The 144,179-nt window shown below is 45.9% G+C and overlaps 4 protein-coding genes across 8 annotated transcripts; 3 read left to right on the forward strand and 1 right to left on the reverse strand.

The window, feature by feature from the left end:
• The first annotated feature begins 6,029 nt into the window (after positions 1–6,029).
• LOC130283443 (uncharacterized) lies at positions 6,030–13,518 on the forward strand. Its single transcript, XM_056532956.1, has 5 exons — positions 6,030–6,244; positions 9,789–9,829; positions 9,905–9,979; positions 11,128–11,326; positions 12,995–13,518. The coding sequence occupies exons 1-5, from the start codon at positions 6,178–6,180 to the stop codon at positions 13,390–13,392; spliced, it is 780 nt and encodes a 259-aa protein (XP_056388931.1). The 5' UTR covers positions 6,030–6,177; the 3' UTR covers positions 13,393–13,518.
• Positions 13,519–17,653: 4,135 nt separating this feature from the next.
• Positions 17,654–23,236, forward strand: LOC130283441 (uncharacterized). Its single transcript, XM_056532953.1, has 2 exons — positions 17,654–19,750; positions 22,756–23,236. Exons 1-2 carry the CDS (start codon positions 18,376–18,378, stop codon positions 22,761–22,763), a joined length of 1,383 nt encoding a protein of 460 aa, XP_056388928.1. The 5' UTR covers positions 17,654–18,375; the 3' UTR covers positions 22,764–23,236.
• A 547-nt stretch (positions 23,237–23,783) lies between these two features.
• MYSM1 (Myb like, SWIRM and MPN domains 1) lies at positions 23,784–63,360 on the reverse strand. Its single transcript, XM_056532949.1, is given in 21 exon segments — positions 23,784–24,439; positions 27,059–27,116; positions 29,045–29,150; positions 31,466–31,490; positions 31,492–31,599; positions 32,843–33,031; positions 34,015–34,089; positions 34,177–34,227; positions 35,937–35,991; positions 36,603–36,685; positions 38,637–38,714; positions 41,173–41,276; positions 45,515–45,645; positions 47,317–47,942; positions 49,389–49,487; positions 49,772–49,850; positions 50,948–50,977; positions 52,026–52,103; positions 54,406–54,476; positions 61,709–61,775; positions 63,268–63,360. Coding segments are annotated over 21 exon segments (2,331 nt in total). The 5' UTR covers positions 63,327–63,360; the 3' UTR covers positions 23,784–24,280.
• A 52-nt stretch (positions 63,361–63,412) lies between these two features.
• Positions 63,413–119,164, forward strand: OMA1 (OMA1 zinc metallopeptidase). Of its 5 annotated transcripts, none has more exons than XR_008846699.1 (10): positions 63,413–63,612; positions 71,791–72,219; positions 75,464–75,692; positions 80,266–80,442; positions 90,743–90,850; positions 94,710–94,838; positions 95,370–95,444; positions 104,059–104,208; positions 117,347–117,600; positions 117,711–119,164. XR_008846699.1 is itself a non-coding variant. In XM_056532950.1 (9 exons), the coding sequence occupies exons 2-9, from the start codon at positions 71,795–71,797 to the stop codon at positions 117,527–117,529; spliced, it is 1,476 nt and encodes a 491-aa protein (XP_056388925.1). In that variant the 5' UTR covers positions 63,649–63,795; positions 71,791–71,794; the 3' UTR covers positions 117,530–117,625. The 5 variants fall into 5 exon arrangements, 2 of the variants coding, with proteins under 2 accessions (XP_056388925.1, XP_056388927.1); XR_008846698.1 differs by lacking the exon at positions 63,413–63,612 and adding an exon at positions 63,649–63,795; XM_056532950.1 differs by lacking the exons at positions 63,413–63,612; positions 117,711–119,164 and adding an exon at positions 63,649–63,795 and having other exon boundaries at positions 117,347–117,625.
• The last annotated feature ends 25,015 nt before the right edge of the window (positions 119,165–144,179 follow it).

The following is a 144,179-nucleotide window of genomic DNA, read 5'->3' on the forward strand; positions in this document are numbered from 1 at the left end:
TGCTGGTGAAAAGAAGTAATTACATGTCATCTATGTCACGTAATAAATACATTGGGGGGCATTTACTAAGATGTGTGTGATTGAGTTAATTTTTTTGTTCTTTTTTTTGCGTGTTTTTTTTTTTTGCGTCACTCTGCCCAATTGATTAAATGGTCGCAGGGCATCTGATAAATTTTGTAGCGGATACACATTTTCTGAAATTTCGCTCTTCACATACAGAAAAAAGCTAAGCGAGGTTTGGGCTGGTGTAGAATTGCGACTTTTTGGTGGGTTTTTGCGGAAGTCGCAGCTGATAAATTCATTACCACTGCACAAGACTAACCCATAACATCCTGTACGCTTTTTTTTCAAGTGCAAATAGAAAAGGGGCAAAAAATAGCCTGAGGTGCAGCGCTGCACCAAAATATAGACAAATCTACACACAAAAACCAGCTCTACAGTGATAAATGCCCCCAAGTGTTCTCCTACCATATGATGAGATTTGTCTAATAACAAATTTTTGAATAAAAAACAAAATTGTAGAATTGTTTACAGCAATTATTTTATTTGAATTTTTGTATTATACATGTATAAATATAAGATGTGTACAGTACATTATTTCACCACATAAATATATTTACCATTGTAACATTCACAATGACACCAGTAGAGGGCGCCTATAGTAGCTTAACCCCTTGGGGACGAAGCCCATTATGACCCTATGGACGGGAGCATTTTTTGCTAATCTGACCACTGTCACTTTAAGCATTAATAACTCTGGGATGTTTTTACCTATAAATTTGATTCCGAGATTGTTTTTTCGTGACATATTCTACTTTATGGTAGTGGTAAATTTTCGTCGATACTTGCATTATTTTTTTGGTGAAAAATGAAAAAATTTTATGAAAAATTTGAAAATGTTATATTTTACTAACTTTGAAGCTCTCTGCTTGTAAGGAAAATAGACATTCCATATAGATTGTATATTAATTCACAAATACAATATGTCTACTTTATGTTTGCATCATAAAATTGATGAGTTTTTACTTTTGGAAGACATCAGAGGGCTTCAAAGTTCACCAGCAATTTTCCAATTTTTCACAAAATTTTCAAAATCGAAATTTTTCAGGGACCAGTTCAGATTTGAAGTGGATTTGAAGGGCCTTCATATTAGAAATACCCCACAAATGACCCAATTATAAAAACTGCACCCCTCAAAGTATCCAAAATGACATTCAGTAAGTGTGTTAACCTTTTAGGGGATTCACAGGAATAGCAGCAAAGTGAAGGAGAAAATTCTAAATCTTCATTTTTTACACTCGCATGTTCTTGTAGACCCAGTTTTTGAATTTTTACAAGTGGTAATAGGAGAAAAAGCCCCCCCCCCAAAAAAAAATTTGTAACCCAATTTCTCTCGATTAAGGAAATACCTCATATGTATATGTCAAGTGTTCGGCGGGCGCACTAGAGGGCCCAGAAGGGAAGGAGCGACAAAGGGATTTTGGAAAGTGAATTTTGCAGAAATGGTTTTTGGGGGGCATGTCACATTTAGAAAGCGACTATGGTGCCAAAACAGCAGAAAACCCCAACATGACATACCATTTTGGAAACTACACCCCTCAAGGCACGTAACAAGGGGTCCAGTGAGCCTTAACACCCCACAGGTGTTTGATGACTTTTTGTTAAAATCGGATGTGTAAATGAAAAAAAAAATTTCACTAAAGTGCAGTTTTTTCCCCCAAATTTACCATTTTTACAAAGGGTAATGGGAGAAAATGCCCCCCAAAATTTGTAACCCCATCTCTTCTGAGTATGGAAATACCCCATGTTAGGACGTAAAATGCTCTTCGGGCGAACTACAATGCTCAGAAGAGAAGAAGCGCCATTGAGCTTTTGGAAAGAGAATTTGTTTGGAATGGTAGTCAGGAGCCATGTGCGTTTACAAGCCCCCCGTGGTGCCAGAACAGTGGACCCACCCACATGTGACCCCATTTTGGAAACTACACCCCTCACAGAATTTAATAAGTGGTGCAGTGAGTATTTACACCACACTGGCATTTGACAGATCTTTGGAACAGTGGGCTGTGAAAATGAAAAATGCTCACTGCATCCCTTAATATGACATGAGGGGTGTAGTTTCCAAAATGGGGCACATGTTGGGGGGTCCATTGTTCCATTGACTAAATTAGGGATTGCATAGGGGTGGACATAGGGGTATTCTACGCCAGTGATTCCCAAACAGGGTGCCTCCAGCTGTTGCTAAACTCCCAGCATGCCTGGACAGTCAGTGGCTGACTGGAAATGCTGGGAGTTGTTGTTTTGCAACAGCTGGAGGCTCCATTTTGGAAACACTGCCGTATGATACGTTTTTCATTTTTATTGGGGGGTGGGGGGGGGGGGGGACAGTGTAAGGGGGTGTATACCCTTTATGTAGTGTTATACCCTTTATTTTGTGTTAGTGTAGTGTAGTGTTTTTAGGGGGTTTCCCCCTAGGAGTTTGCGCTGCGGCGAAAAATTTGCCGCAGCCCAAACTTGAAGTAGGAAACTTACAGTAAACCTGTCTGTGTGAATGTACCCTGTACCTCCAGCTGTTTCAAAACTACAACTCCCAGCATGTACTGATAGGCCGTGCATTCTGGGAGTTGTACTTTTGCAACAGTTGGAGGCACACTGGTTTGAAAACCTTCAGTTAGGTTCTGTTACCTAACTCAGTATTTTCCAACCAGCTGTTGCAAAACTACAACTCCCAGCATGTACTGATCGTCGAAGGGCATGTTGGGAGATGTAGACATGCAACAGCTGGAGGTACGCAACTACAACTCCCAGCATGCTGCGACAGCTGTTTGGGCATGCTGAGATTTGCAGTTTTGCAACATCTGGAGGGCTACAGATAGAGACCACTGCACAGTGATCTCCAAACTGTGGTCCTCCAGATGTTGCTAAACTACAAATCCCAGCGTGCCCAGACAGCACACAGCTGTTTGGGCATGCTAGGAGTTGTAGTTTTGCAAGATCTGGAGAGATACAGTTTATAGACCACTGTATAGTGGTCTCATACTGTAGACCTCCAGCTGTTGCAAAACTACAGACAGCTGTTTGGGCATGCTGGGAGTTGTAGTTTTGCAACATCTGGAGGGCTACAGGTTAGAGACCACTGTATAGTGGTCTCAGACTGTAGCCCTCCAGATGTTGCTAGGCAACTTACCGGCTTCCGTAGGATCCAGGGAGCCGTCCTCTTCTGCCGCACGACATCGCTGCCCGCTGATCTCCGTCGCCCGCAGCCTCTGGAGGGGTAAGTGGATCTTCTGCTGTCGGTCCCTGTCGTTTCCCCGTTCTGCCCGGCCTATTGTGGGTGGGCAGGACGGGGAAAACGAAAGTTAACCCCCCCGCCCCCGATCTGCTATTGGTCATCGCTTCTGACGACCAATAGCAGGGATAGGAGGGGTGGCACCCCTGCGACCTCACTCCTATCCCTTTAGGGGGATCGTAGGTGTCATGGACAAGAGCGATCCCCCTTATATTCCGGGTCACCATAGACCCGTATGACCCGGAATCGGCGCCAATCGCAAGTGTGAATTAACTTAACTTGCGATCTGTGCCGATCGCCGACATGGGGGGGGGGGGGTCTGATGACATTTGCGCGGGGTGACTGCTGATCGATATCAGCAGTCACCCCGGTCCAGTCCCAGGGACCGAAATTCCCACGGGCGTATGCATACGTCCTTCGTCCCCAACAGGCTAAAGGGGTATTCCAGTTACAGTATATATATATATATTAATATCTGAAAGGTTGTATCAGGGCATGCTGGGAGTTGTAGTTAGTGAAAGGCTGCGGTAGAGTTCTCCTTTATTATTGTTTTATTCTTTTTCTTTCTTATCTCCTTCTTCTCGTTCTCAGTCTCCTCAAGGTCCTGTTCCTAATAAGTTACATTTCCTGTAACTAAAGTTGCTTGTAGAGATGAGCGAGCTTACAGTAAATTCGATTCGTCACGAACTTCTCGGCTCGGCAGTTGATGACTTTTCCTGCCTTAATTAGTTCAGCTTTCCGGTGCTCCCGTGGGCTGGAAAAGGTGGATACAGTCCTAGGAGACTCTTTCCTAGGACTGTATCCACCTTTTCCAGCCCACGGGAGCACCGGAAAGCTGAACTAATTTATGCAGGATAAGTCATGAACTGCCGAGCCGAGAAGTTCATGACGAATCAAATTTACTGTAAGCTCGCTCATCTCTAGTTGCTTGTTAAAGATTTCCACTATCTGCTAATTGGCTAACTATGTACCCTGGGAAGAAGTACCGTATTTTTCGCCATATAAGACGCACTTTTTCTTCCCCAAAACTGGGGGAGGGGGGGGGGGGGGGAAGTTGGTGCGTCTTATACGGCGAATACCTGCGGCCATCAACGGCCGGGACCCGCGGCTAATACAGGACATCACCGATCGCGGTGATGCCCTGTATTAACCCTTCAGATGCGGCGATCAAAGCTGACCGCCGCATCTGAAGCGAAAGTGACACTAACCCGGGACCACCGCTGTGTTCGGGACCACCACTGTGAAATCACGGCGTCCCGAACAGCTTACAGGACACCGGGAGGGACCTTACCTGCCTCCACGGTGTCTGCTCCGGGCCGGGATCCCCTGCATGGCCGGCGCTCTCCTTCGTCGTCATCGCGTAATCCAATAGGAGCGGCGTGCGTAGCGACGTGATGACGGCGACGGAGAACGAGGATAAGACGTCCGGAGCGTGGGGGACACCACGGGGACGCGGCGACAGCGGTGGAGCGACATCCAGGGCAGCGGTGACGGGTCCGGAGCGGCGGGGGACAGGTGAGTATTACCTCCTATACCAGTGGTCTTCAACCTGCGGACCTCCAGATGTTGCAAAACTACAACTCCCAGCATGCCCGGACAGCCGTTGGCTGTCCGGGCATGCTGGGATTTGTAGTTTTGCAACATCTGGAGGTCCGCAGGTTGAAGATCACTGTTGGGTGCAGAATCTTTTTTTTCTAGATTTTGCACCTTTAAAATAGGGTGCGTCTTATATGCCGGTGCGACCTATAGGGCGAAAAATACGGTACGTAAAATCAAAACAACGATATCACCTTTTAGAGGTGTCCACATTTTTATTGGTCCATGTAAATACGCCCTTTTGCCCTTTTTACACTGATGCTTGATGCAATAAAGTCAGAGTGTGTTCGCCATACTTGTCTGCCATCTTTTCCTATGAGGGAGACGCTCTCCTGGTGCCAGAGAAGGTGACACAAACCAAGGTAGAACTACGGCACTATACGCCAGGGGTATATAGTGAGGAGTGGCAGATCCTTTCAATATCAACTGGCTCCAGAAAGTTAACCAGATTTGTAAATTACTTCTATTAAAAAAAAAAAAAAAAAAATGTAATCCTTCCAGTACTTATCAGTTGCCGAAGTTGAGTTGTTCTTTCCAGCCTGAGCACAGTGCTCTCTGCTGACACCTCTGTCCATTTTATGGAACTGTCCAGAGTAGAAGAAAATCCCCATAACAAACTTATGCTGCTCCGGACAGTTCTTGACATAGACAGAGATGTCAGCAGAGAGCACTGTGGACAGACAGAAAAGAACAACTTGACTTCAGCAGCTGATAAGCACCGGAAGGATTAAGATTTTTTTTTAATTTTTTTTTTTTATTAGAAGTAATTTACAAATCTGTTTAACTTTCTGGAACGAGTTGATATGAAAAAAAAAATAGTTTTTCACTGGAGTACCCCTTTAAGTCAATGATAGAATGGAATGTTGGTGGAATAAAGGTGAGAGATGTGGAGAGTTGCAGCAGGGTGGAGGCAGGAATAAAGGGTGTGAATACTTTATGTCCTGGTGATGATTTTAGTTTTTCCTTTTAAATAAATCTGCACTAATTTCTGTTGAAGAACTATCACTCCCAGCATGTCCTGTCAGCTCTCGCTGGGAGTTGTAGTTTTGCACCAGTGACGTAAACTGCATAGAAAAACAACCACGTGACTGTGTAGTTACCATATATGGCGGTGGGAGCTCGCGCTGTATCCGGCCGCTGGGGTAATCACGTGACTGCTCTCATGCTCCAGTGAGCCCCGCCCCCTACCCTGCTGATTGGCGGTTCGGCTTAAAGGAGCTTTTTGTAGTCAAGACAACGATCTCTCCGCCCATCCCGCGTCATGTGATCTGGATGTCAGCTGGCCGGAAGTAAACATGGCGAGGAACGAGGAGAAGCAGCTGGGGAAACTGAACCGCCTGTGGCTGCAGAGGGAGAAGAAAGGTGAGGGGGGAGGAGCTGTGTACTGTGCCCCTGGGTTGGAGACCCCGCCCCCGCTGTGTACTGTGCCCCCAGGGAGGAAACTCCGCCCCCGCTGTGTACTGTGCCCCGGGGAGGAAACTCCGCCCCCGCTGTGTACTGTGCCCCGGGGAGGAAACTCCGCCCCCTCTGTGTACTGTGCCCCGGGGAGGAAACTCCGCCCCCGCTGTGTACTGTGCCCCGGGGAGGAAACTCCGCCCCCGCTGTGTACTGTGCCCCGGGGAGGAAACTCCGCCCCCGCTGTGTACTGTGCCCCCGGGGAGGAAACCCCGCCCCCGCTGTGTACTGTGCCCCCGGGGAGGAAACCCCGCCCCCTCTGTGTACTGTGCCCCCGGGGAGGTAACCCCGCCCCCGCTGTGTAGTGTACCCGAGGAGGAGACCCCTGCCTTGTAGTGTACCCGAGGAGGAGACCCCTGCCGTGTAGTGTAACCTGGGGAGGAGGAGACCCCCGCTGTGTAGTGTACCCCGAGGAGGAGACCCCCGCCATGTAGTGTACCCTGGGGAGGAGGAGACCCCCGCCGTGTAGTGTACCCTGGGGAGGAGACCCCCGCTGTGTAGTGTACCCTGGGGAGGAGACCCCCGCTGTGTAGTGTACCCCGAGGAGGAGACCCCCGCTGTGTAGTGTAGTGTACCCCGGGGAGGAGACCCCCGCTGTGTAGTGTACTGTACCCCGAGGAGGAGACCCCTGCTGTGTAGTGTAGTGTACCCCGGGGAGGAGACCCCCGCTGTGTAGTGTACCCCGAGGAGGAGACCCCCGCTGTGTAGTGTAGTGTACCCCGAGGAGGAGACCCCCGCTGTGTAGTGTAGTGTACCCCGGGGAGGAGACCCCCGCTGTGTAGTGTAGTGTACCCCGAGGAGGAGACCCCCGCTGTGTAGTGTACTGTACCCCGGGGAGGAGACCCCCGCTGTGTAGTGTACTGTACCCCGGGGAGGAGACCCCCGCTGTGTAGTGTAGTGTACCCCGAGGAGGAGACCCCCGCTGTGTAGTGTAGTGTACCCCGGGGAGGAGACCCCCGCTGTGTAGTGTAGTGTACCCCGAGGAGGAGACCCCCGCTGTGTAGTGTACTGTACCCCGGGGAGGAGACCCCCGCTGTGTAGTGTACCCAAGGAGGAGACCCCCGCTGTGTAGTGTACATGAGGAGGAGACCCCCGCTGTGTAGTGTAGTGTAGTGTACCCCGAGGAGGAGACCCCCGCTGTGTAGTGTACCCCGAGGAGGAGGAGATCCCCGCTGTGTAGTGTACCCTGGGGAGGAGACCCCCGCTGTGTAGTGTACCCCGAGGAGGAGACCCCCGCTGTGTAGTGTAGTGTACCCTGGGGAGGAGACCCCCGCTGTGTAGTGTACCCCGAGGAGGAGACCCCCGCTGTGTAGTGTAGTGTACCCCGGGGAGGAGACCCCCGCTGTGTAGTGTACCCCGAGGAGGAGACCCCCGCTGTGTAGTGTAGTGTACCCCGGGGAGGAGACCCCCGCTGTGTAGTGTAGTGTACCCCGAGGAGGAGACCCCCGCTGTGTAGTGTACTGTACCCCGGGGAGGAGACCCCCGCTGTGTAGTGTACTGTACCCCGGGGAGGAGACCCCCGCTGTGTAGTGTAGTGTACCCCGAGGAGGAGACCCCCGCTGTGTAGTGTAGTGTACCCCGGGGAGGAGACCCCCGCTGTGTAGTGTACTGTACCCCGGGGAGGAGACCCCCGCTGTGTAGTGTAGTGTACCCCGAGGAGGAGACCCCCGCTGTGTAGTGTAGTGTACCCCGGGGAGGAGACCCCCGCTGTGTAGTGTAGTGTACCCCGAGGAGGAGACCCCCGCTGTGTAGTGTACTGTACCCCGGGGAGGAGACCCCCGCTGTGTAGTGTACCCAAGGAGGAGACCCCCGCTGTGTAGTGTACTGTACCCCGGGGAGGAGACCCCCGCTGTGTAGTGTAGTGTACCCCGAGGAGGAGACCCCCGCTGTGTAGTGTACTGTACCCCGGGGAGGAGACTCCCGCTGTGTAGTGTATCCAAGGAGGAGACCCCCGCTGTGTAGTGTACATGAGGAGGAGACCCCCGCTGTGTAGTGTAGTGTAGTGTACCCTGAGGAGGAGACCCCGCTGTGTAGTGTAGTGTAGTGTACCCTGAGGAGGAGACCCCCGCTGTGTAGTGTACCCCGAGGAGGAGACCCCCGCTGTGTAGTGTACCCCGAGGAGGAGACCCCCGCTGTGTAGTGTACCCCGAGGAGGAGGAGATCCCCGCTGTGTAGTGTACCCCGAGGAGGAGGAGATCCCCGCTGTGTAGTGTACCCCGAGGAGGAGGAGACCCCCGCTGTGTAGTGTACCCCGAGGAGGAGGAGACCCCCGCTGTGTAGTGTACCCCAAGGAGGAGACCCCCGCCGTGTAGTGTACCCCGAGGAGGAGACCCCCGCTGTGTAGTGTACATGAGGAGGAGATCCCCGCTGTGTAGTGTACCCCGAGGAGGAGACCCCCGCTGTGTAGTGTACCCCGAGGAGGAGGAGATCCCCGCTGTGTAGTGTACCCCGAGGAGGAGGAGACCCCCGCTGTGTAGTGTACCCCGAGGAGGAGACCCCCGCTGTGTAGTGTACCCCGAGGAGGAGGAGACCCCCGCTGTGTAGTGTACCCCGAGGAGGAGGAGGCCCTCGCTGTGTAGTGTACATGAGGAGGAGATCCCCGCTGTGTAGTGTACCCCGAGGAGGAGACCCCCGCTGTGTAGTGTACCCCGAGGAGGAGGAGACCCCCGCTGTGTAGTGTACCCCGAGGAGGAGGAGATCCCCGCTGTGTAGTGTACCCCGAGGAGGAGGAGACCCCCGCTGTGTAGTGTATCCCGAGAAGGAGGAGATCCCCGCTGTGTAGTGTACCCCGAGGAGGAGGAGACCCCCGCTGTGTAGTGTACCCCGAGGAGGAGGAGACCCCCGCTGTGTAGTGTACCCCGAGGAGGAGGAGACCCCCGCTGTGTAGTGTACCCCGAGGAGGAGGAGACCCCCGCTGTGTAGTGTACCCCGAGGAGGAGGAGACCCCCGCTGTGTAGTGTAGTGTACCCCGAGGAGGAGGAGACCCCCGCTGTGTAGTGTACCCCGAGGAGGAGGAGACCCCCGCTGTGTAGTGTATCCCGAGAAGGAGGAGACCCCCGCTGTGTAGTGTACCCCGAGGAGGAGGAGACCCCCGCTGTGTAGTGTACCCCGAGGAGGAGGAGACCCCCGCTGTGTAGTGTACCCCGAGGAGGAGGAGACCCCCGCTGTGTAGTGTACCCCGAGGAGGAGGAGACCCCCGCTGTGTAGTGTACCCCGAGGAGGAGGAGACCCCCGCTGTGTAGTGTACCCCGAGAAGGAGGAGACCCCCGCTGTGTAGTGTATCCCGAGAAGGAGGAGATCCCCGCTGTGTAGTGTATCCCGAGAAGGAGGAGATCCCCGCTGTGTAGTGTACCCCGAGGAGGAGGAGACCCCCGCTGTGTAGTGTACCCCAAGGAGGAGACCCCCGCCCCCGCTGCTCTTTCTCTTACCTCTCTGTTCATTCTCTCTATAGAGGGACGAGTACGAGAAGTGTCCGGGGAGCGGCCGCGCCTGGTGAGTGTATCAGGTGAATGGGGGGGGGGGGAGGGGCTGAGTCCGCTCCATTTACTGACCCCGTGTTCTCTACAGTCCGCGCTTCACACCGCAGCCGATGTCCGGAGGTGGATCCCCAGCATCAAAACAGAGATGGAGTATTACCTGCAGGTAAGTGATCTCTGCTGCCCCCTATCCTGACATCATCGTTCTCACAGCTGAGGGGTTGTTACAATTGTATCCAGTCGAGAAAATCACTTTTAGGGTGCGTTCCCACAGGGCGTATTTTGCTGCGTATTTGGTGCTGCGTATTTTCCTACCCATTGACTTCAACAGGGAAAATAAAATACGCAGCAGCAAATACGCCGTGTGGGAACGTACCCTTAAGCTGAACACATCTTAGGTGCTACAGTGTATCAGTCTGGAGTCCAAGCTGCTTAGTTCACAGATGATTGTCTAAATTGGATACAAGTGTAACAAACCCTCAGCAGAAAAATTGCAAAACAGCTGTCCGGGCATGCTGGGAGTTGTAGTTTTGCAACAGCTGTAGGCGCCCTGGTTGGGAAATACTGCACTAATGGGATGCACCAAAGGCTGTCTGGGCATGCTGGGAGTTGTAATTTTGCAACAGCTGGAGGCACATTGGTTGGGAAACACTGGTGTAAAGCTTCAACATCAATTATCTTACTTTCTAATGGACTTGCGCCTATTTTATGCTGCTAATAAATTCCCCCAAAGTCCTAAAAAGTTTATCCAGGATTATTAAAACTGCTGAATTTTGTAATTGCTATGAGTTGCCTTCAAATGGTTCCAAGCTCAGCTACGCTCTTTAGTGATTGCGGACCAGAAGTAGCACTCTGTATTTGTTCTCTCATAACTTATGGAAACAGTGGATATCTTTGCTGCTTCTTACTCATACGCTGTTGTTACTACTACTATACTCATGGCTTGTATTTTTGTGTTTTTTCAATAAAGCTTTGTTTGAAAAAAAAAAAATGCTGAATTCTTTCAAAAACAGCGCCACCCCTGTCCTCAGGCTGGGTGGAGTATTGCAGCTCAGTTCCATTGAAGTGAATGGAGCCAAGTTGAGGACAGGAGTGGTGCTGTTTTTGGAAGAAATTAGCTCTGTATTTTTATTTCTGGTTAACCCCTTGGCAGCACTGTTTATAAAGAGATTAATGCAGCCGCTATATTGATCGTCCATGCATTACACAGGGGAAGATCTACCTGTTGGGGCCCTGAGCTTAGATCCCGTGTGGCCCCCACATCATACATTCTCACCCTTCATGTTCTGATGGATCCGACCTCTCTCCTTGCAGCAATCGCAGCTGATTCATTATTCAGACAGAAAGATTGAAGAATTCCAAGAGAAGATGGAAGCTTTGAAGAAGGAATATCAGCGATATCTGTGGAAGCTGCGGCGGCTGGACCCCGCCTGCAAGGAGCATCCGTGGAAACCGCGCGGGTACACGAGGAAAAGGACGGCTGATGGGAAGGTGCCAGCGTGGGTGAACACAGGTGAGTGAGCGACAGGGTCAACCAACATGGCTGCCTCTACAGCGCCCCCCCCCCATAGTCCCTCCCCTTATAACGACATGCCCCGCCCCCCTAATGCAAGTCTATGGGAGGGGGCGTGACGGCTGTCACGCCCCCTCCCATAGACCTGCATTGAGGGGCTTGGTCATGATGTAATGAGGAGGCGGGGCTATGACGTCACAAGCTCCCGGCTCCAGTGTTCGGAACAGTTTGATCTAAACGCTGAGCAGCGGAGTACCCCTTTAAGGGAAACATTTAGGCCGTGTTCACACAGCCGAATTTCCGAGCAGAATCCAGCAGAAAAATTTGGATCGGAAATTCGATTGCAAAAATTCTAATTTCGGATTCCTCAGAAAGAATGAACATATGTATTCTTTCTGCAGGATCTGCATGGAAATGCATTGCCGTCTATGGAGACGGTCCGATCGGTCCTAGCCCCGGCTTGTTCTGCTAGTGCCTGCTGCCTACGTACGGTCCAGCCTGCGAAATTCTGCCATGTGAATAGGGCCTAAAGCTACAACCAGAAACTATTTTATTATTTATTTTTTGTCTTCGTCCATAAATGCTGTGTCCATTTAGTCAGTAGAGAAATATGAAACCCCATACGTCACGCCCCCCTCCCATAGACTTGTATTGAGGGGGCGGGGCTATGACATCACGAGCTCCCCGCTCGAGCATTTGGAACACAAACGCTGAGCAGCGGAGTACCCCTTTAAAGGGGTACTCCGCCCCTGGCATCTTAACCCCTATCCAAAGGATAGGGGATAAGATGTCAGATTGCCACAGTCCCGCTGCTGGGGACCCCGGGGATCGCTGCTGCAGCACCCCGCTATCATTACTGCGCAGAGCGAGTTCGCTCTGTGCGTAATGATGGGTGATACAGGGGCCGGAGCAGCGTGACGTCATGGCTCCGCCCCTCATGACATCACGGCCCGTCCCCTTAATACAATCCTTGGCAGGGGGCGTGACGACCGCCACACCCCCTCCCATAGACTTGTATTGACGGGGGCGGGCCGTGACGTCACGAGGGGCGGAGCCGTGACGTAACGATGCTCCGGCCCCTGTATTGCCCGTCATTACGTGCAGAGCGAACTCTAACTGCGCAGTAATGATAGCGGGGCGCTGCAGTGGCGATCCCCGGGGTCCCCAGCAGTGGGACCCCGGCGATCTGACATCTTATCCCCTGTCCTTTTGGATAGGGGATAAGATGTCTAGGGGCGGAGTACCCCTTTAAAGGACATCTAACTAAAGGATAGGGGATAAGTTATAGATCGCGGGGGGGGGGTCCGAGCGCTGGGGCCCCCGTGATCTTCGGTACGGGGCCGCGGCAATATACAGGAAAGGGGGCGTTCCGTCCCCGCATGACGCAGCGTCCGACACACCCCCTCCATGAATCCCATAGAGATACATGGAGGGGGGAGTGTCTGACGCGGCTTTCTGCTGGGGACGAAACTTCACTTCCGGCAGACTGCCGCGGCCCCATCCAGGAGATCCCGGGGGGCCCCAGCGCTCGGACCCCCCCCCCCCCCGATCTATAACTTTTCCCCTATCCAAAGGATAGGGGATAAGTTATTTTGCGCTGGAGTACTCCTTTAAGGCTGGCAGGAGTGAAATCCGCAATGTCTACAGATCCTTTGTTTTGGTTGTCAGGTGAACACCCTGGTGATGCGCTGCTCTCTACACCCATCTTGTCCGACACCAGTAAAGAGTTCAGTGACCCCGAGGAGGATGATGGGAGTAGCTCCCGGAGCAGAGTACAAGAATCAGCCGTGACGAACCTCGACAGTGTCCATCTTCAAGCTCAAGACGCCCCCCTAGAGTTCAGTAACGCGAGGTCTCACCCTAAACACGTCTGGCTGAGGTCGTCCTATAACACGGGGGGAGACACCGCCAATAAACTGAAAGAGATTCTCCTCTCTGATCATCAGGAGCGAAAGAGACTGAGTGCTGCAGGGAACAGCATGGAGGACAGGACTGAAGTACAACCTGCTAAAAGCAACGGGATCCTGGGATTAGATTGTTACTCGTCTTCTGAGGACGATGACTGACGTTCACATTATCCAGGACACGTTTACAAGCCGGGGTCGTGTTGTGGACGATTTTGTTACCGCAGTTTAGTCGCTACGTGGTGGATTTATTTTAGTCTCTGAAGAAATAAACATGGAAGGAAGTAAGGTGTAGTGTTGAGCACGAATATTCGTAATGCAAATTTATATCGCAAATATCGTCAATTCACGATTTCCCGAATATTTAGAATATAGTGCTATATATTCGTAATGACGAATATTCATATATTTTTTTTTTTCACATGCAATTTTTTATGCAAATTTAATGCTTATTTTTATTGCGAATATCTTCAATTCGCGATTTCGCGAATATTTAGTTTAGAATATAGTGCTATACGTAATGCCAAATATTCATATTTCTGTTTTTTTTCACATGCAAATTTTTCATGCAAAATTTTCGCATTGAAAAAAAAAGTGAATGAACATAGCGAATATGCGAATTTCGTGAACATAGGGCAACATAAAATGGAGGAATAAAAAGTTCCACGGGTTTATTCGGCGCAGACCGTCACAAGTAATCACAGTTGCAGGCGTGTGAAAAGGAAATCCATTTATTCAATAGCCATTACAAACTACTAATACTTACATGCCCTGGGCCATGTATACCGTGTTTTTTACCCTATAGGACGCACCGGCGTATAAGACGCACCCAATTTTTAGGGGCAAAATCTAAAAAAAATAAAGATTTTGAACCCAATAGTAGTCTTCAACCTGCAGACCTCCAGATGTTGCAAAACTACAACTCCCAGCATGCCAGGACAGCCGTTGGCTGTCCGGGCATGCTGGGAGTTGTAGTTTTGCAACATCTGGAGGTCCGCAGATTGAAGACCACTGCATAGTAGGTAATACTCACGTGTCCCCGCCGCTCCGGACCCGTCACCGCAGCCCTGGATGTCGCTCCATCGCTGTTGTCATGTCCCCGTCGCTCCGGAACGTCTCTGCTGCCGGCCGGGTATCCTCGCTCTCCGTCGCCGTCCTCACGTCGTTACGCACGCCGACGCACGTACGCGACGACGAGGAAGGAGAGTGTCGGCCATACAGGGGATCCCTGAACGGAGAAGACACCGAGGAGGCAGGTAAGGTCCCTCCCGGTGTCCTGTAAACACTAACCCGGCTATTCAGTGGGGCTGGTTGGGACTTCACCGCGGCGGTCCCGAACAGCCGGGTTAGTGTCACTTTCCCTTCAGACGCGGCAGTCAGCTTTGATCGCCGCGTCTGAAGGGTTAATACAGGGCATCACCGCGATCGGTGATGTCCTGTATTAGCCACGGGTCCCGGCCGTTAATGGCCGCAGGGACCGCCGAGATAGGGGTGTATTCGCCGTATAAGACGCACCGACTTTTTCCCCCCAGTTTTGGGGAAGAAAAAGTGCGTCTTATACGGCGAAAAATACGGTAAGTCACATTTGGGTGGAATTAGCTTAGGAACAGTGGGAGAAATTAATCAAAATCTGTGCAGTGGAAAAGATGACCAGTTGTCCATAGCAACCAATCAGATCACTTCTTTAATTTTTAAAAAGGCCTCTGAAGGATGAAAGAAGCGATCTGATTGGTTGCTATGGGCAACTGGTCAACTTTTCATCTGCACAGGTTTTTATAAATCTCCCCCAGTATCTGGTGCTAAAGTTCTGCTCCACTTACTAGAGCGACAAACACTCATGAGTTAAGAGCAGTCTGACCACAGTGCTCTCTGCTGACACCTCTGTCCATGTCAGGAACTGTCCACAGAAAGAGAAAATCCCCATAGCAAACCTCTCCTGCTCCGGATAGTTCCTGAAACGGACAGTGTTGTCAGCAGAGAGCATTGTGGTCAGACTGGAAAGAACTACACAACTTCCCGCGGAGCATACAGCAGCTGATAAGTACTGGAAGGGTTAAGATTTTTAAATAGAAGTAATTTACAAATCTGTATAACTTTCTGGCACCAGTTGATAAAAAAAATAGATTTCCACCAGTGTACCTCTTTAAAGGTCACATCAGTCTGCCTGCAAATATGGCTGCCGCATGCGGATGGTCCTTCCTGTGGTTTACCCTAAGTCCATTCAGCTTTGTGCATAATAAGAGAAAAATCGAACTTCATGTGAAGACATAACAGGAGTCACTGGGGAGAGCAACAATGACTGACAGGTCCTGTACAAATCAGACTGGCAGAAATGTCCTGAACTGCACTCTCGATTCTGCTGGTAGCATCACTGTGTACATACATTACATTACTTATCCTGTACTGATCCTGAGTTATAGCCTGTATTATACTCCAGAGCTGTACTCACTATTCTGCTGGTGAGGTCACTGTCTACATACATTACTGACCCTGTACTGATCCTGAGTTATATCCTGAATTATATTCCAGAGCTGTACTCACTATTCTGCTGGTGAGATCACTGTGTACATACATTACATTACTTATCCTGTACTGATCCTGAGTTATATCCTGTATTGTAATCCAGAGCTGTACTTACTATTCTGCTGGTGAGATCACTGTGTACATACATTACATTACTTATCCTGTACTGATCCTGAGTTATATCCTGTATTATACTCCAGAGCTGCACTCACTATTCTGCTGGTGAGGTCACTGTGTATATACATTACATTACTTATCCTGTACTGATCCGGAGTTATATCCTGTATTGTAATCCAGAGCTGTACTCACTATTCTGCTGGTGAGGTCACTGTGTACATACATTACATTATCCTGTACTGATTCTGAGTTATATCCTGTATTATACTCCAGAGCTGTACTCACTATTCTGCTGGTGAGGTCACTGTGTACATACATTACATTACTTATGTACTGATCCTGAGTTATATCCTGTATTATACTCCAGAGCTGCACTCACTATTCTGCTGGTGAGGTCACTGTGTACATACATTACATTACTTATCCTGTACTGATCCTTAGTTATATCCTATAATATACTCCAGAGCTGTACTCACTATTCTGCTGGTGAGGTCACTGTGTACATACATTACATTACTTATCCTGTTCTGATCCTGAGTTATATCCTGTATTATACTCCAGAGCTGTACTCGCTATTCTGCTGGTGAGGTCACGGTGTACATACATTACATTACTTATCCTGTACTGATCCTGAGTTATATCCTGTATTATACCCCAGAGCTGCACTCACTCTTCTGCTGGTGAGATCACTGTGTACATACATTACATTACTTATCCTGTACTGATCCTGAGTTATATCCTATAATATACTCCAGAGCTGTACTCACTATTCTGCTGGTGAGGTCACTGTGTACATACATTACATTACTTATCCTGTTCTGATCCTGAGTTATATCCTGTATTATACCCCAGAGCTGTACTCACTATTCTGCTGGTGAGATCACTGTGTACATACATTACATTACTTATCCTGTACTGATCCTGAGTTATATCCTGTATTATACCCCAGAGCTGTACTCACTATTCTGCTGGTGAGGTCACTGTGTACATACATTACATTACTTATCCTTTACTGATCCTGAGTTATATCCCGTATTATACTTCAGAGCTGCACTCACTATTCTGCTGGTGAGGTCACTGTGTACATACATTACATTACTTATCCTGTACTGATCCTGAGTTATATCCTGTATTATACCCCAGAGCTGCACTCACTATTCTGCTGGTGAGATCACTGTGTACATACATTACATTACTTATCCTGTACTGATCCTGAGTTATATCCTATAATATACTCCAGAGCTGTACTCACTATTCTGCTGGTGAGGTCACTGTGTACATACATTACATTACTTATCCTGTACTGATCCTGAGTTATATCCTGTATTATACCCCAGAGCTGTACTCACTATTCTGCTGGTGAGATCACTGTGTACATACATTACATTACTTATCCTGTACTGATCCTGAGTTATATCCTGTATTATACCCCAGAGCTGTACTCACTATTCTGCTGGTGAGGTCACTGTGTACATACATTACATTACTTATCCTGTTCTGATCCTGAGTTATATCCTGTATTATACCCCAGAGCTGTACTCACTATTCTGCTGGTGAGGTCACTGTGTACATACATTACATTACTTATCCTGTACTGATCCTGAGGTATATATCAGACAGGAGGCTCATATCTTATGCATTATTCTTTCTTTAATAATGCCCATAGCAGAACTATTAAGTAATCAATTCAAAACAGAAAAAACTTCAACTCCCAGCAGTCCTAGGACCACAGAAGCCACTCCTCGTCTGTAGCCACTATATAAGGACTGCCCACATATAGATCCTCCTCTTTCTTTCTGCTCATAGCAGACCTAAGATAAGTGTACTCTATATATGTATTTGGCTGTTTCACTTATATAGAGATTTATTACTGTATTTTACCTCTTTGAGACCTAGTGTGGTACTATCCCATAGGTGATTAGTACTCACAGGGCCAAGAAATTTTCTGTCCTTTTTCCCCTGTATTCTTTGCTTCCGAGAGCCGGAAACCTTCCGGTGCCGGTTTTCTCTCCTCTGTCGCCGCTTCGTCGTCTCTCTCCCGCTCATTTCTTTATCCTCTTCCCCTTCCCCTCCTTTCCCTGCGCCATTTTACTTGAACCTTCTTCTCCGTCCGAGTTCGCGCGCGCGGGCTAGGGCGGAGCCTTCTCCTGGTTGGTCCGCTTCTCATTGCGGCCGGCTCGGGAGGGGGCGGCGTTCGGCGTGTAGTTGAGAGGCGCTCCTGCGACCTCCAATCAGGACCCAGAGGGACGTAGTCTCACGAGACTTCGTCCCCTGGGTTCAAGTACTCCGGGCTTACCTCACACCACAGCGCCAGTGCAACGCTAATCGGTGTGGAGGTCGGAGCCTGTTCTATCAGTAGGTTGTAGAATTTTGTAACATATCTAACGGAATTTATTCCGCCTTAGATTTCTAACTGTGTCTGACATCGGTCCCCCTCAGAGTCAGTTATTTATCCCAATTATCAGTTTGAAATCTTTTATAAGCTACCCTATATCCTAAGTTAGTATGGCTGAGGAACCCTCATTTGTCCCCCTCAGAGGGGAGGGTCCTTCCCTGGATGCAGCACAATTTATGACTGCCACCCAGATCCAGGACTTAATTAATAAGTCGGTCCAAGCGGCCCTGGCCTCATCCATAATGCCCTCTGGCCTGCAACAACAGGTTTCCAATGCCTCGGTTCCCCTTCATGGTGGAGATCCACATGTTAAAAAGGGCAAGGCTTCCCATAAAAGGAAGCACACCTCCGACTCCCCGGCAGGGGAAGATAATACTATGCTCCAGACAGTCCCTACCCCGGTCTGTCAACCCCAGCATCCCTCTGACTCCGCTCGACCCCTGGGCCTCGGGGAGTTACATAGCAAGAGGCGTAAGTCCGCTAAGCGCACTAAACCCGACTCCTATGTGGACTCCTCTACTGAGGACTCTTCGGGTTCATCTAATGAGTCTGAGGACTACGAGTCAGACCCCAATATTGAACAGGATGCTTGGGATACGGCGCTCGACACCGACGCCAACCCTGCCACGCAGGGCAATGTTATCCTGGATTCCCTAGGAGAACCCCTTTTTCACCCAGACGCGATCTCCCATCCGAGATCAGGCGACTGGTCTCCACTCCCCCACGTGGCCCAATATATAGAGCTTTGGGCTCGTAAATCTCTGGATAGGTCCAGCCGTAATAAGCTGAGGGCGGAATGCCCTAGACCCTTTATCCCCAATAAGGTGGTGGCTACCCCGGAGGTGGACCCCATCCTGATGAAATACTTATTAAAATCGGGTAAATTTCCTAAGAAGGGAATAGAACGTTCCTTCAAGACCATACAGGAGCGTATCCTTGATTTAATGGGTCCCCTCACTAAGATCCTTAATTTAGCCGAGCATGCTGCGGCGTCGGACGAACCCGTGGACGTCCGTCAGCTCCGTGGCTGGGCCCAGAGAGCCATTTGCCTGGCAGGTACTGCCAACACCACCTGCTCAGTCGAGAGACGCCGGTCGATCCTGATGCGACTCGACCCGCAACTATCCCATTTGGCCGAGACCGAACCAGGTCCCTCGGCAGCAGGCATGCTTTTTGGAGATAGTTTGATGAAGGATGTCAACAGATTTGTCGGCCTTTTTACCGGCTTGGATAAGGCCCAAACTTCCCTAAAGAAATCGGGGTCCAGTAAAATTTTTCCCCGGGCCGGCAGAAGTAGAGGCCGATCTGCCGGCCGTTCTGCTCCCTACAGGCCACAGGGCAGACCAGTTGCCCAATACCATTATTCCCAGGCTCCTCCTTCCTACACCGTTCCAGTGGTCCAACCATCCCCATTCTTCCCTCCTCGCGGTCGACCCTGGAGAAGTCGTGGCGGACGTGGATACCCCCGCTCCCGTCCTTCTACCGGTGAGTGTACCTTACAGCCCACTTTCTCATATACCTGTGGGGGGGCGACTGATGTATTTTACCCACGCCTGGTCTGCGATTACGGCAGACGTGTGGGTTCTTCAGACAGTGGCGGGGTTTCATCTAGAATTCCAGTCCTTGCCGGTTCTGGATGTGATTCCTACCCCTATCCGGTTCTCAGAGCAAAACGCGATCCTCATAGACAACGAGGTGCGAGATCTCCTGTCCAAACGTGCGATCATGGAGTCCGACCCATCTTCCCTAGGGTTCATAAGCAACCTCTTCCTAGTGAAGAAAAAAGGGGGCGGCTACCGCCCGGTCATAAACCTGAGAGACCTAAACCAACATGTCATGTATCGCCATTTCAAAATGGAGGGAATTCACTCGCTCCGGGATCTTTTGCTGCCAGGAGACTGGCTGGTGAAGGTGGACTTGAAGGACGCCTACCTTACCGTTCCCATACACCCGGAGTCACAACAGTTCCTCCGTTTTCTCTGGAGGGGCAGATTGTGGCAGTTTACGTGCCTTCCGTTCGGCCTATCATCCGCCCCGTGGTGCTTCACCAAACTGATGAAACCGGTGGTGGCGGCTCTGAGGAGCAGGGGGGTTCGTCTGATCATTTACTTAGACGACCTTCTTATCATGGCCCGATCCAAAACTCAGGCCTCTCTTCACATGTCGTGGACAATATCGTTGCTACATACTCTAGGCTTCGTGGTCAACCGAGAAAAGTCGGTTCTAGTCCCAGCTCAGGAAATGGAGTTCCTGGGTTTCTTGGTGGACACCAATCGCGCACTACTGCGGCTCCCCAAGTCCAAACTAGCCCTGATCCGCAAGGAAATCAGGGCGGTTCTGCGCAAAGGATGCTTGTCATTAAGAATTCTGGCGCGCCTGGTGGGGCTCCTGGCGGCTTTCATCCAGGCTATCTTTCCGGCCCCCCTGCACTACCGAGCCCTTCAGATGCTCAAGATCTTGCATCTGCGCCAGGGCCTCAGATACGCAGACAAGGTACCCCTCTGTCCGGCGGCTACCGAGGAGTTGCATTGGTGGCTTCGTCATGCTGTCGAGTGGAATGGCAAGGCCATTTTCAACCCGCGTCCGGACGTCATCATAGAGTCGGACGCGAGCCGTCTTGGCTGGGGCGCTCGATGCGGGGAGATTTCCACAGGAGGGACTTGGTCCACCACGGAAGTCGACCTGCATATCAATGCATTGGAACTCCTGGCGGCTTTCTTTGCCGTCAAGAGCTTCATGCCTCGTTCGTCCAACTGTTGTGTGTTGTTACGCATGGACAACGTGGCGGCGGTTCAGTATATCAACCACTTAGGGGGTACCAGATCCAAGATCCTGGCAGACCTGGCCAAGGAATTCTGGCACTTTTGCCTAGCCCGCAACATTATCCCGGTAGCGGAGTACATTCCAGGGGTCTCCAACACGGTGGCCGATTGGAATTCTCGCTACCTCCTCGATTCCAGCGACTGGCGCCTGGATCGTTCAATTTTTCTGCAGTTGCTTCAACTTTGGGGCCCGTTATACGTGGACCTTTTCGCTTCCCGCCTCAACCACCAACTGCCTCATTTCTTCAGCTGGAGACCGGATCCAGAAGCGTCTGCAGTAGATGCTCTCCGCCTCCTCTGGCCGAGGGAACTCACTATGCCTTTCCTCCTTTCCAGTTGATTCCCAGGGTTCTCTTGTATACGACGAACCAGAGGGCGACGGTTGTGCTGATCACACCTTGGTGGCCGACACAACCATGGTTCCCTCTTCTTTTGGGGATGATCGTGGATTATCCCCGGCTGTTACCCCAAGTTCCTCACCTTCTCACCAACCCGGCCGGGGGTCTCCATCCTCTGGTGATGGAGGGCAACCTGCCTCTCCTAGCGTGGTTTCGGGGTCTCGGACACGGATCAAGACCTTTCAAGATCAGCTAGGGATCTCCTCGCCCTGGCCTGGGCCCCCGGGACTAGATCGGCATATCGATCAGCCTGGAGACTCTGGGTTCGTTGGTGTGATCAACGGCAGGTTGATCCCGTACATGCGCCTGTGTCCGTAGTAGTCAACTTCCTGGCAGATTCTTTTGAGTCTGGCAAATCCTATAGCTCCATTAATGTATACCGATCGGCAATTGCGGCTTACCACTGCCCTGTGGACTCTTTGCCGATTGGCAAACACCCACTAGTTTGTAGACTTTTACGCGGTATTAAATTTAAACGTCCCCCTCGGCCTAGGTATCAATCGACCTGGGATGTCTCCAGGTTGCTCGATATGTTTGCCTCATGGGTGGACAATGACGACCTTTCCCTGAAACTGTTGTCTTATAAGCTGACGGTCCTTCTTTGTTTGGTATCCATCAAACTTGTCTCGGACGTGAAAGCTTTGGATATCTCTAGGCGACAATTTTCGCCTCAGGGAGTAAAATTCTCGGTGGTCCGTAGGACCAAGACGGGTATTCACTCGTTTTTTTACCCATTTTTTCCCGCGCATCCACGGCTTTGCGTGGTTCGTTGTTTACAGGCGTACGAATCGCAGACGGTGGATCTGCGCTCTCTGGATTTCTCTCAGCTCCTGGTCTCATATGTCAGACCACATCATCCAGTTACCTCCGCTACTCTAGCACGCTGGGTTCGTTCTGCCATGGAAATGGCAGGTATAGATGTGTCTCTGTTTGGAGCTCACTCTTCCAGGGGTGCTATGGCTACGAAAATCGTCACATCAGGGGGCTCCCTCTCTGACTTATTGATGGCGGCTGATTGGTCCTCGGAGACCACCTTTCGCCATTTCTACTTCAGGCCGGAGGACCATGTGTCTATGTCGGTCTTATAATACTCTGGTTGTTATTGTTCTTACTGTCATCGCTGGTTGTTAGCTTAAGATATGAGCCTCCTGTCTGATATATAAATCGAGATTTTCCTAGCTTGTGACGGAAAATATTAGTTATATGAAGACAGGAGGCGAGTATCTTCCCTCCCTACCCACCCTATTACGATTCTTTGTTCTCTTTGCAGGATATTGAAAGCAGAGGCGGTTTTCCTGAGTTCGGATGACCTGTTTGGTTCCTGCTGTTTGGTTCCTCTACAGTCCCCGTTGGGACGAAGCTGAACATCCCTTTGCTCCGGGTTTCTGCTGCTCCGGGCTGAAAGACCGAAGGTTGCTGTTCGTCGAGGATGCCGGTCTGGAGTTCTGCCTTCTGTGTGGTTCTGGTTCGCATTAAGAAAGAGGAGGATCTATATGTGGGCAGTCCTTATATAGTGGCTACAGACGAGGAGTGGCTGCTGTGGTCCTAGGACTGCTGGGAGTTGAAGTTTTTTCTGTTTTTTGAATTGATTACTGAATAGTTCTGCTATGGGCATTATTAAAGAAAGAATAATGCATAAGATACTCGCCTCCTGTCTTCATATAACTAATATTTTCCGTCACAAGCTAGGAAAATCTCGATTTATATCCTGTATTATACCCCAGAGCTGTACTCACTATTCTGCTGGTGAGATCACTGTGTACATACATTACATTACTTATCCTGTACTGATCCTGAGTTATATCCTGTATTATACTCCAGAGCTGTACTCACTATTCTGCTGGTGAGGTCACTGTGTACATACATTACATTACTTATCCTGTACTGATCCTGAGTTATATCCTGTATTATACTCCAGAGCTGTACTCACTATTCTGCTGGTGAGGTCACTGTGTACATACATTACATTACTTATCCTGTACTGATCCTGAGTTATATCCTGTATTATACCCCAGAGCTGTACTCACTATTCTGCTGGTGAGGTCACTGTGTACATACATTACATTACTTATCCTGTACTGATCCTGAGTTATATCCTGTATTATACCCCAGAGCTGTACTCACTATTCTGCTGGTGAGGTCACTGTGTACATACATTACATTACTTATCCTGTACTGATCCTGAGTTATATCCTGTATTATACTCCAGAGCTGTACTCACTATTCTGCTCACGCCACCAGCAGAATACTAAGTGCAGCTCTGGAATACTCTACTACAGGCAGGATGCAGAACTCGTCTGAACGGGCTGCAAACTTGTGTTAGTTCCATAATGTTCTATTTATTGTAATGCAGACAGGCAGCACATGCACGACCCTCTTGTTGCAGAGATGGAGAAGGAAGGATAAAAAGTTACTGAATGTTCTGTGTGGCCCTGGGCTAGGACTGAGGGCCACATCTGAGGAGGTTGACCACCGTAGGTACTGAGTGTATGAGCGATCCATAGTCAGGGGCAGACGGGTTGGCACCAACTCTTTACCTCCATCGTATGGCACTTAGTGTTTCCCAACCAGGGTGCCTCCAGCTGTTGCAAAACTACAACTCTCAGCATGCCTGGACAGCCTTCGGCTGTCCAGGCATGCTGGGAGTTGTAGTTTTGCAACAGCTGGAGGCACCCTGGTTGGGAAACACTGTAGAAGATGTTATAGAAGTGCCCCAGTATTCAGTCTCTGGTCAGTGGGTAATGGTCCATGGTCCTTAAGGGGTTAATCTGAGAATCATCACCAGCAGTAAATAATCACTCTCCTCCGGCGGCTGTGTCTGGCAGCGTCTCTTCGCCCCCCTCCTTTACGTTCGTATAACACGTGAGAAAATGATCCTCGATCCTGCTCAGGAATTCATCTACGAATGGCGCGCAGCCCGAAGTGACCAGCGTCCGCCGCAGACACGACAGGAGCTGCAACCAGGACAGGAGATGGTTAAAAAAAATAAAAAATAAAAAAGATTGGCGCATATGAACTGACACCTTATACGTTTTTATAAACTTTTATTAATGAATACTTTATAATTTATGTTTGCGTCCGGCCACGCTGGTAGCAACAGCTGGAGGCACACTGTTTGGGAAACACTGAGCTATAGGGATAATAATAATAATATGCAGCCTACCAGTCCAATATGGCGGAAACAAGTAAGTAATCTTTTGATCCATACACTTCACTTAAAGGGGCACTCCGATTAAAAACTTTTTTTTTAATGAACTGGTGCCAGAAAGTCAAACAGATTTGTAAATTACTTCTATTAAAAAATCTTAATCCTTCCAGTACTTATTAGCAGTTGTATACTACAGAGGAAGTTCTTTTGTTTTTGAATTTCTTTTTTTGTCTTGTCCACAGTGCTCTCTGCTCTGACTCCTCTGTCCGTGTCAGGAACTGTCCAGAGCAGCATAGGTTTGCAGTGGGGATTTTCTCCTACTCTGGACAGTTCCTGATACGGACAGAGGTGTCAGCAGAGAGCACTGTGGACAAGACAAAAAAGAAATAAAAAAATTTCCAATGTAGCATACAGCTGCTAATAATTACTAGAAGGACAAATATTTGTTAATAGAAGTAATTTACAAGTCTGTTTAACTTTTTGTCACCAGTTCATTTAGAAAATAAATGTTTTCCACCGGAGTACCCCTTTAATGGGTTATCCAGTATAAGAAAACCATAGTTGCTTTGTTACAAAAACAGCACCACACTTGTCCTCAGGTTGCGGGTGATATTACAATGAGGCTCCATTCACTTCAATATAACAGAGTTGCAATACCGCCCACAACCTGAGGGCAAGAGTGGCGCTCTTTTTTTTTTATTACAGAAAGCAGCTGTGTTTTTCTAAACCTGCATCTTTAAGTAGTGTTCTCCAAACTGTGGCCACCCCTTCAAAAGTTGCAACTACAACTCCCAGCATGCCCACAGTGTTTCCCTATCAGGTGCCTTCAGCTGTTGTAAAACTACAACTCCCAGCATGCCCAGACAGCCGTCGGCTGTCTGGGCATGCTGGGAGTTGTAGTTTTGCAACAGCTAGATCCCACAGTTAGGGGACCACTGCCTTTTAAAGGCAGTGTTTCCCTACCAGAGTGCCTCCAGTTGTTGCCAAACTACAACTCCCAGCTGTACGGGCATGGTGGGAGTTGTAGTTTGGCAACAGCTGGAGGCACCCTGGTTGGGAAACACTGCTTTCAGGATTAGAAAAATGCGTCTGCATTCTGTCAAGTAACAGCGCCCCTCCCCTCCATGGGTTGTGTCTGGTATTGCAGCTCAGCTTTACCGGATACAAGCAATCCGGTTTTTCTAGTCCTGGCCTACTCCCGTTAAAAGGGTACTCCGTGACATTTTTTAAAATATTTTTAAAATCAACTGGTGCTGGAACGTTAAACAGATTTGTAAATTACTTCTATATAAAAATCTTAATCCTTCCAGTACTTATCAGTTGCTATATGCTCCACAGAAAGTTGCGTAGTTCTTTCCAGTCTGACCACAGTGCTCTCTGCTGACACCTCTGTCCATGTCAGGAACTGTCAAGAACAGGAGAGGTTAGTTATGGGGATTTTTTCCTGCTCTGGACAGTTCCTGACATGGACAGAGGTGGCAGCAGTGAGCACTGTGGTCAGACTGGAAAGAACTACACAACTTCCTGTGGATCATACAGCAGCTGATAAGTACTGGAAGGATTAAGATTTTTATATAGAAGTAATTTACAAATCTGTTTGACTTTCTGGCACCAGTGGGTTTAAAAAAAAAAAAACTGTACCCCTATAATGTTTATGCCTAATGCTACCAGTATAACCTACAATTTCACTGGGATTAAAGGGGTTATCCAGGAAAAAAACTTTTTTTTTTATACATCAACTGGCTCCAGAAAGTTAAACAGATTTGTAAATTACTTCAATTAAAAAATCTTAATCCTTTCAGTACTTATGAGCTGCTGAAGTTGAGTTGTTCTTTTCTGTCTAAGTGCTCTTTGATTACACGTGTCTCGGCAACTGTCACGAGTAGAAGCAAATCCCCATAGCAAACCTCTTCTACTCTGTGCAGTTCCCGAGACAAGCAGAGATGTCAGCAGAGAGCACTGTTGCCAGACAGAAGAGAACAACTCAACTTTAGCATCTGATAATTATTGGAAGGATTAAGATTTTTTAATAGAAGTAATTTACAAATCTGTTTAACTTTCTGGAGCCAGTTGATATAAAAATGTAAGTTTATTCCTGGTGTACCCCTTTAACTGGGGTAAAACTGGAATTATCATGTGACTATGAAACCAACCGCACCGTCTCTTCTCAATAGTTTATGTAAAGCTTTTACAGCAGCACAGAGGATTTCAGCAGAGGAGTCTTCTAATGCAAGGCCTAAGGCAGAGAGGTATAGGAGTTGGATGAACAGCATTGCCCACAAGTATACAGTCATACAGGAGCTATAGGTCGTCGTAGCACTGTCACCCAGCTTTCCCACAATCAGAAGGATCTTGGGAAAGCTGGGTGACAATACAATTATTGGGGGACGCGCTCTTTAATGATAATTTTCACCATTACACCCACCTTTTGTAAACACGTCAGGTCACAGTCTTGTCGATAACGCCTGCTCATCGGAACGCTGCTGCTCATTAGGAGAAAAGAGAGAAACAAAAAAAAAAAATCACGGTTAAAACGCGTCTCGCCGCCGTCCGGGGAATAAACTCCATCAGCGTTCACCAGTCTGGAGTCATTTCTGATGGAGGCGAGAGCTCGATTACAAGGAGTAAGATATAACGTCTAATCCAATATCCCATTACAGTAGCCGCTCACGCATTGATCCGCGCCGGCGATCGATGTCCTGTTCACACCGGATAAGACGACGGCGTCAGAAATAATTAACACGCAAATTGAATTAGGATTCATTAAACAGGCTGCAAATTAAGGGAGAGGAAAAAAAAGGGGGGGGGGGGGGGGGAATCGATATCTTTTGTACTGTATCCGAAATCCTTAGAAGGGGTCACCTGTTCTATTAGGGTTTGGGGGTAGGAGAAGAGGAGGGATTCCCCCAGTAAGAGCCCCCCCCCCCCTCTATTGGATGCTGCTCCTCTACTGGCCAGCTGTGCACGTCCCACTGCATGTAGCAGAGCCGATACCTGCAGCGGGACCCCCAGCTACCCTGGCCACTTGGTCAGCGTGTAAGTTTGGGGCCGAGCAGTCACCTATGACAGGGTAAAGGCTGAACATGTGGGGGCCTTGCTCCAACTTCCATCTTGGGGATGCGCGGTAAAACAGTCAGTGGTCCCAAGTTTGGCATAAAGGGGTACTCTGCCCCTAGAAATATTATCCCCTATCCAAAGGAGAGGGGATAAGATGTCTGATCGTGGGGGGGGTCCTGTCGCTGGGGACCACCACAATCTCGACTTCGGCACCCCAGACATGCGGGGTACGGAGCGAACCCCGACATCCGGGGTACGGAGCGAACTTGGCTCCGTGCCGGATGACTGTCGATGCGGTGTGGAGGCTCGTGACGTCAGGGCCACGCCTCCTCAATGCAAGTCTATGGGAGGGGGCGTGACAGCTGTCACGCCCCCCTCCCATAGACTTGCATTGAGGGGGCGTGGCCGTGATGTCACAAGCCTCCGGCGCTGCACCCGACGCTCTAAATGAATGCTGGGATCAAATATCTTAGGCCCTATCCTTTGGATAGGAGATAAGATGTCTAGGGGCGGAGTACCCCTTTAAGATGTCAAATGGCCAGAAGTGACCTATCTTGAGACATTCCATATCTCGAGGAAAACTTTAGAACACCGGCACAATAGGAGTTTGTAATTCTGTAACAGCTGGAGAACCACAGGTGAGGGAACATTGCCTGATAAGATGATAGAGATCACCTGACTGGCTCCTCCCCTGAGGAACCAGTCAAGTAATCCTTCTCCAATTTGCATACTTAGCCCTTCCTGACTGACTCCAATTCAGAAGTGATTACTCCTTTGGAAAGAATTGCGCCATCTACGTCAGTTTTATTAGTATATATTAAGGTTTCAGGTTTTATTAACCCTTCCCCCTAGTCAGCAGCTGCTTTCCTAGATAATAAAGGGGCATCTCAAGCTTTGATACGGACGGGTTATTCTTGGCAGACTGGGAAACACGGCCTACTCAGCTGTTGCAAAACTGCAACTCCCAGCTGTCCGGGCATGCTGGGAGTAGTAGTTGTGCTGGAGGCAAACTCCATGCTGGTGTTGTCCTTTGTCTAATATGAACCTAGGACCTGAGTGCTGTAAAGCAACAATGGTAATACTAAGCTCTAGACCAGCGTTTCCCAATCAGTAGGCCTCCAGCTGCTGGAAAACTACAACTCCCAGCATGCCCAGACAGCCTTCGGCTGTCTGGGCATGCTGGGAGTTGTAGTTTTGCAACAGCTGGAGGCGCGCTGGTTGGGAAACACTAAAATAAAGGAAGGAATGTAGAGGGAAACCCTATATCAATATATCAAGAGCAGGACATTGGTGAGGACCCCCGATCACCTTCCCCCAGCACAGGCGGCTCCTTTTTTTCAGAACAGTCTCGTACCTGTGGGAATGCCGATACTTCTCAATGATCCATCTCGTCTTCTCAAACACAATTTCCCAGTGAGGTTCCCCAGGTAAATGTTCTACATCAAACCTGTACGGGGTTCCTTCAGGAAAGAAAGAAAGAAAGGAAAGAGAGAAAAAGAGAGAGAGACGAGAGAAAAAGAGAGAGAGACGAGAGAAAAAGAGAGAGAGACGAGAGAAAAAGAGAGAGAGAGAGGAGAGAGAGAGAGAGAGAGAGAGAGAGGGAGAGAGAGAGAGAGGAGAGAGAGGGAGAAGAAAGAGGAGAGAGAGAGGAGAAGAGAAGAGAAGAGAGAGGAGAGAAGAGAGAGGAGAGAGAGAAGAGAGAGGAGAGAGAGAGAAGAGAAGAGAGGAGAGAAGAGAAGAGAGAAGAGAAGAGAGAGGAGAGAAGAGAGAGGAGAGAGAAGAGAGAGGAGAGTGAGAAGAGAGAGGAGAGAGAGAAGAGAGAGGAGAGAGAGAGAGAGAGGAGAGAGAGAGGAGAGAGAAGAGAGAGGAGAGAGAGAAGAGAGAGGAGAGAAGAGAGAGGAGAGAGAGAGAGACAGAGAGACAGAGAGAGAGACAGAGAGAGAGACAGAGAGAGAGACAGAGAGAGAGACAGAGAGAGAGACAGAGAGAGAGACAGAGAGAGAGACAGAGAGAGAGACAGAGAGAGAGACAGAGAGAGAGACAGAGAGAGAGAGAGGGGGAGAGAGAGGAGAGAGAGAGACAGAGAGAGAGAGAGAGAGAAGGGAGGAGAGAGAGAGAGAGAGAGAGAAGAGAGGAGAGAGAGAAGGAGAGAGAGAGAAGAAGAGAGAGAGAGAGAAGAAGAAGAAGAAGAGAGAGAGAGAGAAGAAAAGAGAAGAGAGGAGAGAGGAGAGAGAGGAGAGAAGAGAGAGGAGAGAAGAGAGAGAAGAAAAGAGAAGAGAGGAGAGAGAAGGGAGAGGAGAGAGAGAACAGAGAGAACAGAGAAAGGAGAGAGAGGAGAGAGAACAGAGAGAAGAGAGAGGAGAGAGAGGAGAGAGAGAAGAGAAAGAGAGAGAAGAGAAGAGAGAGGAGAGAGAGAAGAGAGAGAGAGAGGAGACAGAGGAGAGAGAGAAAGAGAAGAGAGAGGAGAGAGAAGAGAAGAGAGAGGAGAGAGAGAAGAGAGAGGAGAGAGAGAGAAGAGAGAGGAGAGAAGAGAGAGGAGAGAAGAGAAGAGAGAGGAGAGAAGAGAGAGGAGAGAAGAGAGAGGAGAGAAGAGAAGAGAGAGAGAGAGAGAAGAGAAGAGAGAGGAGAGAAGAGAGAGGAGAGAAGAGAGAGGAGAGAGAGGAGAGAGAGAGAACAGAGAGAGGAGAAAAGAGCAAAAAAAGAGAGAGAGAAAAAGAGAAAAGACAGAAAAGATGTCTGTCAGTGATTGAGGCTACAGGTAACAGAACAAGAGACACCACCAGACAGAAACACTGATACACTGTAACAAACCCCTACTGTTGTTTAACAATAGACCTAATGTTTTTAACCACTGACAGCAATCATAGATCTTGAAAAATAATGAAGTAACTGTGGAAATTTCCCTGGGTGAAAAAATTTACCTGCAGCACAGATTTTGCAGAACATCAATTTATGCTAAAAACTGCTGGGGACCCCCGTGATCTCCCGCCTGCTGCACGCCTGTCATTCGGTGCACGGAACGAACTCCGCTCCTTGCCCGATGGACTGGCGATGCGGGACGCCACGCCCCCTCCTTTCACTACTATGGGAGGAGGCGTGACGGCTGTGTACTAAGCCATCACACCCCCCTCCCATAGACAGGAATGGAGGAGGCGTGGCATGATGTCACGAACGCAGAAGCTGCAAGCTTCTGTGTTCCGGACGCCGACGCTGCTGGCCCGGCGATCTAACATCTTATCCCCTATGCTTTAGAAAGGGGATAAAATGTTTCAAACGGAGTACCCCTTAAAAATCTTAAAAGTAAAATTAAATATTTTATCGTGTTAAACTATTTAAAAGAAGAAAAAAAAATTACTATATAAATTTGGTATCACTGCAATTGAAAAATAGTATTTTTACTGCACAGTGAATGGCATCAATTTTAAGCCCCCCAAAAAAATACAACTCCAAGCATGCCCGGACAGCCTTTGGACAGCGTCTCCCAACAGGGTGCCTCCAGTTGTTGCAAAACTACAACTCCCAGCATGCCCGGACAGCCTTCGGCTGTCCGGCATGCTGGGAGTTGTAGTTTTTGCAACAGCTGGAGGCACACTGGTTGGGAAACACTGCTCTAGATGAAAAAAAATGTTGCTATTCCTTGACAGCAAGCACCGGACAAATCTTAAAACATAGAAAAGAACTGCAGCAAAGTATAGGACTAAGTTGCAGAACTTTTCCTTACACAGTGACTGCGTTTCATCATGTCCTCCTTCTCCTTCCATAATACGATACTTACTGTAGGATCCGTCTTCGCTGAGGTCCGTCGCTTATAACCAGGCAGGAGAGCTGGGACTGGGGCAGGGGGTTACCGCGATTGTACGGACTTATAATCATCCCCAAAAACTTGGCTCCACCCCGAGAAAAATAACTCTGGGTAAGAAATAAAAGGAGAAAAAGGTCAGAAAGAGACAGATGTGTATGATCTCTATGGGGCCGAGGCGCGACTGGTTGCCAGGGGCCGCGGCGCGACTGGTTGCCAGGGGCCGCGGCGCGACTGGTTGCCAGGGGCCGCGGCGCGACTGGTTGCCAGGGGCCGAGGCGCGACTGGTTGCCAGGGGCCGAGGCGCGACTGGTTGCCAGGGGCCGAGGCGCGACTGGTTGCCAGGGGCCGAGGCGCGACTGGTTGCCAGGGGCCGAGGCGCGACTGGTTGCCAGGGGCCGAGGCGCGACTGGTTGCCAGGGGCCGAGGCGCGACTGGTTGCCAGGGGCCGAGGCGCGACTGGTTGCCAGGGGCCGAGGCGCGACTGGTTGCCAGGGGCCGAGGCGCGACTGGGTTGCCAGGGGCCGAGGCGCGACTGGTTGCCAGGGGCCGAGGCGCGACTGGTTGCCAGGGGCCGAGGCGCGACTGGTTGCCAGGGGCCGAGGCGCGACTGGTTGCCAGGGGCCGAGGCGCGACTGGTTGCCAGGGGCCGAGCCGCGACTGGTTGCCAGGGGCCGAGCCGCGACTGGTTGCCAGGGGCCGAGCCGCGACTGGTTGCCAGGGGCCGAGCCGCGACTGGTTGCCAGGGGCCGAGCCGCGACTGGTTGCCAGGGGCCGAGCCATGACTAGTTAATAGGGGCTGAGCAGTGCTTGGTTGCTATGTGCTGAGACGAATTGGTTGCTATAGGCTGAGCTGTGCTTGGTTGCTGTAGACTGTGCTATGATTGGTTGGTTGCTATGGGCTGAGTCGTGATTGGTTACTATGGGCTGAGCTGTGATTAGTTGCTATGGGCTGAACCTTGACTGGTTACTATGGGCTGTGCTGTGATTGGTTGCTATGGGCTGAGTTGTGATTAGTTGCTATGGGCTGTGCTGGGATTGGTTACTATGGGCTGAGCTGTGATTAGTTGCTATGTATGGGCTGTGCTGTATTATAATTATGTCTGCACACCCCCCCAATACGAGCGTGCATACAATAAAACATACCTCTCCCCCACCTTTCGCTATATATAACGCTTTTTGTCATTGTTTATCTATAGGTGGTATATAGGGGAATTACTAGTCCAATAGCAGCTTACACAGGCGGTCTTTTCCACCTCTTTAGGGGTTCACAAGTAACCTAGCGCCAGTGTATTCTACCCCCAAATATCTGAATATACCCTCAGATACATTTGTCAGTGAAATGTGCGTCACCTGATACTTGGCCTGCGTATCGATATCTCTGATTGAAGGGTTGGGGTCGAAGGCCGGGTGGGAGTGGTACCATCCGATGACGCTGTAGCCGCGCAGGTGCAGGGCCTCCGAGGCCTGGGTCTGAGAGACCGGATCCATCTCGCACTGGAGGCCGGTGCTGAGGCTGTTACACGGCTCCGCTGCACAGATCTGAGGACATAAGAAGCTGCTGTAGGGATGCATTGTATATAGATTTTTTCACACACGCACTTATATATATATATATATATATGTATGTATGTATGTGTGTGTGTGTGTGTGTGTGTGTGTGTGTGTGTGTAAAAATATTTATACAGTGACCCCCCCGACCTACGATGGCCCCGACATGCGATCATTTCAGCATACGATCACTCTCAGAGGCCATCACATGGTGAAGGCAGCATCAACATACGATGCTTTTCTATGTCGGGTCCATCGCATAAACGGCTATCCTGCAGCGCAGACTGCTTCAGCTGCCCCCGGATAGCCGTTTACGGTGCCCCGTGTGGTCCGCTGACGATCACTTACCTTTCCTCGGGGCTCCGGCGCGTCCTCGGGATCCCCTGCATCGTCGGCGCTCTCCATCGTCGTCATCACGTCGCTGCGCACGCCGTCCCATCATCCAATAGGAGCGGCGTGCGTAACAACCTGATGGCGGCGACGGAGAGCAAGGATGCCGGGGAAGCAGAGGCCTTGCCGGAGCGTCGGGGACACCCCGCGGACGCGGCGACAGCGATGGAGGGCGACATCCAGAGCAGCGGTGAAGGTCCGGAGCGGTGTGGACACGTGAGTATAACCTCCAATATCAGTGGTCTTCAACCTGCGGACCTCCAGATGTTGCAAAACTACAACTCCCAGCATGCCCGGACAGCCGTTGGCTGTCCGGGCACGCTGGGTGTTGTAGTTTTGCAACATCTGGAGGTCCGCAGGTTGTAGACCACTGTCCTATACTTTACATTGCACGGATCCCTCAACATACGATGGTTTCAACAAACGATGGTCCATTTGGAACGGATTACCATCGTATGTCGAGGGACCACTGTATGTATATATATATATATATATATATATATATATATATATATATATATATACACACACCCCCCAATATATTTATTTATAATATGTCGGGGCAGATAACACGAGGTTCTTACTTCTACGACACCTTCAGCTTCTGAATATCTTCCGCCCAATAAGCCAATAACTTCCGCCATGGACACGTGCGCGTGCTGCAAGACACATAACGTCCATATCTATTGGTCGTTCAGCCCCATATGACTCCAGCACCGTCACCGCAGGCTTTACCGATCACTTACCAAATCTAATATCAACATGGCTTCCGCTGAAACGTTAACGTGAAACGGCGCCTGCAAAACAAATGGGTAAAATAAATAAATAAAATGAAATCCCCCCCCCCCCAGTAATTCCAGCTAAAATCTGAATGACAACTCTGCTGCAAACTCCAGGATATGGATTCGCCTCACCAAATGCTGCAAAAAAAATGTTAGTAAATTTTCAGCCCCTGTAGTATAGGCAAATAAAAATATTCCTGGAATACCCCTTTGAGGCTGGGTTCACATCCCGTTTTCAGCCATACGGGACCGCATACGGCTGGGGAGAGCTACAACCTGGCGCTCCCGTATCCCTGCCGTATGCCGCCCGTATGTAATTAATTTCAATGAGCCGACCGGTGTGAAACGCTGGCTCCAGTCGGCTCATTTTTGCCCCGTATGCAGTTTTCCCACCGGACCTAAAACAGTGGACAATCACGGTTTTAGGTCCGGTGGAAAACCGCATACGAGGCAAAAATTCACTCCGGTCGGCCCATTGAAATGAATGGCATACGGGCGGCATACGGCAGGGATACGGGAGAGCCAGGTTTTAGCTCCCCCCAGCCGTATGCGGTCCCGTATGGCTGAAAACGGGATGTGAACCCAGCTTAACTCTTAAGTGCTTGAGCTTCATTTTTCTCATCCATTTCTCTTGCACAACCATAAAGCAAGATTACAAAATTACATAACCTGCAGACACCACTAGGTGGAGCTCTTGGCACACAGTGATATAGGTTCTATAGAACTCAGTAATAAATCCATCTAGTGGAGACCGCAGGCAGATTGTTCTCACATTACTCAGCTGCTGAGATAGATACGAGAGAGATAGATAGATACGAGATAGATAGATAGATACGAGATAGATAGATAGATACGAGATAGATAGATAGATACGAGATAGATAGATAGATACGAGATAGATAGATAGATAGATACGAGATAGATAGATAGATAGATACGAGATAGATAGATAGATAGATACGAGATAGATAGATAGATACGAGATAGATAGATACGAGATAGATAGATACGAGATAGATAGATACGAGATAGATAGATACGAGATAGATAGATACGAGATAGATAGATACGAGATAGATAGATACGAGATAGATAGATACGAGATAGATAGATACGAGATAGATAGATACGAGATAGATAGATACGAGATAGATAGATACGAGATAGATAGATACGAGATAGATAGATACGAGATAGATAGATACGAGATAGATAGATACGAGATAGATAGATACGAGATAGATAGATACGAGATAGATAGATACGAGATAGATACGAGATAGATACGAGATAGATACGAGATAGCTGGAGCTTGAGAACGGCGACGAGAGGTCGCTGAAACGTCGCTTCTTTTGTACACTGGGATAATGCAATAAACCTCCACCTTTTTTGCACCAATTTTTCTGTGTGCTGCTGGTCTTTTGTTTTCTCTACTATTACAAGTGAACCTCTCACCAAGGTCCACATCCAGCGTGCACCACTGCATTTGTTTTCAAAATTTTGTTGTGCTGCTCTCCTGGAGTTTTTTTTTAGATAGATAGATAGATAGATATGAGATAGATAGATAGATAGATATGAGATAGACATGAGATAGATAGATATGAGATAGATATGAGATAGATATAACATAGATAGATATGAGATAGATAGATAGATATGAGATAGATAGATATTCCCTTCAAGAGGAGGACAACAACTACTACCCATATACAAGGTGTTCTTACCGGTTTCTCTTCAGTAAAATCAGAGCAGGGAATCAGCTGGAAGGGGTCGAAAGAGCTGTTGGAAAAGACCGCGGTGTTACAGGAATGATAACTAAAGCAGTGACATCGACCCCATCAAATGACGCCTTTAAGTCAGTGTTCTCCAACCTGTGTCTCTCCAGTTGACAAAACTACAACTCCCCGCATCCCCCGACAACCACAGTCTGCAAGAATATTACGCTAAAGTTACGTTCACACTGCAGAATTCCGCGAGTAGAATTCCGCACATAGAAAGAGCATGTTCATTCTCCGCGAGTACTGCGCAGCCATCAATGGTGACGGCGCAGTGCCCTGCGGTCCTACCGCCAAAATATTTTCCGCGAATGGAAATTCCACAGTGTGAACATACCCTTAGTCAGTGTATCCCACCCTGGGAGCTGGAAGTTGTAATTTTGCAACAGCTGGAGGCACATTGGTTGGGAAACACTGACGTAAAGCAATAAAGACCTATATTTTGTTTTTCTCTTCTTTTCCAAGATCTCGGCCATTATTAAACAGAAACATACAGCGGCCGCACAATTCTGGTCACGCGCAGCTGATACATTGTAACGAGCCGAGCAGCTGTGTGGTGATCAGGAGCGGCTGCCTATGTATAAGTGTAGTAAATATACTTTCCGGTTCCCGTACCTCTTAGATGGTCTTGATCCTTTAGGGCACTTGGACTGTTTCATCTTCTCACGTCTGATTGCTAGCTCTTCTGCCGAGAGATGCTGACAAACAGAAACTTGGTATGTTACAGTGTTCAGCTATGCCAGTGGTCTCCAACCTGCAGACCTCCAGATGTTGCAAAACTACAATTCCCAGCATGCCCGGACAGCCAACGGCTGTCCGGGCATGCTGGGAGTTGTAGTTTTTCAAAATCTGGAGGTCTGCTGCGGGTTGAAGACCACTGATCTATGCCATGATAAAGGGGTACTCCGCTGGAAAAAATGTTTTCAAATCAATTGGAAAGTTATACAGATTTGTAAATTACTTCTATAAAAAAAAAAAAATCTTAATCCTTCCAGTACTTATCAGCTGCTGTATGCTCCACAGGAAGTTGTGTAGTTCTTTCCAGTATGACCACAGTGATCTCTGCTGCCACCTCTGTCAGTGTCAGGAACTGTCCAGAGCAGGAGAGGTTTTCTATGGGGATTTTCTTCTACTCTGGACACTTCCTGACATGGACAGAGGTGTCAGCAGAGAGCACTGTGCTCAGACAGAAGCGACTATACAACTTCTCGTGGAGCATACAGCAGCTGATAAGTACTGGAAGGATTAAGATTTTTAAATAGAAGTCATTTACAAATCTGTTTAACTTTCTGGCACCAGGTGATTTGAAAACATTTGTTAAACAGATCTGTAAATTACTTCTATTAAAAAAATCTTAATCCTTCCAGTACTTATCAGCTGCTGTTATGATCCACAGGAAGTTCTTTTATTTTTAAAATTTCCTTTCTGCCTGACCACAGTGCTCTCTGCTGACACCTCTGTCCATTTTAGGAACTGTCTGGAGCAGGAGAGGATTGCTATGGGGATTTGCTCCTACTCCCGACAGTTCCTAAAATAGACAGAGGCGGCAGCAGAGAGCACTGTGGTCAGACAAAAAGGAAATTCAAAAACAAAAGAACTTCCTGTGGATCATAAAAGCAGCTGATAAGTACTGGAAGGATTAAGATTTTTTTAATAAAAGTAATTTACAAGTCTGCTTAACTTTCTGGCCCCAGTTGATTTAAAAAAAATGTTTTCCAGTGGAGTACTGCTTTAAAAAGTGCGCCAAATTATAAGATTCTGGCACAAAAGCTCACTGCATACTAATTTAACATTGAACTCTATGTAGAACCGGTATACAGTGAGCTTCCCCTAGTGGTAGCTGGAGGAAGCCAGAATTCTATCGAGTTTATCAAGAATTTTATCAAGCTGGGTATCCCAGCTCTGACCACTTTATAAATTATAAATTACTCAGAACTAAATGTTTAAAGGGGTTATCCAAGAAAAAATTATTTTTATATATATTTATCAACTGGCTCCAGAAAGTTAAACAGATTTGTAAATTACTTCTATTAAAAAATCTTAATCCTTTCAGTGCTTATGAGCTGCTGAAGTTGAGTTGTTCTTTTCTGTCTAAGTGCTCTCTGATGACACCTGTCTCGGGAACTGTCCAGAGTAGAAACAAATCCCCATAGAAAACCTCTTCTACTCTGTGCATTTCCCCAGACAAGCAGAGATGTCAGCAGAGAGCACTGTTGCCAGACAGAAAACAACAACTCAACTTCAGCAGCTGATAATTATTGGAAGGATAAAGATTTTTTTTAATAGAAGTAATTTACAAATCTGTTCAACTTTCTGGCACCAGTTGATTTAAATTTAAGTTGTTTTTTTTCTTTTTTTCCCCCAGTGGAGTACCCCTTTAGGAGCCTATAATTATAAGATTGTCTCTCATATAAATCAAGCATCTGGCCCTAAAGCGCACTGCATACTGATTTACCATTGAACTCTATGTAGATCCAGTATACAGTGAGCTTCCCCTAGTGGTAGCTGGAGGAAGCCAGAATTTTATCAAGTAATTTTATTTTTATGCAGGTGATTTGGAGTTGTGTATCCCAGCTCTGACCGCTATATAAATTATAAATTACTCAGAATTAGAATGCTTAATACTTCCTCATAAAGTCATTTACCTACCTCAAAGGTCTGTCCCTCAAGATCTCTGGCGTCACACCAGTTTCCCCAGGGGTCTCGGACTCGTCTTCTTCTGGTGCGCTATTACAAAATGAAGCAAGATGGTTATTGGTGCATAAAAAGCCTTGATGCTGATGGTTTGGGGGGGGGGGGGGACACAAAAGGGAACCCTAACTCCATGCTGGTGTTGTCCTTTGTCCAATATGAACCTAGAGCCTAAGTCCTGTAGGCAACAATGGTAATACAAATCCCTAGACCAGTGTTTCCCAATCAGCGGGCCTCCAGCTGTTGTAAAACTACAACTCCCAGCATGCCCGGACAGCCTTCGGCTGTCCGGGCATGCTGGGAGTTGTAGTTTTGCAACAGCTGGAGGCACCCTGGTTGGGAAACACTAAAATAAGGCTGTCCTGGCATGCTGGGAGTTGTAGTTTTGCAACAGCTGGAGGCACCCTGGTTGGGAAACACTAAAATAAGGCTGTCCGGGCATGGTGGGAGTTGTAGTTTTGCAACAGCTGGAGGCACCCTGGTTGGGAAACACTAAAATAAGGCTGTCCGGGCATGCTGGGAGTTGTAGTTTTGCAACAGCTGGAGGCACCCTGGTTGGGAAACACTAAAATAAGGCTGTCCTGGCATGCTGGGAGTTGTAGTTTTGCAACAGCTGGAGGCACCCTGGTTGGGAAACACTAAAATAGGGCTGTCCGGGCATGCTGGGGGTTGTAGTTTTGCAACAGCTGGAGGCACCCTGGTTGGGAAACACTAAAATAAGGCTGTCCGGGCATGCTGGGAGTTGTAGTTTTGCAACAGCTGGAGGCACCCTGGTTGGGAAACACTAAAATAAGGCTGTCCGGGCATGGTGGGGGTTGTCGTTTTGCAACAGCAGGAGGCACCCTGGTTGGGAAACACTAAAATAAGGCTGTCCGGGCATGCTGGGAGTTGTAGTTTTGCAACAGCTGGAGGCACCCTGGGGAAACACTAAAATAAGGCTGTCCGGGCATGCTGGGGGTTGTAGTTTTGCAACAGCTGGAGGCACCCTGGTTGGGAAACACTAAAATAAGGCTGTCCGGGCATGCTGGGGGTTGTAGTTTTGCAACAGCTGGACGCACCCTGGTTGGGAATCATTAAAATAAGGCTGTCCGGGCATGGTGGGAGTTGTAGTTTTGCAACAGCTGGAGGCATTGTGGTTGGGAATCATTAAAATAAGGCTGTCCGGCATGCTGGGAGTTGTAGTTTTGCATCAGCTGGAGGCACTGTGGTTGGGAAACATTGAAATAAAGGGGGGAATGTAGAGGGGTTGACTAATAGGAGGTCACCTGTGAGGGTCTCCGCCTCAGATTGGGCACCCCATACCAAGCACAAATTTTACTACAGATAAATACATTCTAAGTAAACTTCATGATTCTGAGATGTAGTCTTGCAGCTGAGGGTTTGTCACAATCTGTTATATATCAGGACATATACACAGTTTTCCCAACACTATCCGGACATGCCAGAAGTTGTAGTTTCACAACAGCTGGAGAGCCACAGGTTGGAGACCACTGCTCTAAAAGTGCTGGATTATGGGATTTTCCAAACCATCAGTAAGAATAGTGCTGCATGCTGCGCTATTCTCGCCATAAGAAGGGATGTGGAGGTTGGTGTTCGGTCCGACTCTGCCTGCCCTAGGTGTGGGGAGCTGAAGGCTCACTTGCTTCACATGAGGTGGGAGTGCCCCGTTTTAGATGCTTATTGGGCTGATGTGTTACGCCTTGTCGGGGATGTTTATGGGGTTACTCTGCTTAGAGAACCTAAGGTATGCTTGCTTGGTCTTATTGGATGTGATAGGGAACCTTCCATGAGAGAGGTGGGGATCTTACGTGTGCTGTACCAAGCCAGGAAACTCATTGCGCAGTATTGGATTAGACCGGCTCCTCCGGGTGTAGCTGATCTTATTAACAGAATATGGCAGATAGTACGCTTGGAGAAAGGGATATATATTAAACGTAACGTTGAACGGAAATTTACTAATATTTGGGGACCCTGGGTACACCATTTTGACCCCCTGAGGACTGGTTCGTAATTGCTTGTGACCTCTCGGCCTGTGTTTATTTTGGGATTGGCTTATGGTCTGGGGACTCTCTGTATGTGACTTTACTCTCTTCCTTGTCTGCCCTTTTCTTTCTCTCCACTTCTGGTGGCTTTGTTGGATTGCCTGGGGGTGCTGCCTGCTGGAGTCGTGTGCGCTGGGATTGGGGGAGTCTCCCTATTGGAATAGGAGTATATTGAAACCTATAGTTTACTGCTTGTGTATATTCCTGCTCCTGCAGAGGGAAGTGACGGATTGTTTGTATGTACGGGGGGTGGGGGGTTTATTGTTGGGGAAATGTTGTTGTATGTTTAAAAGTGGTTAAACTATTAATAAAAAATATCTGATTTTAAAAAAAAGAAGGGATGTGAACACAACGCAAACATGGTAAAGGTTATACTCCGGTCACAGCCAGAGCTGCAGTCACAATTCTGACTCGCACTGACTGACCAGATGAAGTGGATGGACATATCGTACCATAGACTGCAGGCGATGAGCCAACTCATAGGCTTCCAAGGTGTCCTTCCCCATTTTACACTTGGTTTTGTCCACTGGTCGGGGTCGGTTGTAGACGGCTTGCTCTGAAAATTTACAGAAAGTACAAGTTAGAGTGCCTGTCACCAAACAAAATGTTTAATATATCGTTCCTTATGTTATTATAAGACACTTTGCTATTTACTTGCTGTTAAAATTCTCAACCCTTATATGTGTTTAATGTGATTAAAAAAACGGCCACTAGGTGGCTCTGTTCTGTTTCCTGCCGCAGGTCAAACAGTTAGTTTGGTCTCCTCCTGGCCTGGCAGGAGACCAAACTCAGGAAGTGCGTTCGGGGCATGGCGAAGAACAGCTCTCGCGGGCTTCAGTGACTCCTGCTGGGGAACGCCCACTTTCTCCTGCCGGGAGCTCACACAATGTGAGCAGGGGGAAAGGCAAGATACACAGCTTTTTAAAGCTCGGAAATTTTTTTTAAGGGCAGGAGCGGTGTTAGGAGTGGTTAGGGAATATAATCGGAGTTGATGTCTCCAAATGGATCAGTGGATACAAAGTAACATCTGGCGAGCGTTTGGTGACGTCTAGGGATCGACCGATTATTGGTATGGCCGATATTATCGGCCGATAATGACGATTTTGGGCATTATCGGTATCGGCAATTACCTTGCCGATAAGCCGATAATGCCCCGCCCCCCGCACCGCCCCGCGAACGCGCCCCCCCCCCGACCCGCCGCACCGCGTCGCACCCCGGGGGGAAGCAGAACAGTGCTCGCGGGTCACATGATTTAAAGGGGGGGGGGGGGGGGTGGAGAAATACCGTTATATACCGTGGAACTGCCATAAGTTGCAAAAATACCATGATACACATATTTGGTCCTAACTATACTGTGGGTTATGGGGTTATGATAGATGCAGCACAGTCTGCTGCTCGACAACCCTTTCTTTCTGCGGCCCAAAGGTTGCGGAATACGGAATACTAGTCAGAGATTTGACAAAAAACGAAGGGTCTATTTCTTTGAGCGCTACTGTACTGTGATTCCACAAAGACTTTGATACGCCAGCATGTGCACAGGACTTTCTTTATTCAGATAAATCTGCAAAAAGACAACACGTTTCGGTGCAAACTCGCGCCTTTCTCGGGTCCAAAAAAACATGAAGTTATGATGTCCTGGAGAAGCTCCCTGTGCTGCGTCTGTACCCCCTAATCTCTGCCTAATATAACATCTAGTGAGCATTAGGTGATGTTACTATGTATCCAGTGATTTATCAACATCTGATGACGTCTGCTCAAGAATTGCTGGATACAATGATGTCTGCTGATGGATACAATGTAACGTATGGTGAGCATTAGGTGATATCTGCTGATGGATACAATGTAACGTATGGTGAGCATTAGGTGATATCTGCTGATGGATACAATGTAACGTTTGGTGAGCATTAGGTGATATCTGCTGATGGATACAATGTAACGTCAGGTGAGCATTAGGTGATATCTGCTGATGGATACAATGTAACGTTTGGTGAGCATTAGGTGATATCTGCTGATGGATACAATGTAACGTTTGGTGAGCATTAGGTGATATCTGCTGATGGATACAATGTAACGTATGGTGAGCATTAGGCGATATCTGCTGATGGATACAATGTAACGTATGGTGAGCATTAGGTGATATCTGCTGATGGATACAATGTAACGTTTGGTGAGTATTAGGTGATATCTGCTGATGGATATAATGTAACGTTTGGTGAGCATTAGGTGATATCTGCTGATGGATACAATGTAACGTTTGGTGAGCATTAGGCGATATCTGCTGATGGATACAATGTAACGTTTGGTGAGCATTAGGTGATATCTGCTGATGGATATAATGTAACGTTTGGTGAGCATTAGGTGATTTCTGCTGATGGATACAATGTAATGTTTGGTGAGCATTAGGCGATATCTGCTGATGGATACAATGTAATGTTTGGTGAGCATTAGGTGATATCTGCTGATGGATACAATGTAACGTTTGGTGAGCATTAGGTGATATCTGCTGATGGATACAATGTAACGTTTGGTGAGCATTAGGTGATATCTGCTGATGGATACAATGTAACGTCAGGTGAGCATTAGGTGATATCTGCTGATGGATACAATGTAACATTTGGTGAGCATTAGGTGATGTCTGCTGATGGATACAATGTAACGTTTGGTGAGCATTAGGTGATATCTGCTGATGGATACAATGTAACGTTTGGTGAGCATTAGGTGATGTCTGCTGATGGATACAATGTAACGTTTGGTGAGCATTAGGCGATATCTGCTGATGGATACAATGTAACGTTTGGTGAGCATTAGGTGATATCTGCTGATGGATATAATGTAACGTTTGGTGAGCATTAGGTGATTTCTGCTGATGGATACAATGTAATGTTTGGTGAGCATTAGGCGATATCTGCTGATGGATACAATGTAATGTTTGGTGAGCATTAGGTGATATCTGCTGATGGATACAATGTAACGTTTGGTGAGCATTAGGTGATATCTGCTGATGGATACAATGTAACGTTTGGTGAGCATTAGGTGATATCTGCTGATGGATACAATGTAACGTCAGGTGAGCATTAGGTGATATCTGCTGATGGATACAATGTAACATTTGGTGAGCATTAGGTGATGTCTGCTGATGGATACAATGTAACGTTTGGTGAGCATTAGGTGATATCTGCTGATGGATACAATGTAACGTTTGGTGAGCATTAGGTGATGTCTGCTGATGGATACAATGTAACGTTTGGTGAGCATTAGGTGATTTCTGCTGATGGATACAATGTAACGTATGGTGAGCATTAGGTGATATCTGCTGATGGATACAATGTAACGTTTGGTGAGTATTAGGTGATATCTGCTGATGGATATAATGTAACGTTTGGTGAGCATTAGGTGATATCTGCTGATGGATACAATGTAACGTTTGGTGAGCATTAGGCGATATCTGCTGATGGATACAATGTAACGTTTGGTGAGCATTAGGTGATATCTGCTGATGGATATAATGTAACGTTTGGTGAGCATTAGGCGATATCTGCTGATGGATACAATGTAACGTTTGGTGAGCATTAGGTGATTTCTGCTGATGGATACAATGTAACGTTTGGTGAGCATTAGGTGATATCTGCTGATGGATATAATGTAACGTTTGGTGAGCATTAGGTGATGTCTGCTGATGGATACAATGTAACGTTTGGTGAGCATTAGGTGATATCTGCTGATGGATACAATGTAACGTTTGGTGAGCATTAGGTGATGTCTGCTGATGGATACAATGTAACGTATGGTGAGCATTAGGTGATATCTGCTGATGGATACAATGTAATGTTTGGTGAGCATTAGGCGATATCTGCTGATGGATACAATGTAATGTTTGGTGAGCATTAAGCGATATCTGCTGATGAATACAATGTAACGTTTGGTGAGCATTAGGTGATGTCTGCTGATGGATACAATGTAACGTTTGGTGAGCATTAGGTGATATCTGCTGATGGATACAATGTAATGTTTGGTGAGCATTAGGTGATATCTGCTGATGGATACAATGTAACGTTTGGTGAGCATTAGGTGATGTCTGCTGATGGATACAATGTAACGTTTGGTGAGCATTAGGTGATATCTGCTGATGGATACAATGTAACGTTTGGTCAGCATTAGGTGATATCTGCTGATGGATACAATGTAACGTTTGGTGTGCATTAGGTGATATCTGCTGATGGATACAATGTAACGTTTGGTGTGCATTAGGTGATATCTGCTGATGGATACAATGTAACGTTTGGTGAACATTAGGCGATATCTGCTGATTGATACAATGTAACATTTGGTGAGCATTAGGCGATATCTGCTGATGGATACAATGTAACGTTTGGTGAGCATTAGGTGATATCTGCTGATGGATACAATGTAACGTTTGGTGAACATTAGGCGATATCTGCTGATGGATACAATGTAACGTTTGGTGAGTATTAGGTGATGTCTGCTGATGGATACAATGTAACGTTTGGTGAGCATTAGGTGATATCTGCTGATGGATACAATGTAACGTTTGGTGAGCATTAGGTGATATCTGCTGATGGATACAATGTAACGTTTGGTGAACATTAGGCGATATCTGCTGATGGATACAATGTAACATTTGGTGAGTATTAGGTGATGTCTGCTGATGGATACAATGTAACGTTTGGTGAGCATTAGGTGATATCTGCTGATGGATACAATGTAACGTTTGGTGAGCATTAGGTGATATCTGCAGATGAAACAACAGAAACCACATGACTTGTGATGACTTACCGCAACCAAAGTTAATGGCGCCAATTAATTCCAGGTAGGTGTGGATGCGGCCAATGCAGTTCACATCACCGCAGTTCTTCAGTCCCGGACGCACAGATGTTTTGTTCAAATAATTTGGCTTACAATTTTTCCTGAAAAAAAAAAAAATCACATAAATTCTTAGATATGACCATCTGTATCAATATCTACATCCTGCTCAGATGCTTGTGCAGTAAACGTGGAAATATTAGATCTATACAAGGTCTCAACCACAACAATGCACCAAAAAAAACCATCAGAATCTTTTTACTGTAAACATTAGAGGCCGAGAACCTGCCCTGACCCGATATTTCTCATAGCTGAGAATTCGCCTCAATTGTATTCACTCCAAACAATACAGTGGTCTCCAAACTGTGGACCTGCAGCTGTTGCAAAACTACAACTCCCGGCATGCTGGGAGTTGTAACTTGGCAATGGCTAGAGGTACCCTGGTTGGAAAACACTGGTCTATGAGGAGAGGGCATGCTGGGAGTTGTAGTTTTGCTACAGCTTGAGGTCCTTAGTTTGGGGCACAGAGCGATACTCAGTGTGATCGTCAATCTACTGATTGAGTCTGCCAAAACGGCAGATCAGCCCGGGACCCACATGGAGATGGTTAGGAGACCTCCCACAGGCATAGAAACCAATCGGACCCCCACCAATATGTTGCAGGGTGCTGATCAGGCAGAGGAATTAACGGTCAGGCTTTTAAGTGCCGCAACGCTATTGATCACGGCACTTAAGGGGTGTATCCAGCAGAAAATGGTCATTGACTGAAAGTACACAGTCTGAAGTGAGCGCACTCTCCTCACAGACCAGTGTTTCCAAACCAAGGTGCCTCCAGCTGTAGCAAAACTACAACTCCCAGCATGCCCGGACAGCCGAAGGCTGTCCAGGCATGCTGGGAGTTGTAGTTTTGCAACAGCTGAAGGCACCCTAGTAGGAAAACACTGGTCTATGGCTGTCTGGGCATGCTGGGAGTTGTAGTTTTGCAACAGCTGGAGGCACCTTGGTTAGGAAACACTGGTCTATGGCTGTCTGGGCATGCTGGGAGTTGTAGTTTTGCAACAGCTGGAGGCACCCTGGTTGGGAAACACTATAGTCTGTAAACTCTGCAGGAGGTATATGTATGTCCCGTTATGTTAAGTACCAGGACGTACATTTACAAGGCGTAGCTTGTAGCTTCTGGGCCCCGATGCAAAACCTACAACAGGGCCCTATATGAAATAAAATACAATCAAAATACTGGTCTCTTATCGGGCAGATGTGCTTTGGGGCCCCCTTATACACCAGAGCCCCGGTGCGGCTGCTACCTCTGCAGCTACGCCTCTGCCATTAAAGGGGTACTCCGGCCCTAAGACATCTTATCCCATATCCAAAGGAAAGGGAACAAGATGCCTGATAGCGGGAGTCCCACTGCTGGGGACCCCCACAATCTTTCATGCAGCACCCCGCTATCATCAGCCTCCGAAGCGGACATCGCTCAATGCAAGCCTATGGGAGGGGGCGTGACAGCCGCCATGCCCCCTCCCATAGGCTTGCATTGAGGGGGCGGAGCCGTGACATCACGAAACTCCGGCCCCGTTATCGTGATTCATCAGACCTGGAGCGATGTTCGCTTCGGAGGCTGATGATAGTGGGGTGCTGCATGAAAGATTGCGGGGGTCCCCAGCAGTGGGACCCCCGCGATCAGACATCTTATCCCCTATCCACTGGATAGGGGATAAGACGTCTTAGGGCCGGAGTACCTCTTTAAGGGGTTAAGCAGTTATTTAGTTCGTTACCATTGATCCAAGATGTAATTGCGGATGCGAAGATAGCGCTCTGGCGTTTTCGCTTGCCGGCCTTCGAAGAACTCAGAGATGGCCTGCTTTTCTTCCTCGGAGATAACCTCTCGCTCTATCTCCGCTTCCTGCTCCGGAGGTTTCAGCTCGTCCACCTCGTCCAGCTCACAGGGCGGAGGGGAAGGTAAGGAAGAAGCCGAATAGTTCTCCTTGTCAGGACTGACCGCCTCCTCCTCGGGGGCTGGAGCATCGCTGGGGGTCACAGACACTGAGGCGGGGGAAGGAGAGCGGCTGCTATCTTGGTCTGTCAGACAAAGGAGGTCAGTCCATGGTTCCTCCCCATGTTCCCGCTGACGCTGCTCAGGCTCCACCTCCTCTTCTCTAGTCATTAGTGGGTGGTCTCCATTACCGCCAGGCTCCTCCTCCGCCACCTCGTCGGTTATGTCGATCTCTTCATCATCTGATAACTTCTCGATCTTTACAGCGTTGAGGTTGGGGTCGGCTCGGCCTCGGAGAGCGGACAGTTCGTCTCCTCCGGGGGGCTCGTTGTCGGGACCCTCTAGGCGGAGCAGATGAAGGACTGTGGAGCCCACCTTGGAATCTTGCTCCCCATCTTCCACCTTACACTGCACACAGATCAATGATATACGCAACAACCAACATGAAAGACAAGATGGAGACATGGAGGTAGACGTCACAAAACTTTATCGCAAATACAAAGCAGACAAATACGTGTCACAAACCTCCGCCGGGCAGGGGCAGATGTCTGTATAAAGGATCTACATTAAAGGGGTTATACAGTATTAGAAAAACAGATATCTTCAAAAAACAGCACCACTCCTGTCCTCAGGTTATGTGTGGTATTGTAGCTCAGTTCTTTAATGTGAAGAGCCAAGTTGTAATTCTACACACAACCTTAGGACAGGTGTGGTGCTGTTTCTGGAAGAAATTAGCTCTGTTTTTCTATCTCTAGGGTACTATGGTGAGAGAAAAAATAAATGTTTTTTTTAATTAACTGGTGTTACTTCTAAATTACTTACTATATAAAAATCTTAATCCTTCCAGTATTTATCAGCTGCTGTATGCTCCATAGCAAGTTGTGTAGTTCTTTCCAGTCTGACCACAATGCTCTCTGCCGTCACCTCTGTCCACGTCAGGAACTGTCCAGAGCAGGAGATTATGGGAATTTTCTTCTACTCTGGACACTTCCTGACATGGACAGAGGTGTCACCAGGGAGCACTGTGGTCAGACTGGAAAGAAGTACACAACTTCCTCTGTAGTATACAGCAGCTGAAAAGTACTGGAAGGATTAAGATTCTTATAGCACTGACCTTATTCCTATAGTACCGACCTTATTCCTATAGCACCGACCTTATTCCTACAGCACCGACCCTATTCCTACAGCACCGACCCTATTCCTACAGCACTGACCCTATTCCTACAGCACTGACCCTATTCCTATAGTACTGACCTTATTCCTATAGTACTGACCTTATTCCTACAGCACTGACCTTATTCCTACAGCACTGACCTTATTCCTACAGCACTGACCTTATTCCTACAGCACTGACCTTATTCCTATAGCACTGACCTTATTCCTATAGCACCGACCTTATTCCTACAGCACCGACCTTATTCCTACAGCACCGACCCTATTCCTACAGCACCGACCCTATTCCTACAGCACCGACCCTATTCCTACAGCACTGACCTTATTCCTACAGCCATGACCTTATTCCTATAGTACTGACCTTATTCCTATAGTACTGACCTTATTCCTATAGTACTGACCTTATTCCTATAGTACTGACCTTATTCCTATAGTACTGACCTTATTCTTATAGTACTGACCCTATTCCTATAGTACTGACCTTATTCCTATAGTACTGACCTTATTCCTATAGTACTGACCTTATTCCTAAAGCACTGACCTTATTCTTATAGTACTGACCTTATTCCTATAGCACTGACCTTATTCCTACAGCACTGACCTTATTCCTATAGCACTGACCTTATTCCTACAGCACTGACCTTATTCCTATAGCACTGACCTTATCCTTATATTACTGACCTTATTCTTATAGTACTGCCTGGCGTAGCTCTTGACCTGCAGCACTGTGCGACTCCCGATCAGTCTTGCGATACTCGTCCAGCGTCTCCCGAACTTGGCCTTAGGGGAAAAAAGATACAGAAACAACTGAAGAAAGAGATGGCATGAGGGGGGACGCTGTGTTCCCCACTGTGTGGACCCCCCATGTATTAGCTGGTGAAGAGAATAGGGCAGAGAGGGGGCCAGATGGGCAATGAACCAATACAATATATGTAATAGTGTCAGGTATGATGGGAGTTGTAGTATTTGCACCAGTCGAAGAGCCACATGTGTGGATACAACCCCACAGATCGGAGAGGGACCCCCAAAACAACTACTAGGAATAAGGTCAGCAGAACTCTCACCAGTCCCTGCTCAAACATGGCCTTCTCCTCCGGGGTCCACTTCACCGAGCCGCTGCCGGGCTTAGCCGGGGATCTGACCCTGGAAGTAACCGCCAAATGTTATTAAAGGGCAAAGAAATCCTTATTACTATCGACCCTCCCACCAAACTGTTCTAAAATTTTATCATATACTCTGTGTCTTTATTCTTCACCATTTTCTGGATCCGTGTTTGCTGTCACTGAATGGAAATATTCAGGAACTAAAAAAGCATACTAGAAAGTAGCTGAATATTGTACACAATGATTAAAGGGGTACTCTGATGTCAGGTTAAAAAAAATAAAAAAATTAAAAGCAGCAGGAGCGTTTAGCATTGCTTTCCTGTCTGCCTTAGTTCTGAAATCACCAAAAGCTTACTTGTTGTGTGTGTCTGTGCTCAGTATTACAATTCCCAGAATGCATTGCTTTCCTTAAGCTCTTCATCACAGTTCTCCCACCCTGCCTCCTCCCCACAGCACTCTTGCCAGTTTACCACCTATTTCAGTAAGATTGCAGCACCTGCTGTATTCATTCTATGGCTGCTCCTCTGTATTTAGCATTGTTCAGAACAATGCAGCATCCTGTAACCACACCTTATTCCAATATAAAGTGCCCTGGAACCAAGGGTGATATGTAACTAAATATAATGATTATTATTTCCTTACATATGTATATGACAGGGGGATGGTGATGTAGCTGTAGGGGCTGGTCAGAGGTGATGACATCACTCAGGGGGCAGGGCTAGAGCTCAGAGACAAGATCCTGCCACGTCTCCTCAGAGCAGAGAATGATGTGTCATCTTAGGGGAGAGGGAGGGGCTGGGAAGCTGCTGAGACAACACCACACTGACAATAAGACTACATAACTTCCTGTAAGGAGAGAGGGAGGATGCAGGGAACTGCTGAGACAACACCACACTGACAATGAGAGGACAACACAACTTCCTGTCAGGGGTGAATCACACAAAAACATGCTAAAGCCAGTACAACGTGTGATAACACTATATTAGTAAATTATATATCTTGGGATGATAGTCTTATTTAACTACAATTTTCTTACACCAGAATACCCCTTTAAGCTTTATTTATAGATGAACGCCTTAACTTATAACTTCTACATATCAGCAGTTTTAAAACATTATATACCATGTCGCTACTTACGGAACTCGCTGCGCTTTCTTCTGCGGACTCCTGTGGGAGAGAAGAGATTGTAGGTTATACATGTAGTACTGTAGCTACTGCAATCTACTGGTGAGGAATAAAACTAGACTTAAAGGGGTACTCTGTTGCTAGACATCTTATCCCCTATCCATAGGATAGGATATAAGATGTTTGATTACGGGGGTACCGCCGCCGGGATCCCCCCGCGATCTCAGTGCAGCACCCGGCATTCTGAAAATTACCCCCACGATCAGACATCTGTGAATAGGGGATAAGATGTCTAGCAACAGAGTACCCCTTTAAGTGTGAGCTGTGTAGAAATAACATGGCGACACCACTACACATTGATTGGAGCCAACTGCTTCCGACCCCGTTCACTTTGTAGTGCTGGAGCCGAACAGACTATTGGTAGGGGTGCCCGGTGTCAGCACCCCACCATCAGCAATTAATGGCTCATCCTGAGGAGAGGCCCTAAATCATATTAGCCCAGAAACCCCTTTTAACGTTTTATTGTGTCCCCTACAACATGACAACATAGCCCTTACACCAAAAAAAGGTGCCCCCTCCTTAAGTTGTTGCGTCTTTAAAAGGGGTACTCCCCTGGAAATCATTTTCTTTTAAATCGACTGGTGCCAGAAAGTAAAACAGATTTGTAAATCACTTCTATTAAAAAATCTTAATCCTTCCAGTACTTATTAGCTGCTGAATACTACAGAGGAAATTCATTTCTTTTTGGAACACAGTGCTCTCTGCTGACATCTCTGTCCATTTTAGGAACTGTCCAGAGCAGCATATGTTTGCTATGGGGATTTTCTCCTCCTTTGGACAGTTCTTAAAATGGACAGAGATGTCAGCAGAGAGCACTGTGCTCGTGATGTCAGCAGAGAGCTCTGTGTTCCAAAAAGAAAATAATTTCCTAATAAGTACTGAAAGGATTAAGAATTTTAAATAGAAGAAATTTACAAATTTGTTTAACTATCTGGAACCAGTTGATTAAAAAAAAAAAGTTTTCCATCGGAGTACCCCTTTAAGGTAGGAAAAACAGGGAAAATAAAGAAGATGATCGCTCATACTGGACCTTCTGATGCCGGATTTGTCTTCATCTTTAGCTTCAGACCAGAACTTGGCTGCGGGCGGCTTGTTAGAAAAATAGTATCTGGAAGAGGCTCAGGAAGAACTGGAAAACAATCTGAATAGGCAAAAATCTATTAAAGGGGTACTCTGGGGGGAACTGAACTTATCCCCCTATACACAGGATAGGGAATATATGTCTGATCACAGGGACGTCAGACCACTGGGGGACTCCCTGCGATCTTCTGTACGGGGCCCGTCCTACTTACCCGTCCTCGGCGTGCTTCTCGGCCCCCACCTCCCTGGATAGGGGCAAATGACGGCCCGCTCAGCCGATCCCCGGCTGAGGTGGGACATCGCTGTGGTCAGTGATTGGCTGTGCACGTGAGGATGGGTAAGTAGGACGGGACCTGTACAACAGATCGCAGGGGGCACCAGCAGTCGGACCCCCCCTGCGATCAGACACTTATCCCCTATCCTGTGAATAGGGGATAAGTTTAGTTCCCCCAAGGTCCCCCTTTAACACAGAATCTGACAGAGGAAAAAAAGAAGAGAGGATCAGAGTAGCCAATAGCTGCAGAGTCTGTTTGAACCTTTTTGGGCTCCAAGTAGGGATGTCCTGATACCGATACTGGTATCGATACTGTGCATTTGCATGAGTACTTGTACTCATGAAATTGTCCCCGATACCTGCCGACGGGAGTCATGGAGGTGCGGTAAGCCGCCTGCACTCTCTGCTCCAGAGCTATACTCAGCAGCTGAGTGCACATCATAGCTGGGACCTAAATTAACCCTTTAGACAACGCAATCAAAGTTGATTGCGGCATCTAAAAGTCCTGAAGTTAACTGCCGGTTAGCTCAGGGATGCTGATCGGGATCACCACGGTGTCCCGATCAGCTGTGAGGACGGACGGAGGTCCCTTACTGTGCTCTGTGCCATGCAATCGTCGCTCCTTTACTGTTGCTAGCCATGGCAGGCATTGGTAAAGCAGCGCCGATAACACTGATCACTGCTATGCTATGGCATAGCGTTGATCAGTGTGGGCAATCTACAGATTGCATGTAATAGTCCCCTATGAGTGAAAAAAATTTGTCAAAATAATAAATGTGAATTAACCTTTTCCCAATAAAAATTTGAATCACCCCCCTTTTCAAAAAAGTTTAAATAAAAAAAATATATATATTTTTTAAATATAAAAAAGCCCTCTCTTTCATAAAAACAAAAAAATAAAAACACCCCTTTTTTCCATTAAGGATACGTTCACACGGACGGATCCACAGTGTATTTTACGCTGTGGATCCGCAGCTGAAGGACCGCTACATGCTGCCTTTAGATGTGCCGCTAAGAGCAGATACACTGAAGCGAAGCATGGGTGGTGTACTTTCACACATCGCGGCCGCTACCCCTGCTCCATGAGCTAGGCAGAGAGCGGCCGCGATGCGAGAGTACACTGCGGATGCGCGCTGCGACTCACACATTGCAGTGTGTCTGCTCGTAGCGGCGCATTGCCACTCCGAGCAGGCACATCTAAAGGCACCACGTAGCGGCCCTTCAGCAGCGGATCCGCAGCGTAAAATACGCTGTGGATCCGCCCATGTGAACGTACCCTTAAGGAAAAAAAAAAACCTGGTCACATGACATTGAGAAAAGTATCGGTAATTGCTATCAGCGAGTAATTAAAGGGGTACTCCGCTGCTCAGCGTTTGGAACAAACTGTTCCGAACGCTGGAGCCGGGAGTTTGTGACATCATAGCCACGCCCCCTCATGACGTCACACCCCGCTCCCTCAATACAAGTCTATGGGAGGGGGCGTGACGGCTCTCACGCCCCCTCCTATAGACTTGCATGGAGGGGGCGGGACGTGACATCATGAGGGGGGCGGGGCTATGACGTCATGAGCTCCCGGCGCCAGCGTTCGGAACAGTTCTTTCCAAACGCTGAGCAGCGGAGTACCCTTTTAAGAAAAAGTATCAGTACTTGTACTCTGTCTTAAAAAAATGCTATCGGGACATCCCTAGCTCCAGGTATTACTGACGCTTTTGCCTTCATTGAACTTTTGGTGGAGGTTTCAGCACCCGGACCCAAGTGATCAACGTGACGTCACTATGATAGATCAGAAGTATTTTGGATGCACAGTTACACTATAAGAAGAGGGCGGAGCAGGGGTCAAGTCCTGGGACAAAGAACTGTGGGAAGTCACCCAAGATTTCCACTCAAAGGTTGGCCCCGCAGGACTCCTGCTAATGGGAAAGGTGTTCCTGCTATGGAAAAAGTGCAGGAACTCCGTTCCCACGCGTTCCTGCAGGACTTGAGCCCTGGGGCAGTGGATTTCTGGATGTAAGAAGCTTCCGCCTCGCTCAGGAGCAATGACCTGGATAAAGGATACTCTTCTTCTAGCAACATTTTCTCTATGGCGGCGCGGTTCTCATCGCTGATTGAGCTGTCCAGGGTCCACGGCTGGAAGACGAAACAGATCAGGAAAGAGTTAAACGATAAATATATTAAAACAAATCACAACTCTACAAAGTATCTGAACTATCACAATGCCCCATCACAGCATAAACTGCTCTCAGCAGTGATGTTCAATCGATCACCCACCACAGCGATGTCGCGGCTCAGTCGGTGATTGGCGGAGTCGGCCATCACTGCCAAGACCAGTCTGCCTTGGAAGGTGGGGGCCGGAGCACTCAGCGGGGACAGTCAGGGATCCGTTCTGGAGATGGTGGGGGCCCGAGTGGTCATCCCAACGTGATGAAACACTATTCCACAAACTAGGGGATACGTTTTTCCTAACTAGAGTGCCCCTTTATAGCAAAGAGAGGATGTGAGGATGTGTCATTAAAAGGGTCTGTGTCAATTTTGTGGTTCATTTTTTGAGTGGACCAAAAAAATAAAAATATAATAAAAAAAAACCTTGCACGCACTATTTTTTTTGTTCCGTCTTAAAAAAATAAAAAAAAAGAACAGCAACAAATTGTGTCCCTTTAAAAAGTGTCCCTTTAAAATTTTTTATATTTTACATTGAAGTCTATGGTGACAGATGTAAATAGAAAAGTCTTCCCTTCGTGTCCATTATTTTGTCCGTCTGTTTGTTAAATTGAGTGCGCTTAGAGCAGTGGTCTTAAACCTGCGGACCTCCAGATGTTGCAAAACTACAACTCCCAGCATGCCCGGACAGCCAACGGCTGTCCGGGCATGCTGGGAGTTGTAGTTTTGCAACATCTGGAGGTCCGCAGGTTGGAGACCACTGTTATATAGGATAGGCCACAACCCACAAGAACTTCTCCTTAAAAGGGGTACTCCGGTGGAAAAAGGAGATTTTTTTTAACACTTACCGTAAAATCTCTTTCTCGAAGGATCCATTGGGGGGACACAGACCGTGGGTGTATGCTGCTGTCTCTAGGAGGTGTGACACTATAGTAATAAAAAAAAATCGGCTCCTCCCAGCAGGATATACCCGCCTTCAGGCTCTGAGGTAATCAGTTTAAGTTCTAGAGCAATAGGAGGAGACCGTCAGGTCAAGAAGACCCAAAACTTAACACACCCTCGGACAGAGAACCAAAGGAAAAATCCCAAAAAGGGCGGGAGCTGTGTCCCCCAATGGATCCTTCGAGAAAGAGATTTTACGGTAAGTGTTCAAAAATCTCCTTTTCTCTATCGGCTCCATTGGGGGACACAGACCGTGGGACGTACCAAAGCCGTCCCTTGGGTGGGCAGATAAGTAATCAGGCAGACGGCCGATCCACTGCCGCCTGCAACATTTTATGCCCCAGACTAGCATCAGCCGATGCGAAAGTATGAACCCGGTAAAACCTCAAGAAAGTGTGCAAAGACGACCAGGTAGCCGCCTGCAAATCTGCGAGGCCGAGGCTCTATTCTGGAGAGCCCAGGATGCCCCGACAGAACGAGTGGAATGAGCCACAACCTTGAAAGGAGGACTCTTCCCCTTACAGCGATAGGCTTCCAAAATGGCGGACCAAATCCACCTAGAAATGGTGGCCTTGGAAGCAGGTTGTCCCTTGCGACGACCTTCCATAAGGACAAAAAAGGAATCACACTGACGAAATGAAGAAGTGATGGAGAGATAAGACCGAACAGCGCGAACTACATCCAGCTTGTGTAGTAAGCGCTCCTTAAGATGAGAGGGAGCAGAACAAAAGGACGGGAGGACAATGTCCTCATTGAGATGAAAGGCCGAGACCACCTTGGGCAAAAAGGAAGGATCTGGCCGGAAAACGACCTTGTCCTGATGGATCACCAGAAACGGAGAACGGTAGGAAAGTGCTGCCAGTTCAGACACCCTCCTGATGGAGGTGATAGCCACAAGAAATGCCACTTTCCAAGAAAGGAGGCGGAGAGACACCTCTCTAAGGGGCTCAAAGGGTGCACCCTGGAGGGCACTCAGAACCAATTTCAAGTCCCAAGGGGGAGAGGAGTCCCGATAAGGAGGAACAGCGTGTGCTACTCCTTGAAGGAAGGTCCGGACATGAGAATTAGAAGCCATGGGCCGCTGGAAAAGAACAGCAAGGACCGAAACCTGACCTTTAAGGGAACTGAGCGACAACCCCAGTTCCAACCCCGACTGCAAAAAGGAGAGAAGACGGGAAACCGAGAAGGTTACTGGAGAGAAGCCCTGAGCCGCACACCAACGAAGATAAGACCGCCAAGAAACGGTGGTAAATTCTTGCGGAGGAGGGCTTACAAGCCTTGAGCAAGGTGTGAATGACTGGGAAGAGAACCCGCGGCCCTCAGAACCGCGGTCTCAACCGCCACGCCATCGAATGTAGCGACTGTAAAATGGGGTGGCAAAGAGGACCCTGAGCAAGTAGGTCCAGGCGGAGTGTAATGCGGAGGGGAGTGTCGTCCAGGACCCTGACTACGTCGGCGTACCACGACCTTCGGGGCCAATCTGGAGCTACCAGAATGGCGGAGACGTCCTCTGCTTTGATCTTCCTCAGCACCCTGGGAAGGAGCGGAAGAGGAGGGAACAAATAGGGTAGAGCAAACCCCGCCCAAGAAACCACTAGGGCGTCCACGGCAGTTCCTGAGGGTCCCGGGACTTGGACATCAACGGACATCAAGCGATTGAGCCGGAACGCGAAGAGGTCCACGTCCGGAATGCCCCAGAGGTCACAGAGCTGCATTAAGACCTCCGGATGAAGGGACCACTCGCCGGGGGTCGGGTGAGGACCGACTGAGGAAGTCCGCTTCCCAGTGGAGCACTCCCAGAATGTGAATCGCGGAGATGGCCGGAACCTTGTTCCCCGTCCAAGTGAGAATCTTGGTCACCTCGGCCATGGCTGCCGAGCTGCGAGAGCCATCCTGTTGATTTATGCACACCAAGGATGTGGCGTTATTTGACAGAACGCGGACAGAATGGAACTGAAGAAAAGAAGAATCGCCCGCAATTCCAATATGTTTATTGGAAGAAGGGTCTCCAGGGGAGACCAGAGTCCCTGAACCGTCCAATCCCGGAACACGCCGCCCCAGCCCGACAGGCTGGCATTCGTTGTAACCACCTGCCAGAGAAGGGGAAGAAACGACCGCCTTTGGAGAAGGGGGGAGCGGAGCCCCCAGAACATAGACTGACGGACCCTGCGAGGAGAACAATCTGACGATCGATTGATAGAGGAGACCTGTCCCATCTAGAGAGAATCGCCAGATGAAGGGGGCGGTAATGAAACTGGGCAAAGGGTATGGCCTCCATAATTGCCACCATCCGACCCAGGACCTCCATACAAGTACGGATGGAGACTGATACCTGGGACCGAAGGGAGCGGACCCGCGACCGGAGCGCCAGACGTCTGTCCCGGAAGACCAATTCGGGCAGAGGCCGTGAAGAATCGAAGTCCCGGAAGAGTCCTGAATATATGGGATCCAGATGACTCGGAAAAACAAGAGACGACCTCTCACCCGAAAAGAAACAGCGGGTGGGGGCCTTGCTGCATGCAGAAGTGGGTTTGCGGTTGTCCGACTTGGGCGCAAAACGGCTGGACCAGTTGGAGTCCGACTTCCAAGACGGGCGTGCCCGGAACAAGGGAGCCTTCTTGTCCCGCGAGGGCGCCTGTCCGGACCATTACTGGGGCCAGAGGTCCGAAAGAACCGAAGGAAAAACACTTCCTTTGGGAAGGAGGGCGAGCCTTATTTTGAGGTAACAAGGAACTCTTACCTCCCGATGCCTCGGAGATAATCAAGGCGTTTGTCAAAAAAGACGGCCATCCGTAAAGGGAAGCTCAGTGAGAGGCCTTCCGGAAGCGGCATCCGCATACCAAGCCTTAAGCCACAGAGATCGACAGAGAGCCGCTAGGTGACCCACAGCAAAGGCAGAACAACGGGCTGACTGCATGGAAAATGCGCAAAGAAAATCCCCAACTTTAGCGCTTGGAGAGCCAGATCAGGAAGATCCTCTGGGGGGGAATCCCGCTAAGATATCCTAATGGGAATTTTGGCACCACTCCGACAGGGCCTTGGACACCCATGTCGAGGCGAAGATGGGAAGAAGAGAAGAGCCAGTTGCTTCCGAAGCGAACTTCGCTTAGATTCTACCTTCTTGTCCGTGGAACCCTTGAAGGCAGCGGCATCTGCCAGAGGCAGTGTAGTCGCCTTAGAGATCCAGGAGATTGGTGGATCCACTGAGGGATAGCTGAACTATTGAGCACGATGAAAGGATACTCCTGGATTGATATCCGAAGATCCTGGTTCCTCCAAGTGAAAGGTGTCTCTTATGGCTATCACCAATGAGTTCACCGTTGCAATGAGTCCGAGCGGTCCTCTGAGTCAGATGCCGGCTCGGAAGCCTCGTCCACCAGGGGAATGAATGAGCAGAGGTAGCCCTGGAAGTGGGTGACCCAGACTGGGTACGCGGCTCTGGCGTTGCAGAGCGGCAACCCGAGAACGTCCTCTGGAGGAGCGACGTTTGTGCCCAGATGACAGAGGGGCCGGCCCGCAAGGGGAACGCTCTCGTCTATCTGAAGACTCAATGCAGACGAGACACCCCTAGCACACTTGTGAGAGCGTGAAGTACCAGGAGACGAGAAGCGGCCCTCCCAGGGGTCCTGCAAGAGAAGACCCCTTAAAGGCGGACACCACTTCCCGTGAGGCCTCAGCCACCGAACGGAAGAATTGGGTCAAGTCAGCCATATACCAGGTCAGGGAAGAAACCCGGGCTGGAGGAGCGGCTGAACCCACCGGGACCGGGGGGGGGGGGGACACATCAGGAAGCACCCGGGGGTCTGGGGGAGCAGTGGAGCAGACAGGGCAAGAGGTCTAGGCAGAGACAGACATTTTAGTATCACAGTGCTACAGATATAATAAGGCACTGAAAATCCAGGTTTCTGCGTAGAGGGAGAATAGCCCTAGAGAGGAGACCTGTCCCATAAACTTTCTCCCCTAGACTGCGTCTCGTTAGCTGCAGAGAAAACCCGCTCCCTGCAGTCAGAGATACTGAACAGGCCAGCCAATAGGAAGGGAGGGGCGTGCCAGAAGCAAGGCACACGGTAACAGGCCCCTTCACATAGAAAAACCGCACCCACTGCGCTGATTGGACGCTGCTTCGCGCCCCTGAGAGCTCCAGCCCAGTGGGCGGAGCTACAGACGGCCGAAGAAAAACCGTCATGGCGCCCGCTCCTTGTCCCGAGCGCCATGTCTAGTCCGCATAGCGCTCAGGGGAATAGGGCGGGCGGCCTAAACGCCGGCAGAGACGGCCGGCAAAAGTGAAAGTAAGCCGGCGCTGAATCGCCCGGCTCGTAGCAGCGCCGCGGCTGACGAATAAGGCGCTGAGGGAAAACGAAAGTAAGCCGGCGCTGATAGCGCCCGGCCCCAAAACAGCGCCGCGGCTGACAGCCACATATAAGGCGCTGGGGTAGTAGAACGAAGCACCCACACACACACACACACAACATAGTAAAGTGCCCCAAAACACATGCCCTAAATATATGCCCCCTTAGGTGCCACTGCTCCCCCAATAAAAAATGCAGCCCCTGTATAAACCAGCCCCATAAACTGAAGGTGGGCCAAAAACAGGGGGTCTCCAGAGGTTGCGAGCTCTGTACCTATGGAGAAAAAGGGGGGGGAAAGTACTTACCTCAGTCAGAAGAACTTACCTAATGGAGTCTTCAGTGAAGTCTTCAGTCAGCTTTAGTTACCTGCATCACGCCGGGCTGCTATAGCGCGAGCGAGGCGAGCAGGTAAATAGGGGGACCCGGACCCATGAGGTACCACCCAGGCGCTGGCCGTTGGCGAGGGGGGGGGGTTTAACAGCGCTTATACGCAATGTCTGTGCCCCCTTACTCGCAATGGGGAAACGGGGAACCGCAGTCCCTGAGTCCCCACCTGAAAACAGAAAAGAAAAAGGAATAAAAAACGAACACGTCCCTATACTAGGAAAACAAAAAACAGAAGACCTGGTCTGGAGAATTCCAGACCATGTCCACCTCCTTCAGACACTAAGCTTAAACTGGTTACCTCAGAGCCTGAAGGCGGGTGTATCCTGCTGGGAGGAGCTGACTTTTTTATTACCATAGTGTCACACCTCCTAGAGACAGCAGCATACACCCACGGTCTGTGTCCCCCAATGGAGCCGATAGAGAAACATATTTTTTTTTTAGGTCTTAAGTCAACTGGTGGCAGAAAGTTAAACCGATCTGTAAATTACTTCTATTAAAATATCTTTACCCTTCCAGGTATTAGCAGCTGTATGCTACAGAGGAAATTCTGTTCTTTTTGAATTTCTTTTTTGTCTTGTCCACAGTGTCTCTGCTGACACCTCTGTCCGTGTCAGGTACTGTCCAGAGTAGCATAGGTTTGCTATGGGGATTTTCTCCTGCTCTGGACAGTTTTTGATATGGGCATCATGTGTCAGCAGAGAGCACGGTGGACAAGACATAAAAATAATTCAAAAAGAAAAGAATTTCCTCGGTAGCATACAGCTGCTAATAAGTACTGGAAGGGTAAAGATTTTTTTTACTAGAAGTCATTTACAAATCTGTTTAACTTTCTGGCACCAGTTGACTTATAAAGACGTAAAAGAAAATATGTTTTCCACCTGAGTACCCCTTTAAGGAGAAGATCTCGTGGATTGTGGCCTATCCTCTATAACAGTGGTCTCCAACCTGCGGACCTCCAGATGTTGCAAAACTACAACTCCCAGCATGTTCGCACAGCCGTTAGCTGTCCGGGCATGCTGGGAATTGTAGTTTTGCAACATCTGGAGGTGATTGAGGCCAGATCACATGACCTGCATCCCAGCTGCTCGCTAACGGCAAAAAGAAGTGTGCATGAGGCACGTGGCATCTGCGGCTGCTGCAGGGAACCCATTGTTGGACCCAAATAGATACAAAGTAACAAATTATCCGTCTACTTAACCGACAATTCAAATAGATCCTTTAAAAATAAACGGACATTTTGTATCAGTTTCTCATCCATCTATAATTGATCAGTGGTCTTTAAACTGTGGACCTCCTGATGTTGCACAACTACAACTCCCAGCATGCCCAGAGAGCCATTGGCTGTCCGGGCATGAAGGGAGTTGTTGTTTTGCAAAAGCTGGAGGGACACAGTTTAAAGACCACTGAACTACATGAACTGATGAAGTTCAAGAATACCCAGCGAGGGAGAACATTTCACCCCCATAGATGCAGGATTTATGTAGACAGTGACTGCAGGGCATGCTGGGGGTTGTAGTTACTTACGGTGAACTCATCTTCTCTCTTCCACACGGGCTCCGGGGTGAAGGGTGAACTCAGACTGTCATAGGCTCTGCAGGACACAAGAACAGGAGGTTATCAGGTTAGAGCGTCAGCTCCCCTACCTATATATACAGGGGTTATCATATATTAGAGTGTCAGCTCCTCTACCAATATATACAGGTGTTATCATATATTAGAGTGTCAGCTCCTCCACCTATATATAGGGGGTTATCATATATTAGAGTGTCAGCTCCTCCACCTATATATACAAGGGTTATCATATATTAGAGTGTCAGCTCCTCTACCTATATATACAGGTGTTATCATATATTAGAGTGTCAGCTCCTCCACCTATATATAGGGGGTTATCATATATTAGAGTGTCAGCTCCTCTACCAATATATACAGGTGTTATCATATATTAGAGTGTCAGCTCCTCTACCTATATATACAGGGGTTATCATATATTAGAGTGTCAGCTCCTCCACCTATATATACAGGGGTTATCATATATTAGAGTGTCAGCTCCTCTACCAATATATACAGGTGTTATCATATATTAGAGTGTCAGCTCCTCCACCTATATATACAAGGGTTATCATATATTAGAGTGTCAGCTCCTCTACCAATATATACAGGTGTTATCATATATTAGAGTGTCAGCTCCTCCACCTATATATAGGGGGTTATCATATATTAGAGTGTCCGCTCTTCTACCTATATACAGGGGGTTATCATATATTAGAGTGTCAGCTCTTCTACCTATATACAGGGGGTTATCATTTATTAGAGTGTCAGCTCTTCTACCTATATACAGGGGGTTATCATATATTAGAGTGTCAGCTCTTCTACCTATATACAGGGGGTTATTATCATATATTAGAGTGTCAGCTCCTCTACCTATATACAGGGGGTTATTATCATATATTAGAGTGTCAGCTCTTCCACCTATATACAGGGGTTATCATATATTAGAGTGTCAGCTCTTCTACCTATATACAGGGGGTTATCATATATTAGAGTGTCAGCTCTTCTACCTATATACAGGGGGTTATCATTTATTAGAGTGTCAGCTCTTCTACCTATATACAGGGGGTTATCATTTATTAGAGTGTCAGCTCCTCTACCTATATATACAGGGGCTTATCATGTATTAGAGTGTCAGCTCCTCTACCTATATACAGGGGGTTATCATGTATTAGAGTGTCAGCTCCTCTACCTATATACAGGGGGTTATCATGTATTAGAGTGTCAGCTCTTCTATCTATACACAGGGGGTTATCATATATTAGAGTGTCAGCTCTTCTACCTATATACAGGGGGTTATCATATATTAGAGTGTCAGCTCTTCTATCTATACACAGGGGGTTATCATGTATTAGAGTGTCAGCTCTTCTATCTATACACAGGGGGTTATCATATATTAGAGTGTCAGCTCTTCTATCTATACACAGGGGGTTATCATATATTAGAGTGTCAGCTCTTCTACCTATATACAGGGGGGGGGTTATCATATATTAGAGTGTCAGCTCTTCAGCCCACCCCCGTCATCCCCTCCTCACCCCTTGCAGGACTCGGTCACATCTCCCTCTATGTCCACATCCGCCTCCTCCGCCATCATGTCTGAGTCCCAACAGCCAGTAATGACGTCACCACAACGGCAGCCAATCAGCATCTCCCGTCAGTCACGTTACCACGCCCTCCATATTGGTCCTCTCTACGTCCCCCTTACAGCGCTGACGTAAGACAGAGAGCGTGCGTAGGCGGCCATCTTTGTGCACCCTCTCGGTTTCAGTTTCTTTTTGTGTAAACGTCACCGTTTCAGACCCGGGATCTCCTATGATGTCGTCATTTTGTCATTATAACCCACTTGTAACACGGTGATTGGAAAACTTTTTTTTCGACAGGTATGTGGTAGAATAGGGTGTAGCAAGATGGCGGCGAGGTGACAACCATGAGCCCTCCCTGTAACCCCGCTCCGTCCTCCGGGTTGAGGGTTGTTGTGTTAGTGGAGGACGGGCTGGAAATGGAAGGATTTGGGCTGTAGGAGCTCGGGACCCTCGGTTGCTCCTAGTGGCAGCAGAGTTGTGGTAAGGAGCTTATGCACTTGTGTGGGGGGAGGGGCTTCTGTGACAGCTGTTGAGTAGTTATGACTCCCCAGCTGTTGCAAAACTACAGCTCCCAGCATGCCCTGACAGCCGAAGGCTGTCAGGGCATGCTGGGAGTTGTAGTTTTGCAACACCTGCAAAAGTCACAGCTTGTGAACTACAAGCACCAGCATGCCTTCCCATGCCCAGCTGATACTGTAGTTGTTTGTGGAAGGTAAAGTTTTGCAAATGTCTCCTATACTATGGAGGGGAATTTATTGTTGTCTTTGTAAATTAACCCCTTCATGACCCAGCCCATTTTCACCTGCAGGACCTGGGCATTTTTTGAAAATCTGACCACTGTCACTTTAAACATTAATAACTCTGATGCTTTTACTTATCATTCTGATTCCGAGATTGTTTTTTCGTGACATATTCTACTTTATGTTATTGGTAAAATTTAACTGATATTTGTATCCTTTCTTGGTAAAAAATCTAAAAATGTCATGAAAATTTAGAAAATTTAGCATTTTTCTAACTTTGAAAGTCTCTGCTTGAAAGGAAAATGGATATTCCAAATAAATTACATATTGATTCACATATACAATATGTCTACTTTGTGTTTGCATAAAAAAATTGACAAGTTTTTACTTTTGGAGACATCAGAGGCTTCAAAGTTCCGCAGCAATTTTCCAATTTTTCTCAAGATTTTCAAAATCGTAATTTTTCAGGGCCCAGTTCAGGTTGGAAGTGGATTTTAAGGGTCTTCATATTAGAAATACCCCATAAATGACCCCATTATAAAAACTGCACCCCCCAAAGTATTCAAAATGACATTCAGTAAGTGTTTTAACCCTTTAGGTGTTTCACAGGAATAGCAGCAAAGTGAAGGAGAAAATTCTAAATCTTCATTTTTTACACTCGCATTTTCTTGTAGACCCAATTTTTGAATTTTTACAAGGGGTAAAAGGAGAGAAATCACCCTAAAATTTGTAACCCAATTTCTCTCGAGTAAGGAAATACCTCATATGCGTATGTAAAGTGTTCGGCGGGCGCAGTAGGGGGCTCAGAAGGGAAGGAGCGACAATGGGATTTTGGAGAGTGAGTTTTTCTGAAAGGGTTTTTGGGGGGCATGTCACATTTAGGAAGCCCCTATGGTGCCAGAACAGTGGACCCCCCCCACATGTGACCCCATTTTGGAAACTATACCCCTCATGGAATTTAATAAGGGGTGCAGTGAGCATTTACACCCCACTGGCGTTTGACAGATATTTGAAACAGTGGACTGTGCAAATCAAAAATTTTATTTTTCATTTTCACAGACCACTGTTCCAAAAATCTGTCATACAACAGTGGGGTGTAAATGCTCACTGCACCCCTTATTAAATTCCGTGAGGGGTGTAGTTTCCAAAATGGGGTCACATGTGGGTATTTATTGGTTTGAGTTTGTCAGAACTGCTGTAACAATCAGCCACCCCTGTGCAAATCGCCTCAAATGTACATGGCGCACTCTCCCTTCTGGGCCTTGTTGTGCGCCCCCAGAGCACTTTGCGCCCACATATGGGGTATCTCCGTAGTCGGGAGAAATTGCGTTACAAATTTTGGGGGTCTTTTTTCCCTTTTACCTCTTGTGAAAATGAAAAGTATAGGGCAACACCAGCATGTCAGTGTAAAAAATTTATTTTTTTACACTAACATGCTGGTGTAGACCCCAACATCACTTTTTCATAAGGGGTTAAAGAAGAAAAAGCCCCCCAAAATTTGTAAGGCAATTTCTCCCGAGTACGGCGATACCCCATATGTGTCCCAAAACTGTTGCCCTGAAATACGACAGGGCTCCAAAGTGAGAGAGCGCCATGCGCATTTGAGGCCTGAATTAGGGATTTGCATAGGGGTATTCTATGCCAATGATTCCCAAACAGAGTGCCTCCAGCTGTTTCAAAACTCCCAGCATGCCTGGACAGTCAATGGCTGTCCGGCAATACTGGGAGTTATTATTTTGCTACAGCTGGAGGCTCCGATTTGGAAACAGTAGCGTACCAGACGTTTTTCATTTTTTGGGGGGAGGGGGGCTGTGTAGGGGTATGTGTATATGTAGTGTTTTTTACTTTTTATTTTAGGTTAGTGTTAGTGTAGTGTAATGTTTTTAGGGTACAGTCACATGGGCAGAGGTTCACAGCAAGTTTGCAGCTGGAAGTTTGAGCTGCAGCGCAAAATTTGCGCCATCTCAAACTTGCAGCACTCACTGTAAACCTCCGCCCATGTGAGTGTACCCTGTACATTCACATTGGAGGGGGGGGGCAAACATCCAGCTGTTGCAAACTCCGAGCATGCCCTTTGGCTGTCCGTGCATGCTGGGAGTTGTAGTTTTGCAACAGCTGGAGGAACGCTGGTTTGGAAACACTAAGTTAAGTAATAAACTTTCAAGTGTTTTGCAACCAAACTTAGTGTTTCCAAACCAGTGTGCCTCCAGCTGTTGCAAAACTACAACTCCCAGCATGCATGGTCTGCCAGTGCATGCTGGGAGTTATAGTTTTGCAACAATTGCAACAGCTGGAGGCACTGAGGTATGAAACGGACAATGTTTCCCAACTAGTGTGCCTCCAGTTGTTGCAAAACTACAACTCCCAGCATGCCCAGACTGCCCAGGCATGCTGGAAGTTGTAGTTCGGCAATATCTGAAGGATCAGATGTTGCCGAACTACAACTTCCAGCATGCTTGGGCAGTCTGGGCATGCTGGGAGTTGTAGTTTTGCAACATCTGGAGGTCCACAGTTTGGAGACCACTGTATAATGGTCTCCAATCTGTGCTCTTCCAGATGTTAGAGAACTACAACTCCCAGCATGCCTGGACAGACTGAGCATGCTGAGATTTGTAGTTTTGCAACGTCTGGAAGACCACAGATTGGAGACCATTATACAGTGGTCTCCAAACTGTGGACCTCCAGATGTTGCAAAACTACAACTCCCAGCATGCCCAGAAAGCCAAAGGCTGTCTGGGCATGCTGGGAGTTGCAGTTTTGAAACTCTCAGAGGCAGCAGTGAGATCGCTTTACGGCGATCTCACTGCTGCCAATGAAGATGCCGCACTGCAGCGGAAACTCACCTCCGGGACGCAGCGCAGCCAGGACCGCATGGAGGACGCCGGGACCGCCAGGACCGCTCGGGACACCGCATGGCCGGGTAAGTGACACCGGGGGACGGGTCAGGGACACTTAGCAGAGCGGTGTGTGTCCCGATCCCCGTAATCGGAACTCACACACCGCGCTGCTAAGTATTTTCATAGCGAAACGCTGCTATCAGCTAGTCAGATTTGACCAGCTGATAGCAGCGATCGCCGGGGGGGTGGGTGATGAACCCCCCCCGTGGTCGCACGGTAAGATGGCTGGCTATCAGTGATAGCCACCATCTTTCCGGGCGCTGCGGGGTGCCGCGAGTAGCGGCAGTAATGTTCATGACGTACCTGTATGTCATGGGTCGGGAACATCTTGCCACCCATGACATACAGGTATGTCATAGGTCGGGAAGGGGTTAAGTTATTTTACTGTCAGCTTTCCTGTACTTATGTCATGGAATGGAACTGAGCTGTAATGCCACACTCAACCTGAGCGCAAAGGGGGTGCTGTTTCCGGAAGAAACCAACTTTGTTTTCCTATCCCTTAAAGGAGTAGTCCAGTCCTGAAAAACTTTTTTCCCCTATGCTAAGGATAGGGGATAAGTTTCAGATCGCGGGGGGTCCGACCGCTGGGGCCCCCTGCGATCTCTTGTACCGGGCCCCGGCTCGCTGGCCAGAGAGCTCGTGTTGACTACGGCACGAAGCAGCAGCCAACACGCCCCCTCAATACAGCGCTATGGCAGAGCCGGAGATTGCATTGAGTTGTATTGAGGGGGGCGTGTCAGCCGTCGCTTTGTGCATAGGTCGAAACGCCCCCTTCCCAGCGGTCGGAATCCACCCCCCCCCCCGCGCGATCTGAAACGTATCCCCTATAGGGGATACGTTTTTCAAGACTGGCGATCTCCTTTAATAACCCCTTTTAATTGCATCTGTCACATGATCTACAGTGGTAAACACGGCGTAGTAGGGGGTTAGCCACCACACGCACATCATACCTCTGTACTTAGATTTAAGTTTTATACAGCACCCATCCCTCCCCCCAAGTGTCAGAGAAGCGGGGTCCAGAGTATGCTATGCATCTCCCCTCCAACGTCACGCCTGCTACACTAAAAGGGTGGCGGCCCAGTGGGATTTGCCCGTGCATGCGCTGTCAGTGGGTATTGCAGCGCACGCGCATTGAGTCTCGATCTGTCGGGCTTCTTGTTCATGCTCCACAATAGCTAGAATCAGAAAGCTCACACACTGCCTCTAGTTATTGGTGTTCTTTGCGCATGCACGGGTAATCACCAGAGGCAGCTAACGGCAGCGCATGCACTGGCAATCTACACTGGCCCTCCACGGTCAGAGGAGCTCTGCCTCCAGTTATTGATGTTCTTTGCGCATGCACGGGTAATCACCAGAGGCAGGGAACGAGATTTACTGCACATGCGCTCTAACAGCGCATGCACTGGCAATCTACACTGGCCCTCCACGGTCAGAGGAGCTCTGCCTCCAGTTATTGATGTTCCTTGCGCATGCGCAGGCAATCACTACAGGCAGGGAGTGAGCCTGACAACTCGAAACTCATTGCTCATGCGTCCCAATACCCTCTGACTGTGCATGCGCGGGCAATCTACATCAGCCTGCCGCCAACAAGCGAGCCCTTCCTCTAGCTATCGATGTTCTTTGCGCGTGCGCAGTGAATCACTTATGTCAGAGAATGAGACTGACAACTTGAGATTCACCCAACATACGCCCGTATACCCCTCTGACTGCGAATGCATGAGCAACGTATACCAGCTCACCGTGGGCAGGTGAACCCTGCCTTTAGTTATTGGTGTTCTTTGCGCATGCACAGGCAATCACTAGAGGCAGGGAGTGAGCCTGATAGCTTGAAATTCACAGCACATGCGCCCCAATACCTTCTGACAGCGCATGTGCAGGGAATATACACAAGCCCACCGAGGGCGGAGAAGCCCTTACTTTAGTTTTTGTGTTATTTATACATGTGCAGGCAATCACTAGAGACAGGGACTATGTCCGACAGCTTGGGAATAACCGCGCATGCGCCCCAATACCCTCTGACAGGGCATGCACAGGCAATCTACACTGGCCTGCCACAGGCAGGCAAGCCCGGTGTGTCAATCGACAAGCGGAACGAGCATCGGAGAAAAGAGATGTTGCAGCCTGGGTGCGTTGCTGGGTTAAAACAATGTAGATCAAGTGACAGACGCTGTAAGAAATACAAAAAAAATGTAAAAAAAAAGTTGGGGAATTTTTTTGCACAAACATTTGCAATAATTATACACACACACACACAAAGCTTTTAAAGGGTTATTCAGGGAAAACATATTATTTTTTTTATATCAACTGGCTCCAGAAAGTTAAACAGATTTGTAAACTACCGTACTTCTATTAAAAAATCTTAATCCTTTCAATAATTATCAGCTGCTGAAGTTGAGTTGTTCTTTTCTGTTTGGCAACGGTGCTCTCTGCTGACATCTCTGCTTATCTCTGGAACTGCACAAAGTAGAAGAGGTTTGCTATGGGGATTTGCTTCTACTCTGGACAGTTCCCGAGACAGGTGTCATCAGAGAGCACTTAGACAGAAAAGAACAACTCAACTTCATCAGCTCATAAGTACTGAAAGGATTAAGATTTTTTTTATAGAAGTAATTTACAAATCTGTTTAACTTTCTGGAGCCAGTTGATATATAAAAAAAAGTTTTTTCCTGGATAACCCTTTTAAAGTGTACCTGTGAAAAGTTTTGTGTGTTCACACTACGTTTTCTCCCATACGGGAGCGCATACGGCAGGGGGGAGCTAAAACCTCGTGCTCCCGTATGTCTTCGTATGCGCTCCCGTGTGTCATTCATTTCAATGAGCCGGCCGGAGTGAAACATTCGGTCCGGTCGGCTCATTTTTGCGCCGTATGCGCTTTTACGACCGGACCTCAAACCGTGGTTGACCACAGTTTTAGGTCCGGTTGTAAAAGCGCATACGGCGCAAAAATGAGCCGACCGGACCGAATGTTTCACTCCGGCCGCCTCATTGAAATGAATGACATACGGGAGCGCATACGAAGGCATACGGGAGCGCAAGGTTTTAGCTCCCCCCTGCCGTATGCGCTCCCGTATGGGAGAAAACGTAGTGTGAACCCAGCCTTAAGTCATTAAGCATCTGCAGGAGCTTCATAGGCAGTCAGGAGCAGCTGCTATCAGCTGCCTGGACTCACCTTTAATGCCGGCAGCTGCAATACTGGACATTAACCCCTCAGATCAGGGCTTTCCAAACTGGGTGCCACAACACATTAATGCAGTGTTTCCCAACCGGAGTGCCTCCAGCTGTTGCAAAACTACAATTCCCAGCATGCCCGGACAGCCATTGGCTGTCCTGGCATGCTTGGAGTTGTAGTTTTGCAACAGCTGGAGGCACTCTGGTTGGGAAACACATGACCGGACCACCCTGCAGCCGCTGGTGACTGTTCTTAAGTGGCCACTACCTGTGCTGCCCATTCCTCAACCATTGCCACTTTCAATCAGTGAGCAGCGGTGGCTGTCGGGAATGATGAGTGACTCTGCTCATTAGTGCCTACCGTAGCCCACCGAATGAAATGAAACAGCAGGGGGGCAGGTTCTTAAGTGGCCACTACCTGTGCTGCCCATTCCTCAACCAGTGCCACTTTCTATCAGTGAGCAGCGGTGGCTGCTGGGACTGACGAGTGACGCCGCTCATTAGTGCCATACAGGAGGATGTCAGACCCACCGACCCTGCACCTGAGCCTACCAGAGCCCACCATGTGAAATGAAACAGCAGGGGGGCAGGTTCTTAAGTGGCCACTACCTGTGCTGCCCATTCCTCAACCAGTGCCACTTTCTATCAATGAGCAGCAGTGGCTGCCGGGACTGACGAGTGATGCCGCTCATCAGTGCCATACAGGAGGATGTCAGATCCACCAACCCTGCACCTGAGCCTACCGGAGCCCACCGAGTGAAATGAAACAGCAGGGGGGCAGGTTCTTAAGTGGCCACTACCTGTGCTGCCCATTCCTCAACCAGTGCCACTTTCTATCAGTGAGCAGCGGTGGCTGCTGGGACTGACGAGTGACGCCGCTCATCAGTGCCATACAGGAGGATGTCAGATCCACTAACCAGGAACCTGAGCCTACCGGAGCCCACCGAGTGAAATGGAACAGCAGGGGGGCAGGTTCTTAAGTGGCCACTACCTGTGCTGCCCATTCCTCAACCAGTGCCACTTTCTATCAATGTGCAGCGGTGGCTGCTGGGACTGACCAGTGACGCCGCTCATCAGTGCCTTACAGGAGGATGTCAGATCCACCGACCCTGCACCTGAGCCTACCGGAGCCCACCGAGTGAAATGAAACAGCAGGGGGGCAGGCAGTCAAGGACCACAGGTGGTAATAAAGGTGGGGGTGGGGGGTATGAAATGGTACAGGGTGTATCAAAGGGAGGGGTGGTGAAGTGACATGTTTGTAATGCAGATGCTGGTATAATGTATGTGCAGTTGGTGGTACGGCAAGGAGTGTGTCACCAAACTATACATGTCTATAAAGGGGGTCCGCTCTAGATCCCACGGTCAAAAGTCAAGATCGCCAGATCTAAAAGTCAAAATTACAGTTGCGGCTGGATCCTGGGGTCCTGATCGGGACCTCCACTAGTTGCAGATATCGTTCCTGTACGATCAGGGACATCACTTGAAATTCATGGGCCCCAATATAAAACCTATAACACCCCCCCCCCCCATCCCTACAGTGTGTGGTATTTATAATCGAGGGGTCCCCGGGTATTGGCATCGGGTATTTCTCTGGGCCCGTCTGTATCTTCGTCCCTGTTCACACTGCTGCGGCTGTTCATACTTTACATTGTGATCTTCTGTCTCTATAGGAAGATGCTGGGGGCCGCCGCCCGGATCCTGTGGATCTCAAGACAAAGAATCCCCCTGAACAAACTGATCTCTTCTAGATTAACCCTTCACAGATCCTGCATAAATGCACCGAATTCTACAGGGCCGAGCCGGGCCCCAAGGACTGAACTGTATCCAGGGGCAACGAGGCACTGCAGCTCATCCGTATCCCCCCCATCCTGGAGCGCGGTCTATGGGGCGCGTGGAGTGAGATATACCAATGGTGGACACAGCCCGAGGGGGTATACAGGTTATATACAGCGCTCAGGTGCCCCCCCGAGGACCCCTCACACTCCTCCCGGGGGCCACAGATCCATCCACACCTCCGGCCGCCGCTATGTCCTCTTACCACCTCACATCTGGATCTTTATCAAACCGCTGCAGAAACTGATGGCGATTATCCTTGGCAGGTCAGGTAGAGCTTCATTTTATTTATTATTACGGTCCTCTTCTAAAATACTCTGCGCTGCTGGCCCTGTCCTAACTAACATCGTTATATAGCTGTGGTCTCCAACCTGCGGACCTCCAGATGTTGCAAAACTACAACTCCCAGCATGCCCGGACAGCCAACGGCTGTCCGGGCATGCTGGGAGTTGTAGTTTTGCAACATCTGGAGGTCCGCAGGTTGGAGACCACTGTTATAGAGGAAAGGCCACAACCCTCAAGACCTTCTCCTTAACCCCTTAAGGACGCAGGACGTAAATGTACGTCCTGGTGCGGTGGTACTTAACGCACCAGGACGTACATTTACGTCCTGTACATAACCGCGGGCATTGGAGCGATGCCGTGTCATGCGCGGCTGATCCCGGCTGCTGATCGCAGCCAGGGACCCGCCGGGAATGGCCGACGCCCGCGATCTCGCAGGCATCCGCCATTAACCCCTCAGACGCCGGGATCAATATAGATCCCGGCATCTTCGGCAGTACGCAATTTCAATGAATGATCTGATCGCCCGCAGCGCTGCTGCGGGGATCCGATCATTCAGGACGCCGCATGGAGGTCCCCTCTCCTTCCGGCTCTCGGCGTCTTCTGCTCTGGTCTGAGATCGAGCAGACCAGAGCAGAAGATCGCCGATAACACTGATCTGTTCTATGTCCTATACATAGAACAGATCAGTATTAGCAATCATGGTATTGCTATGAATAGTCCCCTATGGGGACTATTCAAGTGTAAAAAAAAAATGTAAAATTAAAAGTAAAAAAAAAAGTGAAAAATCCCCTCCCCCAATAAAAAGGTAAAACGTCCGTTTTTTCCTATTTTACCCCCAAAAAGCGTAAAAAATAAATTTAACAGACATATTTGGTATCGCCGCGTGCGTAAATGTCCGAACTATTAAAATAAAATGTTAATGATCCCGTACGGTGAACGGCGTGAACGTAAAAAGAAAAAAAAAAAGTCCAAAATTGCTGATTTTTAGAAGGCGAGGAGGAAAAAACAAAAACATAAAAATTAAATTGTCTGAGTCCTTAAGGGGTTAAAGGGGTACTCCGGTGGAAAACATATATTTTTTTAGGTTATTATAAGTCAACTGGTGCCAGAAAGTTAAACAGATTTGTAAATTATTTCTATAAAAAATCTTAATCCTTCCAGTACTTATTAGCAGCTTTATGCTACAGAGGAAATTCTTTTCTTTTTGAATTTATTTTTTGTCTTGTCCACAGTGCTCTCTGCTGACACCTCTGCCCGTGTCAGGAACTGTCCAGAGCACCATAGGTTTGCTATGGAGATTTTCTCCTGCTCTGGACAGTTCCTGATACAGGGCATCAGGTGTCAGCAGAGAGCACTGTGGACAAGACATAAAAGAAATTCAAAAAGAAAAGAATTTTCTTCTGTAGCATACAGCTGCTAAAAAGTACTGGAAGGGTGAAGATTTTTTTAATAGAAGTCATTTACAAATCTATTTAACTTTCTGGCACCAGTTGACTTATAAAAACCTAAAAAAAATATGTTTTCACCGGAGTACCCCTTTTAAGGAGAAGGTCTTGTGGGTTGTGGCCTATTCTATATAACAGTGGTCTCCAACCTGGGGACCTCCAGATGCTGCAATGTAGCATACAGCTGCTAAAAAGTACTGGAAGGATTAAATAGAAATATTTTTAAATAGAAGTAATTTACAAATCTGTTTAACTTTCTGCCACGAGTTCATTAAATAAATAAAAAATTCCACCGGAGTACCCCTTTAAGGGTCTATTCACACGTACAGTATTCTGCGCAGATTTGATGCGCAGGATTTGTAACTGCCGATTTGAAGTTGTGCTCAGTCATTTCGTTTACATTGAAATCTACAGCAGAAAATCCTGTGCAGAAAATCTGCGTGTGTGTGAATGTACCCTAAATGTGTAGTCTGCCCCTAAACATCTTTGGGGAGATTTATCAAAACCTGTCCAGAGGAAAAAGGTGCCCAGTTGCCCATAGCAACCAATCAGATCGCTGCTTTCATTTTGCAAAGGCCTTGTTAAAAATGAAAGAAGCGATCTGATTGGTTGCTATGGGCAACTGGGCAACTTTTTCCTCTAGACAAGTTTTGATAAATCTCCCCCCCCCATATCCCCTATCCAAAGGAAGCCCCTCGACACACCAGTTATCCGCTGCACGGAGCGAACTCCGCTCCGTGGAAGATGATGGGCGACCACAGGCGTCACGCCCCCTCCATTCATGTCAATCGGTCAGTCCCCCACCCATAGACATGAATGAAAGGGGCGTGGCCTGATGTCACAAACACAGAAGCTCCAAGCTTCCTTGTTCAGGACGCCGCAGTGCTGGCCCGGATAATGTGGTGGTCCCCAGCGGCGGGACCCCCCATGGTCAGACCTCTCTTATACCTTATCCTTTGGATAGAGGATCAGATGTTCAGGGGCGGAGTACCCCTTTAAAGGGGTACTGTGCCCCTAGACATCTTATCACCTATTCAAAAGATAGGGGTAAGATGTCTGATTGCGGCGGTCCCGCCGCTGTGGACCACCACGATCTTGACTTCAGCATCCCAGACTTCCGGGGCATGGATGACTGGCGATGCGTGGTGGAGGCTCGTGACGTCACGGCCACCGGCGCTCGTGATGTCAAGGCTACGCCCCCTCAATGCAAGTCCATGGGAGGGGGCGTAACTTGCATTGAGGGGGCGTAGCCGTGACATCACGAGCGGGGCGCGACTGTGACCTCAGGAGCCTCCGGCGCTGTACCTGACGCTCTAAACCAGTGGTCTCCAACCTGCGGACCTCCAGATGTTGCAAAACTACAACTCCCAGCATGCCCGGACAGCCGTTGGCTGTCCGGGCATGCTGGGAGTTGTAGTTTTGCAACATCTGGAGGTCCGCAGGTTGAAGACCACTACTCTAAACGAACGCCAGGTGCAGCAGGGAGATCGCGGGGGTCCCCACGATCAAACATCTTATCCCCCCATCCTTTGGATAGGAGATAAGATGTGTAGGGTCGGAGTACCCCTTTGAATACTCGGTGCTTCTGTAGGTTGTACTGTGTGTAACTCTCGGTCCATGACCTTTCACTTCCCTCCATTCTTTAATACCATGATCACATGACCGGACAGTCACCGCCTCACATAGGTTCCCTCCTCTCCTCAAACACTCTGTGCTGCTGTGGATCTTCGGCCTGTGACCGCCATCTTGTCCTCATCTTTTGTCTCTCGCTCTTCTCTAGGAGTGTCAGGAGGTGGTGGAAATCTCTTCCAGCGAACAAGCGGCAACTATTCAAAGAGAGCGTGAGGCGGAACAAGTGGAGGCTGTCTCTTGGTGCCGGCGCCCTGGGATTTGTCTTTATTCTCTTTTACTTCACCAACCTGGAGGAGACACCGATCACTGGGCGCAGCCGCCTCCTGGTGTTCAGAAAGGAGGACTACAACCTGCTCACTAATGTGGAGTACGAGAGCGTGAGTATCACCCCTGAGCGTGCACTAGGATCAGCTGTGGGATGCTGAGATACATATGACCTGTATTATCCTAATTCAGGATCAGTCATGTATGTACAGAGTGACCTCACCAGCAGAATAGTGAGTACAGCTCTGGAGTATAATACAGGATATAACTCAGGATCAGTACAGGATAAGTAATGTAATGTATGTACACAGTGACCTCACCAGCAGAATAGTGAGTGCAGCTCTGGGGGATAATACAGGATATAACTCAGGATCAGTACAGGATAAGTAATGTAATGTATGTACACAGTGACCTCACCAGCAGAATAGTGAGTACAGCTCTGGAGTATAATACAGGATATAACTCAGGATCAGTACAGGATAAGTAATGTAATGTATGTACACAGTGATCTCACCAGCAGAATGGTGAGTACAGCTCTGGAGTATAATACAGGATATAACTCAGGATCAGTACAGGATCAGTAATGTAATGTATGTACACAGTGACCTCACCAGCAGAATAGTGAGTACAGCTCTGGAGTATAATACAGGATATAACTCAGGATCAGTACAGGACAAGTAATGTAATGTATATACACAGTGACCTCACCAGCAGAATAGTGAGTACAGCTCTGGAGTATAATACAGGATATAACTCAAGATCAGTACAGGATAAGTAATGTAATGTATGTACACAGTGACCTCACCAGCAGAATAGTGAGTACAGCTCTGGAGTATAATACAGGATATAACTCAGGATCAGTACAGGATAAGTAATGTAATGTATGTACACAGTGACCTCACCAGCAGAATAGTGAGTACAGCTCTGGAGTATAATACAGGATATAACTCAGGATCAGTACAGGATAAGTAATGTAATGTATGTACACAGTGATCTCACCAGCAGAATGGTGAGTACAGCTCTGGAGTATAATACAGGATATAACTCAGGATCAGTACAGGATCAGTAATGTAATGTATGTACACAGTGACCTCACCAGCAGAATAGTGAGTACAGCTCTGGAGTATAATACAGGATATAACTCAGGATCAGTACAGGATAAGTAATGTAATGTATATACACAGTGACCTCACCAGCAGAATAGTGAGTACAGCTCTGGAGTATAATACAGGATATAACTCAGGATCAGTACAGGATAAGTAATGTAATGTATGTACACAGTGACCTCACCAGCAGAATAGTGAGTACAGCTCTGGAGTATAATACAGGATATAACTCAGGATCAGTACAGGATAAGTAATGTAATGTATGTACACAGTGACCTCACCAGCAGAATAGTGAGTACAGCTCTGGAGTATAATACAGGATATAGCTCAGGATCAGTACAGGATAAGTAATGTATGTACACAGTGACCTCACCAGCAGAATAGTGAGTGCAGCTCTGGAATATAATACAGGATATACTTCAGGATCAGTACAGGATAAGTAATGTAATGTATGTACACAGTGACCTCACCAGCAGAATAGTGAGTGCAGCTCTGGAGTATCATACATTATATACTAATGCAGGGTACAGGGCCTTGTTCATGCAGGATCCTCGGCCTCCCGCTTTTGGCACTTATATTCCCTCAGTAGAGATGAATGGCGCTGCCGTCTACTTAAACAATAGAGGACGGATGTGTCATTTGCGCAGTTAAGTACCAGCTGTGAACAATTCTCTGTGATGAAAAACGAATGAATTTTAAAAGAAACTACTTCAGTAAAAGGAGAGGGAAAAAAATACAATTTTTCAAGGCCAAACTAGTGAAAGCAGCAGGACACTAATGCGGTAATAAAGACACTCGAGATGCCTCGTAACGGCGTTGTGAGATATACGGGAGCGGATCTGACTCCTCGCGATCACATGTCCCTCTCTATTATAAGAGAACACAAGGCCTCCACTCACAGGGTGTGATCAGGGTTATAATACATCCTCAGCACCCAGCTCTCCTAAGATCCTAATAGGTTTGCATTCTACCCTGTGAAGTTGTGTCGTGGCAGCAGATGTTTCCTTTTATAGATCTTGCATTCAGTAATCTGGGAAAGCTGGGTAACCAGCTTTGTAATACCTGTGATTGTGGCCATAAAGGTCGTCCCCTTAGTTTATTATAGTCCTGAATAGACATCAGCCTAGCTATGATCTTATCAGAAAGTAAGAGATGTATCTCTCTATAACCAGGGTCATCTGCCGTTCTGTTCTTTGGATGAGCTGGGTGACCAGCCCTGGGAGAGGAGTGTTGGTGGTTTTCTCCAAGGTTTCCCCAGAACTCCGTGTTACCTCTGGTTTGAGGTTGCACATGTGAAGATTTCTGGTTGATTCCATGCGCCGGGCTGCAGGGGGCGCTCCAGATTCATGGTGCTCGAGGCAAAGAACAGCACCGAGACATAATTCTGTCCTGATGAGGAGATGTCGGGGACCATGTCACAATAGATTGATATGATGACAGACTCTTCTCATCGAATACCCAGCTCTCTCAGACTCCTGTGTGACAATTCTAGTCCTTATAGGATCATTACTGAGAAGATTTATCATTTGAAACATTGGGAAAGCTGGGTATAAGATCCATATGCTCTATCTATCTAATATCTATCTCATATCTATCTATCTATCTCATATTTATCTATCTATCTCATATCTATCTATCTATCTATCTCAAATCTATCTATCTATCTATCTCATATCTATCTATCTATCTCATATCTATCTATCTCATATCTATCTGATATCTATCTCATATCTATCTATCTCATATCTATCTATCTATCTCATATCTATCTATCTATCTCATATCTATCTATCTCATATCTATCTATCTCATATATATCTATCTCATATCTATCTATTTCATATCTATCTATCGATCTCATATCTATCTATCTCATATCTATCTATCTATCTCATATCTATATATCTCATATCTATATATCTCATATCTATCTATCTATCTATCTCATATCTATCTATCTCATATCTATATATCTCATATCTATCTATCTCATATCTATCTATCTATCTATCTCATATCTATCTATCTCATATATATCTATCTCATATCTATCTATTTCATATCTATCTATCTATCTCATATCTATCTATCTATCTCATATCTATATATCTCATATCTATCTATCTATCTATCTATCTATCTCATATCTATCTATCTATCTCATATCTATCTATCTCATATCTATCTATCTATCTCATATCTATCTACCAATTTCCATAGCTCTATGTAGATTTGTCATTACAGAGTCCTGAAAAGCTGGGTGACCTTTTTTGTTGCTGCAGGATTTTGCATGTAGTGCCTTTAAGGTGTATAGTCAAGTAAATCCTTAACTCTGTAATTAAATGGATGACAAACAATGTGGCGGCCGTCCAGCTCTATGACAGTTGTCACCCAACTTCCCTACAGTCTCTCCATCCATACGGAATTATATTCATAGACCCCAGATTTCTCCAGTCCCTGAATGTTGTTCCTGGTAGTATGAGGTCAGGAATGTGTCCTGGGAGAGCTGTGTGACCATATACACCAGCTATCCCGGAATCCTGAATGACAAGATGAAGCCCCCTCCCTCATTGCTGCAAAGCGATCCTTCAGGATCCTGGGAAAGTTATGTGGATACAGTCTTAAAGGGGTATTCCAGGAAAAAAACTATTTTTTATATATCAACTGGCTCCAGAAAGTTAAACAGATTTGTAAATTACTTACTATTAAAAAATCTTAATCCTTCCAATAATTATCAGCTGCTGAAGTTGAGTTGTTCTTTTCTCTCTGACAACATTGTTCTCTGCTGACATCTCTGCTTGTCTCAGGAACTGCACAGAGTAGAAGAGGTTTGCTATGGGGATTTGCTTCTACTCTGGACAGTTCCCGAGACAGGTGTCATCAGAGAGCACTTAGACAGAAAAGAACAACTCAACATCAGCAGCTCATAAGTACTGGAAGGATTAAGATTTTTTAATAGAAGTAATTTACAAATCTGTTTAACTTTCTGGAGCCGGTTGATATATATATATATATATATATATATATATATATATATATATATATGTGTGTGTGTTTTTTTCCTGGATAACCCCTTTAAGTGCAGACCAGTAGAGTACCTCCTAAATGTTTTTTCCTGTATTTAGGATTATAGTCCGTAGTGGTGAATAGGGTCGGCAGGTGACGGCGCGGACTTCTCCGTCTCATTGTGTCAGTAAAGTCTCTTTACGTTCCGTCTCCTCGCAGAGCAGGAGCCGCGGCAGATTATCTCCTCACCCGACAATGAAACCAATTATTTCCTTTTTTATTCCCCTTTCTGTCCCTATGACAGAATACATAGAATACATTGCCGGTCGCAGCAGATTTCTCCAAGCGCAGCAAATCTGCCGTCCTCCATTTTAATTTCTTCTCAAAGATAAAGCGACTTTGACAACGGCGCACAGAGTCGTCTTTCAGGGGTCTCCCCCGGTTCATGGACTCCAGCCCCCTCCCCCCTACAGAACAGATAGGACATTTCTAATAAGAGGGAGATTAAAGCCCATAATGTGCTGAGCTGTCGCCTTCCTGATCTTACGTGTTTTCTTGCGTTTTCTTCTGGCAGCTGACTGAGGAGTATAAGGAGGTCTTGCTCCCCGCGGAGGACGCGCGTTATCAGCTGGTGCAGAAGCTTGTTGACCGCCTTATCACCTGCAACCACGACCTTCCCGAGGTGTCCCGGATGAAGTGGACCGTGCACATCGTGGACCAGCCGGATGTCATCAACGCTTTCGTGCTGCCGGTGAGATGTGGTATATACTCCTTTAACCCCTTAAATGGGCATTCTTATTAAAACTAATTTTTTGCTATTGCACTCCTTATGGTAAATATAAAATTTACTTTGCTTTTAAAAATAATGAAGTTTTTCAGATCGTCCCTCATGACAGAACCACATGAGATTGCCCCCTATCTGCATAGGAACAGGAAGCACAAGAGAGGTTAAAAGGCCCCTCCCTCCATACCCCCTAAGTGTTTCCTGTTCCTGTGGAGCAGGGGTGCAGAGAGGTCTGTACCTGTGTTTTTTTTGCGGGCTGTAGGTGGTGGAGCTCCGGCGTGTTGAATCGGTCGCGGTGGCCTCCCTCTCCATTATCCCGTACCGCGTCGCGGTCTGTTTCTGCTGGTGTCTCCCGGTCCCGCTCTTGGTTCCCTGCGGCACTCCAGGAGTTTATACAGGGGACCGAATTCAGCTGTCCGTCCGCGGGTGCCCTGGTTCCCCTGGTCGCTTGTGGGTTTTGCCAGCGGGGACCTTGTGCGTGTGAAGATGACGTCATACGCGCTAGTGACGTGGCACGCACATACGTCCTCTGTGATTGGCCAGAAACCGTAAGTTCCACCTCCAAGATGGCAGCGCCCACTGGAAGATGCCGGAATTTGTTTTTTTGGGAGGCGGGCACCAAATTCAAACCCTGGGACATATAAGGAAGCCGAGGTCTATCCAACATCCTCTGGATCACCATGGATAGTTCGGTCTCTGCCCGCTATACATCTCTGGAGCGCACAGGACCCAGCAACCCAGTAAGTAGCTGACCCAGTAGGGTTCACTTACTTTCTTTTGGGGGAGGGGGGGGGGGAGAATAGTATTTTATAATTTCCTGTTCTTATGGGTTCCCTTCTCTCCTTTCAGGGGATAAGATGCCTGATCGCGGGGGTCCCGCCGCTGGGTACCCCCGTGATCTTCCACGCCGCACCTCGTTAGAATCAGTCCCCGGAGTGTGTTCGCTCCGGGTCTGATTACTGGCGATCACGGGAACGGAGCATAGTGGCGTCACAGCTCCGCCCCCGTGTGACATCACGCTCAGCCCCCTCAATGCAAGCCTATGGGAGGGGGCGTGACAGCTGTCACGCCCCTCCAATAGACTTGCATTGAGGGGGCGGAGCGTGACGTCACACAGGGCGGAGCCGTGACATCACTATGCTCTGTCCTCGTGGTCGAGATGGACTCAGCCTGAGGACCTCCAGTGGTTCCGGAAGCCGCTAAAGGTGGGTGCTGCATGGTAGATCCCGGGTGTCCCCAGCGGCAGGACCCCCGCGATCTGACATCCTATCCCCTATCCATTGGATAGGGGATAAGATGTCTAGGGGCGGAGTACCCCTTTAAGAACCTAAAGTTAAACATAAGAAATGTGGGGTCTGTTCTATTATACTGCATGAAGGATATAATAAGCCCTTATGTAAAGCCTGAATGGATAAGATAATTCAGCAGGAATCCCCGTCTTTTTTGGAGGATCTTCGTTCTATTATTAAATCTGAAGTTTAAACTTCTGTTGCTGCGGCTCTGCCCAAAGCTCAGATTATTGATCCATCTCCACCGCTTGATCCCTCACATGTTTCAGTTCATCCTTCTTTTTCGTTTCCTTCTCCTTTAAAAAGACGGAAAACCACCGTGTTTGTAAATTCTGACTCCGATTCCGTAGTAGATATCGTTTCTTTAAGTTACAATTCTCAAGGTGAAGTAATTGAACCTTGTACCCAGAGGAACGATAAGGGATATTATTTCTGGTTAATGCTGTAAGAAATGCAATGAACATTCCTGAAACCGCAGAATCCACTTCTATCCAAGATCTCATGTTTGCGGGATTGAAACCTAAAAAAACAACAGGTTTTCGCCGTTCATGACACTATTTAGGATCTTATTCCTTTATTCTTAATGGAAAGAACCTGAGAAAAGACTGTTACTTTCCAAGGAATTCCGTTCCAGATTTCCGTTTAATGAGGAGGATACGAAGCTATGGAACGAAATTCCTAAAATTGACGTACAAGTATCTAAAGTATCTTACCATTTGAGGATAGCTCTCAACTAAAAGATCCTTTAGATCGGAAGATGGACACATTGTTAAAGGGGTACTCCGGCCCTAAGACATCTTATCCCCTACAAACTGCCAGGTGCCGACCACGGGGCCGAAGTATCGTGATGTTACGACTCCGCCCCCGTGTGCAGTCACTGAGCCGCACAACTACCCCCCATCCCGCCTCGCCTCCCCCGCCCCCGCTATGCAAGTCTATGGAAGGGGGCGTCACGGTGAAATCCCCAACAAACTGCCAGGTGCCAACCACGGGGCCGAAGTATCGTGACGTCACGACTCCGCCTCCGTGTGCAGTCACTGAGCCGCCCAACTACCCCCCATCCCGCGTCACGCCCCCTCCCATAGACTTGCATAGTGGGGGCGGGGCATGACGTCACACGATACTCCGGCCCCATGGTTGGCACCCGGCAGTTTGTGAGCTGGCAGCGCGGCATGCAGCTCAAAGAGGTATGCGCCGGATGCAAGATTGCGGGGGTCCCCAGCGGCAGGACCCCCGCGGTCAGACATCTTATCCCTATCCTTTGGATAGGGGATAAGATGTCTTAGGACCAGAGCACCCCTTTAAGGTAATTGTAGGACTCTTACTCTGCTTAGATTAACCCCAATGTTGTGGCTACTACTGTAGCAAGATCCTTGTTCATCTGGTTAGAGGAACTAGAAATGCCTCTTACTAATAAGACCTCCAGAGAAGATATATTGTCATCTGTACCTATGTTAAAACGTGCAACAGCTTTCTTAGTTTATTCCTCGACTGAGTCGGTCAGAATGGCTTCCAGATCGTCTGTTCTGTCCAACTCAGTCAGGCGAGCCTTATGGCTTAAAAATTGGCAGGGGGGTTCTACCTCAAAGAGGAAACTTTGTGGTATTCCGTTCCAAGGTAACACCATGTTTGGCCAAGTCTTAGATAAAATTCTGGAACAAGCTGCGGACAGGAAAAAGGTCTTACCTGAAGAAAAATCTACCAAACAAAAAACGAATTAGAATTCCTTTTCCAAAAACAAGCAGTATAAAGGAAAGGGAAAATCGGGTGGATGGAGTTACCCAAAGGGAGGCAAGAGCAGAGAATTCTTACTTAACCCTCCCTCAAACCCTTCTTCTAAAAATCAATAACCGTCTACGGGTGGGGTGAAGACTCACTCGATTTTGTCGCCAGTGGGCGAACATTTCAAAAAAGCGATTTATTATGAACTCTCTGGAATCGAGTTTTTCCTTCCCTCCACCTCAAAGATATCGCATTACAGATGTAGGATCAAAAGATGCCAATTTGAGGCTCAGGTATAAAAGATCTGTTATCCCTTGGCGCTATTTTTCCGGTTCCTCAGCAAGAACGAGGCATAGGACATTATTCCAACCTATTCCTAGTTCCAAAGCCTAATGGTTCCTTCAGGGCCATTATAAATTTAAAGGAATTAAACAAATGTATTACATACAAAAGGTGCAAAATGGAAACGTTGAAGTCCGCCATTCCACTAATCCAGAAAGAAGCCTGGATGGGGGCGACTATCGATTTAAAAGACGCTTATTTCCATCTTCCTAATTTCAAGCCTCATCAGAAATATCTTCGATTTGCAGTCCAATTAGACAAAAAAAAGTCTTTCATTACCAATTCAAAGCTCTTCCCTTTGGAATATCCTTGGCACCCGAGCCTAGAGAGGATTACCGTCATTCCCTACCTAGACGATCTACTGATTACTGCCAATTCTTATCACCTTCTCTCTCTGCATGTCCAGCAGACAGTGTCATGCCTACAAGACTTAGGCTGGATAATACATTTCCCGAAGTCTGATCTCTCTCCCTCCAGAACCAAGAGATTTCTAGGCACGATCCTGAATTCAGAGGTACAGAAGACCTTTCTTCCAGTGGAAAAAGTATCCTCTATTCAGCAGAAGATAGAGGAGATAATGCGAAAGAAAATTGTTACGTTGAGGAAGGCCATGTCCTTGCTGGGGTCCATGACTTCCAGCTTTGATAAGGATGACCATTATGATTTTGATTACTGATCAATAAAAAAAAGAAAAAAAAAAATATATATATATATATATATATATATATATATTAAACATAGATCTATATATATATGCTAATATGCTGCAGAAAAACATTATTTTCCTTATGAGACATATGAGCTTGCTATTTGCTTGTAACTAAGATGAAGACCTTGGGACGAGGCCAAAAGATGAAAGATAAAGAAGAAGTTGGAAGTTAGAGACAAAACATCTGAAGAAATATAGACTGTGCAGAAGGATGGGTACATCCAAAATTTTCTGGTAGAAAAGGTAAATGGCAACATAAGTGACCTATGGTTAAGAAACAAATGAATGCTTAAAATGCTAATATATACAGATGCAATACTCAAATAACCAATCAAAGTATAACATGATGATTTTGACGTGATAACTAACCTCCCCTTTTTGTCAACTGTAAAAAACAATGTACTTCAGTATAATAAACAGAACTCCTTGGGACAGTTCCTTAGCAAGTATGCTGAGAAGGAGATATCTAAAGTGGTGTCTGAAGAAAGAAAATCTTGTTTGGGTACCCAGGATCTCTCATCCATCTATCTCCATAACAACAGATGCCAGTCTGTGGGGCTGGGGCGCTGTGGTGGAAGATCTCCAACTTCAGGGTTCCTGGTCTCAAAAAACTGGGACCTGTTCTTCGAATTATCGAGAGTTAAAGGCAATATTAAAAGCTTTAAAAGCTTCAAAAAATCTAGTGGGGGCCTTCATGTAAAGGTCTATTCGGACAACACTACAGCAGTGGCCTTTATCAATCATCAGGGCGGGACAAGACCCCCCCCCCTGAAGATTCTAGCAGAGAAAATATTAATTTGGGCAGAAAAAAACATGTTATCCCTTTTCTGCAGTACATCTGAAGAGAATAGACAACCCAGCAGCCAATTTTTTAAAGGGGTACTCCGCTGCTCAGTGTTTGGAACAAACTATTCCGAACGCTGGGAGCTTGTGATGTCATAGCCCTGCCCCCTCAAAATGTCACGCCACGCCCCCTCAATGCAAGTCTATGCATAGACTTGCATTGAGGGGGTGGGGCTATGACGTCACAAGCTCCCAGCGCCCACTCCTGTGTTCGAAACAGTGTTCCAAACGCTGGGCAGCGGAGTACCCCTTTAAAGAGGTATTCCAGGATTTTTTATTTATTTGACTATGCTACAGGGGCTGTAAAGTTAGTGTAGTTCATAATATAGTGTCTGTACCTCTGTGTGACTGTTTTCTAACAATTCTTATGTGATTTTTCACCCCAATATTTATTTTTAACAGCATACAAAATGACTGCTTTTCCCAGGTTGCAATGCGGCTGAGACCTGACATCACTAGTCAGCTGATGACAGGGAGCCTGTCTGCTTCAATGGGTGGAGCGATCGCTTGGTGGGAGAGAGATCAATATGCAACATCTGTAGGCACCCTGATTGAAAAACACAGGTCTTTTGAATGGATGCAGCTCATTTATGTTTCAATGGATAGGGTGGCTGATGTGCGGGAGGGAGGAAAATGGAATTATGGGATTTGTAGTCAAAAAAAGAAAAATCAAACCGAAAATACCAGTCCAAAAAAAGCTAGCCACAGTGTTATGGTAATCTCACAACATAGCCATTTAGCCCCAAGACAAGCGCAGATCCTTCCTAAGCATGTCCATTACTGCCTGCCAGGTACAGACTAAAATCACCTTATGGTGGAGAACCCCTTTAAAGGGTTACTCCGCTCACCAGCGTCCGGAACATTAAAGGGGTATTCCAGGAAAAAACTTTTTTTTTATATATCAACTGGCTCCAGAAAGTTAAACAGATTTGTAAATTACTTCTATTAAAAAATCTTAATCCTTCCAGTACTTATGAGCTTCTGAAGTTAAGGTTGTTATTTTCTGTCTAAGTGCTCTCTTATGACACCTGTCTCGAGAAACGCCCAGTTTAGAAGAGGTTTACAATGGGGATTTGCTTCTAAACTGGGTGGTTCCCGAGACAGGTGTCATCATAGAGCACTTAGACAGAAAAGAACAACCTTAACGTCAGAAGCTCATAAGTACTGAAAGGATTAAGATTTTTTAATAGAAGTAATTTACAAATCTGTTTAACTTTCTGGAGCCAGTTAATGTATATATAAAAGTTTTTTCCTGGAATACCCCTTTAAGTTCCTGAACGCTGTGTGCGGGCTTCCGTGTTCACGCCTGCCCCCTCATGACATCTCGTCCCGCCCCCTCAATGCAAGTCTATGGGAGGGGGCGTGACGCATGTTTTGGATCCAGGGAAATGGTCCCTGAATTCTCGAGTTTTTCTCTCCCTGACTCAAAGCTGGGGCCTTCCAGAGAGAGACCTATTTGCTTCTCAGAAGAATCGCAGAGTTCATTGCTTCTTCTCTCTCAACCCAAGAGAGAACCCGGAGGCGGTGGACGCTCTTCAACAAGTATACGCATTTCAATCTCGCATACGCATTTCCGCCAATTCCTCTTCAGAAGGTGAGATTAGGAAGAGGAAAAGGAATCTTCATAGCCCCAATGTGGCCGAAAAGAAGCTGGTTCAGTCCTCTAAAAGAACTTGCCATAGCTGAGCCCGTTCTTCTTCCTCAGAGGGACGATCTATGGTGCCGGGACCCTCTATTCCACAAAGATGTAAAGAATCTCCAGCTGTCAGTCTGGCTATTGAGAGGCTGGTGCTAGAACAAAAGGGTCTCTCTAAGAAAGTGGAGGAAACAGCTGGTTGTGGGATAACCTGGCAAGGCTACCGCAGTATTCCGGCAGAAAAATCCGATTGCGGCTAGAAGGCGCACACGCGAGAGTAGTGAGTAATAGCAGACTTTATTAAGTGATATAACTTGCAGTGCAAATGGAACAACGCGTTTCAAAGGTTCATCCTTCTTCTTCAGGTCCTTTGGGCAACGTGTTTCAAAGGTTCATCCTTCTTCTTCAGGTCCTTTGGGCAACGTGTTTCAAAGGTTCATCCTTCTTCTTCAGGTCCTTTGGGCAACGTGTTTCAAAGGTTCATCTTTCTTCTTCAGGTCCTTTGGGCAACGTGTTTCAAAGGTTCATCCTTCTTCTTCAGGTCCTTTGGGCAACGTGTTTCAAAGGTTCATCCTTCTTCTTCAGGTCCTTTGGGCAATGTGTTTCAAAGGTTCATCCTTCTTCTTCAGGTCCTTTGGGCAACGTGTTTCAAAGGTTCATCCTTCTTCTTCAGGTCCTTTGGTCAACGTGTTTCAAAGGTTCATCCTTCTTCTTCAGGTCCTTTGGACCTGAAGAAGGATGAACCTTTGAAACGCGTTGTCCCATTCGCACTGTAAGTTATATAACTTAATAAAGTCTGCTATTGTTCACTACTCTCGGGTGTGCAGCGGGACCAACGACCGGCAGCCTCCCGATACTGCAACCTGTTGCATGCGATCGCCAGTGTCCTGCCTGTCTGCACAACAACTATAGGTGAGCAATTTTACGATTTTGGAACAACTCTCCTAAAAAGTAAAATGGATTCTACATCCTCCATTTACCTTAAGCAATGGAAACATTTTTTTTTATCATGGTTTGGCTCCTCTCCTCCGGATCTTCTTAACCCAGATATTCCCAGAATATTAGATTTCCTGCCGGATGGTTTTAATATAGGTTTATCTTTAAGTTCAGACGGCAGCCTTTGGCTGTTTTTTTGGGATGTCAGCATTGCTGAACACAAATGGGTCAAAAGGTTTTTTTCAGCAGTATCCAAAATAAGACCGAAAATATCTAATCTTATTTCCCCTTGGGATTTGGACCTTGTATTATCATATCTAACTAAAAATCTCTTTGATCCTTTATCGGAATAAGTGTTCCCTTTATTTTTTTTTTGAGCAGTGTACAACTCCCAGCATGCCCGGCAGCCAACGAATGGGCAAAGTTTTATAGGCACTGTAATGGGAAACATAAGGGTTGTCACCCAACATCTGATGCCTTTGGCTGTCCGGGCATGCTGGGAGTTGTAGCTTTGCAACAGCTGTGGGCACCATGGTTGGGAAACACTGACATAACCCATTGAAATTAAAGGGGTACTCCGATGGAAAACTTTTTTTTAAATAAACTGGTGCCAGAAAGTTAAACAGATTTGTAAATTACTTCTGTAAAAAAAAATGGAATCCTTCCAGTACTTATTAGCTGCTGAATACTACAGAGGAAATTATTTTCTTTTTGGAACACAGAGCTCTCTGCTGAGCATGGTGCTCTCTGCTGACGTCTCTGTCCATTTTAGAAACTGTCCAGAGCAGCATATGTTTGCTATGGAGATTTTCTCCTACTCTGGACAGTTCTTAAAATGGGCAGAGATGTCAGCAGAGAGTACAGTGCTCATGATGTCAGCAGAGAGATCTGTGTTCCAAAAACAAAAGAATTTCCTCTGTAGTATTCAGCAGCTAATAAGTTCTGGAAGGATTAAGATTTTTTAATAGAAGTAATTTACAAATCTGTTTAACTTTCTGGCACCAGTTGATTTAAAAAAAAAAGTTTTCCACCAGAGTACCCCTTTAATATCAGGCTGCTGCAAGGTGGAATTACTTTTATAAGTACAGTGATCCCTCAACTTACAATGGCCTCAACATACAATAGTTTCAACATAGGATGGTCTTTTCTGGACCATTGTAACTTGAAACCAGACTCAACATACAATGCTACAGACAGTCCAGATCTGTGAATCGTATCAATGGCTGGAAGAACCGACCAATCAGAATGGACATTCACTGGTAAAACCCCTGTATTACTGAAGCGTATGCACTGACTGATGTCTGGTAGCGCCCCCTACAGTACAGGGAGGTATTACATGTTCTGTAAACTTTCACTGTACCGGGGTTACCTGCTCCTTTGGATACCAGGTGAGGGCGACTCCATGTTACTTTTTTAGGACACTGTGTGTACTGTATAGGACCCTGAAGAAGCTCCTGTTCTCTACATAGACCAGTGTTTCCCAAGCAGGGTGCCCACAGCTGTTGCAAAACTGCAACTCCCAGCATGCCCGGACAGCCTTTGGCTGTCCGGGGATGCTGGGAGTTGTAGTTTTGCAACAGCTGGAGGCTCCCTGCTTGGGGAACACTGACATAGACAGTGATTTACAGCTCCCAGCAGATCTTTCTTACTTTTATATGTAGGGACTTGCTTTATCTAGATTCATAATCTACTTATTTTTGTTTAATCCTCACTTTTTTTTCCTATTTCCGGATGACCTTTTGGTGACTTCAGAACCAATTACCAGGTTTCCATAGAGTTCTGGTCTCAACATAAGATGGTTTCAACATACAATGGTCGTCCCAGAACCAATTAATATTGTAACTTGAGGGACCACTGTAGTGTGAATGGCAGCCTTACTGCACTGTATCAACACTGTAGCTGTAATCTCTTTGAGGCAGTTTCCCGCTAGGTGCGAAGGCTCCCCCCCTCCCCCACCCTTTTGTCACATGATCAGGATAAAAACTACGGACGTGAGAACGAGCCCTTAAATTGCGTATCTTAAAGAGGTACTCCGTCCCTAGACATCTTATCCGCTATACAAAGGATAAGGGATAAGATGTCTGATTGCGGGGGTTCCGCTGCTGGGACCCCCGCGATCTCTGTTGCTGCAGCCCAGTCATCAGGTGCACAGAGCGAATTTTGCTCCGTGCATGATGACTAGCGATGTGGTGCTGATGACATGGCCACGCCCCCTCCCATAGACTTACATAGCGTCACGAGCCTCCGGTGCAGCAGCTGGCGTTCTTAACGAACGTTGAATGCTGCAAAGAAAGGATAAGATTTCTAGGGGCGGAGTACCCCTTTAATCTGTGTCGTAGGCCGGACAGTAAAACTGCTACATTTGTCTACTGTACATTGCAGCTTTTTCTTTTTTTTTGTTTTGCATTCAGATTGAATTCTATTTCATTTTAGCTATTTCCTTCCATATTTGAAAGCGAGGAATTCTGGGATCTGTAGTTCACCAAGTTGTAATGTTGTGGATCATATATAAAGATGACGGCTGATGGACAATATGCTTTGAGCACTCTTGCCTCTCCAGAATTATAACTCTGCATGATGATGGGGGTTATACTCTCGCAAAGATGAGATCCAGCCTTAGTGGGTGTTTGTGCTCTGCTGTTAGCTCTGAACATGTTCTATAAAACACATTATTACAAAAATCTTTATTTTAACATGTATTGTATGTCCAACAAAACGCTCAGTCACATACACAGAGAGTTATCATAGGTAATAATTCGTAATTACCCAATGTCTTATTCTGTCTTGCAGAACGGTCAGGTGTTTGTGTTCACAGGAATGCTGAATGCCGTGGCTGATGTAGACCAGCTGATCATTATTTTGGGTCACGAGCTCGCACACGCCATTCTTGAACATACGGTGAGTACAAAACTGTACACCCAGAGTGCAATAAGACATCAATATAATGTCTATAAAACTGCATCAGTGTACAAGAATATAACTACTATAATACTGTCCCCTATATACAAGAATATAACTACTATAATACTGCTCCTATATACAAGAATATAACTACTATAATACTGTCCCCTATATACAAGAATATAACTACTATAATACTGCTCCTATATACAAGAATATAACTACTATAATACTGCTCCTATATACAAGAATATAACTACTATAATACTGTCCCCTATATACAAGAATATAACTACTATACTACTGCTCCTATATATAAGAATATAACTACTATAATACTGCTCCTATATACAAGAATATAACTACTATAATACTGCTCCTATATACAAGAATATAACTACTATAATACTGCTCCTATATACAAGAATATAACTACTATAATACTGCTCCTATATACAAGAATATAACTACTATAATACTGTCCCCTATATACAAGAATATAACTACTATAATACTGCTCCTATATACAAGAATATAACTAGTATAATACTGCTCCTATATACAAGAATATAACTACTATAATACTGTCCCCTATATACAAGAATATAACTACTATACTACTGCTCCTATATATAAGAATATAACTACTATAATACTGCTCCTATATACAAGAATATAACTACTATAATACTGCTCCTATATACAAGAATATAACTACTATAATACTGCTCCTATATACAAGAATATAACTACTATAATACTGCTCCTATATACAAGAATATATCTACTATAATACTGCTCCTATATACAAGAATATAACTACTATAATACTGCTCCTATATACAAGAATATAACTACTATAATACTGCTCCTATAGACAAGAATATAACTAGTATAATACTGCTCCTATATACAAGAATATAACTACTATAATACTGCTCCTATATACAAGAATATATCTACTATAATACTGCTCCTATATACAAGAATATAACTACTATAATACTGCTCCTATATACAAGAATATAACTACTATAATACTGCTCCTATAGACAAGAATATAACTACTATAATAATGCTCTTATATACAAGAATATAACTACTATAATACTGCTCCTATATACAAGAATATAACTACTATAATACTGCGCCTATATACAAGAATATAACTACTATAATGATGCCTCCTATATACAAGAATATAACTACTATAATACTGCCCCTATATACAAGAATATAACTACTATAATACTGCTCCTATATACAAGAATATAACTACTATAATACTGCTCCTATACACAAGAATATAACTGCTATAATACTGCTCCTATATACAAGAATATAACTACTATAATACTGCTCCTATGTCTACTATAATACCGCCCTCTATTTATGATGTTGAAGCTTCCTCCATATTTAGTTATGATTTATAATAAGATGGAGATCAGAGTTCGATATTGATGTATTTAGTTTCTTCTTCGTTCTCCTCACCTGTGGTTCATACCGTCTTCTCTGTTGTGTTCAGGTTGTAGGGTATGGGATGGCGTTTGGGTTCTGCTGCGGTAGTAAAGTAGTAATTGTAGTATTTTATTGTGCTGACAGGGTCTCTCGCCGTCTGACTTAGGGTGCATTCATGGGGCCGTCTGTCCCCGTTTATTTTTCCCCGTTTAGGTTTCGTTGTTGCTGCTTGTAAACAGATTACAAACGGTTGTAAAATAATCGCATTGGTGTCAATGGGATTTTTTTAACAATTCCTTCACATCCGTTTGTACCCGTCTGCGCTCATTTCCGTTTTTTTTTTACGGGAGAAAAGACGGTGCATGGAGTATCTTTTTCTCCCGTCGAAAAAACGGAGACACTAAATTTAACATTGAAGTCTATGGAAAACGGATGAGCCTTTATTTAATGTCATCCGTTTCCATCGGTATTTTCAATCAGTTTTTACTTTATTGGTTTACTAACTGAACAATAACTGATACAAACTGATAACATCCGTTTTTATTTTTGACGGGAAAAGAACGGGACGGGTCCAGACGGCCGTGTGAACGCAGCCTTAGTCTCCTAGTGAATTATGAAGCTTCTCCGGATCAATACTTGTGAATTCCTCCTGGATAATACTCGTAGCGGTGTGTGATTTCCCGCTGTATTGTCGTCCTGTGGGGGTCCGTGTCACAGTTTTGGGGAATTAATGTGAGGAGGATGATCCTTTATGTGTCACTCCGTATTTATGCCGCTCGATGGACATTTTCTAGTCAGAACGCGTGAGCTGAGCCGCAGGAGCCTTGTAACCAGTGAGAAGGTCGATGAAGTGCGGCCGAGATCAGACAGATGTTCAGCTGCCGCCATATTAGTACGGTTACTGTGGAGGCGGCTGGTGCTAATGGGATGTGAATCTGTGTGTTATACTCCATTCACAGGATATAACTCAGGATCAGTACAGGATAAGTAATGTAATGTATGTACACAGTGATCTCACCAGCAGAATAGTGAGTACAGCTCTGGAGTATAATACAGGATATAACTCAGGATCAGTACAGGATAAGTAATGTAATATATGTACACAGTGACCTCACCAGCAGAATAGTGAGTACAGCTCCGGAGTATAATACAGGATATAACTCAGGATCAGTACAGGATAAGTAATGTAATGTATGTACACAGTGACCCCACCAGCAGAATAGTGAATACAGCTCTGGGGTATAATACAGGATATAACTCAGGATCAGTACAGGATAAGTAATGTAATGTATGTACACAGTGACCTCACCAGCAGAATAGTGAGTACAGCTCTGGAGTATAATACAGGATATAACTCAGGATCAGTACAGGATAAGTAATGTAATGTATGTACACAGTGACCCCACCAGCAGAATAGTGAATACAGCTCTGGGGTATAATACAGGATATAACTCAGGATCAGTACAGGATAAGTAATGTAATGTATGTACACAGTGACCTCACCAGCAGAATAGTGAGTACAGCTCTGGAGTATAATACAGGATATAACTCAGGATCAGTACAGGATAAGTAATGTAATGTATGTACACAGTGACCTCACCAGCAGAATAGTGAGTACAGCTCTGGAGTATAATACAGTATATAACTCAGGATCAGTACAGGATAAGTAATGTAATGTATGTACACAGTGACCTCACCAGCAGAATAGTGAGTACAGCTCTGGAGTATAATACAGGATATAACTTAGGATCAGTACAGGATAAGTAATGAAATGTATGTACACAGTGACTCCACCAGCAGAATAGTGAGTACAGCTCTGGGGTATAATACAGGATATAACTCAGGATCAGTACAGAATAAGTAATGTAATGTATGTACACGGTGACCTCACCAGCAGAATAGTGAGTACAGCTCTGGAGTATAATACAGGATATAACTCAGGATCAGTACAGGATAAGTAATGTAATGTATGTACACAGTGATCTCACCAGCAGAATAGGGAGTACAGCTCTGGAGTATAATACAGGATATAACTCAGGATCAGTAGAGGATAAGTAATGTAATGTATGTACACAGTGACCTCACCAGCAGAATAGTGAGTACAGCTCTGGAGTATAATACAGGATATAACTCAGGATCAGTACAGGATAAGTAATGTAATGTATGTACACAGTGACCTCACCAGCAGAATAGTGAGTACAGGTCTGGAGTATAATACAGGATATAACTCAGGATCAGTACAGGATAAGTAATGTAATGTATGTACACAGTGACCTCACCAGCAGAATAGTGAGTGCAGCTCTGAAGTATAATACAGGATATAACTATAATGTTTTGTGCTTACACTGTAGTGATCCTTTTCTTGTCATTACTTCCATTCCTTCCTTTATTCGTGTAGGCAGAGAAGGCCAGTGTCAGCCATTTTCTGGACTTCCTCCTCCTCATCTCTTTGGTGATGATTTGGGCTGTGTGCCCCATGGACAGCCTCGCCATCCTGGGTCAGTGGATTCAGTCCAGATTACGAGAGGTGAGAGAAATCCTTCTGGCACTAAAACCATTAACAGCGCGAAGGAAATATTATCGGTTACAGGCGTCAGTCTACTGTTACTCTATGCCTGGCAATCTGCTGCAGAACTACAACTCCCAGCATGCTTTCACAGCCATGTGTATCTCAAATGTTTTTTGACAGTAATTTCTCGATTTGAATGGAATTTACTCATTTGGGCCTGTAGGGGGAGCTGCTTCTCTATCAGCTGCTGTGTTTGGTTTTCCATTGTATTTTATGTAGTGTTCTATGTGTCTGTTGGCTTTATTGTCTGGACTGTTACATTGTAACAAACTCTCAGTCCAGGGAGAGAACTCCTACTGCTGATATTGTTTAATTCCCAGACAATTGTCTATATTGCAAACAACTGTAACAAACCCTCAGCTGCGGCTTGGACGAGTGGATGCTAATAAGTTTCCATGAAAATCAATAATTTTTTTCAATGAATCTCATTCAAAGATGAAAGAAAATTCTAATAAAATTCTAATATAAATCTCATCTATTCTGTTCTAGTTTCTCTTTGAGAGACCGTACAGCCGCACACTGGAGGCAGAAGCAGATAAAGTTGGACTTGAGCTCGCTGCAAAGGTAACCTGACCTATAGGGGGCAGTATTATAGTAGTTATATTCTTGTATATAGGAGCAGTATTATAGTAGTTATATTCTTGTATATAGGAGCAGTATTATAGTAGTTATATTCTTGTATATAGGGAGCAGTATTATAGTAGTTATATTCTTGTATATAGGAACAGTATTATAGTAGTTATATTCTTGTATATAGGGGGCAGTATTATAGTAGTTATATTCTTGTATATAGGAGCAGTATTATAGTAGTTATATTCTTGTATATAGGGAGCAGTATTATAGTAGTTATATTCTTGTATATAGGAACAGTATTATAGTAGTTATATTCTTGTATATAGGGGGCAGTATTATAGTAGTTATATTCTTGTATATAGGAGCAGTATTATAGTAGTTATATTCTTGTATATAGGAGCAGTATTATAGTAGTTATATTCTTGTATATAGGAGCAGTATTATAGTAGTTATATTCTTGTGTATAGGGAGCAGTATTATAGTAGTTATATTCTTGTATATAGGGAGCAGTATTATAGTAGTTATATTCTTGTATATAGGAGCAGTATTATAGTAGTTATATTCTTGTATATAGGAGCAGTATTATAGTAGTTATATTCTTGTATATAGGAGCAGTATTATAGTAGTTATATTCTATTATATAGGAGGCAGTATTATAGTAGTTATATTTTTGTATATAGGAGCAGTATTATAGTAGTTATATTCTTGTATATAGGGGGCAGTATTATAGTAGTTATATTCTTGTATATAGGAGCAGTATTATAGTAGTTATATTCTTGTATATAGGAGCAGTATTATAGTAGTTATATTCTATTATATAGGAGGCAGTATTATAGTAGTTATATTTTTGTATATAGGAGCAGTATTATAGTAGTTATATTCTTGTACATAGGAGTAGTATTATAGTAGTTATATTCTTGTATATAGGAGGCAGTATTATAGTAGTTATATTCTTTTATACAGGAGCAGTATTATAGTAGTTCTATTCTTGTATATAGGAGCAGTATTATAGTAGTTATATTCTTGTATATAGGAGCAGTATTATAGTAGATATATTCTTGTATATAGGGGGCAGTATTATAGTAGTTATATTCTTGTATATAGGAGCAGTATTATAGTAGTTATATTCTTGTATATAGGAGCAGTATTATAGTAGTTATATTCTTGTATATAGGAGAAGTATTATATCAGTTATATTTTTGTATATAGGAGCAGTATTATAGTAGTTATATTCTTGTATATAGGAGCAGTATTATAGTAGTTATATTCCTGTATATAGGAGACAGTATTATAGTAGTTATATTTTTGTATATAGGAGCAGTATTATAGTAGTTATATTCTTGTATATAGGAGCAGTATTATAGTAGTTATATTCTTGTATATAGGAACAGTATTATAGCAGTTATATTCTTGTATATAGGAGCAGTATTATAGTAGTTATATTCTTGTATATAGGTGCAGTATTATAGTAGTTATATTCTTGTATATAGTAGGCAGTATTATAGTAGTTATATTCTTGTATATAGGAGCAGTATTATAGTAGATATATTCTTGTATATAGGAGCAGTATTATAGTAGTTATATTCTTGTATATAGGAGCAGTATTATAGTAGTTATAGCTTTGTTTACGTGGACATTTGTATAATTAGTTACTTATAACCTCTTCTCTTCCCAGTCTAGCAGATCCTTGTTATTTGAAGTGAGATTTTCTAAGTACATTCTGTAGATAAAGATGTGACTCAGAGGTGAAATATCCTTATTTATTTATTTTTTTTCAAATGCAAAAAACAAGTAAAATATAATCTTTTAGCTTCCCTTGTGCAGAATTGTCATCTTGTCAGTAGACGGGACACATAGGAGGGCGTCCGGCGGCAGCACACAGTATGTTGCACTATATTCCTGTGCACAATGACGGGCAGAGCCGCTATGATAATTTGTTAGCTCGACAGCTCTCCTGCCTGGGATGATGATGTACAAACTGCTGCAGAGTAACCTCCTTTGTCTGGAAGCTTGTACACATGCAAATATCTCCTCCGCTTTGAATAACAGATTTCATTCCCACGAGCTTCCTCCCCGTGTTATCATCTCATGCACCACATGCTTGGAAGTCGGCCTCGGAAATGTCAAGTCGCAAGGTGGCTGTGTACAGTATTCACGTTTATGGCGCGGCTTTGATGTAATCGCTGCCACTCAATACATTTCTCCGACAGAGAAGCGATTAGCGCCCGTATAAAACCTCTTTTTTTTTTAATCATCTGGATACTGGTGAATTTCTTCTTAGTTGGCGCCATCTAGTGGCCATGATTTAAATGACTCCTGTGTCACAGATCCCCTGTTTGTCACAATGTATCAGAGCAGGTCACATGTATCCCTCTAGGATCGATCCAGTTATAGCAAATTACGGATGTGAAGGTTTTTAGGTCTGAACGCGTTTTCTTGTAAACAAGAATCTTCTCATTCAGCAAGCGGAGATATTAAAATTGGTGAATAATTGAAATACATATAATTAATAACGTTGATTATCTTTTATTGATGGTGACTGTCCACTCATAAGGGCAACCAATGCTGTTTTTAATTTTTATTAGCATGTCCCATCATGTCTGGACATCCTTAGGCCAGTGTTTCCCCAATCAGGGTTCCTCCAGCTGTTGCAAAACTACAATTCCCAGCATGCCCGGACATCCTTACGCTAGTCTTTTCCAATCAGTTAGCTTGCAGCTGATGCAAAACTACAGCTCCCAGCATGCCTGGATATCCCTAGGCCAGTGCTTTCCAACTAGAGTGCCCGCAGCTGTTGCAAAACGACAACACCCAGCATGCATGGCCATTCATAGACCAGTGTTTTCCTAATAGGGTGCCTTCAGCTGTTGCAAAACTACAACTCCCAGCATGCCTGGACAGCCAAAGGCTGTCCAGGCATGCTGGGAGTTGTAGTTTTGCAACAGCTGGAGGCACCTTGGTTTGGAAACACTGGTCTGTGAGGCACCCTGGTCAGGAAACATCGTTTTAGGTATTGAACTGAAAGCCACTGCGTGTAAACCCAACCTAACATACGTTTTTTTTTTGCAGTGAAGGGGTTAATCATTCATGTGTTCGTGCAACTATATAGCGGGTCCTGTATCGTTCGCCCTTTAGTACTTATTCTATGTTTCTAAATAGAAATAAAAATCGTGAGATCCGTCATCAGCAGCCGATCTGCTCGTTGACTGTTTCCGGGGACAGATTTTATTTATTTATTTATTTATTTATTTTTTTTTTTTGCACTGCAACTTGAAAAAAAAAATGTAAATTATTAAAAACTGGGGAAAAAAAAAAAAAAAGGGAAATTACAAAAATCGAAGACTTCGCCACACATCGAAACAAGTGAAAATCTCCTCAATAAATTTACAATGCCGCAGGTTTTTATTTCTCCCAGCAGCTGAATAGTTAATAAAGGAGCGCTCACTCAGAACAGACTCGGCCTCTGGGGAGTGACGGTCTCCTGCTCTTTGGCGCTCGCTGTCACTGGACGCTCTCAGTTTCCAGGTTCAATCTGCTTAGCAACTCGGTGCTGACATCTACCTGCGCCGACTCTGCTCCTCCGAACGCGGCCGCCGCCGCGTGCTGATCTTTACCTGACCTACTTTACTCAAACCAATCAATTCTAAAAGTCACGTCATTATGGCAGAATTTGTGAAGTTGGTAATTAACTTCTTTTTTTTTAAATTTTTATTTAATTTAAATTTTTTGGCGTTTATCCTCTTTTCGGTGGAATTTTACAATATTGCACTTTTTTATGTTAAAGGGGTACTCCGCAGCTAGACATCTTATCCCCTATGCAAAGAAAAGGGGAGAAGATGTCTGATCGCGGGGGTCCTGCCGCTGGGGCTGCCCGCGATCTCCCGCAGCACCCGACGTTCTAAAAAAACGACAGGTTCCTGCGGCAGTGGTCGGGACATCACTGCTACGCCCCCCTTGTGACATCACGCCGCCCCCCCCCCCCTCCATTCATGCCCCCCCTCCCATAGACATGAATGGAGGGGGTGTGGTATGACATCACAAGAGGGCGTGGCCATAACATAACTATCACAACCGCCGGCTCCGAGCTTTCTGAACAAAATGTTGGAATATTCAGTGGCTAGATTTCCATTGTTTTTTGTTACTTTTTTTTATTTTTTTATTTTTAGTGGGTTTTAGTCTTGGAGGTTATTTTTTCCTTTTGGCGTTTTTTCCTCCTACTTTATTACATCATTTTTCCGCCTTATCATCACAAGTCATGTGATTTATTTTTATTTCTATTATTTATTTCTATTGAAGAAATGGGAGGAGAAATGCCAGAAAAAAACGCTAATGCTAAACCCACACCATGTATTTTTAGCGTATCTTAGACTTCTATGGGAAAGAAACGTCAAGATGTCATAGAAAAAAAGAAAAAAAAACGTTGAGTCTTGGCATGCTGCGATTTTTGGGAAAACTGCAGCTGAGCCCAAAACTGCAGAAAAACGCCAAAGGGTAGTGAACGAAACCCGACAAAAACGCTTAGTGTGTCTGGCGTTTAATGAATCCCTGTTGACTAGCAGTAAACATCTAATCTTGCATTCTATTCATGCACCAGGAAGCGCAGGATGAACCACTATTCTAGATTTATTTTCCTCCTATCCCCCAGTGCATTGTTTCCCATCCAGTGTGCCTCCAGCTGTTACAAAACGACAACCCCCAGCATGCCCGGAGAGTGTTAAGCGAGTGTTTCCCAACCAGTGTGCCTCCAGCTGTTGCAGAACTACAACTCCCAGCATGTCCAGACAGCCGAAGACCAGTATTTTCCAACCAGCGTGTCTCCCAGCTGTTTCAAAACTACAACTCCCAGCATGCCCGGTCAGCCTTAGGTCAGTGTTTCCCAACCAGTGTGCCTCCAGCTGTTGCAAAACTACAACTCCCAGTATGCCCATACAGCTGAAGACCAGTCTTTCCTAATCTGTGTGCCTCCAGCTGTTGCAAAACTACAACTCCCAGCATGCCAAGACAGCCTTAGACTTGTCTTTCCCAATCGGTGTGCCTCCAGCTGTTGCAAAACTACAACTCCCAGCATGCCAAGACAGCCTTAGACTAGTCTTTCCCAATCAATGTGCCTCCAGCTGTTGCAAAACTACAACTCCCAGCATGCCAAGACAGTATTAGACTAGTCTTTCCCAATCAGTGTGCCTCCAGCTGTTGCAAAACTACAACTCCCAGCATGCCAAGACAGTATTAGACTAGTCTTTCCCAATCAGTGTGCCTCCAGCTGTTGCAAAACTACAACTTCCAGCATGCCCGGACAGCCATTGGCTGTCTGGGCATGCTGGGAGTTGTAGTTTTGCAACAGCTGGAGGCACCCTGTTTGAGAAACATTGCCCCAGTGCATGGAATTGTAAGTTGACACATTTCAGGGAATAAGCAGAATTGGGTGAATCATGTGACCATGATCAGTGAGCGATGGCCGATAATATCCCCGTAAATCTTCCCGTAGCTTCCACAATGGGTTCATGTCGGGATCCGTCATCCTGATACCGCGCGGCGAGGCCGATCCATCACTCCGTAGTGTGATGCGGTACTTTTCTTGAGGCCCCTCGGTGCGGTATTACGTTACAATGCATCACCCTTATGTGCGTGTCTGTCGCAGTAAATCAAGGCGCCCGTTCCCCCGAATCCATCGCCGTTTTTTTTTTTTTAATCTGCTCGTCAGGTTTTATAAGGACACGGAAAGGTCGTGTTATGACAGCTGTCAGTCCGCACGTTATCATGACAGCGCCAATTTATTTCCGCCACTTTATCCTGAGGTTTTATAGTCACGTATTTTCCTAGGAAAGTTGGGTGATAGGGAATTTATCAACTGCTAAATTACGTGCGCTGCGTATTTCTAGGTTTGCACGTTTAATTGGGGGTGGGGGGGGGAAATGATCGTCTAACTTTGTGCAAATTTTATGTTGTCAGCACTGCCTGCGCCATTTTTCCGGTTATGCGCTCCCAAGGGGGCTTGGTTAGCAGGTGCACTGGTTGATACGCTGTCGTTATCCCTTGCGTGAAAATTTTACTTTTGCGCAAATGTTCTCCCTGTGACTGACTTGTGTAAGCTTTTCAGTTTTGTTTTTTTTGCACTATTTAGGGGCTTCCTGTCATTTGCGCAAATTTATTAAGTGTATAATCAATACATATATTATACATATAAGTATAAAAGTATAATAAATTTTGCACAACAACTGGAAAAAAAACACTCGCCTGCACAGCAGATTTGCGCAAAAAATCTGCCCTAATGATTAATTCCCCTCTTATAAAGAGAGAGAGAGATAAATTGCGTTTATCATCTGCCTAAAAAAATAATTTTGGCGCAAAAATGAGCGCAAATATACTCCGCTCCCTCGGTGTGGCCTAGGATGCTGAGAGGTCTTTGTTGCACGTCTTTTTCCTTGTAAAAAAAAAAAATCCATGCAGTTTATTGTGTTGCGCATGCAATTTAATCAGATGCCAAAACGCTGCAAGAAAAACGACACAAGTGAAAAGAAAAACTGTGCAGATTTTTACGCAAATGATAAAATCTTCCCCTATTGTCTATTATAAAGTTTCGGGAACTTTATCGTTCTACAATGATCGAGCTACTAGATACAATTGTAACAACCTCTCAGCTGTACGAAGAATTAGACCTGTACAGCTTTATGGGGTCAGGAGAAGTACTGCATTCACTGACAGCAAGCAGAGATCTATTAGAAAGCTGATCTTTTTACTATACATTGATAGAAGTCCGGATGATCCTTTTTTTTTTTTTTTTTTTTTGTCGTTTAATTGCTAGTATGGCTTTCCAAGACCCCTGAATGGCAAGTGCACTGGATCACCACCCGATACGATTTAATTTGAAAATCCTTAAAGGGGTACTCCGGTGGAAAACATTTTTATTAATTTTTTTTAATCAACTGGGGCCAGAAAGTTACACAGATTTGTAAATTACCGTACTTCTATAAAAAAAAATCTTAATCCTTCCAGCACTTATCACCTGCTGTATGATCCACAGAAAGTTCTTTTCTTTTTGAATTTCCTTTCTGTCTGACCACAGTGCTCTCTGCTGACACCTCTGTCCATTTTAGGAACTGTCCAGAGTAGGAGCAAATCCCCATAGCAAACCTCTCCTGCTATGGACAGTTCCTAAAATGGACAGAGGTGTCAGCAGAAAGCACTGTGGTCAGACAGAAAGGAAATTCAAAAAGAAAATGCATTTCTGTAGAATACAGCAGCTGATAAGTACTGTCAGGATTAAGATTTTTTAATTGAAGTAATTTGCAAATCTATTTAACTTTCTGGCACCAGTTGATTTAAAACCTTTTTTTTTTAAATCATTTCGCTTCCTGCACTGATACATTGTAGCGAACTGTTCCCAACGGAAAGAGAATTGTGTTGCTGATGTAGAGGAGTGTTGTTAGGGGTTTCAACTGTAGCAAACCTTCAGCTGTGGAAAGTATTAGCTCTATTCAGGTTCTTTTTTTTAAATCACAGAATGTTTATGTTTTTATTCAATGACAGCAAGCTGGGCTCCTAAAAATGGTGAGAGACTGAGATCGCATTTTAGAAAGTTGCAGAACTTTTTATTATACACTAATAAAGCAGTGTTTCCTAACCAGTTTGCTTCTAGGGGTTGCAAAACTACAACTCCCAGCATGCCTGGGCAGCCTTGGGTAAGTGTTTTCCAACCAGTGTGCCTGCAGCTGTTGCAAAACTATAACTCTCAGCATGCCCGGAAAGACTTAGGCCAGTGTTTTCCATCCAGTGTGCCTCCAGCTGTTGCAGAACTACAACTCCAAGCATGCCCGAATAGCCTAAAGCCAGTGTTTTCCAACCAGGGTGCCTGCAGCTGCTGCAAAACTACAACTCCCAGCATGCCCGGACAGCCAAAGGCTGTCCGGGCATGCTGGGAGTTGTAGTTTTGCAGCAGCAAGAGGCACACTGGTTGGGAAACACTTGCCTTAGGCTGTCCGGGCATGCTGGGAGTTATAGTTTTGCAACAGCTGGAGGCACACTGGTTGGAAAACACTGGCTTAAGGCTGTCTGGACATGCTGGGAGTTATAGTTTTGCAACAGCTGGAGGCGCACTGGTTGGAAAACACTGACTTACGGCTGTTCAGGCATGCTGGGAGTTGTAGTTTTGCAGCAGCAGGAGGCACAATGGTTGGGAAATACTGTGATATAGTCTGAATGATCTTTTAAGTATCCTTTCTCAATATTTTCACTAATGCAACTTTCCCTAGACCCCTGAATGACCAAGAACTTGAATGTTCATGCTACATTCTGCCTGCGCTGATACATTGTAACGTCGAGCCATCACAGGTGGAGAGAGATCTGTGCAGCTGATGATGTGTAGGATTGTTTATACTGGATAGAAATGTATCTGCAAAATATTCTGTCTGATCAGGAACGTTTCCATTTACTGACAGCAAGCAGAGATCTAAACTTTTAGGAAGCTGCAGAACTTTTCAATCTCTATTGATATATAATCTGATACATATATATATACAGTATAAATGGCTCCAATCTGGATGACTCCCCTGTCGCTCAGTGACTGGATACAATGTGATAATCCTGTTATGTCCGCTCTTCCCCGCAGGCCTGCGCCGATGTCAGAGCCAGCTCCGTCTTCTGGAAACAGATGGAAGTGTGCGACACCCTGCTGGGGCAACCCCGCGTCCCGGAATGGCTGTCCACCCATCCATCGCACGAGAACCGCGCCGACCACCTGGACAGGCTCATCCCCAAGGTTGGTGGAATGAAACGCAGTTGTGTCTGTGAATATATTGGGATTTTGTGTAAGATAGGTGGCGCTAGCGAGTACTCGTGACCTCCTCACTGTAAAGGTCAGTGGACAGGTCACCAAAGTGTTCACACCAGTACGGCGCCACCCTCATTTGTGTGGCTGTATTTAGGTACTGCATCTCTAACCTATTCATTTGTATGGCCTGTAGTGTGTGTGTGTGTGTGTGTGTGTGTGTGTGTGTGTGTGTGTGTGTGTGTATATGTATGTATATATATATATATATATATATATATATATATATATGTGCAGGATCTGTATGGTCTGTAGTATAAGGGAACACTTACACAACACAAGGTAACTCCAAGTCACTGACACTTGTGTGAGATCCCACTGTCCACTCAGGAAGAACACTGATTGACAATCAATTTCACATGGAACAGACAACAGGTGGAAATTATAGGCAATTAGCAAGACACCCCCAATAAAGGAGTGGTTCTGTAGATTGTGACCACAGACCACTTCTCAGTTCCTATGCTTCCTGGCTGATGTTTTGGTCACTTTTGATTGCTGGCGGTGCTTTCACTCTAGTGGTAGCATGAGACGGAGTCTACAACCCACACAAGGGGCTCAGATAGTGCAGCTCATCCAGGATGGCACATCAATGCGAGCTGTGGCAAGAAGGTTTGCTGTGTCTGTCAGCATAGTGTCCAGAACATGGAGGCGCTACCAGGAGACAGGCCAGTACATCAGGAGACGTGGAGGAGGCCATAGGAGGACAACAACCCAGCAGCAGGAACGCTACCTCCGCCTTTGTGCAAGGAGGAGCACTGCCAGAGCCCTGCAAAATGACCTCCAGCAGGCCACAAATGTGCATATGTCCACTCAAACGGTCAGAAACAGACTCCATGAGGGTGGTATGAGGGCCCGACATCCACAGGTGGGGGTTGTGCTTACAGCCCAACACTGTGCAGGACGTTTGGCATTTGCCGGAGAACACCAAGATTGGCAAATTCACCACTGGCGCCCTGTGCTCTTTACAGATGAAAGCAGGTTCACACTGAGCACATGTGACAGAGTCTGGAGACGCCGTGGAGAACGTTCTGCTGCATGACCGGTTTGGCGGTGGGTCACTATTTGTGTGGGGTGGCATTTCTTTGGGGGGCCGCACAGCCCTCCATGTGCTTGCCAGTGGTAGCCTGACTGCCATTAGGCACCGAGATGAGATCCTCAGACCCCTTGTGAGACCATATGCTGGTGCGGTTGGCCCTGGGTTCCTCCTAATACAAGACAATACTAGACTTCATGTGTCTGGAGTGTGTCAGCAGTTCCTACAAGAGGAAGGCATTGATGCTATGGACTGGCCGCCCGTTCCCCTGAATCCGATTGAGCACATCTGGAACGTCTCGCTCCATCCACCACAGACTGTCCAGGAGTTGGCGGATGCTTTAGTCCAGGTCTGGGAGGACATCCCTCAGGAGACCATCCTCAACCTCATCAGGAGCATGCCCAGGCGTTGTAGGGAGGTCATACGGGCACGTGGAGGCCACACACACTACTGAGCCTCATTGGGACTTGTATTAAGGACATTACATAAAGTTGGATCAGCCTGTAGTGCGGTTTTCCACTGTGATTTTGAGTGTGACTCCATATCCAGACCTCCATGGGTTGATACATTTGATTTCCATTGATCATTTTTGTGGGATTTTGTTGTCCGAACATTCAACTATGTAAAGAGGAAAGTATTTCATACGATTAGTTCATTCAGATCTAGGATGTGTTATCGCAGGGTTCCCTTTATTTTTTTGAGCAGTGTGTATATATATATATAAACAGACAATACAAATACTACTGGGAGTTGTAGTTTTGCAGCAGCCGGAGGCACTCTCCTGAGTCACATAACGCTCCGATGCCTGTGTCTGCTGCCTGCACCGCCGTGGAGTCCCGGCCATCAGCTCATGTGGTGTCCAGGGGCACGGGGCCATCTCCGCACAGGGACCAAGTGTCACAGATTTCCCAGCTAATGTATCCAAGGGTTGCATGCCCAAATATTATCACGAGCCGCTGTCTGCCGTACAGGAACACTACGGGGGAGATTTATCAATTCCTGCCTAGAGGAAAAGTTGCTGAGTTGCCCATGGCAACCAATCAGATCGCTTCTTTCACTTTTGAAAAGGCCTCTGAAAAATGAAAGTAGCGATCTGATTGGTTGCTATGGGAAACTCAGCAACTTTCCCCTAGTCAGGTTTTAATAAATCTCCCCCCATAGAGTTTATCATCTATATACAGTACTTTCTAAGATTTCTTTTTTTTTTTCCTTAGATCTTTTGCTTAATAGAAATTAATAGTAATTAAAGGGGTTATCCAGGAAAATACTTTTATTTATATATATTATATATATATATAATATATCTATATATATATATATATATATATATATATATATATATATATATCTCAACTGGCTCCAGAAAGTTAAACAGATTTGTAAATTACTTCTATTAAAAAATCTTAATCCTTTCAGTACTTATGAGCTTCTGAAGTTAAGGTTGTTCTTTTCTGTCTAAGTGCTCTCTGATGACACGTGTCTCGGGAACCGCCCAGTTTAGAAGAGGTTTGCTATGGGGATTTGCTTCTAAACTGGGTGTTTCCCGAGACAGGTGTCATCAGAGAGCACTTAGACAGAAAAGAACAGCCTTAACTTCAGAAGCTCATAAGTACTGAAAGGAGTAAGATTTTTTTTTAATAGAAGTAATTTACAAATCTGTTTAACTTTCTGGAACCAGGTGATATATAATTTTTTTTTTTTCCTGGAATACCCTTTTATGCTTATCTGAGGTCTTTTTAAGTGCAGTGTGACCCAGTGCAATGCATTCTGGGAATAGAAACTGTGCTGTACAAGATGAGAATTCTACACTATGAAGGCATACAGTGTTTCCCAACCAGTGTGCCTCCAGCTGTTGCAAAACTGCAATTTCCAGCATGCCCGGACAGTCTTTGGCCAGTGTTTCCCAACCAGGGTGCCTCGAGGTGTTGCAAAACTACAACTCCCAGCATGCACTTAGATAATGATGAGTGCATGCATAAAAATAGTGTTTTCCTACCACTATGTCTCCAGCTGTTGCAAAACTACAACTCCCAGCATGCCCAGACAGTCTTTGGCCAGTGTTTCCCAACCAGGGTACCTCCAGCTGATGCAAAACTACAACTCCCAGCATACACTCATTTAATGAACAGTGCATGCATTAAATCAGTGTTTCCCAACCAGTGTGCCTCCAGCTGTTTCAAAACTACAACTTCCAGCATACACTAAGATAATGATGAGTGCATGCATAAAAATAGTGTTTTCCTACCACTGTCTCCAGCTGTTGCATAAGTACAACTCCCAGCATGCCCAGACAGTCTTTGAACAGTGTTTCCCAACCAGTGTGCCTCCAGCTGTTGCAAAATTACAATTTCCAGCATGCCCGGACAGCCTTTGGCCAGTGTTTCCCAACCAGGGTGCCTCCAGCTAATGCAAACAGCTGGAGGCACCCTACCATGGCACAACATGGATTGTGCAGACACTGCTCCAGCAGGGGGCGTCAGCACTGAGCTTTTTTCGTTTGCAATTCTTTTTACCTTAGTTCAATACCTCCGCTTGATGTCATTGAACGACTCTTTATATTCCACCATCTTGACGCTACATGCGATTGTCTTTTTCTTCCTGTGTTTGTTTTCTTTATTTTGTCGATAATATATTTTTGTCATTTATCCTCCTGATCCTCCAGTGCGCCTACAGAGCGAGCGTAATAGCAGACATTTGCGCCGCCGCCGTCTTTCCTCAATCATTCCTTCTTTCTGTCGCCGCTCCGACTGGTTTCCCTTTTGCCGGGTAATGTCTGTGAATACAGATATAATTGGACGTACATGTGGATGTGCTTCATCGGATCTGAATGCGCGGTGATGCGGGCGCGCGGTAAACTCTATTTCCCCCCCCCCCCTTTTGCAGATGCCGGTAATCTCCGCGGCTGCACACTGTCACGCTCCTTCCACTCTGCTACACTAAATATGCGCAGAACTTTTCACGCTTCGGTTACACTGAAAGGTTCAGAGTCGAAAAGTTTCAATACCGGTTATTATATGATTGGTCCTTAATGGAGGCAAATCATCGCCGCCTGAAGGGGTCTCCTAATACTTGTGTGGCTGCGCTGTTACTGTCTGACCGTAGTCGCACTCTAGGCCCCTCCCCCTTTTTGGGGGCCCATTCTTCCTGATAATCACCTTGTATAATCATCTGTTTCATTAAGGGGATCTTACACGCAGTGTGCACTGGGAGATAAATATGCAAATTAGCTTAAAAAGTTTCTCTCTAGTGCCACCTACAGGTCAGTGTCCAATCAACATTAGAGCCATGAAACCTGACTTGGTCATTGCTGTAGTTCAGTGTTTTACAACCAGGGTGCCTCCAGCTGTTGCAAAACTGCTACTCCCAACATGCCCGGAGAACCAAAGGCTGTTTGGGAATGCTGGGAGTTGTAGTTTTGCAACAGTTGGAGGCGTACCAGTTGGGTAATACTGGTTTAAGACTGTCAGAGAATGCTGGGAGTTGTAGTTTTGCAACAGCTGGAGGCACACTGGTTGGGGAGCGCTGACCTAAGGCTGTCCGGGCATGCTGGGAGTTGTAGTTTTGCAACAGCTGGAGGCACACTGGTTGGGGAGCGCTGACCTAAGGCTGTCCGGGCATGCTGGGAGTTGTAGTTTTGCAACAGCTGTAGGCACCCTGGTTGGAAAAAACTACCATGTTCACTTGTTGCAAAACTAAATCGGCATTCTGGGAGTTGTAGTTTTGCAATATCTGGATGGCCATAGTTTTTGGAGACCACTGCTATAAATCAAGGCAGAAATACCATTCAAGGGGTTGGGAAAGCTGAGTGGTCTATTACAGATCCTATAGGAGTTCTTATTCTCGCTGCTTTATGGAATGCTAAGGAGTTGTAGTGTAATAAAGTGAGGTAGAATTACAATTTAGGGGTCTGGAAAAGCTGGGTGACCAATTATAGATCCTAAAGGAGTTCTCAGCTTTACAGCCTTTTAAGCCAAGTTAAGAAGGAATAAATAGTGGCAGCATCATATTGAGAGATCAATGCCATTCAGAGGTCTAGGAAAGCTGGGTGGTCTATTTCAGCTCCTATAGGAGTTCTTATTCTCACTGCTTTTCGGATCTACTTATGGATTGTTAAGGAGTTGTAGTGTCATAAAACAAGGCATAACTTCCACTCAGGGGTCTGGGAAAGCTGGGTGACATATTACAGATCCCATAGGATTACTCGTCCTTACAGCCTTTTGAACCAAGTTAAGGAGTAATAATGAGTGGCAGTATCATATTGAGAGATCGCTGCCATTCAGGGGTCTGGGAAAGCTGGATTTACCTTGCGCAAATTGCCTCAGCCATCTCAGAGCTGCAGACTTTTATATTTATTCTTCAAATCAGTTCCATTTGTGAATAATAAAGTGTGGTCGTCGTCCCCGTTGTCCCTTCTCTCCCTCTCGGCACAGCGCCCCCCTCCTCGCTGCTCGTCTGTCACATCCATCACATCTGGCGACAGGATCTCCGCTCATACACTGATATTATAAGGAAGTCCTCCGTAATGGGATGTCTGTTCTCCTCGCCATTATTTAAACATAGAGCCGTCTCTTGGCAACTACCGAGCTCCCAAAATAGTTTGTTGTAGAAGCCATTACCGGCAGCCACGTCTTCCCGGCGTACGCTCCGCTCTCCGAATGTCAGCGCACAGCGGTATTCCCGCGCACATCTTATTCCTGCCTAAATGGCAAGTGTTCTGCTGTGCGCTTAATAGAGTAACAAAAACGTCACAGGGGAGCGAAGCCTCTGCAGTGACCATGAGGTCATAAACTGCAGCCCCGTCACCATCCATCTCCACCGCGCTTCATCCGGTCATATCCACGGCCTGCACCCTGCTGGTGTATGAGATCTACAGGCAATGCTTCATGGGAAAAAAGTAATTAAATTATCAACTAAACGGTATCTTTACTGCCATCTATAGGCAGATACCCTGTGAATTAGGCTTCTTTATATAAGTACTGTAGGTTGTTTTTTTTCTCCATATCTCACACACTCACCATGATTAATTCTACAGCGCCATCTGTTTCTTTCCAGCACAGCTGCATCCATGTGTTTTATTACTGTAACGGGTCATGTGATCACCAGCCTGTGAAACAGAAAATCACAGTGTTTAATGTGTCAGAGGAAGTGGTCAGTCCTAGTTCAGTTTACTTTCTGTAAACTACAAGATGACATCATCACCTATCTGACCCCTACCCTCCAGCTCTATCTGTATACTGCTGCTACTCTCCTTATGGGATCAGGATATATAGTAGTTATTCTCCTCCTCTCAAGATCTATCTGTATACTGCTACTATCGCTATGGGATCAGAATATATTGTAGTTATACACCTCCCCTCCAGCTCTCTGTATACTGCTGCTATCTCTATGGATTCACGATATAAAGTAAGTATACCTCCCCTCCAGCTCCATCTGTATATACTGCTGCTATCTCTAAGGGATCAGGATATATAGTACTTATACACCTCTCCTCCAGCTTCATCTGTATACTGCTGCTATCTCTATGGGATCAGGATATATAGTACTAATACACCTCTCCTCCAGCTTCATCTGTATACTGCTGCTGCTATCTCCATGGGATCAGGATATATAGTACTTATACACCTTCCCATCCAGCTCCATCTGTATACTGCTGTTGCTATCTCTATGGGATCAGGATATATAGAAGTTATACACCTTCCCTCCAGCTTTATCTGTATACTGCTGCTATCTCTATGGGATTACAATACTTTGATTACACATTTCCTGCATTTTTTAAGTTTTAGCTGTGACTTTCCTAAAATAATGGCAAAAATGGTGCTATTTTCTACAACTGGGCAAATCATGGTAAAAATGTGTTAACACAGCCCGAAGACTTCTAATCTTTAGAAAACACCTCAGTTGTGGTTATAGGTCAAATCACATTTGCACTTTGAATAAGAAAACGCATCAGAACTGCACATAATGTAAATTGACCTCAACCCACTTATGAGTCTAATCCGTTGACCTCCAGCACCAGCAGGCCAATTAAATGACCAGGTGCAGTGATCAGACCCCACACCCTGTAGGCAATATTAGGAAATCATTTCAGTGATGGGATATTAATCAGTATGGCTGAAAACCTTATACCTGCCACATCAGCTAAAACAGGTAAGCACATGGCATACACAAGAACCTCTACATTATTCTCTAATAATAGTCTATGCTAAACTACACAGTCATGGCCGTAAATGTTGGCATCCCTGACATTTTTCAAGAAAATGAAATATTTCTCACAGTAAAGAAGTTTACAACCCATGGCGCTGTAGCTAATCTCCCTGGGCGTGGACGGAAGAGAAAAAAAATTGATGAAAGGTGTCAACGCAGGATAGTCAGGATGGTGGATAAGCAGCCCCAAACAAGTTCCAAAGATACTCAAGCTGGTAAAGCAGATCATTCTACTGTTTACCGAAAACGGAATGAGGCCTACAAAGAAAAGAACACAGTACCTACAGTGACATATGGTGGAGGTCAGTGATGTTTGTGGTTGTTTTGCTGCCTCTGGCACTGGGGGCCTTGAATGTGTACAAGACATCATGAAATCTGAGGATTACCAATGGATTTTGGGTCGCACTGTACAGCCCAGTGCCAGAAAGCTGGGTTTGTGTCCGAGATCTTGGGTCTTCCAGCAGGACAATGACCCCAAACATACGTCAAAAAGCCCCAGAAATGGATGACAACAAAGTGCTGGAGAGTTCTGAAGTGTCAGCAATGAGTCCAGATCTAAATCCCATTGATCACCTGTGGAGAGATCTTATAATTACTGTTGGGAAAAGGCGCCTTCCAATAAGAGACCGGGAGCAGTTTGTAAAGGAAGAGTGGTCCAACATTCCGGCTGAGAGGTGTAAGGAGCTTATTGATGGTTATAGGAAGAGTGGTCCAACATTCCGGCTGAGAGGTGTAAGAAGCTTATTGATGGTTATAGGAAGAAACTGATTTCACTTATTTTTCCAAAGGGTGTGCAACCAAATATTAAGTTAAGGGGCCAATAATTTTGTCCAGCCCATTTTTGGAGTTTGGTGACATTATGTCCAATTTGCTTTTTTTGCTCCTTTTTTGGTTTAGTTCCAATACACACAAAGGGAATAAACATGTGTATAGCAAAACATGTGTTACTGCAATCCTTTCCTGTGAGGAATACTTCATTTTATAGAAAAATTTCAGGGGTGCCAACATTTACGGCCATGACTGTATAAGCAAAAAAAAATCCTGTATTACTTCTTTAAGCCCAAAACTTCTGACCAAGAGGAGGTGATCCCTTAGGCTTGTGTTTCCCAACCAGTGTGCCTCCAGCTGTTGCAAAACTACAACTCCCAGCATGTCCGGACAGCTGTCCCAGCTGTCCGGGCAAGCTGGGAGTTGTAGTTTTGCAAAAAGCTGGAGGCACACTGGTTCGGAACCTCACTCAAGGTTCCACTTGCGAGATACATTGGCCTACGCCTGCCACATCAGCTAAAACAGGTAAGCACAAGGCGTACACAAGAACCTTTATGTTATTCTCTGATAATAGCCTATGCTGCACTATAGAAGCAAAATAAAATAATAATAATAATTAAAAAAAAATCCCAGACAAAATGCAGTAAATGTGGTAATGGTGTAAATAATAAATCATACAACAAATAGACAAAGTAAATGAATTACAACGTACAGAAACGCCAGGATCAGCAGAGCTGTCATAGGGGCGCAGTATCCGGCCGCAGAACATCCAGCGGGACATTTACCGGACGGGTGAGTGAGCGGATTCCCGGCGGGATGTGACAGGTTTATACTATGTAATGTGGCGTGTCATATTTTGTTACAATATTACCGTAAACCCCCCCCCCCCCCCATATGTCTTCCTCCGCCGTCTGGAGGGCACTTAGTAGTAAATTGTATGTTTAGGATGACACACAAGCCTCCGGGGAGTACAAATTGGTGAATATTACATTTGCGTCTAATCCTGAGAACGTCCGGTCACATTTTTACTCCGCGCGTTATACGGTTATTTTTTTTATTTTTTATTTTTTTTTCCCTGATTAACGCTCCGGATGTTTATTAAACACCATTAATATCCTTTATATAACCTCCTCGGCGGCTGAATAATCCTGCTGCTCGGTCGGCGCGGCTGCAACCAAGCGACAGAACATTGAAGGACATTTTGTGTTTTCGTACGACCGGCGTGATTTCACAGTTCATTTCTCCTTGAAAATCTCCCATCGCTGATGCATCTGTCAGTGGAAAACGCGAAAAAAATAAATAAAAAATAAAAACATTTGCATTCAGGCGCTTAAAGTATTAAATGTTCAGTAAGTGATCAACAACTGCGAGAGCGACTCCGCGCAGAGCGACATCCGGGACGGAGATTACAGTGTTTATATAGAGAGGGGCGGGTATCACCTTTATCTATATATACACTCAATGGCCACTTTATTAGGTACACCTTGATAGTCCCGGGTTAGGCACTTGATTCTTCGTGACAGTGTTTTCTAAACAGTGTGTCTCCAGCTGTTGCCAAACTACAACTCCCAGCATGCCCGGACAGCCGTTGGCTGTCCGGGCATGCTGGGAGTTGTAGTTTGGCAATAGCTAAAGTTACACAGTTTGGAGGCCTAGGGAGTAGAGGATGTATGATATTTATTTGCATTGTGCTGTCTACATATACATTTAAAGGGGTATTCCAGGAAAAAAAAAAAAAATATATATATATATATATATATATATTTTCATCAACCGGCTCCAGAAAGTTAAACAGATTTGTAAATTACTTCTATTAAAAAAAAAAAAAAATTTATCTTAATCCTTCCAATAATTATCAGCTGCTAAAGTTGAGTTGTTCTTTTCTGTCTGACAACAGTGCTCTCTGTTGACATCTCTGCTTGTCTCGGGGAACTGCACAGAGTAGAAGAGGTTTGCTATGGGGAGTTGCTTCTACCTACAATTAAATACTCTAGTCCAGTGTTTCCTAACCAGGGTGCCTCCAGCTGTTGCATAACTATAACTCCCAGCATGCACTAAGATAATGATGAGTGCATGCATTAAAGGGGTATTCCAGGAAAAAAAATTTTTTTTTTTTTTTTTTTTTTATAGATCAACTGGCTCCAGAAAGTTAAAAAATTTGTAAATTACTTCTATTAATAAATCTTAATCCTTCCAATAATTATCAGCTGCTGAAGTTGAGTTGTTCTTTTCTATCTAAGTGCTCTCTGATGAAACGTGTCTCGGGAGCTGTCCAGCGTAGAAGCAAATTCCCATAGCAAACCTATTCTGCTCTGTGCAGTTCCTATGGGAATTTGCTTCTACTCTGGACAGCTCCCGAGACACGTGTCATCAGAGAGCACTTAGACAGAAAAGAACAACTCAACTTCAGCAGCTCATAAGTACTGATAGGATTACGTTTTTTTTTTTTTTTTTTTAATAGAAGTGATTTACAAATCTGTTAAACTTTCTGGAGCCAGTTGGTATATAAAAAAAAGTTTTCTCCTGGATAACCCCTTTAAGGAGATAGATAATTTTTATTATTTTATAATTTTTTTTTTGCTTACATTTGTTGTTTTTCTACTCTACTCACATACAGAAAAAAAAAACTGGGAAAAAAAAAAAAAAAAACAGCGCCGCTCCTGTCCTCAGGTAGTGTGTGGTATTGCAGCTCCGTTCCAATTAAGTGAATGGAGCCAAGCTGTAATACCATTCACAACCTGAGGACAGGGGTGGCGCTGTTTTTGGAAGAAATAAACTTTGTTTTTCTTCTCCTGTACAACCCCTTTTAGGGGAGCTTTGAGAAAGTAGACATTGCTTTAATATTTAGGTTTTAAATGAGTTATCCCAAAGATAGGGATGTCCTACTATTGGTATTGACTCAGATAATGGACATTTGTAGAATACTTGTACTCTTCCGATACCGGCAGACCATTAAAAAAGTAAAAAAAATACCCCCACATTCCCTCCACCCCAGCGCTGAGGCCTCTTCATCGTTCGGTCCCTTATCCGGAGTGGTGCAGGACCTGATGTGCGATGGAGTGAAGTAGAAGGTCCTGCACCACTAACAGAGCGGAGGATGCAGAGGCCTCAGAGCAGGAGAGGAGGGGAGCAGGATTTGTATTATTTTCTTTTGGAGGGGACTTATTGGGGGGAAACTAATGGGGGGCATCTACCTAATAGGAGTTTCCCTGACTACTTAACTCCTGGAGATTTAACCTAATAGGGGGATTTCTTACTTACCTATCTTCTGGGGGCTTTTATCTTGTAGGGGGGTGGAATACCTACCTACTAATACAGAGGATTCCCTACCTAACTACTGTGGGCTTTAACCTAATAGGGGGATTCTGTACTTGCCTATCTTCAGGGGGCTTTTTTCCTAATTGGGGGAGGGGGATTACCTATCTACTGGGGGCTTCTACCTAATAGGGGGCATTACCTACCTAATGGGGGCTTCTACCTAATAGGGGGCATTACCTCCCTACTGGGGGCTTCTACCTAATAGGGGGATTACCTCTCTACTGGGTGCTTCTACCTTATAGGGGCATTCCCTACATACTGGGGGCTTCTACCTAATAGGGGGATTACCTCTCAACTGGGTGCTTCTACCTTATAGGGGCATTCCCTACATACTGGGGGCTTCTACCTAATAGGGGGATTACCTCTCTACTGGGGGCTTCTACCTAATAGGGGGGATTACCTCTCTACTGGGTGCTTCTACCTTATAGGGGCATTCCCTACATACTGGGGGCTTCTACCTAAAAAGGGGTAATTCCTACCTACTGAGGGCTTCTATTTAATAGGGGGCATTCCCTACATACTGGGGGCTTCTACCTAATAGGGGGCATTACCTACATACTGAGGGCTTTTATCTAATAGGGGACATTCCCTTCATACTGGGGGCTTCTACCTAAAAAGGGGTATTTCCTACCTACTGAGGGCTTCTATTTAATTGGGGGAATTCCCTACATACTGTTGGCTTCTACCTAATATGGGGCATTCCCTACATACTGAGGGCTTCTACCTACTGGGAGCTTCCACCTAATTAAGGAGATTCCATACGTACCTACTGGAGGCTTCATCCGAATTATTCATTATTTGTCTATCTTCTGGAGGCTTCTACCTAATGGGGGATAACCTACCAACTGGGGGGCTTCAACCTTATAGAGAAAGATATCCTTCCAACTGGGGGCTACTATCCTACTATCTAATAGGGAGATTACCTACCTAACAAACAGAGGCATGTCTAAATTATGAGTGTAAGTATGGGCCTCATGTTCGACCTTCACCTAACCTTCACTGAGCCTCTTCTACTGTCACTTGACATAAAAAAAATAAGTATGGGTAATTGGTATCGGTGAGTACTTGAAAAAAGTATCGATACTCGTACTCAGTCTTAAAGGGGTTCTCCGGTGCTTACACATCTTATCCCCTATCCAAAGGATAGGGGATAAGATGCCTGATCGCGGGGGTCCTGCCGCTGGGGACCCCCGGGATCTTTGACGCGGCACCCCGTTTGTAATCAGTCCCCGGAGCGTGTTCGCTCCGGGTCTGATTACCGGCGACCACACGGCCGGCGGCGTGTGACGTCACGCCTCCGCCCCCGTGTGACCTCACGCTCCGCCCCCCAATGCAAGCCTACGGGAGGGGGCGTGACAGCTATCACGCCCCCTCCCGTAGGCTTTCATTGAGGGGCGGAGCGTGACATCACACGGGGGCGGAGGCGTGACGTCACACGCTGCCGGCCGTGTGGTCACCGGTAATCAGACCCGGAGCGAACACGCTCCGGGGACTGATTATAAACGGTGCCGCGTGCAAGATCCCGGGGGTCCCCAGCGGCAGGACCCCCGTGATCAGGCATCTTATCCCCTATCCTTTGGATAGGGGATAAGATGTGTAAGCACCGGAGAACCCCTTTTAAAAAAAAAAATGGTATTGTGAGTGTGACATGCCTACCCAGAATTACAATGTATCGCCTATACTAGCTAATTAAAAAAATGCAACTAATGTGATTCCAGCCTTAAATTGTTCCTTTTTCTTTTTCAGGCCATTAAAGTGAGGGAGTCCTGTCACTGCCCTGACCTCCCCTCCATTGACCCCAGATTAGTCTTCGAGATGTCCGTAAAGGAACTCCTGAAGAAACACGAAAACTCAGACCGAAAAGGGATCAGCGTCGCCGCCAAACCTCTGGGAGCGGACGACAAAGTCGCAGTCACGGCCGGGGCTTAGCGGCGCGTTCAGCGTGGCACAATGGGACGTATGCGCCTTTAAAACATTTGCCATATATTGATATCTTAATGGTCTCCAAACTGTGGACCTCCAGCTGTTGCAAAACTACAACTCCCAGCATGCCCGGACAGCCAACGGCTGTCCGGGCATGCTGGGAGTTGTAGTTTTGCAACAGCTGGAGGTCTACAGTTTGGCAATCACTGTCTTAGGGCAGTCAGAACCCTTCAGACTAGTGATGAGGGTCCTGATGGGTCCCAGTGGGGTGCCCAGGTCGTTTAATCCTGAAAGCCTTAATATAATTTTTTTTTACATTACGAGAAAAAAAAATGAACATTTTAGTTTACTGTCACTTTAAGGACAATTTGTTACGAATTACATTTTTATATGCGCTGATACATTGTAACGAACATATCAGGACAGCAAAGAGATTTGTGCTGCTGATGTATTCACACATCGGTGTCCAAACTGGATACAACTGAAGCAAACCCTCAGCTGTAGAAAGTACGAGGCCTTGAGAGTGTAATTGAGAATGTCCACATTCACTGGAAGCAAGCAGAGATCTCTGAACACTTCAGGATTAAAGGGGTTATCCAGGATTAGAAAAACAGAGCTGATTTCTTCCAAAAACAGCACCACCACTATCCACAGGTTGTGTGTGGTATTGCAGCTCTGTTCCATTGAAGTGAATGGAGCCAAGTTGTAATACCATACACAACCTGAGGACAGGGGTGGTGCTGTTTTTTGGTATGAATTATTTCTGAATAATCTTAAAACTGACAAAATAGTTTGATTATTTACCACCGCCCTGATCAGCTGATCGACCTCTGGAGCCTCACAGGACACTCCCCAGTCCGTCCATAGGAGGGCGCTCTGTCAGCGCTATTGTTTACTTTTTTATGTCCCTTTTTTTATAGAAGTAGTGCAAAAAAATAAAAAAAAAACACACAAGTTGGTGTAACAACCAATCAGATTGCTGCTTTAAAAAGACATTGCTGCATTTAGATTTGAGAAGGAATGTATAAAACAATAGCGCCCCCTATCTAGGTATAGCATAATGAATGTAACATTCGGTATCATGGTGACTTGTCATCCTGTAACGGACCAAAGCAATATGGCCGCCATGGGACACCCCGAAGACAGGGGAACTGACACAGGACTCTGATACATTGTTGCGGTTTCTGCTGATAGTTAAACATTGGATCACCTTTCATCTTCCTATCCTGTCTTATACTCTAGTCCGGTGTTTACCAACCAGTGCGCCTCCAGCTGTTGCAAAACTACAACTCCCAGCATGCCCGGACAGCCGTTTGCTGTCCGGGCATGCTGGGAGTTGTAGTTTTACAACAGCTGGAGGCACATTGGTTGAGAAACACTGGCCAAAGGATGCCCAGGCATGCTGGGAGTTGTAGTTTTGCAACAGCTGGAGGCACACTAGATAGGAAACAGGGATTTAATGCATGCACTCATTAAATGAGTACATGCTGGGAGTTGTAGTTTTGCAACAGCTGGAGGCACACTATATAGGAAACACTGATTTAAAGGGGTTATATAAAAAAAAAAGTTTTTTCCTGGATATCAACTGGCTCCAGAAAGTTAAACAGATTTGTAAATTACTTCTATTAAAAAAATCTTAATCCTTTCAGTACTTATGAGCTGCTGAAGTTGAATTGTTCTTTTCTGTCTAAGTGCTCTCTGATGACACGTGTCTCGGGAGCTGTCCAGAGTAGAAGCAAATTCCCATAGGAACTGCACAGAGCAGAATAGGTTTGCTATGGGAATTTGCTTCTACGCTGGACAGCTCCCGAGACACGTTTCATCAGAGAGCACTTAGATAGAAAAGAACAACTCAACTTCAGCAGCTGATAATTATTGGAAGGATTAAGATTTATTAATAGAAGTAATTTACAAATTTTTTAACTTTCTGGAGCCAGTTGATCTATAAAAAAAAAAAAAAAAAAAATTTTTTTTTTTCCTGGAATACCCCTTTAATGCATGCACTCATCATTATCTTAGTGCATGCTGGGAGTTATAGTTATGCAACAGCTGGAGGCACCCTGGTTAGGAAACACTGGACTAGAGTATTTAATTGTAGGTGATATATGAAGGTTGCGTCACGTAGAACATTTCAGGTTTTCTGCTATTTTAAGTTACAGTTGAATACAATGTATCTAAGTAGAGATGAGCGAACTTACAGTAAATTCGATTCGTCACAAACTTCTCGGCTCGGCAGTTGATGACTTTTCCTGCATAAATTAGTTCAGCTTTCCGGTGCTCCCGGTGGGCTGGAAAAGGTGGATACAGTCCTAGGAAAGAGTCTCCTAGGAATGTATCCACCTTTTCCAGCCCACGGGAGCACCTGAAAGCTGAACTAATTTATCCAGGAAAAGTCATCAACTGCTGAGCCGAGAAGTTTGTGGCGAATCGAATTTACTGTAAGTTCGCTCATCTCTATATCTAAGGTAACAAATGAAGCAGATTGGATACTTTATAAACCTTTTGTTACATTGTAATAGTCCTGTGTCTGGTTTGTCTGGATCTCGTGGTGTGAATGAACTCACTAAGTGGCCCCTGAACATGCAAACCAAGGGCCACACCGGCCTGTCACATGACTCCTAGGAACAGGCAGATTTTCATGTTTAAGGGTGCGTTCACACGCTCTTTGTTTTTTTTTCCGCTGTGTATTTGAAAGGGTGCGGGCTCTACTCGGCTGTCCGCAGCAGATTTTCCACGGAGGAATTTACGCTGCGGAAAATCCGCCGCAAGACCCATTGAAGTCAGTAGGGACTGCTGTGGATTTTCCGCAGCATAAATTCTGCCACGGACAATCTGCTGTGGATAGCCAAGAAGAGCCCGCCCCTTTCAAATACGCAGCGGAAAACCCGCAAAAACAAAGAGCGTGTGAACGCACCCTAAAGGGGTACTCTGGTGGAATTTTTTATTTTTTTTTAAATCAGCTGGGGCCAGAAAGTTGAACAGATTTGTAAATGACTTCTATAAAAAAAATCTTAATCCTTCCAGTACTTATTAGCTGCTGAATACTACAGAGGAAATTCTTTTCTTTTTGGAACACAGTGCTCTCTGCTGACATCATGAGCACAGTGCTCTCTGCTGACATCTCTGTCCATTTTAGGAACTCTCCAGAGCAGCATATGTCTGCTATGGAGATTTTCTTCTACTCTGGACAGTTCTTAAAATGGACAGAGATGTCAGCAGAGAGCACTGTGCTCGTGATGTCAGCAGAACTCTGTGTTCAAAAAGAAAATAATTTCCTCTGTAGTATACAGCAGCTAATAAGTACTGGAAGGATTAAGATTTTTTTAATAGAAGTAATTTACAAATCTGTTTAACTTTCTGGCACCAGTTGATTTAAAAAAAAAAGTTTTCCTCCAGAGTACCCCCTTTAAAGGAGTACTCCAGTGCGATAAAACGTAACCCCTATCCTAAGGATAGAGGATAAGTTTAGATTGTGGGGGTCCGACTGCTGATCGCGGGGGTCCCAGTGGTCGGACCCCCTGCTAGCCAAAGTTAAGTTTAATTTCACTGGAATACTCCTTTGAGAAGTTATATATATTCTAAAGGTAAATTCTCTCTTCCTCGTCTGCGGCCAAGTTCTAAATACGACAGTTTGGTTGTTTCTCATCTATTTCTGGGATGAGGGGTGACACCTACTATGGCCGACGTTACCCAGACAGGATTTTCCCTCAACTCGCCTTTTTTTTCTCAGCCAAGTGTCAAGGGGGCCGAGCTGAGATCCTAAAGTGTCAGAGAGCTCGGTATTTTAGTCAAGGGGATGGGGGGGGGGGGGGGGGGTGGAGGGTGTCAGGCTGTGACACTTAAGCAGCTCAGCTCAGCCTCTTTGACATTTGACTCACAAAAAAGCTATTTTAAGTTTGGCAACCACCATCAGCTCCAGGACAGGTACAGTTTGCTATTGTACCCTAAAAAGCCCCGGTTGTAGGAGCTGAGGATGTACTGCTGGATAGATTTTCTAGTAAGGGTTCTGGAAAAGCTGGGTGATAACCACTATGGCTGCTGTTACTAATAGAGGATTTTCTGTCTGAAGAGGTAGTCCACTCAGTAGGTGCTGAGGATGTATTACTGCATTACCTGGTAGATTTTATTTTCAGGACTCTAGGAAAGCTGGGTGCTGCCTATTATGGCCGCTGTCACACAGAGAATTTTACCTTTCCAGAGTCTAAATAGGAAATCTGTCTGGTTGTGGGATCTGAAGATGTATTAGATGAGATAGATAGATATGAGATAGATAGATATGAGATAGATAGTTAGATAGATATGAGATAGATAGATATGAGATAGATAGATATGAGATAGATAGATATGAGATAGATAGATAGATATGAGATAGATAGATAGATAGATATGAGATAGATAGATAGATAGATATGAGATAGATAGATAGATATGAGATAGAGAGATAGATAGATATGAGATAGAGATAGAGATAGATATGAGATAGATAGATATGAGAGATAGATAGATAGATATGAGATAGATAGATATGAGATAGATTGATAGATATGAGATAGATAAATAGATAGATAGATATGAGATAGAGAGATAGATAGATGTGAGATAGATAGATATGAGATAGATTGATAGATAGATATGAGATAGAGAGATATGAGATAGATAGATATGAGATAGATAGATAGATATGAGATAGATATGAGATAGATTGATAGATATGAGATAGATTGATAGATATGAGATAGATAGATATGAGATAGATAGATAGATATGAGATAGATAGATAGATAGATATGAGATCCTAAATCTGTCCTCTGGTTTTGTGATATTACAACTTGGCTTGATTCACTTTAACGGAACTGAGCTGCAATAACAGACACAACCTGAGGACATGGGTGGCGCTGTTTTTAAAATCAGTTCTGTTTTGGATTCTTTATCCTTTTATAATGGCCGATCCCAATGGATATTCCTAAAAATGTTACCAAAAAATGGTAGCAAATAAATGCCCCTTAAAAAGGGAAATCATCTAAATTGCGCGACAGCTTGTCGCTATTCGCCCTCCTCTCTCCAGATGTACAGTACCGCCCCTCTATATATCTTTTGAGGTTCAAAGGCAAACCGGAAACTCACAGCCGCTCCGCAGATCATGGCGCCCCCGCCTGTGTAATCCCACTGCGACTCGTTAGAGCCGAACATCTGATCCGACAACATGACTGATCGCCGCGAAAAAAACGCGCGACGCTCGGCCGTCAGAACCATTAATAATGATTGCGCCGCTCTTTAGCTTAAAACACCTGTTACAAAAAGAAGAGATTGTTATTTGATCGGGGGAGGGGGGGGGGGGGGACCGGTGTTTAATATTCATGAGGCGAAGGCTTCATGAATATTCAGGAGGATTGTGGGTAATGAATTCCTCCGTCGTGGACCTTCATTACGCTGCGTACGCTACGCGCAAGGTTACACACGAGTGGGGGGGGGGAGGAGCTCACGAAATTCCTGATCGATCACCGTGACGATGGCTTCTGGATCTAAACCCCACCCCCTCGGTGACATCAGAAATAAAATTAAAGACTGTTCAAACAATGCGCTTCCATAACTGCAGTTTTTAGGCTGCGACAGTCACCAATGAAGTGAATTTAATGTATCAATATATTGCTACATTGTGGTTTTCTCTAGTTGCAGCAGGTTACAGTGTATCACGTTGCGGTGACTCCCTGCTTGTTCAGTGTCTGTACAAAGCAATGTCTTGTGTTGCATTATGGGAATATTCTACAATGAAACCCCCTCCACTGCTTTAAGAAGACCACCCCCTTATCCGGACCACGTCATGTGACTGATTTTCAGTCCGCCACATGTGATGAATAGTGACCATCTTCCTTGAGAAAGAAATGGTCACTACAACAGGACAGTGATCAGTGCTGTGAACCTCCAGCTGTTGCAAAACTACAACACCCAGCATGCCCGGACAGCCTTCGGCTGTCCGGGCATGCTGGGAGTTGTAGTTTTGCAACAGCTGGAGGCCCAGAGTTTGGAGCCCTTGGATGTAAAACATTATTGTTCTTTAACTGGTTGCAAAACTACAACTCCCAGCATGCCCCAACAGCCTAAAACACAGCTGTATGTAATTTTTTTTCTCCCTTTTCTGCTTCATAAAAATATTGGCTGTCCTGGCATGCTGGGAGTTGTAGTTTTGCAACAGCTGGAGGCACCCTGGTTGGGAAACACTGGCCTGAGGCTGTCCGGGCATGCTGGGAGTTGTAGTTTGCAATAGCTGGAGGTATACTGGTTGGGAAACACTGGCCTAGGGCTGTCTGGGCATGCTGGGAGTTGTAGTTTTGCAACAGCTGGAGGACCAGAGTTTGGAGACCTAGGATGTAAAACATTATTGTTCTTTAACTGGTTGCAAAACTACAACTCCCAGCATGCCCCAACAGCCTAAACACAGCTGTATATAATTTTTTTCTCTCCCTTTTCTGCTTCATAAAAAACATTGGCTGTCCTGGCACCCTGGTTGCGAAACACTGGCCTGAGGCTGTCCTGGCATGCTGGGAGTTGTAGTTTTGCAACAGCTGGAGGCACCCTGGTTCGGAAACACTGGGCTGAGGCTGTCCTGGCATGCTGGGAGTTGTAGTTTTGCAACAGCTGGAGGCCCAGAGTTTGGAGACCTAGTATGTAAAACATTATTGTTCTTTAACTGTTTGCAAAACTACAACTCCCAGCATGTTTCCCAACCAGTATACCTCCAGCTGTTGCAAAGCTACAACTCCCAGCATGCCCCGACAGCCTTAACACTGCTGTATATCATTTTGTTTTCCTCTCTTTTCTGCTTCATAAAAAACATTGTCTGTCCTAGCATGCTGGGAGTTGTAGTTTTGCAACAGCTGGAGGCACCCTGGTTGGGAAACACTGGCCTGAGGCTGTCTGGACATGCTGTGAGTTGTAGTTTTGCAACAGCTGGAGGTAAACTGGTTGGGAAACACTGGCCTAGGGCTGTCTGGGCATGCTGGGAGTTGTAGTTTTGCAACAGCTGGAGGCACACTGGTTGGGAAATAATGACAAAATGCAATAAACAAATATTAATTAGTGAAGCAATGAAAGAAGAAACGAACAGCTAAAAAAACAGGATGAAAAATGAGTGTGTGCCTTGGGCATTGCTTGTAAAGGGGCACACCGACAGCGCCCCCTGCCAGACCTGAGGATGGGTATAAAGCTGCAGGCAGGGGAGTCTGACGTCTGGGGAGATAAATGGCGCCGGGCGCCGTCCACTGCCACGTCTTGTGCTCTGCAGCTAATTATATAAAGATTCAATGCGTGGCACCACCAGGAAACAGATCCATCACACTTTACTGCTGCTGGAGTGTTGCAAAGTTTGACAAGCGTGCAGAGTTTACACAGGTCCAACACTTAAATGAAAATGTTTGGGGGATTTTTATTCTTTTTTTTTGGCTTTCGTAGTCAGAGCTGACGCCATACTTTACAATGATGGATGAAGTCTCCGGAAAGATTCCATGTGAAACGTTTACCAATGCAAAGCAAACAGAGCGGAGAAATGTGTGTATAATACAGAAAAACCACTGCAGCCTTATATACATACTACACACTGTACAAGGGGGCGGTATTATAGTAGTTATATTCTTGTATATGGGAGCAGTATTATAGTAGTTATATTCTTGTATATAGGGGCAGTATTATAGTAGTTATATTCTTGTATATAGGAGCAGTATTATAGTAGTTATATTCTTGTATATATGAGCAGTATTATAGTAGTTATATTCTTGTATATAGGAGCAGTATTATAGTAGTTATATTCTTGTATATAGGAGCAGTATTATAGTAGTTATATTCATGTATATAGGAGGCAGTATTATAGTAGTTATATTCTTGTATATATGGAGCAGTATTATAGTAGTTATATTCTTGTATATAGGAGCAGTATTATAGTAGTTATATTCTTGTATATAGGAGCAGTATTATAGTAGTTATATTCTTGTATATAGGAGCAGTATTATAGTAGTTATATTCTTGTATATAGGAGGCAGTAGTATAGTAGTTATATTCTTGTATATAGGAGCAGTATTATAGTAGTTATATTCTTGTATATAGGAGCAGTATTATAGTAGTTATATTCTTGTATATAGGAGGCAGTATTATAGTAGTTATATTCTTCTATATAGGAGCAGTATTCTAGTAGTTATATTCTTGTATATAGGAGCAGTATTATAGTAGTTATATTCTTGTATATAGGAGGCAGTAGTATAGTAGTTATATTCTTGTATATAGGAGCAGTATTATAGTAGTTATATTCTTGTATATAGAAGCAGTATTATAGTAGTTATATTCTTGTATATAGGAGCAGTATTATAGTAGTTATATTCTTGTATATATGAGGCGGTATTATAGTAGATATATTCTTGTATATATAGGAGCAGTATTATAGTAGTTATATTCTTGTATATATGAGCAGTATTATAGTAGTTATATTCTTTTATATAGGAGCAGTATTATAGTAGTTATATTCTTGTATATATGAGCAGTATTATAGTAGTTATATTCTTGTATATAGGGGCAGTATTATAGTAGTTATATTCTTGTATATAGGGGCAGTATTATAGTAGTTATATTCTTTTATATAGGAGCAGTATTATAGTAGTTATATTCTTGTATATAGGGGGCAGTATTATAGTAGTTATATTCTTGTATATAGGAGCAGTATTATAGTAGTTATATTCTTGTATATAGGGGCAGTATTATAGTAGTTATATTCTTGTATATAGGGGGCAGTATTATAGTAGTTATATTCTTGTATATAGGAGCAGTATTATAGTAGTTATATTCTTGTATATAGGGGGCAGTATTATAGTAGTTATATTCTTGTATATAGGAGCAGTATTATAGTAGTTATATTCTTGTATATAGGGGCAGTATTATAGTAGTTATATTCTTGTATATAGGAGCAGTATTATAGTAGTTATATTCTTGTATATAGGGGGCAGTATTATAGTAGTTATATTCTTTTATATAGGATCAGTATTATAGTAGTTATAGTCTTGTATATAGGAGCAGTATTATAGTAGTTATATTCTTGTATATAGGAGCAGTATTATAGTAGTTATATTCTTGTATATAGGGGGCAGTATTATAGTAGTTATATTCTTGTATATAGGAGGCAGTATTATAGTAGTTATATTCTTGTATATAGGAGGCAGTATTATAGTAGTTATATTCTTGTATATAGGAGCAGTATTATAGTAGTTATATTCTTGTATATAGGGGGCAGTATTATAGTAGTTATATTCTATTTATACATCCCGGTGTTAGGAATAAAAGGAGAGGGAGTCACATGTCAGATTTACCCTGCTAGGGATGAGATGTGGGGTTTCCTCCTTTCCAGGGTTTGGTGGTCCCACTATTCCATATACCCTCATATAAATATTCACGAGTTCTAATCGTCTGAATATTTGGGGGTCTCTTCTCTTTTCCTACAAGCGCCTCAGAAGAATCGTAAAGTTCCTGCAACCATATTATAAAGCTCATTATGACGGCTTAGCAATTCATTGATTTTTAATGTGTTTTGGGAAATCCATCTGACCTATTTTCTCCCATCCGCACATAAAAGCAAATATATAGAATTCCTGTCCTGCTTAAAAGTGGATCCTACTCTCAGGAATAGCGCAATTTTAAATTAGCCGGAGACCTCAGATTGGGGTGACTGGGACACATCGTGGCTGCCAGACACCAAGATAAAGACTTTAGTCCCCAGCCGCCATAATAAAGGATTCACTACTCATTACCAATGACTATGGTTTTGTACATCTTCATCGGCTGCTGTTTGCTCCACAGGAAGTTGGGTAGTTTTTTTCCCAGTCTGATCACATTGCTCTCTCCTGACACCTCTGTCCATTGTAGGAACTGTCCAGAGTAGGAGCAAATCCCCATAGTGACTGTCCAGAGCAGGATAGGTTTGCTAACACAGACAGAGGTTAGACTGAAAAGAACTACACAACTTTTTGTGGAGCATACAGCATTTGATAAGTACTGGAAGGATTAAGATTATTAAATAGAAGTAATTTACAAAACTTTCTGGCACAAAGTTATTTTGAAAACAATTGAGTACCCCTTTAAAGGCAGAAAAATCATCCCATACACTAGCCTGTGCCTAGTCCCCCCCCCCCCCAGAGAATGGTGCAACCTGTGCCTGCCAACCATATACAGAAGTGTAGCCTGTGCCTTACATCCATATGCAAAAGTGAAGCCTGTGCCCGCCTCCTATAGACGGAAGGGAAGCCTGTGTCTGTCTTCTACAGACAGAAATGCAGACTGTGCCGGCCTCCCATAGACAGAAGTGAAGCCTGTGCCCGCCTCCCATAGAAATAAGTGAAGCCTGTGCCCGCCTCCCATAGAAATAAGTGAAGCCTGTGCCCGCCTCCCATAGAAATAAGTGAAACCTGTGCCCGCCTCCCATAGACAGAAGTGAAGCCTGTGCCTGCCTCCCATAGACAGAAGTGAAGCCTGTGCCCGCCTCCCATAGACAGAAGTGAAGCCTGTGCCCGCCTCCCATAGAAATAAGTGAAGCCTGTGCCCGCCTCCCACAGAAATAATTGAAGCCTGTGCCCGCCTACCATAGACAGAAATGAAGCCTGTGCCCGCCTCCCATAGAAATAAGTGAAGCCTGTGCCCGCCTACCATAAACAGAAGTGAAGCCTGTGCCCGCCTCCCATAAACAGAAGTGAAGCCTGTGCCCACCTCCCATAGAAATAAGTGAAGTCTGTGCCCGCCTCCCATAGGAATAAGTGAAGCCTGTGCCCGCCTCCCATAGAAATAAGTGAAGCCTGTGCCCGCCTCCCATAGAAATAAGTGAAGCCTGTGCCCACCTCCCATAGAAATAAGTGAAGCCTGTGCCCGCCTCCCATAGAAATAAGTGAAGGCTATGCCCGTCTCCCATAGAAATAAGTGAAGCCTGTGCCGGCCTCCCATAGAAATAAGTGAAGGCTATGCCCGCCTCCCATAGAAATAAGTGAAGCCTGTGCCCGCCTCCCATAGACAGAAGTGAAGCCTGTGCCCGCCTCCCATAGAAATAAGTGAAGCCTGTGCCCGCCTCCCATAGAAATAAGTGAAGACTGTGCCGGCCTCCCATAGAAATAAGTGAAGCCTGTGCCCGTCTCCTATAGACGGAAGTGAAGCCTGTCTGTCTTCTATAGACAGAAATGCAGACTGTGTCGGCCTCCCATAGACAGAGGTGAAGCCTGTGCCCGCCTCCCATAGAAATAAGTGAAGCCTGTGCCCGCCTCCCATAGAAATAAGTGAAGCATGTACCCGCCTCCCATAGAAATAAGTGAAGTCTGTGCCCGCCTCCCATAGAAATAAGTGAAGCCTGTGCCCGCCTCCCATAGAAATAAGTGAAGCCTGTGCCCGCCTCCCATAGAAAGAAGTGAAGCCTGTGCCCGCCTCCCATAGAAATAAGTGAAGCCTGTGCCCGCCTCCCATAGAAAGAAGTGAAGCTTGTGCCCGCCTCCCATAGACAGAAGTGAAGCCTGTGCCCGCCTCCCATAGAAATAAGTGAAGCCTGTGCTGGCCTCCCATAGAAATAAGTGAAGCCTGTGCCCGCCTCCCATAGAAAGAAGTGAAGCCTGTGCCCGCCTCCCATAGAAATAAGTGAAGCCTGTGCCCACCTCCCATAGAAATAAGTGAAGCCTGTGCCCGCCTCCCATAGAAATAAGTGAAGCCTGTGCCCGCCTCCCATAGATAATGGTGAAGTCTGTACTTGCCTCCCATAGACAGAAGTGAAACCCGTGCCTGCCTCCCATAGTTAGAAGTTCAGCTTGTGCCAGCCTGCTATGGACAGAAGGGCAGCCTGTGCCCGCCTTCCCTAGACATATGTGAAGCCTGTGCCCGCCTTCCCTAGACATATGTACAGCCTGTGCCCGCCTCTCATAGACAGTGGTGAAGCCTGTGCCCGCCTCCCATGGACAAGTGAAGCCTGTGTCCGCCTCCCATAGACAGAAGTGAAGACTGTGCCCGCCTCCCATGGACAGAAGTGAAGACTGTGCCCACCTCCCATGGACAGGTGAAGCCTGTGTCCGCCTCCCATAGACAGAAGTGAAGACTGTGCCCGCCTCCCATGGACAGAAGTGAAGCCTGTGCACGCCTCCCATGGACAGAAGTGAAGCCTGTGCCCGCCTCCCATGGACAGAAGTGAAGCCTGTGCCCGCCTCCCATGGACAGAAGTGAAGCCTGTGCCCGCCTCCCATAGACAGAAGTGAAGCCTGTGCCCGCCTCCTATAGACAATGGTGCAGCCTGTGCCCGCCTCCTATAGACAATGGTGCAGCCTGTGCCCGCCTCCTATAGACAATGGTGCAGCCTGTGCCCGCCTCCTATAGACAATGGTGCAGCCTGTGCCCGCCTCCTATAGACAATGGTGCAGCCTGTGCCCGCCTCCTATAGACAATGGTGCAGCCTGTGCCCACCTCCTATAGACAATGGTACAGCCTGTGCCCGCCTCCTATAGGCAATGGTGCAGCCTGTGCCCGCCTCCTATAGACAATGGTGCAGCCTGTGCCCGCCTCCTATAGGCAATGGTGCAGCCTGTTCCCGCCTCCCATAGACAGAAGTGTAGCCTGTGCCCGCCTCCTATAGACAATGGTGCAGCCTGTGCCCGCCTCCCATAGACAGAAGTGTAGCCTGTGCCCACCTCCTATAGACAATGGTGCAGCCTGTGCCAGCCTCCCATAGACAATGGTGCAGCCTGTGCCCGCCTCCTATAGACAATGGTGCAGCCTGTGCCCGCCTCCTATAGGCAATGGTGCAGCCTGTGCCCACCTCCCATAGACAGAAGTGCAGCCTGTGCCCACCTCCTATAGACAATGGTGCAGCCTGTGCCAGCCTCCCATAGACAATGGTGCAGCCTGTGCCCGCCTCCTATAGACAATGGTGCAGCCTGTGCCCGCCTCCTATAGACAATGGTGCAGCCTGTGCCCGCCTCCTATAGACAATGGTGCAGCCTGTGCCCGCCTCCTATAGACAATGGTGCAGCCTGTGCCCGCCTCCTATAGACAATGGTGCAGCCTGTGCCCACCTCCTATAGACAATGGTGCACCCTGTGCCCGCCTCCTATAGGCAATGGTGCAGCCTGTGCCCGCCTCCTATAGACAATGGTGCAGCCTGTGCCCGCCTCCTATAGGCAATGTTGCAGCCTGTGCCCGCCTCCCATAGACAATGGTGCAGCCTGTGCCCGCCTCCTATAAACAATCTTGCAGGATAGTCTTAATGTAAGGGAAAGACCACACTTCTACTGTGCATATTACGTGAATTTTAGGTCGAACCTGCAGCTGAATCCACCTGTGTTACCTGAAGGGTTTTCTCCGGATTTCGCTACAGATTCATAGAGAATTTTACCTCGGCTACGTTGCTAGTGGTAGAATCCATAGGGAACAATCTCAGCGTGTCGGTATGAATATTACTACCTCTATAGAGAGCGCCAAACTGGTGTGCGGCCTTTTACAAGCCGTGTTAAGGTCAACTGGGAAGAAATATTCAAAGTAGCTCTCCTCCAGAAGGAAGCCTGCTCTCTGGTGCCACCTATTGGAGGAAACATGGGAATTATTAGCCAAACCAGAATCTCCTCCATAAGGCTGGGTTCACACCACGTTTTTGCAGTACAGTTCCCGTATATCTTTTCAATTTGAAAACCGTATGGAAAACCATATGGAACCGTATTGAAAACCGTATGCCAAAAGATGCATCAGGTTGTGTCGGTTTTGCGTCTTGTACGGTTTTGTCCGTTTTTTTCCCCTACCCAAAACCGTAGCCTACCACATTTTTTGGTCCCGGTGCAAAACCGTATTGAACCGTATACGTTTTTTTAAATTTTTTAAATGTGGTCTATGGGAACCGTACTGAACCGTATGTGCGTACAGTTCCATCCGGTTTGCAAAATACAGTTTTGCAGTTTGCACATGCGCAGTGCACACCAAAAGTTCTTCCCACAAATAGAACAAGAAGAACTTTATTTAATTAAGGACAAACATAAAACCATATCAGTTTTTTTTTCTCTCAAAAAACGTATTAAACCGTATGCAACCGGACATCCGTTTTAAAACCGTACAGAGGTATATACGGTTGTATACGGTTCGGTCCGGTTTTGAGACATACTTTTTTTTACAAAAAAAACTGATACAGGAACCGTATTGCAAAAACGTGGTGTGAACCCGGCCTAAGAGAGTTACACATCAACAGCTGTTGTTGCATTTACTTTCTATAGCAGTGTCTTCCAAACAGTGTGTCTCCAGCTGTTGCAAAACTACAACTCCCTGCATGCCCGGACAGCCGTTGGCTGTCCGGCCATGCTGGGAGTTGTAGTTTTGCCACAGCTGGAGACTCACTATTTGGAAAACAGCATACCTTGCATTGTTAATCCGCACTCACGTTCCTCCTTTCTAACCAGCCGCCGGCGTCAATGAATAGGCGCTCATTTCATAAAAATACAAAGATCCATTACCGAAAAAATGCATCATTTAATTGAATAGGACACAAACATACAATTATTGCCGCTCGAGCTGAAAACGCCCCGGTACGGCCGCCGTTAATGTACCTCGCGGGGGAACAAAGTGGATAATGCCTGTGCATTGTGCTGCGCGGTGAATGGAACAGCGGTGGTTAGCAGGTAATTATGTCATTACACCAGCCAGGCCTCCGAAATACAGGAGGCGACGATGAGGACGAAAGACGGAACATCGCGGGATCACATGTGATGAGGGAACAAAATGGCGGGCTGGGTTTTTGGGTTTTTTCTGCAGCTGGTGAAATGACCGCCATCCTCGTAACGCCTGCACCGCGCTGATGGTGAATGACAGCTATCATGTAGTTTAAGGGGTGTATAACCCCCTCCCCCCCCGGGCCCCCTTCCCATGCCAATACTTCCAATGCAAAGTGGGCTCAGCTCTATCTATACAGAAGAACATAGGAACATACAGGTGACACATGTGACAGCGACAGAGAGACAGTTATTATTGGTTTCTGCTGCGGGTTGGAAGCAGAGCCGTTTGTAGTACACACATAGTTGCCTCCTCCCTTACTTCTCTGCCCGGTAACAACACATCACATACACCTGGTTCCTGCTGGGGTTGGAAGCAGAGCGGTTTGTCTGTAGCACACACATAGTTACTTCCTCCCTTAATTCTCTGCCCAGTAACAACACATCACATACTCCTGGTTCCTACTGGGGTTTGTAGCAGAGCTGTTTGTCTGTAGTACACACATAGTTGCTTCCTCCCTTACTTCTCTGCCCAGTAACAACACATCACATACTCCTGGTTCCTGCTGGGGTTTGAAGCAGAGCTGTTTGTAGTACACATATAGTTACTTCCTCCCTTACGTCTCTGCCCAGTAACAACATATCACATACTCCTGGTTCCTGCTGGGGTTGGAAGCAGAGCTGCTTGTCTGTAGTACACACATAGTTGCTTCTTACCTTACTTCAATGCCCAGCAACAACACATCACATTCTCCTCTCTGCTATGCAGTGACACAGTGCTAGTGAAAGTGCACTGGACTGAACAGGCTGCAGTGTGCTGGGTTTGCAAGGTGCTATGTGAGCGGAAAGGAAAAACACAGCAGCAGCAATGAATGGGTTACACTAAGCACTGAACTGCTGGGAATGATGACAAGATTATAGTGCACCACTTTGGAGCAGTAGGTAGGTCACTATTTACACAAGGGACAGCTGTCCAGAGCTTTACGGGTGTTTTTTTTTAGTAGTGAATCTGCCCTTAGAATCTATTAGAAAGTTGCAGAACTTACGATTAAGCTTTGCTTAGTTGAGAGTACTGGCCCTTTAAGGACAGACAGTAAAGTGTAGGGGCTCCTCTGATGTTCTGTAGACTGGCAGTGATGGACTCTCTCTTTTTATCGTATTTCATTAGGTTTCGGTGAGTAGCGCTGCTCTTGGAGCTACAGAGGGAATATGGTTCTGGGTCACAGCTGTCTTTGTATGATCTCTTGTCCGTGGCGCCGTCCGGCACATAAAGGTCACCGCCATTTAATCTTCTAGTTGTTCAAACACTTCAAAGTTTAATATTGAAATAATGTTCTGTCCCCTCCGGCTGGATCCATTCTGTAAACGCAGCAGAGAACGTACAAATCCTAACATACCGCTAAATATCTGTCCTTTATGCCTCATACTGTTACATATAAGTTTTGTAAGGTTTCGATTGTACCAATCGTGCAGTGTCCTACTGTGAGGACCACCAGTGATTGTCTGTGATCTGTGAGGGAACCTGGTGGTTCATTTCTCTGCAGCGCCACCACAGGAGAAACAAAGTATTACACAGTTCTCATTGAAATCAATCGGCTGTCTATGTAATCCATGAAAAAAACAATATCAGAAATATTCCTTCCAACTTCATATTCACTATATACAGATAAGTATTATTCTAAGATATTCACTATATACAGATAAGTATTATCCTAAGATATTCACTATGTACAGATAAGTATTATCCTAAGATATTCACTATATACAGATAAGTATTATCCTAAGATATTCACTATATACAGATAAGTATTAGCCTAAGATATTCACTATATACAGATAAGTATTATCCTAAGATATTCACTATATACAGATAAGTATTATCCTAAGATATTCACTATATACAGATAAGTATTATCCTAAGATATTCACTATATACAGGTAAGTATCATCCTAAGATATTCACTATATACAGATAAGTATTATCCTAAGATATTCACTATATACAGATAAGTATTATCCTAAGATATTCACTATATACAGGTAAGTATCGTCCTAAGATATTCACTATATACAGATAAGTATTACCTAAGATAATCACTATATACAGATAAGTATTATCCTAAGATATTCACTATATACAGATAAGTATTGTCCTAAGATATTCACTATATACAGATAAGTATTATCCTAAGATATTCACTATATACAGATAAGTATTGTCCTAAGATATTCACTATATACAGATAAGTATTATCCTAAGATATTCACTATATACAGATAAGTATCATCCTAAGATATTCCCTATATACAGATAAGTATCAGCCTAATATATTCACTATATACAGATAAATATTATCCTAAGATATTCACTATATACAGATAAGTATTATCCTAAGATATTCACTATATACAGATAAGTATTGTCCTAAGATATTCACTATATACAGATAAGTATCATCCTAAGATATTCACTATATACAGATAAGTATTGTCCTAAGATATTCACTATATACAGATAAGTATTATCCTAAGATATTCACTATATACAGATAAGTATTGTCCTAAGATATTCACTATATACAGATAAGTATTATCCTAAGATATTCACTATATACAGATAAGTATCATCCTAAGATATTCCCTATATACAGATAAGTATCAGCCTAATATATTCACTATATACAGATAAATATTATCCTAAGATATTCACTATATACAGATAAGTATTATCCTAAGATATTCACTATATACAGATAAGTATTATCCTAAGATATTCACTATATACAGATAAGTATTGACCTAAGATATTCCCTATATACAGATAAGCATCATCCTAAGATATTCACTATATACAGATAAGTATTATCCTAAGATATTCACTATATACAGATAAATATCAGCCTAAGATATTCACTATATACAGATAAATATCAGCCTAAGATATTTCCTATATACCAATGTTTCCCAACCAGTGTGCCTTCAGCTGTTGCAAAACTACAACCCTCAGCATGCCCGGACAGCCGTTGGCTGTCCGGGCATGCTTGGAGTTGTCGTTTTGCAACAGCTGAAGGCACACTGGTTGGGAAACACTGCTCTTTGATGACCTTGTGAAGGTCACAATTTGAGAGCCGCTTGCTCTGACGTCGATCACCCCCCCCCCCCCGCGGCCGGTAACACGCCGTTCCGCACCGTAACATCCATTAGCCGCGTGTTATTACTTCCATCCCCTTGGTTGTTACATTCAGAATTACATCTGCTTTTTTTCTTTCTTTTCTTTAGGACCTTTGGCCTCTTTAGAAACATTTTTTTTAACATTCCAGTCGGATTAAAGGTAATTAAATTTCTCCGTCTTCGCTTCCAGCCAGATTGATCTAAACAGGAGATCTGGGACCCGGAGGAATTTTTTTATTTTTATTTATTTATTTCTGAGGGGGAAAAAAAAAAAAGTAAGAAGAAAAAATAAAAATAAAGAGAAATGTTCCGTTAAAAAAGGCGATGAGTTCCTTGTGTGTACAGAATAAATAATTCAGCAGCTCGACAAAAACAAGCTGTCTGCTGGAAGGGAAACGCTTTGTGATATTAAAAGAAGCATTTAAGATGCTAACAACATTTAGGAACAAAGGCCTGCCAAAGCCGACAGGTAGGAGCCGGGGCCGCCGCATCCCCACCACCTGGCAGATACTGGAATGCTACGTGACTGGAGCAGGTTTCCCAACCAGGGTGCCTCCAGCTGTTGCAAAACTACAACTCCCAGCATGCCCGGACATCCTTTGGACAGTGTTTCCCAACCAGGGTGCCTCCAGCTGTTGCAGAATTACAATTCCCAGCATGCCCAGACAGCCTTTAGACAGTGTTCTCCAACCAGGGTGCCTCCAGCTGTTGCAAAACTACAACTCCCAGCATGCCCGGACATCCTTTGGACATTGTTTCCCAACCAGGGTGCCTCCAGCTGTTGCAAAACTACAACTCCCAGCATGCCCGGAGATCCTTTGGACAGTGTTTCCCAACCAGGGTGCCTCCAGCTGTTGCAAAACTACAACTCCCAGCATGCCCGGACATCCTTTTGACAGTGTTTCCCCACCAGGGTGCCTCCAGCTGTTGCAAAACTACAATTCCCAGCATGCCCAGACAGCCTTTGGACAGTGTTTTCCAACAAGGATGCCTCCAGCTGTTGCAAAACTACAACTCCCAGCATGCCCGCACTGCCTTTGGACAGTGTTTCCCAAACAGGGTGCCTCCAGCTGTTGCAAAACTACAACTCCCAGCATGCCTGGACCGTCTTTGGACAGTGTTTCCCAACCAGGGTGCCTCCAGCTGTTGCAAAACTACAACTTCCAGCATGCCCGGAGAGCCTTTGTACAGTTTTTCCCAACCAGGGTGCCTCCAGCTGTCGCAAATCTAGAACTCCCAGCATGCCCAGACAACCAAAAGCAGAAGCCCAGAGATACATGTTTTGTCAAGGATCCTCATAAACAGTGGCGTAGCTATAGGTGTCGCAGAGGTCGCAGTTGTAAATGGGCCCACTAAGCTTTGGGGACCCAGTCACAACTGCTACCTCTGCTACCCCTATAGCTAGAACCAGATGTGGTACCCAAAACTTACCGAACCCTGTTTTGCAGTACAAGCTATGACCCTTCTCTGGCCGCCACATGTGACTGTTATGGGAATCTTCATTGCATTTCATCATTGTGTCCTAGTTAAAGGAGCACTCCGGATTTTTTTTCTTTTCCGTTTATATAGTACAGCATAGGTTATTATTAGAGAGTAATGTAGAGGTTCTTGTGTATGCCTTGTGCTTACCTGTTTTAGCTAATGTGGCAAGCATGGGGTTTGCAGCAATTTCTGATTGCAAATTCGTCACTGAAAGGATTTCCTAATCCTGCCTACATTTCCCATGAATCTCTGGCTTTGCAGGGAGAGGGGACAGAGTCTCATCTGTACACATGGTCATCTGATTAGACTGCTGTTCTGGAGGTCAGCCAGGTGAACTGATTAAACTCATATGTGGGTTGAGGTCAGTTCCCATTATGTGCAGTTTTAATGCATTTTCTCATTCAAAGTGTGAGAAATTCCAATGAGGAGAAAGTGTTGTGACCTATAATCACATTTGAGATTAGGGGATAAGCTTTAGATCACGGGAGGTTCGACCACTGGGGCCCCCTGTTATCTCCTCTAAGGGGCCCCCTGTTATCTCTTCTAAGGGGCCCTGGCTATCCCTGAGCACTGGGGTCTTGGGTTCAAATCCCACCAAGGGCAACATCTGCAAGGAGTTTGTATGTTCTCCCTGTGTTTGCAGGGGTTTCCTCTGGGTATTCCAGTTTGGTTTTACACTCCAAATACTATACTGAGCAGTGAATTTGGAATTAAGATTGTTAGCCCCAATAGGTGATGGCAAGCAGTGTACACCGCAGTATATGTTGGCGCTATATAAATAAAGGAATTCATGAAATGGGTGGTTTGGTGAAAGGAGGGGAAGGTTCTGGGGTCTGACTGCTTGGACCCCCATGTTCCCCAGACCAGGGCCCGAGCACCTCCTCCATTCATTTCTATGTGAGTGCCATAGGGGATATATTTAGTACATATAGGGGCTCAGCTTTGCGAAGAGGAGACAGTTACCACCAGAGCTGGGACACATTAGTTGTATTCATCTGTTTCCAGCTGTTGCAAAAACACAACTCATGTTTGACGCTTTCTGTTGATTAACCACACATTGATTAAGTACCATGAAGCGCAAAACCCGTCAGGTGTTTCCTGGGCTCCTATTTCCTGTTGTGCATGTTATTTGGGATCTTCAGTTGAGCTGGAAAGATGCCCGAACACAGCACTCAGGTATCTCCAGATAAGGGATAAGTTGTTTTAACGGTACCACCCCCTTAAAGGGGGACACCTGTGGAAAGCAAATTACAGTGACCGATAATTTCAACATACGATAATTTCAACATACGATGGTTTCTCAGAGGCCATTGCATGTTGAAGGCAGCATCAACATATGATGCTTTTGTATGTCGGGGCCATCGCATAAACGGCTATCCTGCAGCGCAGACTGCTTCAGCTGCCACCGGATAGCTGTTTACGGTGCCCCGTGTGGTCCGGTGACGATCACTTACCTGTCCTCGGGGCTCCGGCGCGTCCTCTTCAGGATCCCCTGCATGGCCGTCCAATTATCCAATAGGAGCGGCGTGCGCAGCAACGTGATGACGGCGAGGAAGAGCGACGATCCCAGGCAGCAGAGACGGTCCGGAGTGGCTGGGACACCCCGGGAACACGGCGACAGCAATGGAAGGCGACATCCAGAGCAGCGGTGACGGTCCGGAGTGGCGGGGACAGGTGAGTATAACTTCCTATACTTTTCATTGCACGGATCCCTCAACATACGATGGTTTCAACTAACGATGGTTCATTTGGAACGGATTACCGTCGTATGTTGAGGGATCACTGTATTAAAAATCAACTGGTACCAAAAAGTTAAACAAATTTGTAAATTACTTCTACTTTTATAATTCTTAATCCTTCAAGTACTTATCAGCTGCTGTATGCTCTGGAGGAATTTGTGTAGTTCTTTCCAGTCTGACCACAGTGCTCTCTGCTGCCACCTCTGTCCATGTCAGGAACTGTCCCGAGAAAGAGCAAATCCCCATAGCAAACCTCTCCTGCTTCAGGACAGAGGTGTCAGCAGAGAGCACTGTGGTCAGACTGGAAAGAACTACGCAACTTCCTGTTGGGCATACAGCAGCTGATAAGTACTGGAAGGATTAAGATTTTTGAATAGAAGTAATTTACAAATCTGTTTAATTTTCTGCCACCAGTTGAATTAAAATCTTTTATTTTCCACTTCTTTGCCACCGGAGTTCCCCTTTAAGGTAACCCCCCCCCCCCCTAATAAGACATATTTCTGCAATGGTGGCATTATAACCATCATGAAAAAGACGACGACGGATGTAGCACAACGCATTTTGCGCATTGTCATGTGACCTCTTGAATGGAGATGCACAGATACAGTATCCATCATATTTCTTTATTGTAACATATACACAGCAGGTAGATCCTAAGCGTAGACAGTCACCGCCACATCCTCGTATCCATCTGATACCATGTGACCAGTAGTGTTGAGCGCGAATATTCGAAATGCAAATTTTTACCGCAAATATCGTCACTTTGCCATTTCACGAATATTTAAAATATAGTGATATATATTCATAATGACGAATATAATTTTTTTGCGAATATATATGCGTCTATGCGAATATGCGAATATATGCAAATATGCAAACATTCACGGATATGCAAATATTCACAAATATCGGCACTTTATCGGCACAAATATTGATCCCTCCCTTCTTTTAGGGGAAATGTAATCACGCATGCGCACTATGCGAATTTCATTACGAATTTTCGCATAAAAAAAAAGGAACATATCGAATATGCAAATTTCACCAATATAGGACGAATATTCATCCATATATTCGCGAAATACCGCAAATTCGAATATGGCCCCTGCTGCTCATCACTAGTGACCAGAATCTTACCCAGGGGGCCTTCTCCTTTAGATGCGCGGGATTTGTAACTGCTGATTAGAAGCTGTGATCAGTCATTTAGTTTACATTGAAATCTGCAGCAGCAAATCCGGCGCATCAAATCTGCGCACGTGTGAACGTACCCTTAAAGGGGTACTACGCTGGAAAAACTATTTTTTTTTTCTTTTTTAAATCAACTGGTGCCAGAAAGTTAAACATATTTGTAAATTGCTTCTATTAAAAAATCTTAATCCTTCTAGTACTTATTAGCTGCTGAATGCTACAGAGGAAATTCCTTTCTGATGACATCATGAGCACAGTGCTCTCTGCTGACATCTCTGTCCATTTTAGCAACCATGCATAGCAGATGTATACTAAGGGCAGCATGGTGGCTCAGTAGGTAGTCCTGCTGCCTTGCAGTGCTGGGGACTTGGGTTCAAATCCCAGTAAGGACAACAATAAATAATGCGTTATTATTATTATAATAACGTCAGCAGAGAGAACTGTGTTCGTGATGTCATCAGAGAGCATTCCAAAAAGAAAAGAATTTCCTCTATAGTATTCAGCAGCTAATAAATACAGGAAAGATTAAGATTTTTTAATAGAAGTAATTACAAATATGTTTAACTTTCTGGCACCAGTTGATTTAAAAAAGAAAAAAAAATTGTTTTTCCACCGGAGTACCCCTTTAATGGTCGGGCAGTAGACTGGTCCAGGCTGATAAGAACCTCCTGCAAAGAACCAAGGGAACATAAGAGATACCGCGAAATTGAACTTTCCTGGCGTCTGATCGGTGGGGGGAGGGGGGAGGGGGGGGGGGGGGGGAGATGTTTCCGGACACATATGAACCTTTTCTGTATCTCGGCTTAATGATAAATGAAATCCCCAGTATCGACCCCTGAAGAGATCAGATCTGATGGAAGACGCTGCTTCTCCTGCAGGATACAGGACGTTACATTTCTCTCCTCCTATAAAGCCTTAAAATAAAAATAAACACTTTTTTGTAGCAACAATTCTTGCTACATGTCTCAGTTTGAATCAAATGTTGAAAAAATAACTGTAAATATTTACTATTTTCTTATCTTGTATTTCATTCTGCAGCATTTAGAATTCTGCTAGATGCATGAAACCCTTTCAACCCAAGATCCAATTACTTTAGGGTAGCGTTTCCCAACCAGTGTGTCTCCATCTGTTGCAAAACTACAACTCCCAGCATGCCCGGACAGCCGTTGGCTGTCCGGGCATACTAGGAGTTGTAGTTTTGCAATAGCTGGAGGCACTCTGGTTGGGAAACACTGGCTTGAGGCTGTCCGGGCATGCTGGGATTTGCAGTTTTGCAACAGCTGGAGGCACACTGGTTAGGAAACATTGGCCTTTAAGGAGTACTCCGGAGCTAACCTTTTATGGGGGAATTGGAGCATGAGGCAAAGTTCTATAACATTCTAATATACTCACGTTTTCCATATGGTCTTCTTCCAGGTCTTCTCCTCGCTTTTCTCTCCGGCCGGAAGCTGGGTCTTTTGATGAAGTTTGACCTGTATTTCTTCTTGATCCGGCGCCATCTTCGCCTGGTGACTCATCGCTCCCATGAGTCACTGCGGGCTGCGCCAACCTCCCCACCCGGAGTCGGCTACTCCCCCAAAGTTAATTTATTCTGCGCATGCGCAGTACTACGCAAATAGCGTAGGGCTAACGCTAGGCTCCTATCGCTGCCTACGTTAGCCCTACGCTATTTGCATAGTGCTGCGGCATTCTTGTGGCACAGCTAGTGCAGTGTTTCCCAACCAGGGTGCCTCCAGCTGTTGCAAAACTACAACTCCCAGCATGCCCGGACAGCCTTCGGCTGTCCGGGCATGCTGGGAGTTGTAATTTTGCAACAGCTGGAGGCACCCTGGTTGGGAAACACTGCGCTAGTGGGCACATGGATCAGTGGGCTAGTGGGCACATGGAGAGGGCTGATGAGCTGGGAGGGGGAGGATGGGAGGAGATAACCACAAGGGAAGGAGCTGTGGGCGTCACTTTATTATAATTTATTATAATTTCCTGCGCTCCGGAGTACGCCTTTAGGCTGCCCGGGCATGCTGGGAGTTGTAGTTTTGCAACAGTTGGAGGCACACTGGTTGGGAAACACTAGCGTTTGGTTGTCCAGGCATTCTGGGAGTTGTAGTTTTACAACAGCTGGAGGCCCCCTGGATGGGAAACACTGGCCAAAGGCTGCTTGAAGTTGTAGTTTTGCAACAGCTGGAGGCACACTGGTTAGGAAACATTAGCTGTTGTCTGTCCGGGTATGCTGGGAGTTGTAGCTTTGCAACAGCTGGAGACACCCTAGTTGGGGAATCACTGGCCAAAGGCTGTCCGGGCATGCTGGAAGTTGTAGTTTTGCAACAGCTGGAGGTACACTGGTTAGGAAACACTAGCCTAAGGCTGTCTGGGCATGCTGGCAATTGTAGTTTTGCAACAGCTGGAGGCTCCCTAGTTGGGAAGCACTGGCCAAAGGCTTTCCGGGCATGATGGGAGTTGTAGTTTTGCAACAGCTGGAGGTACACTGGTTATGAAACACTAGCCTAAGGCTGTCTGGGCATGTAAGGAATTGTAGTTTTGTAACAGCTGGAGGCCCACAGGTTAGGAAACATTAGCCGTTGGCTGTCTGAGCATGCTGAGAGTTGTAGTTTTGCAACAGCTGGAGGCACCCTGGTTGGGAAGCACTGATTTATGGTATAGCATAGTGGACCACAGGCGGGCACCATGCCAGTTACTAAGACAGCCTTACATGTTACTCACCCGCCGTGGATTGGGAACAGATTGACATTATGCAAGGTGACATTTTTATGAATTTTTTGTTAACCCAACAGATGTTAATAGCTGAATATATCTCCGAACTGTGAAAATGTAATAGGCTTCTTATTTAGGATAAAAATCTCAAGATCACACCCTCCTGTTAGACAGCCATGTGGGTGATCACCTATTACTGGCAGAATAGTGAGTGCAGCTCTGGAGTATAATACAGGATATAACTCAGGATCAGTACAGGATAAGTAATGTAATGTATATACACAGTGACCTCACCAGCAGAATAGTGAGTACAGCTCTGGAGTATAATACAGGATATAACTCAGGATCAGTACAGGATAAGTAATGTAATGTATATACACAGTGACCTCACCAGCAGAATACTGAGTACAGCTCTGGAGTGGGAGCCAATCAGTTGTGGGTGTGGTTCTGCTTCAGTTCAGCTGTGTGGTGGTGTCTGCTGTGCCTCCTGAGCTCCAGGGAATTACCACCTGTTCCACCTGGGACCTGCTTTCTCCTCCCCAGGGAGGGAGTGGGTTTCCAGGGATGAGTGAGGGAGGCGAGGCCCAGGCTTCTGCCTCCCGGAGTAGGCCGCAGGGAGGCAGGAGAGGCCAGCAAGCGGCCTGTACATCAGAAGATCTGGGGGTTAGGCGATCCACCCGGAGTCGCAGCAATGTCACTCCAACACCCCCCACAGAGGCAAGAGGCCGAAAGGTTTCTGGAAACGAGGATCCCAATTTGGGAAAGCTGGGTGCTGCCAGCAGAAAGCCAAGGTCATCTGGAGGAAGGCAGAGTACTCACGGAGGTGAAGCCGACCTCAGTGAGGAAGGCTGGGGAATGCTGAGGACCCGGGAGTCTATTTCCACCTATACTACCCGGGTCGTAAGTCACCTCCGTGAGTATGAAGACGCCAGGAAAGCTGTGAGGAGGCTTCAGGAGGAACTTCGCCATGTCCGTTCTAGGCTGGAGGTTACCCCAAAGAAGAAGAAGCCTGAAGTCCAGGCACAGATAAAAGGTCTGATGGCTGAAATAAATGCTTTGGAGGAAAGAAAGGAGGAATTGCTGGAGATGAGTGGACCATTTAAAGAAAAGCTGAAAAATCAAGAGCGTTTCAGAGATATGGATGAAAAGAAACAGAGAAGGTTGATGGGGCTGCAACCTGAGAGCCAGGTGGATGATGCGGAGGAGATGGAGGGAGAACAACAGCCAGATCCACCTGGTGGCCTGTCGCAACAGCAGCAGGCCCCGTACAGTGGGCCCCCTGCACAGCAGCCAGCAGTATCACCTGCCGACTCAGGGGAAGACAGTGACAACAGCTACCAGGGAGGGGCGCTAATGGCCCAGATACGTATGCTGGAATCCCCAGTGTGTCCTCAGAATCTGGTGTTCGGAGATGAGTTCCCAAATGAGGCACCTGGGGGTAAGAAAAAGAAGACCAAGCCAAAGCGGCAAGAAGTGGTGAGTTACATCTACACCCCCCTCCCTGTAAACCCTGAGTCGGCCGCAGGGTCAGCTCATTGTGCAAGCCCCGTTACCCAGCCCAGCCCGTGTTCTGTGGTGGACTCGGTGCAAAGGAGCGGGGAGAGTACAGGTACTAAAAGGGCGCAA

This window comes from Hyla sarda, chromosome 7, assembly GCF_029499605.1.
Source record: "Hyla sarda isolate aHylSar1 chromosome 7, aHylSar1.hap1, whole genome shotgun sequence".
NCBI classification, from domain to species: domain Eukaryota; kingdom Metazoa; phylum Chordata; class Amphibia; order Anura; family Hylidae; genus Hyla; species Hyla sarda.

Coding starts and splice junctions, on each gene's coding strand:
- LOC130283441 (XM_056532953.1), top strand. CDS start 18,376: ATGGCTGAGGAACCCTCATTTGTCCCCCTCAGAGGGGAGGGTCCTTCC.
- LOC130283443 (XM_056532956.1), top strand. CDS start 6,178: ATGGCGAGGAACGAGGAGAAGCAGCTGGGGAAACTGAACCGCCTGTGG. Junction 6,245..9,788: donor GCTGCAGAGGGAGAAGAAAG/GTGAGGGGGGAG, acceptor TTCTCTCTATAG/AGGGACGAGTACGAGAAGTG. Junction 9,980..11,127: donor AGATGGAGTATTACCTGCAG/GTAAGTGATCTC, acceptor CTCTCCTTGCAG/CAATCGCAGCTGATTCATTA.
- OMA1 (XM_056532950.1), top strand. CDS start 71,795: ATGCTGGGGGCCGCCGCCCGGATCCTGTGGATCTCAAGACAAAGAATC. Junction 90,851..94,709: donor ACGCCATTCTTGAACATACG/GTGAGTACAAAA, acceptor TTATTCGTGTAG/GCAGAGAAGGCCAGTGTCAG. Junction 94,839..95,369: donor TTCAGTCCAGATTACGAGAG/GTGAGAGAAATC, acceptor ATTCTGTTCTAG/TTTCTCTTTGAGAGACCGTA.